Here is a 144,179-nt window from a genome sequence, read left to right as displayed (position 1 = left end):
TGACCCACCTCCCAGAATATTGGAAATAAAAGCAAAAATAAACAAATGGGACCTAATTAACCTTAAAAGCTTCTGCACATCAAAGGAAACTATTAGCAAGGTGAAAAGACAGCCTTCAGAATGGGAGAAAATAATAGCAAATGAAGCAACTGACAAACAACTAACCTCAAAAATATACAAGCAACTCCTGCAGCTCAATTCCAGAAAAATAAATGACCCAATCAAAAAATGGGCCAAAGAACTAAGTAGACATTTCTCCAAAGAAGAAATACAGATGGCTAACAAACACATGAAAAGATGCTCAACATCACTCATTATCAGAGGAATGCAAGTGAAAACCACTATGAGGTACCATTTCACACCAGTCAGAATGGCTGCGATCCAAAAGTCTACAAGAAATAAATGCTGGAGAGGGTGTGGAGAATAGGGAACCCTCTTACACTGTTGGTGGGAATGCAAACTAGTACAGCCACTATGGAGAACAGTGTGGAGATTCCTTAAAAAACTGGAAATAGAACTGCCTTATGATCCAGCAATCCCACTGCTGGACATACACACTGAGGAAACCAGAAGGGAAAGAGACACGTGTACCCCAATGTTCATCGCAGCACTGTTTATAATAGCCAGGACATGGAAGCAACCAGATGTCCATCAGCAGATGAATGGATAAGAAAGTGGTGGTACATATACACAATGGAGTATTACTCAACCATTAAAAAGAATACATTTGAATCAGTTCTAATGAGGTGGATGAAACCGGAACCTATTATACAGAGTGAAGTAAGCCAGAAGGAAAAACATAAATACAGTATACTAACGCACATATATGAAATTTAGAAAGATGGTAACAATAACCTGGTGTACGAGACAGCAAAAGAGACACTGATGTATAGAACAGTCTTATGGACTCTGTGGGAAAGGGAGAGGGTGGGAAGATTTTGGAGAATGACATTGAAACATGTAAAATATCATGTAAGAAACGAGTTGCCAGTCCAGGTTCGATGCACGATACTGGATGCTAGGGGCTGGTGCACTGGGCCACCCCAGCGGGATGGTATGGGGAGGGAGGAGGGAGGAGGGTTCAGGATGGGGAACACATGTATACCTGTGGTGGATTCATTTTGATATTTGGCAAAACTAATACAATTATGTAAAATTAAAAAATAAAATAAAATTAAAAAAAAGAATAATAGATAAATAAAAAAATAAATAAATAAAGAGCCTCTTGATGAAAGTGAAAGAAGAGATTGAAAACGTTGGCTTAAAACTCAACATTCAGAAAACTAAGATCATGGCATCTGGTCCCAATTACTTCATGGCTAATAGGTGGGGAAACAATGGACACAGTGACAGGCTTTATTTTCTTGGGCTCCAAAATCACTGCAGATGGTGACTGCAGCCATGAAATTAAAACACACTTATTCCTTGGAAGGAAAGTTATGATAACCCAGACAGCATATTAAAAAGCAGAGACATTACTTTGCTAAAAAAGGTCCATCTAATCGAGGCTATGGTTTTTCCTGTAGTCATGTATGGATGTGAGAGTTGGACTAGAAAGAAAGCTGAGCGCCAAAGAATTGATGCTTTTGAACCATGGTGTTGGAGAAGACTCTTGAGAGTCCCTTGGGCTGCAGGGAGATCCAACCAGTCCATCCTAAAGGAAATCAATCCTGAATGTTCAATGGAAGGACTGATGCTGAAGCTGAAACTTCAATACTTTGGCTACTGGATGCAAAGAACTGACTCATTGGAAAAGACCCTGAAGATGGGAAAGATTGAAGGCGGGAGGAGTAGGGGATGACAGAGGATGAGATGGTTGGATAGCTTCACTGACTCAATGGACATGTTTGAGTAAACTCTGGGAGTTGGTGATGGACAGGGAGACCTGGCGTGCTGTAGTCCATGGGGTTGCAAATAATTGGTCACGACTGAGCAACTGAACTGAACTGAACTGATTGGTCATGTGTATGTTTTTTTGAAAAATGGCTATTCAGGTCCTCTGCCTGCTTTTTAATCAAGTTGTTTTCTTACATTTTTGCTTTGTTTATGAAGTTGGCATTAGTTTTTTGTTTTTTGGATATTATCCTTTTATCAGATATACTCTTTACAAATATTTTCTCTTTTTCAGTAGGTTGCCCTTTCATTATATTGATAGTTTTCTTCATTCTGCAAAAGATTTTTGTCTTGATGTAGTCTCATTTATTTTTATTTTTGTTACCTTTGCCAGAGGAGACAGATTAAAAATATATTGCATATACTGAGGTGAAAGAACAAACTGTTTATGGCTTCTTCCAAGAATTTTATGGCTTCAGATCCTATTTTAAGTCCAATTCAGTTTATTTTTGTATACGGCATGAGGAAGTAAATCAATCTGATTCTTTTGCATGTAGCTATGCAGATTTCTCAACACCATGTATTGAAGAATCTGCCTTTTCCCCATTGTGTATTCTTGACTCCTTTATTACAGATTAATTGACATATAAACCTGGACTTACTTCTGGGATTTTTATTCTTTTCCACTGATCTATGTGTCTATTTTTGTGCCAGTACTATACTGTTTTGATTACTTACCTCTGTAGTATAAGTTGAAATAAAGGATCACAATATTTCCAGTTTTGTCCTTTCTTAAGATAATTTTGGCAATTTGGAAAATTTTATTAATGTGCTTCCATACAAATTTCAGAACTACTTGTTGTATCCTGTTTAAATATACCATTAGCATTTAAATAGGGATTGCACTGGATATCTATCTGTAGGTTTTCTTGTGTAGTATGGTCATTTTAACTATTAATTCTTCCAATCTGTGAGTACAGTGTATCTTTCTGCTTTTTTGTGTTTTCAATTTCTTTTATCAATGTCTTACATTTTTCCAAGTTCAGATCTTTTACCTCCTTAGTTAGATTTAAACTTAGATGCTTTATTATTTTTGATGCAATTATAAATTGGATTTTTAAAAAATTCTTTCTTGTTCATGGTTAGTATATAGAAACACTACAGAATTCTGTATATTAAGCTTTTTTATCTGGTAATTTTACTGAATTCGTTTATTAAGTCTAATAGGTTTTTTGCTGATATCTTTAGGATTTTCTGTGTAGAGCATCATATCATTTGCAAACACTAACAGTTTCTTTCTTTCTTTCCAAATTTGATTACTTTTCTTTTCCTTGTCTGATCATCTTGCCCATTCCTAAGTTAGAAGAAGTACCTTCAACTTTTCACTGTTAAGCATAAGGGTGGTTGGGGGTTTATTACATATGGCCTTTATTATGCTGAGATATGATTACTCTAGATCTTCATTGTTGATCATTTCAGGGACAATGGATGTTGAATCATGTCAAAATATTTTTCTGTATCTAGTCAGATGATCATATAACTTTTTATTTTCAATTAGTGATGAGGTGATCACATTGACTGAATTGTTGACTGACTCATCCTTGCATGCTGTGGATAAATCCTATTTGAAGATAGTGTATGGTACTTTTAATCTATTGTTGAAATTTTTTTGTTAATATCTTGTTGAAGATTTTTGCATCTATATTTAACAGTGATGTTGGCCTTTACTTTTCTTCTGTTATGGTGTCATGCCTGGTTTTGTCATCAGGGTGATGATATTGGCCTCATTCAATGAGTTTGAAAGTTGTTCCTTCCTCTTCAATTTTTGGAATAGTTTGAGAAGGATAGGTGTTAACACTCCTTGAAATGTTCAGTAGTATTCACCTGTGAAAGTGTCTGGTCTGGAATCCTGCTTGTTGGGAGGTTGTTATTACTGATTAAATTTAATTACTGGTAATCTGTTCATTTTTTTTTCTTTTTTCTTGATATAGTCTTAGGAGATTATACATTTCTAGGAATTTGTTCTTCTAAGTTGTTAATTTTATTGGCATATGCTTGTTCTTAGTAATGTTTTATTATTTTGGGGGGGACTTCCCTGATGGCTCAGCAGTAAAGAATCTGCTTGCAATGTAGGAGACACAGGAAATGTGAGTTCAACCCCTGGGTCAGGAGGATCTCTTGAAGGTGGGCATGGCAACCCTCTCTGGTATTGTTGCCTAGAGAATTCCACTGACAGAGTAGGCTGGTGGACTACAATCCAAAGGGTCACAGAGTCAGATACGACTGAGCAGTGAGCACCTAATTCTTCATATTTCTGTGGTATGTCTGTAATTTTTTCTCTTTGGTTTCAGATTTTTTATGTTTGAGTTCTCTTTTTTTCTGATGAGTCTGACCAAAAGTTTATCAATTTTGCTTATCTTTTCAAAGAACTGATCTTTGTTTCATTTGTTTCTATTATTTGTTAGTCTCAATTTTATTTATCTGTTCTAATCCTTTCTTTCTTTCTTACTACTCACTTTGTAGTAGTCTTTATTTTTTCTTCTTCTTTTTTTTATTTTAAAATTCCTTTAGGTATAAGATTAGATAGTTTCTTTGAGATTTTTCTTTCTTTGTACCATTACAAACTTCCCTCTTGGGACTTCTTTATCTGCTTCCCATAGTTTGAATCATTGTTTCTCACGTTTTTTTGTCTCCCGTTACTTTTGATTTCCTCTTGATTGACTCATTGGTCATTTAGCAGCATATTGCTTCATCTCCACATGTATTTGTATTTTTTATTATAGTTGATTTCTGCATGCATTCATGCTGATTCACTTCAGTCTTGTCTGACTCTTTACGATCCTAGGTACCATCTCCTGCCAAGTCCCTCTGTCTATGGGATTTTTCCCAGAAAAATACTGCAATGAGTTGCCATGCCCTCCTTCAAGGGATCTTCTCAACCCAGGGATTGAACCTGGTTGTCCTGCATCTCCTTCACTGCAGGCAGGTTCGTTACCACTGAGCCACGAGGGAAGCCCATAGTTGATTTCTAGTCTCATACTACTGTAGTCACAAAAGATGCTTAATATTACTCCAATCTTCTTAAATATACTGAGACTTGTTTTGTGACCAAGTATTTGAACTGTCCTGAAGAATGCTCTGTGTACACTTGAAGACCGTGTGAATTTATATATGTTTTATATATATATATATATATATATATATATATATGTTATATATATGTGTATATATATGTTACACTTGAAAAAGGTGTAAATTTATATATAACATATATATATATATATATATATATGTATATATATATATACACACACACCCAGATATATATATCAGTTCAGTTCAGTTGCTTAGTCATGTCCAACTCTTTGCGACCCCATGAACTGCAGCACACCAGGCTTCCCTGTCTATCACCAACTCCCAGAGCTTGCTCAAACTAATGTCCATTGAGTCAGTGATGCCATCCAACCAAATATACTGAGACTTGTTTTGTGACCTAGTATTTGAACTGTCCTGAAGAATGCTCTGTGTACACTTGAAAACCATGTGAATTTATATATGTTTTATATATATATATATATATATATATGTGTATATATATGTTACACTTGAAAAAGGTGTGAATTTATATATAACATATATATACATGCACACACACAGATACATATATCAGTTCAGTTCAGTTGCTTAGTCATGTCCAACTCTTTGCGACACCATGAACTGCAGCACACCAGGCTTCCCTGTCCATCACCAACTCCCAGAGCTTGCTCAAACTCATGTCCATTGAGTCAGTGATGCCATCCAACCATCTCATCCTCTGTCATCCCCTTCTCCTCTCGCTTTCAATCATTCCCATCATCAGGGTCTTTTCGAATGAGTCATTTCTTCGCATTGGGTGGCCAAAGTATTGAAGTTTCAGCTTCAGCATCAGTCCTTCCAATGAATATTCAGGACTTATTTCCTTTAGAATTGATTGGTTTGATCTCTTTGCAGTCCAAGGGACTCTAAAAAACGATGGCTTTGGCTATATGGACCTTTGTTGGCAAAGTAATGTCTCTGCTTTTTAATATGCTTTCTAGGTTGGTCATAGGTTTTCTTCCAAGGAGCAAGCGTGTTTTAATTTCATGGCTGCAGTCACCATCTGCAGTGATTTTGGAGACCCCCAAAATAAAATCTGTCACTGTTTCCATTGTTTCCTCATATATTTGCCATGAAGTGATAGGACTGGATGCCATGATCTTCATTTTTTGAATGTTGAGTTTCAAGCCAGCGTTTTCACTCTCTTCTTTTACTTTCATAAGAGGCTCTTTAGTATATATATTTGTGTGTGTGTGTGTGTGTGTGTGTGTGTATATATATATATATGTATATATGTATATATATATATGTATAGGCTTCGCTGGTGGTTCAGCAGTAAAGAATTGCCTGAAAGGTAGTGGAATGTGGTTTTGATCCCGGGTCAGGAAGATGCCTTGGAGAAGGAAATGGCAACCTTCTCCAGTATTCTTGCATGGAATTCCCACAGGCAGAGGAGTCTGGTGGGCTACAAGTCCAAGGGGTCACAAGAGTTGGACACCACTTATTGACTAAACCACCACCAGCAAATATCTATATCTATGCATGCTGAGTCGCTTCAGTCGTGTCTAACTCTTTGCAAACCTATGGATTCTGTCAGGCTCCTCTGCCCATGGGATTCTCCAGGCAAGAATACTGGAGTGGGTTTCCTTGCCCTCCGTGTCTATATCTATATCATCTCTATCTCTATATCTATATATACACATATACATTTCTTCTCATCTAAGGTGTCATTTAAGATCAGTGTTTTCTGATTGATTTTATTTTGGGATGATCTGTCCTTTGACATATGTGGGATGTTATCATCTCCTACTCCTATTGTGTTATTGTCAATTTATCCCTTTATGTTTGTTAGTATTTGCTTTGTATATTTAGTTGCTGTGACACTGGATACATATATATATATATATTTATAATTGTTATATTTTCTTTCACAAGTGATACTTTAATAACTCTGTAATGTTCTTTTTTGTCTTGTTACTATCTCTGCTTTACAGTCTGTTTTGTCTGATATAAGTATTGTCACCTCAACTTTTGTTTGTTTCCAATTGCATGGAATACCTTTTTTCATCCCTACACTTTCAGTCTATCTTTAGATCTGAAGTGAGTCTTTTGTAGGCAGCATATATAAGATCTTGTTTTTGTATCATTTCAGCCACTTTATCTCTTTGGATTGGAGCATTTAGTCGATTTATATTTAAAGTCATTATGGATATGTTTATACTTATGGCAATTTCTTAATTATTCTCTGGTTGCTTTTCATTCCTTTATTCTTTTGCTCCTTTCCATTGTGATTTAATGACTATCTTTTGAGCTATTTTTGGATTCCTTTGTTTGGTGTGCTTATGTGTTGTAAGATTTTTATTTGTTTTTACCATGAGGTTCATATATAATAACACTTTAAACTACATTTCTGTTTATCTACCTATCTATAGATATCTCTCTCTGTACATATAATTATTTCAAGTTGATGATATCTTAAGTTTGAATGCATTCTAACAACCCTACATTTTTAATTCATGTTCCATATTTAATGGTCTTGACATCATATTTTACACATTTTATTTTGTGTATCTTTATTACATATTGTGAGTATGAATTATTTTTCTACTTTTAACATTCCTACTATAGCTTTATAAATGGTTGATCTACTACTTTTACTGATTTTACTTTTATAAGTGGCTGATCTACTACTTTTGTTTTTCTTTACCAATGAGATTTTTTTCTTTCTTAATTTTCCCATTTCTAGTGTGGCCTTTTCTTCTTCACTTAAAGTCCCTTTATCATTGTTTGTAAAGTTAATTTAGTGATACTTAAATAATTTAGCTTTTCTTTCTTTGTAGAAATCTCTATCTCTCCTTCAAATCCTAATGATAACATTGTTGGGTAGGGTATTCTTAAGTCCTAGGTTTTTCCTTTTATCATTTTGATTATATCATGCCCATGCTATTTCTTTCTGGCAGGCCTATTTTCTGTTAAAAAGTTAGCACATGCTCTAATGCAAGTTACCTTGAACATAATTACTTTCTTTTGTCTTGTTACTTTTAAGAGTCTCCATTATCTTTAGTGGGCTTCTCTTGTGGCTTAGCTGGTAAATTATCCGTCTGCAATGAGGGAGACCTGGGTTCGATCCCTGGGTTGGGAAGATCCCCTGGAGAAGAGAAAGGCTACCCACTCCAGTATTGGTCACAAAGAGTTGGACACAACTGAGCGACTTTCATGTCATTATCTTTAATAGTTGGCATTTTAATTTTAAAATGTGTCTTGGTGTGGGTCTATGAGTTTGTCTTACTTGAAACTCAGTACTTCTTGGACCTGGGTGTTTTTCCTTCCCCAGGTAGGGACTATTTCAGCCACTTTTTTCTTCAGATAAGTTTTCTACTCCTTTCTCTTTTCTTCCTTCTGGAACCTCTATAATGTGAATGCTGATAGACCTGATGTCATCCCAAAGGTCCCTTAAACCCTTCTCATTTTTCAAAAATGTGTTTTCTCTTTTTTTCCTGTTCATCTTGTGTGATTATGAATGATCTGTCTTTTAGAGCACCGATCCATTCCTCTGTTAGATCTAATCTACTGCTGATTCCTCCTGCTGTTGTTTTTTTATTTCAATGTATTCTTCAGCCCCATTTGATTTTTACTTATATTTTCCAAATCTCCTGAAATTTGTAATGTGTTCATCCATTCTTATTCTGAGTTCAATGAGCATATTTAGATCATTACATCAACTCTTCATCAAGTAGATTGCTTATCTCCACTTTATTTTTTTCCTGAGGTTTTGTCTTGTTTCATCATCTGGAATATATTTCTCTCTCTCCTTATTTTGCCCAATTCTCTATGTATTTTTCTATGTGCATCAGTTATATTTCCCAATCTTGGAGGAGTGATTTTATGTAAGAAACATCCAAAGAGGCTCAGCAGTACTCTCTTTTCTGGTCACCAGAAATATACGTTCCAGTGATGCCCTTATACAGGCTGAATGCACCATTCTGCTACTGCAGGACTGACTACAACCGGTGTGCTGGTAGGTGGTGCTGGCCCCTAGCTCAGTAGTCCATGAGACTGTGATTATTATGTTGGCTTTGGGCCCACCAGAGGACAAGTCAGTTACCATCATGATTTGCTGTGCGGCAGGGGTGTTAGGTCATGCTGCTATTGGCCCACTGGAGAGCAGAGCCAGTTGCCCATGCTGCTGTCTACTTAGCACAGGGGGAGTTAGGGCTGGTGCTGCCCTGCTGAAAGCTGGGGATAGGCCAGTTAGTGGCTGTCTGCATAGCTCAATGGATCTTGGGCCTGAAGTTGACTTGCTGATGGGTGGTAAGCCCCCCAGTGATGATCAGGTAAAGAGAAGTTTACAAAATGACACTTGTAAGGCTGATGTCATCACCGTAGAATGAATTCCTCAAAATGGCTGTGTCCAAGTTCCTTTCCCACGTGGGAGTCCCAGTTGCCTTCTGCCTCTCCAGGAAGCTCTCCAAGGTCAGCAAGTGGATCTGAGCCAGGCTTCTTTCAAATGACTGCCTGTGCTCTGGGATTCACAATGTGTGAAATTTTGTGTGTACCCTTAAGGAGTGGACTTTCTGTTTCCTATAGCCCTCCAGATCTTCTGAATAGAAAGTCTATAAGTTTTTAGCATGAGATGTTCTGAGGGCTTATCTTTCCTGTGCAGGATCTCTTGGGCTGTTAAGCCTGATGTGGGGCTTGAACCATGCCATTCATCTGAGAGGACCTCTATAATTATGATATTCCTTCCATTTGTGGGTCTTGATTATAATATGTCTCTTTCCCTCCAATCTTTCTCATTGTTCTTTCCTCTCTATGTATGCATCTACATAAAATACTGTTGGATATTTCTTAGGCTGTTCATACAGATAGATACTCTGTAAGTAGTTGTGAGTTTGGTGTGTCTGTAGGAAGAGGTGAGTTCAAGGTTGTCCTACTCTGCCATCTTGGCCACAACCTTCCCTCATAAATTTACCTTCAAAAGATCTAAACACAATATTAACAAATAGTAAACTTCAGTACACAAATAATAAGAATCTCACTGAAGTGTGCACTTATCCTACAAATATAAAGATCATTGAACTTTGAAAAATTATGAATTTAACATGCTTGCTCATCTACTTGTGAGCAAAACTACCACATCTAGTAGTGAGCAAAAAAATACTATGAGATGTGCCTTCCATGACAAAATCCAAACTGTAGAAATTCTATGTGCCAACTACTTTACGATATTGTATAGTAGCAACAAATGGCTGTAATGCCCAAGAAAATGGAAACAATTCAAAAAGATTTAAACATGAATACATAGCAATTGAAACAAATCAAACATAAGCATAGAGTTATAATAAAAAGGTTAACAGGTATTCAGAGATAACTGAGAAAATGTAACAAATATAAGTGATAGCTGAAAAGGAAAATATTAGAAATTATAATGGGAAAATCTTCTTTTCAAAGTGGATGACAAATATAAACACAGAGACACAAGAAAATTCATAAAAACCCGAACAGAAAGAACAGAAATAAAACTGAATGAAGGCACAGAAGGATAAAATTTCTGAAAATAGGTGAAAAAAAGAATATTGTCTAAATAGCAGGAAGGAAAATGAAACATTATACATCATCAAATAAAAGTTAAAGCATAGACATTTTGTCAGAAAAATTCAAACCAGAAGACAATAGAATACCATCTTTAAAGAGCCAAAAGACAGGAGAGTGGAGATCAAATGAAAATCTTCTATCCAAGAAAATGGGTGTATCTTTCCTTTTCTCCTTTGCTTCCCTTCTTCTCACAGCTATTTTCAAGGCCTCCTCAGACAGCCATTTTGCTTTTTTGCATTTCTTTTTCTTGGGGATGGTCTTGATCCCTGTCTCCTGTACAATGTCACAAACCTCCATCCATAGTTCTTCAGGCACTCGGTCAGATTTAGTCCCTTAAATCTATTTCTCACTTCCACTGTATAACCGTAAGGGATTTGATTTAGGTCATACCTGAATGGTCTAGTGGTTTCCCCTACTTTCTTCAATTTAAGTCTGAATTTGGCGATAAGGAGTTCAGGACCTGAGCCACAGTCAGCTCCCAGTCTTGTTTTTGCTGACTGTATAGAGCTTCTCCGTCTTTGGCTGCAAAGAATATAATCAACCTGATTTTGGTGTTGACCATCTGGTGATGTCCATGTGTAGAGTCTTCTCTTGTGTTGTCAGAAGAAGGTGTTTTTGCTATGACCAGTGCATTCTCTTGGAAAAACTCTATTAGCCTTTGCCCAGCTTCATTCTGTACTTCGAGGCCAAATTTGCCAGTACCTCAAGGTGATTCTTGACTTCCTACTTTTTCATTCCAGTTCCCTATAATGAAAAGGACATCTTTTTTGGGTGTTAGTTCTAAAAGGTCTTGTAGGTATTCATAGAACCATTCAACTTCAGCTTCTTCAGCATTACTGGTAGAGGCATAGCCTTGGATTACTGTGATATTGAATGTTTTGCATTGGAAATGAATAGAGATCATTCTGTCATTCTTGAGATAGCATCCAACTACTGCATTTTGGACTCTTTTGTTAGCAAGAATAGCAAGGAGAGATAAGAAAGCCTTTTTCAGTGATCAGTACAAAGAAATAGAGGAAAACAATAGAATGGGAAGGACTAGAGATTTCTTCAAGAAAATTAGAGATACCAAGGGAACATTTCATGCAAAGATGGGCTCAATAAAGGACAGAAATGGTATGGACCTAACACAAGCAGGAGATACTAAGAAGAGATGACAAGAATACACAGAAGAACTGTACAAAAAAGATCTTCATGACCAAGATAACCATGATGGTGTGATCACTCACCTAGAGCCAGACATCCTGGAATGTGAAGTCAAGTTGGCCTTAGGAAGCATCATTATGGACAAAGCTAGTGGAGGTGATGGAATTCCAGTTGAGCTATTTCAAATCCTAAAAGATGATGTTGTGAAAGTACTGCACTCAGTATATCAGCAAATTTGGAAAACTCAGCAGTGGCCACAGGACTGGAAAAGGTCAGTTTTCATTCCAATCCCAAAGAAAGGCAATGGCAAAGAATGTTTAAACTCCTGCACAATTGCACTCATCTCACATGCTAGTAAAGTATTGCTCAAAATTCTCCAAGCCAGACTTCAGCAATATGGGAACAGTGAGCTTCCAGATGTTCAAGCTGGTTTTAGAAAAGGCAGAGGAACCACAGATCAAATTGCCAACATCTGCTGGATCATTGAAAAAGCAAAAGAGTTCCAGAAAAACATCTATTTCTGTTTAATTAACTATGCCAAAGCCTTTGACTGTGTGGATTCTTTAAGAGATGGGAATACCAGACCACCCGACCTGACTCTTGAGAAATCTGTATGCAGGTCAGGAACCAACAGGCAGAACTGGTCATGGAACAACAGACTGGTTCCAAATATGAAAAGGAATACATCAAGGCTGTATATTGTCACCCTGCTTATTTAACTTATATGCAGAGTACATCATGAGAAATGCTGGGCTGGAGGAAGAACAAGCTGGAATCAAGATTGCTGGGAGAAATATCAAGTACCTTAGATATGCAGATGACACTACCCTTATGGTAGGAAAAAGAGCCATAAAGAGCCTCTTGATGAATGTCACTTATTGAAAAAATTGAAAAAATGGTACCAAAAGAACTCTTGCTTTTCGATGATGCAGCAGATGTTGGCAATTTGATCTCTGGTTCCTCTGCCTTTTCTAAAACCAGCTTTAACATCTGGAAGTTCACGGTTCACGTATTGCTGAAGCCTGGCTTGGAAAATTTTGAGCAATACTTTACTAGCATGTGAAAAAGTGAAAGAGGAGAGTGAAAAAGTTGGCTTAAAGCTCAACATTCAGAAAACTAAGATCATGGCATCTGGTCCCTTCACTTCATGGCAAATAGATGGGGAAACAATGGAAACAGTGACAGACTTATTTTGGGGGGCCCCGAAATCACTGCCGATGGTGACTGTAGCCATGAAATTAAGACGCTTACTCCTTGGAAGTAAAGTTATGACCAACCTAGACAGCATATTAAAAAGCAGATACATTACTTTGCGTAATTACTTTGTAAAATCATTATGTCAAAGATATTTGCATATATAAAAATAAATATTTTGCTGCTTTATAAAATATTTTTAATAATTTAGGTATATAGATCATTATTTTATTTGCTTACTGCTGCTGCTGCTGCTAAGTTGCTTCAGTCGTGTCCGACTCTGTGCAACCCCATAGACGGCAGCCCACCAAGCTCCCCCGTCCCTGGGATTCTCCAGGCAAGAACACTGGAGTGAGTTGCCATTTCCTTCTCCAATGTATGAAAGTGAAAAGTGAAAAGTGAAAGTGAAGTTGCTCAGTCGTGTCCGACTCTAGCGGCCCCATGGACTGCAGCCTACCAGTCTCCTCCATCCATGGGATTTTCCAGGCAAAAGTACTGGAGTGGGGTGCCATTGCCTTCTCCATTTATTTGCTTAGGACATATGAAAATAATGTATGCTCTCAACTTGTGATAATAATATCTGCATTTCAATATTACCTTGATTGCTGTTGCTGCTAAGTCGCTTCAGTCGTGTCTGACTCTGTGTGACCCCATGGACGGTAGCCCACCAGGCTTCCCCATCCCTGGGATTCTCCAGGCAAGAACATGGGAGTGGGTTGCCATTTCCTTCTCCAATGCATGAAAGTGAAAAGTGAAAGTGAAAGTGAAGTCGTGTCTGACTCTTAGTGACCCCATGGACTGCAGCCCACCAGGCTCCTCTGCCCATGGGATTTTCCAGGCCAGAGTACTGGAGTGGGGTGCCATTAAGTAAATATTAAGAGCTAATGTTACTCATTAAAATAATATTATATCTGAATGAATAATATTGTACCTGTGTGAATAATATTATACCATAGTTCACCCAGATATTTTGTTGATGTTCAGCTGCTAAGCCATGTCTGACTGTCTGACTTCATGGACTGTAGCATGCCATGCTCCTCTGTCCTCCACTATCTCCTGGAGCTTGCTCAAATTCATGTCCATTGAATCGGTGATGCCATCTAACCATCTCATCCTCTGTCACCTTGTTCTTTTGCCTTCAATCTTTCCAAGCTTCAGGGTCTTTTCCAATCAGGCAGCTTGTCGCATCAAGTGGCCAAAGTATTGGAGCTTCAACTTCAGCATCAGTCCTTCCAACAAATATTCAGGGTTTATTTCCTTTAGGATTGACTGGTTCAATCTCCTTGCAGTCCAAGGGACTCTCAAGAGTCTTCTCCAGCACCACAATTTCAAAAGCATAAATTCTTCAGAACTCAGCCTTCTTTATGGCTTAACCTTCACATTCATACATGATTACTGGAAAAACCATAGCTTTGACTATATGAACCTTTATCAGCAAAGTGATGTCTCTGTTTTTTTAATATCCTGGCTAGGTTTGTCATAGTTTTCCTTCCAAGGAGCAAGTGCATTTTAATTTCAAGGCTGCAGTCACTGTCTGCAGTGATTTTGGGCCCCAAGAAAATAAAATCAGTCACTGATTCTACCTTAGTCCCTTCTATTGCCATGAAGTGATGGGACCAGAAGCCATCATCTTAGTTTTTTGAAAGCTGAGTTTCAAGACAGCCTTTTCTCTCTTTTTCACCTTCATCAAGAGATATAATAATTATTACTTAAATCAGGAAAAAAAAACTTTGTTTAATTCTACAAAGCAATTAAACTGGTATTTGTCTGAGCAAGATAACAGCCTTATTGAGTAAGTGGCAAAATGGAATATTAATGTTTGGTTACATAGAACAGTTATGATAAAAGGTCTATTCTTTTCCAAGATCCAGATTTTATTCTGAGGTATATCACCCATAAAGTTACTGTAAAACAGAAACCCATCATATAGTATTTGAGAAACAATTCTTTATATGGAAAATGTGTCAATAATATTCTACTATTTTTCATTTCCCCATTTTCATCTTAGTATAAAATGATATATTTTATAATAATAATGGCTGATACATATTAACAGGTACTGTATGCCATAATCATTTTTAATAATGATTTTCAATTGAGGAAATTGAGACTAAGCAGTTTGGTGTAGCCAAAACTCTACACCAGTATGGCTCCAGGACTTAATTAACCAAATATATCTTCCAAAACATGTGGCATAGTTTAAAAACATAATCTCACAGCCTAGAAACATTCAATTTCTGATTGGAAGTATGGCTATGGAGCCAGTCTGGGACCTATAACAAATTTGATCATTCTTATTTTTTTATGTGTATAAATAATATTCTGTATTTCTTTTCTTTTAAATTTAAATTTATTTATTTTAATTAGAGGCTAATTACTTTACATTATTGTATTGGTTTTGCCATACATCAACATGAATCTGCCACGGGTGTACACGTGTTCCCCATCCTGAACTCCCCTCCCATCTCCCTCCCCATACCATCCCTCTGGGTCATCCTAGTGCACCGCCCGCCCCAAGCTTCCTGTATCCTGCACTGAACCCGTACTATTTAAACACTTTAATCAATTTATTTTTGGTGTAGAGCAGGATATTTTAATAAAATTTTATTTATGGGTCTTTCTCTTTTAAATTATTACTTATACTTATGCACTGAAAATCAAATGCTTTCTAATGCTAATTTTAATATATTAATTTAAAATATTGGTTATTATAAAATACTTTTTCTATATAAGGTAGGCTGAGGTCTTAATTTTCTTTTTCTATCAACTCACCAATATTTCTCTTAAAAAAAGAGAGGAAGTAAAAGTTTTTGCCATACTTTTATTTTGTTTCTTTAAATATACATGAATACTAAATAAGAATCTAGGAATCTAATCACGCCAAATGATAAATGGGAGAGAAACAATTGTTTTATTTAAAATTTTATACACTTGTTTGTCACTGTTCTGACAATTACCCATGTCAGGTCAGACCAGGTTACTTCTTCCATTTTTCTTTGTCTCACACATGAAAGTGAAAGTGAAAGTTGCTCAGTGGTGTCTGACTCTTTGCAACCCCATGGACTGTACAGTCCATGGAATTCTCCAGGCCAGAATACTGGAGTGGGTAGCTTTTCCCTTCTCCAGGGGATCTTCCCAACCCAGGATCAAACCCAGGTCTCCTGCATTGCAGGTGGATCCTTTACCAGCTGAGCCACAAGGAAGCCCACACATCGTCTTGCACATGGGTTGTACTCAATTCCATAGTGACAAGATTTTTTCTCTCTTTCCCTAAACTAATACTAATAATTGAATATAGGCAAAAGGGGAATTACTTCCAGAACTCATGGCTTCCCCAAATGCTTTAGTTTAACTTGACACTCAGTTCCAACCAATTAAAATAATGATACTAATGATAATTTGATACTGTTACTTTGGGCAAATAAGTCAGATAATTCGTGACAGGATGCAAATCCAGGCAGGATCAAGAAATTACTGGTCTTCTGGTAAAATATTAGTCAATAGGGCCCCAAATAATATCAAAGTTTCTAATACATAATCATTTATTTTAGTTTATGAGATTTATTATTGTGATCATGCACCACCTTGTGTGTGTGCTCAGTCATGTCCGACTCTTTGCGACTCCATGGACTGTAACCTGCCAGGCTTCTCTGTCCATGGTGTTTTCCAGGCAAGAATACTGGAGTGGATTGCCATTTCCTACTCTAGGGGCATCTTCTTGACCCAGGAGTAGAAATTGTGTCTCTTGCATCTCCTGCATTGGCAGGCAGATTCTTTACTACTGTGCCACCTGGGAAGCCCTTGATCATGTAGTACATTTTAGACATATTAGATGTATTTCAAGTTCTTTGTTTTCTTCCACTGATTTGCTTGTCTCTTCATGCTAGTATCGCATGCTAATTGCACAATAGCATTTAATGCCTGATAGGGATACATCTTTTTCAAAAATTTCTCTGCTAATATTACTCATTATTTCAGTGAACTTCATTCTGTTGCATTAAAAATAATTCTTATTTGCATTTTAGCAGAATTGCATTTAGTAAATCATTGATTTGTTTACATCCTCATTTGTAAGAATCGGGTAAGAGTATTGCTTTTAATATCTGATAGCTTAGCTGTAAGGCTATGCACCGTGGAGCATAGATTTTGAAAACTTTTTGAATGATTTTAAGATTCAATGAACACTATTGTTTTCCCTACTTAGATGTTAAGGATTATATAAAATATTATAAATTAAGCTTTGGGCACAAGAAAGTTTTTCAATTAATACTAGCTTCAACTATTATTATTATTACCATTATAAGTATCAAAATATCTTTTCCCCTAAAAGTAGTACCTAATTACTGTACAGTCAATGGTATCACCCAAGAAAGGATGTGCAGAACTGATCAGGATTCTTGGAGGGTTCTGTCTCCAGATGCAACACTTGACACAGCTGCAGTTTGCTGCCATCTGGTGGTTGTTAGTTGTCAACTCCGGGTAAATCTAAGGCACAGATTCTGGGTACTGTGATTCAATGGAATTTCCAGAATAATTGTTAATAAATCCAAGTATTTCTTAGTTACTTGGCTTCCACCCACATCATATGGTTCTGAAGAGGGGAGATTGGCTGAAAATGTGCAAAGGCCCCAACACCACCCTGTCTCCTGAGATAAAGTTCGTTTCTGGCATTGTAAGTCCTATTTTTCTTGCCCTTCTTATGTTCTTTACCTCATCAAAAGTAAGGCCTGTAAGATATCGTTCTCTATTTCAAAAAAGGGGTGAATATAAAATGTAAAATACTAACCAACTATATTATATCTGAATTTGTCTTATCTGGAGATATCTTTTTATGCTTTTACTGGATTTAATTTCGAATTGTTGTGAATATATGGATCATTAAGACAAAGCATCATTTGGTTTCTTCATACTAATCATGGTACAGTATAGCCTCAAGCTGTCTTAATAGCATTAAAAGATGGGGATTTTTGCCTCCTTTTTGTTCTGAAGAGGAGATTTTAAAACACTGAAATTGTTCCTACTTTCAAGATTTGCAAGAACTGATAGGAGTTGCCATCTGACAAGGAGTTTTTATTATGAAAAGAATTTTGACCAATCATTTTCAGTTCATTTCAGTTCAGTCGCTCACTTCTTTAACACTTCCGACTCTTTGTGACCCCATGAACTGCAGCACTCCAGGCCTCCCTGTCCATCACCAACTCCCAGAGTTTACTCAAATTCATGTCCATTGAGTCGGTGATGCCATCCAACCATCTCATCCTCTGTCGTCCCCTTCTCCTCCTGCTTTCAATCTTTCCCAGCATCAGGGTCTTTTCAAATGAGTCAATTCTTTGCATCAGGTGGCCAAAGTATTGGAGTTTCAGCTTCAGCATCAGTCCTTCCAATGAATATTCAGGACTGATCTCCTTTAGGATGGACTGGTTGGATCTTTTTGCAGTCCAAGGGACTCTCAAGAGTCTTCTCCAACACCACAGTTCAAAAGTATCGATTCTTTGGGTCTCAGCTTTCTTTGGAGAAGGCAATGAAACCCCACTCCAGTACTGTTGCCCGGAAAATCCCACGGATGGAGGAGCCTGGTAGGCTGCAGTCCATGGGGTCGCTAAGAGTCAGACACGATTGAGCGACTTCACTTTCACTTTCCACTTTCATGCATTGGAGAAGGAAATGGCAATCCACTGCAGTGTTCTTGCCTGGAGAATCCCAGGGACGGGGGAGCCCGGTAGGCTGCAGTCCATGGGGTTGCACAGAGTTGGACATGACTGAAGCGACTTAGCAGCACCAGTAGTAGCAGTAGCTTTCTTTATAGTCCAAATCTCACATCCATACACGACTACTGGAAAAACCATAAACTAGACTAGACAGACCTTTGTTGGCAAAGTAATGTCTTTGCTTTTTAATATGATGTCTAGGGTTGGTCATAACTTTTATTCTAAGGAGCAAATGTGTTTTAATTTCATGGCTGCAGTCACCATCTGCAATGATTTAGTTACCAAAAAGGGTGATGATCAAAATATCTCAGCTTGTTCTGTGATTATTATATAAATTATGTATATACATATAAATCAACTTAAAAGTTGCTGTTTTACATTGATGGATTTTTAATAAAATTTCTACTCACCCCATATGTTATATATTTGATACCATTTGGTATATATTTTATACCATTTTATTTTGTGTATACCTCAACTACAGAGAAGGCAATGGCACCCCACTCTAGTTCTCTTGCCTGGAAAATCCCATGGATGGCGAAGCCTGGTAGGCTGCAGTCCATGGGGTCGCTAAGAGTCAGATGCGACTGAGCGACTTCACTTTCACTTTTCACTTTCATGCATTGGAGAAGGAAATGGCAACCGACTCCAGTGTTCTTGCCTGGAGAATCCCAGGGATGGGGGAGCCTGGTGGGCTGCCGTCTCTGCAGTCGCACAGAGTCGGACACGACTGAAGTGACTTAGCAGCAGCAGCAGCATACCTCAACTAATTATTACAGTAATTGTTCATTTTACTAATTTTGTCTTTTAATCTTCATAAGAGCTTTTAAGTGGTTTAACTGTTACTTTTACTATATATTTGCTTTTACCAGAGAGATTTTTACTTTCAAACATCTCCTTTACAACATAGCAATTTTTCTTTTTGACTTAAAAGTTTCCCTTTTTTATTCTTTTTCATATCTTTTTCCATTATGGTTTATTACAGGATATTGAATATAGATTCGTGTGCTCTAAAGTAGGACCTTGTTGGTTATCTATTCTATACTTAATAGTTTCCATCTGCTAATCCCAAACTCCCCATTTATGCCTCCCTCCACTATGGCAACCTACACGTCTGTTCTCTTATGTCTGTGATTCTGTTTCTGTTACATAGATAAGTTCATTTGTGTCATATTTTAGATTCCACACATAAGTGATATAATATGGCATTTGTCTTTCTCTTTCTGAAACTTACTTTATTTAGAATGATAATCTCTAGGTTCAATGCCATGTTGCTGCAAATGGCATTATTTCAATTTTTATGCTCCGTAATATTCCATTGTATATATGTACCACAATCAATATCTTTATCCACTCATCTGTTGATGTTCATTTAGGTTGTTTCCATGTCTTGTTATTGTAAATAGTGCTGCTATGACATAGGGGTGCATGTATCTTTTTGAATAAGAGATTTATGTGGCTATATGCTCAAGAGTGATATTGCTGGGTTATATGGTAGCTCTGGTTTTAGTTTTTTGAGTAATCTCCATACTGTTTTCCACAGAGGATGCACAAATTTACATTTCCAACAACAGTGTAGGAGGGTTCTCTTTTCTCTACACCTTTTCCAGCATTTATTTGTAGACTTCTTAATGATGGTCATTCTCACTGCTGTGAAGTGGCCCCTCATTGCAGTTTTGATTTGCATTTCTCTAATAATTAGCAGTGATGAACATCTTTTCATATGCCTATTGGCCATCTGTGTTTTCTTTGGAGAAATTTCTGTTTAAGCCATCAGCACATTCTTTTGAGCTGTTTTTGTTATTATTGTTACTAAGTTGTATAAGCTGTTTGTACATTTAGAAATTAAGCTCAAAGAGTCATTTTAATACTTCTTATAGGTCCAGTTTAGTGGTGATGAATCCCTTTAACTTCTGCTGGTCTGGAAAACTCTTAATTTCTCCTTCAATTCTTAAGAACAATCTTTCCAAAAGACTGTTCTATATATCTGTGTCTCTTTTGCTATCTCGCATACAGGGTTGTCGGGAGAGGGAGGGGGGGGATGATTTGGGAGAATGGCATTCAGTTCAGTTCAGTTCAATCACTCAGTCTTGTCCAACTCTTTGTGACCCCATGAATCGCAGCACGCCAGGCCTCCATGCTCATCACCAACTCCTGGAGTTCACTCAGACTCACGTCCATCCAGTCAGTGATGCCATCCAGCCATCTCATCCTCTGTCATCCCCTTCTCCTCCTGCCCCCAACTCCTCCCAGCATCAGAGTCTTTTCCAATGAGTCAACTCTTCGCATGAGGTGGCCAAAGTACTGGAGTTTCAGCTTTAGCATCATTCCTTCCAAAGAAATCCCAGGGCTGATCTCCTTCAGAATGGACTGGTATAATATCATATAAAAAACGAATTGCCAGTCCAGGTTCAATGCAGGATACAGGAAGCTTGGGGCTGGTGCACTGGGATGACCCAGAGGGATGGGATGGGGAGGGAGGTGGGAGGGGGGTTCAGGATGGGGAACACGTGTACACCCGTGGCAGATGCATGTTGATGTATGGCAAAACCAATACAATATTGTAAAGTAAAAAAAAATAATAATAATAATAAAAAAAAGAACAATCTTTCCAGGTTAGAATATTCTTGTTTGGAAAATTTTTTTTTTTCTTTTAGCACTATGAATGTATCATGTTATTCCCCTCTGTTCTGCAAAGTTTCTGCTGAAAAAAGTCAATTGATAATCTCATGGATACCCCTGTATGTGTAAAGTTGCTTTTTTCTTGCTCCTTTTAAGATTCTCTCTTTGTGGACTTCCCTGGTGGTCCAGCAGTCAAGAATCTGCCTTGCAGTGCAGGGGATGTGGGTTCAATGTCTGGTCTGGGAACTAAGATCCCACGTGCTACAGGCCAACTAAGCCCGGACGCTGCAACTAGTGAGCCCGCTCTCTCTGAAGTCTGTGCACCAGTACTAGAGAGCCTTTGCACCGTGTAAGGAAGATCCTACATGCCACAGCCAATAAATAAACTTTTTTTTTTTTTTAAAGAAGATTCTTTATTTTCAGTTTTTGACATTTAAACTATAATGTGTTTGACGTGGTTCTCTTTTCATTTAACTAACTTGAAACTCTGTGCTTCCTGCACCTGGATGTTTGTTTCCTTCTTCAGATTATGCACATTTTCAGCCATTACTTCTTCATATAGTTTTATTAACCTTTCTCTCATTCTTTTCCTTCTGGAAACATGGGTTTTACTCTGCTTGATGTTCTTACATGTTCTTCACTTTTTAGTATACGTTTTTTATGAATTTTGCTTGTTTTTTTGCTGCTCTTTTGGATGATATTTTTCTGCCCTTGATTCCAGGTGATGAGATAAAATTTATATTTGAAGGCAGAACAAGAAAAATTAGACATAAAATTCTGTGTTTCTATCTGGCCTCCTCCCTCCCTCACTAATATACAGTGTGCATCTGCAATACACATTAACCTATAGACTTTAGCCCACCAGGCTCCTCTGTCCATTGGATTCTCCAGGCTAGAATACTAGAGTGGCTTGCCATGCTATCCTCCAGGGGATCTTCCTGACCTAGGGACTGAACCCATGTCTCTTATGTCTCCTGCACTGGCAGGCAGGTTCTTTACCACTAGTTCTACATGAGAAGCCCCTACATATTAACCAGCGGTCTGCAAAGATGGGAATGCCTGCTTGCCCAAAATGGTCATCTTCTTTTCTTCTGATGCTAGCACTGTAACTGTCTCTCAGATTATAAACCTCAAATAAAATTCTCTTTTTTCTTCTTAACTTGATTATTAATTGAAGTTTCATCCACAGGTCACTGATCCAATCTTTGGCACTTCTAGTGTGCCGCTGAATCCCTCCAGTGTGTTTTTCAGCTAAGGAACAGTAAGTTGCCTACATACTAACAAAGCTCTGTTCCTAGAGTGCATTCAGTTCAGTTCAGTTCAGTCAGTCACTCAGTCGTGTCTGACTCTTTGCGACCCCATGAATTGCAGCACGCCAGGCCTCCCTGTCGATCACCAACTCCCGGAGTCTACCCAAACTCATGTCCATCGAGTTGGTGATGGCATCCAGCTATCTCATCCTCTGTCATCCCCTTCTCCTCCTGTCCCCAATCCCTCCCAGCATCAGGGTCTTTTCATTAGTGAGTTCAATTTGTTTGTATGTCCAACAAAGTTAGCCTAGGTACTCACCTAACACAGTCAGTTACATAGAACTGTGTACTCTAATAGGTTATAATACTTTTCAGCAAATAACATATAAAACACATACATAAAAAATAAGCAAAACATTTTAAATCTTATAGGACAGTATCTTAAAAGTATGAAAAGCACAGTAGTATAGAGCAACAGCTGGCCCACAGGGGCTGGCACCAAGTGAACAGGCATGAAGGAGCTTGAGGAGCAGGTTTCTGGGCAAGGTCAGTAGCCTATGGTCTTCTGAGTATTGAACGTCTGTCTTTGGGGAGACTAGAGCAGCAGTAATACTCCTGGCCTGGCATGCTAAGGGTAGAGTGTTTACCCTATGAATGAGAGCTGGGTAGAGCTCATCAGACATATTAGCTACTCCAGCCTTGAATAGAGCTTCTTCAGCGTGGAGTTGGAGGGGATAAGTAATGGTCGCAGCAACTACAATCAAGGGGACATGGTAACCTTTGACTGGGATACAGGGGCAGAGGGATCTCTATGTTCCTGCCTGTACTTGCCTGACTGCATTTTCACCTCTGTTGGAATGAGAGAGCACAGGGAGGGAGTGGATCCTGGCTCAAATGTCATAGATTCTCTCTTCCTGGGATTTAGTAGATTTTGTTGGGTAATATTTTTTGTTTGTTTCTTCTTTCTTCATTTCCATATGTTTCCTTGGTTGTCTTTTCAAAAGTCAAACATGTATTTATTATACGATCTAAGCATCTCAATCCTCAACATTTACCAAAGATAAAGGAAAACAATCTAGGCAAATACATATGAACACATACCAGCTTTATTCATAATATCTAAAAACTGCACACATATCAACTGCTCATTTAAGAGTTCATAAACAAAATTTGCACATTGGAAAATGGAACACTACTCAGCAATAAAGAGAATGAGTTACTTATATATGACAAAATGAATACATCTCAAAATAATTTTACTCAGTGAAAGAAGCCTGAGAGAAAAGAGCACATACTATATGATTCCATTATACATAGTTCAGATATTGGTTATCTGCAGATGGGTCTAGAGGGAAGCATGGACTGAAAGGAGGCATAATCAACCTTTTGGAAATGAAGGTAGTATTCAGTATCTTAATGTGGTGGTGTTTTTATTGATGTCAAAACTCAGAGAATATTGCACTTTGAATGTTTATTTCACACCAATTATTCCTTGTTTGTTGGAAGGACTGATGTTGAAGCTGAAACTCCAATACTTTGGCCACCTGATGCAAATAGCTGACTCATTTGAAAAGACTCTGATTCTGGGAAAGATTGAGGGCAGGAGGAGAAGGGGACGACAGAGGATGAGATGGTTGGATGGCATCACCGACTCGATGGACATGGGTTTGGGTGAACTCTGGGAGTTGGTGATGGACAGGGAGGCCTGGCATGGGGTTGCAAAGAGTTGGACACGACTGAGCGACTGAAATGAACTGAATTATTCCTCAATAAAGCATTTGGAAAAAAAAATGAGTAGATCTTTTTTTAGATTCAAAGTTTTTCATTTTAGAACAAAGACTCGGAAATATTTTTTTGAATGAAGGTTTCATTTTCACCTGAAAAATAGAAAGCTACACAAGGAAATGGAAAATTTACTCTTTACCTATTTATAATATTATATTCATTTATTATTTGAATAATAAATAATACTTATTATCAACTAATTTATTTAGACATTTCTTATATAAAATCTGAATATTAAAAGTAGGGTAAAACTTCTAAACATAATTATTGTTAGTTTAGTGGCATCTGGTGAGGATTCAATACCATTAACACTATCATTTAAATAAAGAAAATCTTACTAGTTATGACACTATAATCAGCTATAATTATAAATGTAACATCAAAAGATGAGTAAAGAAGTAATAATGTTTTAGAAGAGTGTGCTCTTTAAGAAGTTACTTAAGCATATTTTACTGAAGTACAGACTCTTTGGGCATAAAGTACAGAATCTTTCATGCAACACTGAGTCCTAAATGGAACAAGACTTCAAAGAAAGAGGCTCCTAATTCTTTTTAATTCCAGCTCATGTAAATCCCAGGCACAGGGTCTTTGCCCATTAGACATTAGTAATCTTTGATTAAACTGAGAAGCAGAATTACTGCAAAGTCAAGACAGTTGACTATGGAGCACATAGGTAAAACCAGGATTTGAATGCTCAGTCTGACCTGATCTTATTTTCTTAACTCTTAATGATTAACAATATTACTCCTATTTCCTCCTCATATTATGAGGTAGCATTTCCCCAATGAAAGATGCTCAAACACGGGGAGGGAGGAGGGTTCAGGATGGGGAACACGTATACACCTGTGGCTGATTCATGTTGATATATGGCAAAACCAATACAATATTGTAAAGTTAAAAAATAAAATAAAAAAATTGTAACAAAGTAAAAGAAAAAGTCATTATTCACTTCTACCCAGTTCTCATTTTATCAACCATCAATTAATATTCAGCTCAGTTTTTCATGGCTTTTAAGATATTACCTTTCTTCACTGTCTCCTGTAAGACTGCCATTGTTCTAGCTACCAAAACCTCTTTCTTGGACAATCACACACTTTCATTGATTATCTTCTTCCATGAATATTTATAGAGGTTACCAGTGTGAGTTTTTATAAAATGCCAATTTGAAAACAATATATCCTTTTAAAAATATCCCTAGTACTTCCCCATTTCCTATAGAATAAAGGGCAACTTCTTTGTTTTATGTGTGCACAATTTCCATGAATTTCTTTTTAAGTCTTACCTCTCACTCCCTTTCTTGTGCATTAGAAATCAGGTGTCACCACTGCTGGGCATACACACTGAGGAAACCAGAATTGAAAGAGACACGTGTACCCCAATGTTCATCGCAGCACTGTTTATAATAGCCAGGACATGGAAGCAACCTAGATGTCCATCAGCAGATGAATGGATAAGGAAGCTGTGGTACATATACACAATGGAGTATTACTCAGCCATTAAAAAGAATACATTTGAATCAGTTCTAATGAGGTGGATGAAACTGGAACCTATTATACAGAGTGAAGTAAGCCAGAAAGAAAAACACCAATACAGTATACTAATGCATATATATGGAATTTAGAAAGATGGTAACAGTAACCCTGTATATGAGACAGCAAAAGAGACACTGATGTGTAGAACAGTCTTTTGGACTCTGTGGGAGAGGGAGAGGGTAGGATCATTTGGGAGAATGGCATTGAAATACGTATAATATCATATATGAAAGGAGTCGCCAGTCCAGGTTCGATGCACGATACTGGATGCTTGGGGCTGGTGCACTGGGACGACCCAGAGGGATCGTATGGGGGAGGGGAGGAGGGTTCAGTATGCAGAACACATGTATACCTGTGGCAGATTCATTTCAATATATGGCAAAACCAATACAGTATTGTAAAGTTAAAAAATAAAATAAAATTAAAAAAAAATCAGGTGTCAAACTTTAGGAAGCTTAACATATAGTTATTTAATTTCCTTTGCAGAGAAACTTCTCTGCTTCATCTTGCTCACATCCACTTATGTTTCAACATGTACTTTTGAAGTTTTCCCTGATCATTTACACCACTCATCTGTAGAAGCTGCTCTCTTTTGATATTTTCTACATATTCCTTTATTCACTGGGTTGACCATATGAAATGTTAACTCTCTATTCAGCTATTTCCCCCTCAGTTTGTGAGCTCAAGTACAGAAATTATTTATACTAGGAATTTTTATAGGGCAAAGAGTACATCAAAATTCAATAAATATTAATTTGATGAATGAATACTAAGGTATATCTAATAAAACAAATTATTTTTATTCCTGTTTATTTTTATTACAGTGTTCTTTTGAAAAGGGACAATATTCAAAAGTAATTTATCAGTTTAGCAGATCTTCAAATGAGGGGGGGAAATAATAATGATTCAAGTCAGAGAAACCATGAAATAAATGTGTCACTCACATAGCCTCTGAACAATTAAGACTTACATTCAAGTCACCCTTTAGAGTCTGTGCACTTCAGAGCATCTGATTCTCTCACTAAACATTCACGAAGATTTCTCCAGTAAATCTCATATTTTGTTCTCTCTTGCTTATTACATCAGATCAATCTTATTAAATCAGATTACCTCTATCAATTACATGCATATCCACATAACACATGTTACTGACTCAAGATTAACAATACATATAAAAGAAGCAATCTCAGAGAGACAAGCAAATTTGGAATATATTTTCCCTAAAATGAAATTCAGTTCAGTTCAGTCATTTAGTCGTGTCCGACTCTTTGCAACTGTATGAATCGCACCACGCTAGGCCTCCCTGTCCATCACCAACTCCTGGAGTTCTCTCAGACTCATGTCCATCGAGTCAGTGATGCCATCCAGCCATCTCATCCTCTGTCGTCCCCTTCTCCTCCTGCCCCCAATCCCTCCCAGCATCAGAATCTTTTCCAGTGAGTCAGCTCTTCGCATGAGGTGGCCAAAGTACTGGAGTTTCAGCTTTCGCATCATTCCTTCCAAAGAAATCCCAGGGCTGATCTCCTTCAGAATGGACTGGTTGGATCTCCTTGCAGTCCAAGGGACTCTCAAGAGTCTTCTCCAACACCACAGTTCAAAAGCATCAATTCTTCGGCACTCAGCCTTCTTCACAGTCCAACTCTTACATCCATACATGACCACAGGAAAAACCATAGCCTTGACTAGACGGACCTTTGTTGGCAAAGTAATGTCTCTGCTTTTGAATATGCTATCTAGGTTGGTCATAACTTTCCTTCCAAGGAGTAAGCGTCTTTTAATTTCATGGCTGCACTCACCATCTGCAGTGATTTTGGAGCCCCAAAAAATAAAGTCTGACACTGTTTCCACTGTGTTCCCATCTATTTCATGAAGTGATGGGATTGGATGCCATGATCTTCGTTTTCTGAATGTTGAGCTTTAAGCCAACTTTTCCACTCTCCACTTTCACTTTCATAAGAGGCTTTTGAGTTCCTCTTCACTTTCTGCCATAAGGGTGGTGTCATCTGCGTATCTGAGGTTATTGATATTTCTCCCAGCAATCTTGATTCCAGCTTGTGTTTCTTCTAGTCCAGTGTTTCTCAGGATGTACTCTGCATATAATTTAAATACGCAGGGTGACAATATACAGCCTTGACATACTCCTTTTCCTATTTGGAACCAGTCTGTTTTCCCATGTCTAGTTCTAACTGTTGGTTCCTGACCTGCATACAGATTTCTCAAGAGGCAGGTCAGGTGGTCTGGTATTCCCATCTCTTTCAGAATTTCCCACAGTTTATTGTAATCTCCACAGTCAAAGGCTTTGGCATAATCAATAAAGCAGAAATAGATGTTTTTCTGGAACTCACTTGCTTTTTCCATGATCCAGCGGATGTTGGCAATTTGATCTCTGGTTCCTCTGCCTTTTCTAAAACCAGCTTGAACATCAGGAAGTTCATGGCAATAATTATTTTTACCCATAATTAAGATGAAGTACAGAGGAAGTCATTTCATTCACTCCAAAATCAACAGCCAGACAAGATATATTCCAAATGTACTTTTCGGTTTTAAGTACATGGTATTCAAATAAACTAACTCTCTAAGAGTAAATCTTTCTAAGATCAATGGGTGCATTTTTTGAGTTAGTGCTTCCCCAAATTGTTATAAAGACTGTGTCTTTCAGGTATATCACTGTTAAACAGAAATAAATAAAAATACATTTTCCCCCAGGATCTTCCTCAGAGCTTCTTTGACATCTTTGTTTCTCAGAGAGTAAATCAGAGGATTCAACATGGGAGTGAGTAGGGTGTAACACAAGGAGGCCACTTTACTCAGCTCAGGAGATGTGTCAGGAGTATGATACATACAAGAGACAGCAACATACAGTACACTCACGACTCCCAGGTGGGAGCTGCGGGTGGAGAAGGCTTTCTGGCGTCCCTTGGTGGAGGGTATCTTTAGAACTGTGGACAAAATGTACAAATAAGAAACAATAATAACTATGATGGTAGGCAAGATAATGATGCCAGATAAACAGAAAGAAGCCAGTTTATGGATGAAGATGTTAGAACAAGACAGCCTTTGAAGTGGATGGTCATCACAGTAAAAATGTTCAATGGTCCAAGAAGCACAAAAGGATAAAATAAATGTCATGCTGGTCTCAATAACTGAGCTGATACAGCCACAAATATAGGAACCAGCCACCAACTGAACACCGAGACATGTTGACATCTGAATGGAGTAGAGACGTGGGTTGCAGATGGCAATGAAGTGGTCATAAGCCATGACTGCCAGGAGAAACCCCTCGGTCACAATGAAGAGGGCAAAGAGAAGGAGCTGGGTCACACAGCCTGCAAATGAGATGGACTTGCTCACAGACCAGAAGTTGATCATAGCTTTGGGTGCAATAACAGATGAATAGACGAGATTGATGAAGGAGAGGTTGCCTAGGAAGAAATACATTCGTGTGTTCAGCCATGGATCTTTCATATTAATGACCATCATGCCAACATTCCCTAGAAGGATCATGGTGTAGATAAGCAGAAATAGCAGGAAGAGGAGAATGTGGAGCTGTGGGAGGACCCTGAAGCCTAAGAGAGTGAAGTCAGTCACTTCTGAGTGATTAGTTGTTCCCGTGTCACCAATGGCAGACACCTGCTGAGAGGCACAAGGCAAAATAAACGAAATTGTGACTTTGATTCTAGTACTATCAAAACTATCTTAAATGTAGATATATATGATTAACAACTTAATGAGATAGTGCATACAAAACAATCTTATTGTCAGGAAGATGAAAGATTAGGGATTAGATGTCATTAGACTTCTGAAACTGTTAGTCTATTAAGCAGTAAAGGAAGCCCTTTGGTTATTTTATTTAAATCATATTTTTTCAGGGAAGTAAATAAGAAAGTAGCATGTTTTCCCGTGTAATTTTACTCACATTCTAAATTTCTATTTTTAATATGTTTATAGTTAAAATTTATGTTTATCTAAAATTAGGAATCTAAAATTAACAATCTAAATTAGGACTATTATACACTATCTAAAACAGGAGTGGCACATATAATATCAATGATAGTGTTTGTAGCCATTATGATAGTGCTGTCCTTGTTTTAATCACAATACAATGGTAATAACAGTAATAAATATATTCAAAATATTTTAACCTTCTTACATCTCAGTTTATTTATTTCCACTATAACTGTATACATCTTTGGAAACATAATAGAAATAGATAAGTTATTGGTATGTTAAATTAACAGCAAAATTTGCTAAGACTAGATATAACAAAATTCTCTTAAGCTAGTTCAAATATATGTTCATTTCCTCAGAACAAAGCCATTCCACCAAATACATGCATTTATATTCCTCATTATAATATTTTGTTTCTATTAATAGTTAATTTTTAAAATGTCATAATCATTTAGCCCTCTTTTTGACGCAGAGAGAGAGAAGCTGATGAACATTCCAGTCCTTACAGTGCAATGAATGACTTTCTACACAGGCTGCATCAATTCAAGGGATCTCACTCTTTAGTCAGGGGAAGTAAACCTAAGGGAAATACAGATAGGGAGTTCCTCTCCATAATTCTAATATGCTTTGTAACTCTTAAATAAGAATAATGGGGTACGCTTGCATATTTAAAGACCATAGCAACCGTGTGTCATCCAGAGTTTATGATCGTGAGCTGGAGTATCAACAGTTGTATTTATGATGGCCTTAGTTATTTTTAAGCCTGTGAAACCTTCTTCAGGATATTTCAGCCTTGAGGTTTTGCTCATCCTCTGTGATGGATTCCACTGGGAGAGAAGTAATAGTAAAGTCAATTATGGACATATAAGTGCAGGTTCCAGGGCTGTCTTCTATGAGAACATCGACAAAGAAAATCTTTCTGGTTATTGTCACAGCAGCCAAGTTGATAGGCAGAAGGAAACAGATCAAAAAGTCTGTACTATATGAAAAATGTTTTAGATAAATAAATATTTAATATTATGTAATAAATTACATGAGCTATGATTGTAAAAGGCAAAAATTCACTCCAAATTTTGGTCTTCCTATATTCTCTGATGTAGATATACTTCATGGTACACAAATTCCATCTGAATCACAAACTCAAAGTAAAATAAGGCTTTGATAATTTTATGATTTTGTATATTTAAATACTAATTAGTTAAAAAATATGGAATAAATGATAATATTCAATAAAATTATTTTTTAAATCTCTAGTAAAAACATTTATAAGAGATCAGGACTAATATTTTAAAATTCCTTAATAGCTACTGTGTGACTGAAAGACTACATTAGAACCAGAGACATTATATTCTATTTAACAAGCCTAATACAAGTATGCCATTTTTCCTAAATATTTCCATGTTATTCCAATCTTCTTTTTTGAACATAATTGATTTTTAATGTTGTGTTAGTTTCTGCTATACAACAAAGTGAATCAACTATACGTATATATATGTCCCCTCCCTCTTGTATCATTGAGAGTTTGGTCAGTATAGAAAGAGAAAGCAGTTTAGGAATTTCAAACAGGAAAATGTTAATAATTACGGTGAACGAGGCCTATAAAGTTTGGAAAGGCAGAATGAACTTCTAGCTGAAACTCTTGCAATGACTCTTAGAAAAACATAGAATTAATTCACAAAGTGAGGCTACCATTGCAGGTATGGTTTAAAAATAATATTGTTGACTGTGATCCAAGGGCCATATACACAGCAGCAAAAATATGTCAGTACTTTCTTATCCATCAAAATAGCTTCCCTAGGAAGTTAGAGGTTCAACAAGGCTTCAGAGAAAAGCCTCCATGTTTCCATAACTTCCTAAACAGCAGAAAAAGTCAAAATGAATGGAACATTGATCCAAATCCCAAGTCTGTATGGATCTATTACAATTGGTATTGTAAAGTTCTGTGTCAAGAAACTTAGTAGCAGGAGACATTTTAACTTTTTAACATCTCCAACTAGAAAGAACCTGGAGAGGAGCTTTTGGATCTAATTCATAAAATATAACAAAATTCACTGTACTTTTTCTCATTTCTTAAACTTCCCACAACACCATTAGCAATAACAACATGCTACCGTGTATAAGTATCTAAGAAACACTTAGAGTTGGACACGACTCAGAGTCGGACACGACTGAGTGAGTGATTTATTTAACTGATTTAAGAAACACTTACTGGAAATAACAATAAATGGGATGAATTCTCAATAAATTCAAAGACTGAAATCATTCAGTGTATGTTCTTTGATCCTGGTCAACTTAATATAGAAATGATTAACAAATAGACAAATAGAAAGTGTTGATGTTAGAAATAAACACTGCCTAAAAGACCGTGGGTAAAAAAGAAATCAAACTATCTTTTTATCTAGTTTGAACTAAGTGGTAATAAATTATGATATACCTAAATTTCTGGGATGCAGAAAATGAAGTATTATACTTGGTGTGATATATAAAATCCAGAAGTAACTACTATAAATAAGTAAGAAAGGAACATAAATAGATTATCTACCTTAATTATGAGAAGGAGAAAACAGTCGGGGCAAAAAAAAGTACAATAAAACAAAACAAGGTAAATAATAAAAGCCAAAATTAGTTAAATAGAAATACATACTATAGGATATTTACAAGGCTTAACACTGAGATTTTGAAGGATTAGTACGATACATAAACCCTAGCCAGCTTAACAAATACAGCAACACTGAATCACAAGTGTCAGGAATGAAAAGGAGATAGCACTACAAATCCTTCTAATACTAAAATGGACATAGTAAATACTATTTTTTAACATCAGAAATGACCATTTTAAAATAAAAGTATTTAAAATATAATAAAGTGATAAATGATAAATATGAATTTTAAAATATCTATTAATCTGCAGATATAAACTACTGTATATAAAATAAATAAACAACAGGATCCTATTGTAATGCACTGGGAATCATATTCAATCTGGAAGAATGGAAGGGGAGTAATTGTTGAAAATATTTTTATTTGAAAATCAGTTCAAAGCGATACACCTGACTTTCTGGTGTTTGGGGTTTGTCTGCCCCAGTCTGCCCCCTGGACTAGAGTAAAGAGCATCCTAGTCCAGACTAGTCAGCCTAACCCAGATTCTGTCAAATAAAACAACCAGGGGAAAGGCCCATTTGCAGCCAGGCCCAGTCCCTTTGAGAGACTGCCTGGAATACCGAGGGGCCACCTGCCACACTAGCCACTTAGGGTCTTTATGGCACCTCAAGGAAGGACTACAGGGTCATTACTCCCTACCCCAGGAGCAAGTACAGCCAGACACTGGCTTGGTTGGAAAATGAAGCAAGCTGTCTGTCTAAACAGTAAACTGAGTTTCAAAGAGAACAGTGATGTCCATTTGGCAAACCCCTTGGGTCCCTATCTTTTTTCATGAGGAGCCTGGTAAGGAATATGAATGACTAAGATACTGACAACTGTTGAAGCTGACTGTGTGCAGATCCTGACCTCCCCTGATCCTGTGTGGATAAAGGGGGTACTGTAGGTGCTGCCCCACTTTACAGAAGAAGAACAGAGAGGGGCTTAGGGAAGTGAAGTAACTTGCCCAAGAGGAGAGAAAGAGTGGAAATCGGAACACAAGATAGCCTGACCTTTCTGGGTAGTGTGATTATCAATCATCTGCTCACTGGTCACAGATGAGGAAGTGACACTTTCAGGGTGGGAGAAGGGCAAACCTGGGTCAGGAATCAAGAATGGGGAGTCACCTAGTGTCTGCTGATTAATATTATTGGCCAAAGTGACAATAAGTCAGAAAAGGAAGCCCACCCTTAGCCTGAGCAGTAGAGAATCCCTGGGAGACCCATCCAGGATATTGGAACTAAAACATTTCATTCTCAATTTTCCCCCCAAAAGATGCTCAGAACTTCTCTGAGCCTCTGGATGTTTGGCTGTAAAATGGAAATACTACTGCTTTCCAGAACTTTTGTGAGGATGGGCTAAGAGCAAGCACATATGGCACAAGCCTGGTATTTGACTCCACCTTTGCCAGCACCCAGATCGAGGCTTGTCAGCTTTCTCACCTCCAGCTTGCAAGTCCAAGTACAGGAAAGTGGTCTCTAAGGAGGGCCTTTCCTTGTTTCCAGGCCTCCTACTCATAATCATTGGGAGAACATCTCAAGGCCACTAGAACTTTCAGACAAAACTAAATGACAGCGGTCCCACCTGTAACTGAAATTTGTGATAATAATGCTGAATCTTTACTTCATCTCAACCCAAAGCTCTGCCACCACAAAATCTGTGGCAGTCCCACTCTGAGTGTACATGGGACTTGGAGGTGGTGGTGGGGAGCTTGGATTCTGCAGGATACTTGACAGCTCCATTCTACTTCCTGTCCAGTGAAGTGGGAAACCTTAGGTGGAGCCCAGTCCTCAATTCCTACACCATGCACTGCTGCAGCAGAACCCTGAGCCAGAGATGGTCTGCGTCTCCTTGTCCAAAACATGACAGGACTTCTCTACAAATAGGCTCTGACACTCCAGCACTTCACTGCCCTGCAGAGAATCATGCCCTAAATCACCTGTCACCTGTCAATGCAGCTAAAAGCCAGAAACATTTCCTTTCCCAGCCACAGTACTGCAGTGATCCCCTGTATTATACTGTGCTTGGGGAAGCAGAAGCCCAGAAATCTGACCCTCCTAAGGACCCCCAGCCAGAGAGTTCACTGAGGCTGGGACTGGGACTTCTCACTCCTAGACTGCCCAGCCCTAAGGAGTCAAAAAACTTCATTTTGAGCTACTCCCTCTGGCCTTAAAGAGCCAGCAGTGGGATGAAGGGTGTAAGAGTTACAAAGAGAAGCCCAAATTGTAGCCTTAGATTGCTAATCAGTAATAAAATATCCCTCTAACCCTAGACCTTCCCCGAACTGACAGACTGAGAAGATAAAGCAAAAACTGTGCTGCGCCGCCCACATCCTCGCTCCTCCTGGTCCAGCAGCAGCAGCAGCAGCACTCCATGAGCTCCAGGTTCCCGCCCAGCAGGGCCGCCCCGCGCGCCTCGAGTTCCCGCAGCTTCAGAGACTCTTGGGGCCACCTCGTGCCGCAGGCGCAGGCAATACGGTACCCACAACGCCGCCACAGGACGTGCACTGCCCGCCTTGTGCCGGTCGGTAGCATCCAGGAAGCTGCAAAGCTCGCACAGCTGCAGCTTGTCGTCCTGCAGCCACAGGTTCACGTCCTGGAGGCGGAGATATTCGGCAGGAGCTGCCACAGCCGTCGGGTCACGTCGACCATCAGCATCAGGACGCAGTGCTCCATCCAGCACGAGGTCCGCCTTCTGGGCCTCCTAACGCTGCATCACTGTGCTAGCTCCTCCTCCGTCCAGGAGGCATCGGAGGAGCTGAGCCAGGTGCATGATCCCCAGCCCTTCTGGTTTTCCGAAGGTCTTGTGAGGAATTACTTCTCTCATTTTCATTTTTTGCTTTACGATGCAATACACTGGTCAGTGAGACATTTAGGTCCCTTGCAGAGGGAATGACTATTACTCTGATTTTTCTCCCCAGGAAAGAGTTTCTCTCAGGACCCTTCGCCGCTATGTTCGTTGGTTTAATCAATTAAAACGTACAGAGAACTAAAGGGAGAGAAGCTGCATTCCCCACCCCCTAATACTTGTTCGTCTTAGCAAGTTTAAATCATGATCTAAACAGTGAGGAAATGGAATCTATGTTGCAGAATTACTTCCTGTTAAACAACTATTTGCTTCTTTTCATACTGTTGATTATTCATGAATTGCTTGATTTTATAGTGGATAAAGGGTTTACTCTATTCTAAGGAATATGTAAGGAATCGTATCCATTCATGAGATTGTCTCGTTTGTTTATTCTCCGAAATAAGCATTTGTTTTTTTCTTTTCTTTTAGATGCTTTCAGTTACATTTATGTCTTTTAAAAAAACATGTCTCTGTTGAAACCAGAAATGTGTTTACGTAACAAATGAAGTGGCTTCGAGTTGGGTTTCTGGAGAATTGTCATTTTGATTTTGTGCTACTGTGTTACGGTGGTTTTTCATGGTGCTTGATGAGCTGTTTCTCTGCTAGTGCACTTGAAGTAATGAACATCTTTCTTCCTTAGGTAAAGCTGCCTTTTTTTTTTTTTGTAGCTTGATTATAATGATTCAACAGGTTAATAATTAGAGGTGTTCCTCTTGTTGTTTTCAGTAGATGGTACTGTAGCACCAGTTTTCCGCTTCTCTTACCTGAGCTGCCTCTGGTTATATTAGAGGATTGGCACTTTCCGCCTTCCACCACTTCTGCCTTCATTGTTACTGCGTCTGCCTCTGGAGTCAGTAGTGCCTTGCCACTGCTGCTGGTGTTGCTGGTGCTGTGGTGGATGTTGCCATCTGGGGCTCTGGTGTGGCTGTCCCCTCGGCTACCTTTGTGGTCTCCTGGGATGGCAACTCCACCACCTCAGGGAGAGGGCAGAAGTATCGGGGAAGCTATGGTCACAGGTTCCTCAGCTACATCTGGAGCTGTTGAGTTCATAGGTGCTGCTGTGGGTGGGCAAGGGGCGAGAGTCACGGACGCCTCTATGACTAAAGAAATGGGGTTGCAGGTTCTGCCATTTCCTGTTTTCTTGTGGCTGCGGTTGCTGCTGCATCCTGGAGGCCTGAGTCATGTGTGCCACCTTTCCTGGATTCTCTGGGACTGCAAGCTTAGCTTGGGGTCACCAACCCTGCTTAGCCCTAGCTCTGCCTCCTCTGTGTTTCCAGTCCACCCATCTTTAGATGTGCTGATGTGTGGAATTCTCTGGTGTGTCCTGGTGTGTTAGACAGAGGCACACTTGTTGAATTATGAATGTTTTAGAATCCACCTGCAATGCGCAGGACCTGGGTTCAATCCCTGGGTTGGCAAGATCCCCTGGAGAAGGGAAAGGCTACCCACTCCAGTATTCTGGCCTGGAGAATTCCATGTACTTTATAGTCCATGGGGTAGCAAAGAGTCGGATACACTGAGCGACTTTCATGTTCACTTCACTTTACTGATTGTAGATCGAAGGAGAGAGACAAAGAGAATGCCTACATCACTATGATGAGCTATGTGTTTATTTAAAATTCTTATCTGGTGTGTCTTATAAAAACTTTAATTTTAAACTTTTTACTATAGCATTTTATAGCTGTGACTTTGAAAAATTTAAACTTCTCCCACTCCACATATAGAGTAGATACCATATTTTGAAATAGGGGAGATTATCTCATTTACATTAATTGTAAAGGTCTATTATTGTTCTTTACTTTTGCCATTTTAATATCTTTTTTCTGTGTTCCTTTTTTTTGGTATTTTGCTATTAAATAAATAATTATCAATTTACTTTGAGAAATATAACCTTAAACTGCATGTATCATTTGTGTCTACGTATAGGAATTTACTCTCTTTATATTTATTTACCCTCTCTCATTTAAAATCAATTTTTAAATTATTTAATCTATATATTATACATTTAGAACTACAGAAGACTGCATTGTAATTTTTCTTCAATTACCAAACATAATTTAGAAAACTCAAATTTATTATATTTACCCACATTGTGGTATATCATCCACAATATATATTATGCTTTGAATTTCAGTTTTTCTATGAAATCTCTTATAGCTATGATTTTTATAAATCAAGTTCTCTTTCCATTATCACAAATGTAATTCTCTTAAATGAAGGTAGTATATTTCACTTACATTCATTTTTAAAATCAATTTACTTCACTTCACTCTAGTCTTAACTTTTGCTTCACTTCACTTTACTAACTAAAGTCATTTTTCATATTTTCTATGTATGTTCCATTTTTTATGTTGTTTTAGAGGGAAATAATATTTCTACTATTTCCATTTTTCAGAAGTATAAGCCTAAGTTGCATCGTTTGTGTCTATAATTAGCAAGTGTATCACATTTCCCCCTTTCAACCTTTAAGATTCAACAAATTATTCAAACTCATTTTTTACTTTTAGAGGTAGTATTGTTCTCTGAGCCTTGTTAGATTGTACATATCTGTCAGTTATTCTTATATATAAACAAATGGTGTGGAATGTAATGGAATTTTTCCAGAAAATATTTTTGTATCACTTAACAGATAAGAAATAGAAGTCACTATAACTTTATAGATATTTAAATTATATTCTTTATATGTCCATATATAGAAAAGTTTATTACTTTAATTCTTAAAAGTCAGATCACACTTATGAGAATCATATATTTCTCTATGCTGTGTCACATTTTCTATTGTGCTTTAAATGGGTCATATCTGTTTTTTTGTTTCCTGCCATAGCAAGTGAATGTCTCCTTAACAAAGACTATACCAAATTTTCAGTGAGTCTTTCCAAAGGCTTCAGTTCAGTTCAGTCGCTCAGTCGTGTCTGACTCTCTGCGACCCCATGAATTGCAGCACTCCAGGCCTCCCTGTCCATCACCAACTCCCGGAATTCACTCAAACTCACGTCCATTGAGTCGGTGATGCCATCTAGCCATCTCATCCTCTGTTGTCCCCTTTTCCTCCTGCCCCCAATCCCTCCCAGCATCAGAGTCTTTTCCAATGAGTCAACTCTTCGCATGAGGTGGCCAAAGTACTGGAGTTTCAGCTTTAGCATCATTCCTTCCAAAGAACACCCAGGACTGATCTCCTTTAGAATGGACTGGTTGGATCCCCTTGCAGTCCAAGGGACTCTCAAGAGTCTTCTCTAGCACCACAGTTCAAAAGCATCAATTCTTCGGTGCTCAGATTTCTTCACAGTCCAACTCTCACATTCATACATGACTACTGGAAAAACCATAGCCTTGACTAGACGGACCTTTGTTGGCAAAGTAATGTCTCTGCTTTTGAATATGCTATCTAGGTTGGTCATAACTTTCCTTCCAAGGAGTAAGCGTCTTTTAATTTCATGGCTGCAGTCACCATCTGCAGTGATTTTGGAGCCCCCCAAAATAAAGTCTGACACTGTTTCCACTGTTTCCCCATCTATTTCCCATGAAGTGATGGGACCAGATACCATGATCTTAGTTTCCAAAGGCTTAGAGTCTCACTTTGACTAAAAAAATTTTCTTTTAACAATTAATTGATAAAGAAAGAGTTTATAAAATATGGGGAAACTGGTTAAAAAAGAAATAGAAAGACGTGATGCAGGCAAGGATGTCAGAACTGTTAAGGATTCCTGGAGTATCCAGCTGCAGTTTGCTGCCATCTGGTGGCTGTTGTCCGACTAAATACTAAGGCAAAGATTCTAGGTACAATGGTAGAGTGGAACTTTCAGAAAGATGGTTAAGAATTCTAATTATTGCCTAGTTACCTGGTTTCCATCCCCATCAGATAGTCCTGAGGACAGGAGCTTGGCTAATAATAACCAGGAATGTGCAAAGCCCCAAACGCCTCCCTGTCTCCCAAGATAAAGTTGTCTCTGGTACTGTGAGTCTTGTTTTCTCTCCCTTCCTTTTGTTATTTCCCTCACCAAAAATAAGTCCTGTGAGATCTCACCACTTGTTTCAAAAAACAGATGAACAGAAAATGGAAAATATTCTCCAATTACGTTATATCTGATTTGGTTTTTTCTTGATATCCCTTTGCATGGGTTATATTGGATTTTATTTAGGATTGTTGTATATATATATATTCATCATCAAGATACATCATTATTTGGTTTCCTCATGCTAATCATGCCACATTTTGTCCTTAAACTTGCCTGGAAAATCCCTTGGGCAGAGGAGCCTGGTAGGCTGCAGTCCATGGGGTCGCTAAGAGTCGGACACGACTGAGTGACTTCACTTTCACTTTTCACTTTCACGCATTGGAGAAGGAAATGGCAACCGACTCCAGTGTTCTTGCCTGGAGAATCCCAGGGACGGGGGAGCCTGATGGGCTGCCGTCTATGGGGTTGCACAGAGTCGGACATGACTGAAGTGACTTAGTAGTAGTATCATTAAAAGATGGTGGATTTTTCCTCAATTTTAAAAATCCTGATGAGATTGGATAACATTGAAATTATTCACTGTTTCAAGCTTTCCAGGAATTAATGGGAGTTGCCATCTGACAAAGTATTGTTTATCATAGGAAGAGTTTTGACTTATTATTCAATTATTTCAGTGGTTAGCAAAAGGGGTAATAATCAAAATATTTAACAACTTTTTTAGTAATCATTTATATAAGTGCTTATATATAAAAGTAAACAATAATCCAAAATAGTCCCTTTTGTATTCTTACTGAAGTTATTACTAGTGAAGAAATTTTTAACACAAACACTAAATTTTTCTAATCATTTATTGATTTTTTTAAACAAATTGCTATGGGAAAACTTTGGTTCGACATACTTTGCTAAATGCTGTCTGAGCCACAGTTTGAAGTTGTCCCTAAGGTTATCAGAGGGGACTAGACAGGCCAAACCATTACAACAGTAGTTGTCCCATTAAATTTAAAGTTGTCAGCTGTTGTATTTGAAAAGAATTTAATCTTCTTTCAACAAAAGTGTTTATAATGCTGAATCCTTGCCAGGTTTCTGCTAAACTAATATCAATTATATTTACAATTTTCTATCTCCTTGTCTTGTTCCTGATCTTCAGATAAAGTCTTCCAGACTTTTCTCATTAAGGGTGATATTACTACTCCTAGATTTTTCATAGATGCCTTTTATCTGGCTGAGGAAAGTTGCTGAGAGTTATCAGAATTAAATGTCTGTTTTTGTGTATATATATTCTCCTATCCACTTTGTTAATATAGTAAATTACATTATTTTTGAACAATAAATGAGTTATGCATTCCTGGGATAGCGTCTGTTTCTTCCTTGTCCTTTTGACATCCCTTGGTCCTCTGTTGGATTGAAATTTACTAAATTTTTGTTTATAAATTTCACATTAATGTTCACAACAGATATTGAACTGTATTTTCTTCTCTTGTTGTGTGTCTGTCTGGTTTAACACCACCTTTATCTTGGCTTCATTAATTAGGAGGTATTCCCTCATTTAAATTCCATGGAAAAGTTTATGTAGAATTATTATTAAGGTCTTACTTATGTATTGGTAAAATTCACCAGTAAACTGCTTTGTGGAATAGTTTTGAGCTATATATATGCATATGTGTGTCTATGTGGCATATGTATCAGAGGGAAGAAGGAGAGAGGGAGGAGAGAGACCCAGAGCGAGAGTAAAGAAAGAGACTCTGTTGTTACTGGTTCAGGCAGAGATCTGATTTCTTTTACTTTTCCTTTGCCAGAATCAGAAGTCAACTCTTTTATTTTGCAAAACAAATTAAACTTCTTTTCCAATCCACCTAAGTAGTAGAAGTCAGTGATTTTAATTAGGTATAAATGTAAAGAATCTAAAAGAATGCCTGAGAATTGGTGGGAGGGGGGAGAATGGTTTATATATGCAGCATTTAGTGATCTAGTTTTGATATCCACTGGCATCAGAAAATAAGAAATGGATTATATTTATTACACATTTGTGTTGAACAAAGACAGAAATTTCTGGAAGGGATATTTATAAAACAATGCAATGAAGGGTGGAAATATCCTTCCAGAAGAATATGTATGATTAATAATACCTTTGATTGACTTTGAGTGAGAATGTTGCTATTCTGCCAGGAAGCAATAAGGAGACCAAATTCACTTGTCCTTGAACTTCTAAGTAGGGACTGGCTTCATTGTGATCAGTTGAGAATCATAAAATATAAATGAATGTTCTCCAAACTCATCTCACTAGACAATTTTCAATATTGAGACTAATTGAGAAGGAAGTGTGATCCAGGAATCAGTATTAAAAGTGAAGCAAAGCAAAACCTCCCCAGCTGATTCTAACATATGGGAAATTTAGCAAACATTGACCTAATTGACCTCTAGGGCCCTTTCTACTTTTCAGAAAGACCACATATCTATATATGTATATCTATCTACCTGTCTATCTATATCTAATTTACTTTCTTTTTTACAAGAATAACTACATGGTTAGATCAAAGGATTTAGAACTTAGGTAGGATCAATTTTTGGTTCCGTCTTTGCATAATATAAAGAGTAGGATATTCCTTGATGTCAAACTGAAGAGTCAGTCTGATCCTCTTTTAGTTCTAGCAAGTAAAATTAAGGTATATTAGATTTAGAAATAAATAGGTCTGTTTACTGAGTGCTGTCACTTGAATAAATCGAATGTATACTGTTAAACATGTTTGCAATTAACTGCACTTTCTTCAAAGCTTCTTTTAATGGAAAAGTGAGCTATTAAAATTCTTCAATGAGCTTCTTTTGGTATCTGCTGAATCTCAAGTAAGGTGCCTGATTTTTTAAAAATCACAACTTTTTAAAAGATAGATTTCTTAATTTAGAAAAAAATATGTTAAATCTCTCATGTAGCCACTCTTAATGAATACTTTCTATTTCCCAGGTCCTACATATTTTATTTAATTTATATACATAACTTAATTTAATCCTTTCAATACCACCCTATGGTGGTATTGATGTTCTATAGATGTTCTAAGACATATTTTGCTGATGAGGAGACAGAGGTTCATAAAATATGAACAATTTGCCCTAAATTACTTAACCAGTGAGTGGCAGGACCTGGATTAAAACTTAAATTTACATGAATTAAATGCCACATTTTTAACTAATAAAACATTTTTTACTTTATAAAAAAATAGTAACAGAAGCAACATTGGTTTCACTTTTTCTGACTCTATTATAATTTTGATTTTGTAAAAATGTCCAAATTAAAATGACTTCAAATATGACATTAATTTTATTGATGGGAAGTTTTTTTTGATATTTCAGAAACTAAAAATAGAAATGAACACAAATTTATAACATAAAATTTCATCTTTTCCACTTGGATTTAACTTTTCAGATATATTAAAATTATTGATGTTTTATGCACATACATATTTAGTATTTGATATTAAGCATTGATACTTATTTTAAAAAGCAAAACCTGTGCAACACAGATTTTGTTTGCTCTATGTGTTTCCGTTAATGTCTTCTGTTTGATTAATAATATAGACAAAGAAAAAATACTTCTTAGAAAAGTTAATCTTGTACTTCTTGTATCATAGTTTGCTTCTGTATAAACAGTAATTCATGTATCTGAGATGTTAATGCTTTATATTAAAGGAAAAAGATGTGTTGGAGTTTGGCTGCAGAAAGGAAGCAGACCTACTAGCAATCAGAGTTAAGTAGTAAAGGAGTAGAAATTGAAGAGTGTGTATTTAGTATAGGAGGTAAGAGTTGATTTATCATTTCAGATGACTTTAAGACTGGTGCTTTATTCCAGTCCATGAAACAATAATCCCATGTTTCCTAATGTCTCTTATATAGCAGGATGTTTTAAGACAGTCAAACTAACTGCATTTTTTGATAGGAAAAAGAATTGACCTAATTTTTCACCTGATATTCATTCCTAAAACAAAAGTAATTTTTTACGTGGCTATTTGCTTGTTAATTTAACTAACATTTTGAATTTAAGATGTTCCAGTAACTTCAAATACTGCTTTTCATACTCAGTTTCACATTTTTATCACAACAATCCTATAAAGTAGGTATTATTATTACCTCCCATTTCACAGAAGAGGACTTCAGGCATTGAAAATGTAGGTAGCAATTTTAGATTATTTCAGATTGAAAGAGGTGAAATTTGGACTTAGTCCATCCAATTCCAAAGTTCTGAACAAATGGCATAAAATGACTCATAGCATCACTGTCCCAGACATCTTTTGCCCATCTACATTTCTCATATCATTGACATTGAATATATTAGAAAAATTATATATATTTGCCTACTGGTCCTTCCAAAAGTAAAGTTATTCTGTTAGATATGTTGACAAGAGAACTTCATATTCCAATAGCATTTTTTTCTCTCATTTGCAACCACATGGATGAACCTGGAGGGTATTATCCTAAGTGAAATAAGTCAAACAGAGAAAGGCAAATACTGTATGATATCACTTATCTGTGGAATCTAAAGAATACAACAAACTAGTGACTATAACAAAAAAGAAGCAGGCTCACAGATATAGAGGACAATCTAGTGGTTGCCATTGAGGTGAGGTTGGGAGAAGGAGAAATATAGGGATGGGGAGTAAAAGTACAAACTGTTATATATAAAATAAGCTACAAGGATATATTGTACAATACAGGGAATACAGCCAATATTTTATAATAACTATAAATTTAGTATAGCTTCAAAATTGTCAATCACTATATTGTATACCTGTAACATTAATATTGTACATGAACCATATTTCAATTTTAAAAAAAGAACGTAAAGTTGACAAGGCTTTCCATAGGATTCATGATCATCCACTGATTTTCTCAGATAGGTCTCAGCTATGAAGAATGAACTGAATAAGAATTACTCAGAAGTGATGGAGTTTATTCTGCTGGGATTCCAAACATCTCCAGATGTTCAGATTCTCTTATTTTTACTCTTCTTGCTTATCTACATGGTCACTGTGGTGGGAAATATCAGCATGTTAGTTGTCATTAAAATAGACTCCAGACTTCATACTCCTATGTATTTCTTTCTCAGAAATCTATCTTATTTAGATCTCTGCTACTCCACCGTCATTGCTCCCAAAACTCTGGCCACTTTCTTACCCAAAGACAAGAGAATTTCTTACAATGGCTGTGCAACCCAGTTCTTTTTCTTTGCTCTCTTTGTTGGGACTGAAGGCTTTCTTCTAGCTGTGATGGCATATGATCGCTTCTCAGCCATTTGCTCGCCCTTCCTCTACACTGTTCGTATGTCCCAGCAGGCTTGTGTTCGTTTGGTGATTGCCTCCTACATCTGTGGCTGCATCAACTCCATGATACAAACAGGTTTCACCTTCAGTTTGCGTTTCTGTGGAGAAAACAGATTGGACCACTTTTTCTGTGATGTCCCAGCCCTGATCAAGATCTCCTGTGTGGACACCTTGGTGAATGAGATTGTACTCTTTATTCTCTCTGCCCTCATCATCATCACTACCACAACTATCATTCTGGTTTCTTACGCATGTATCCTCTCCACTGTTCTAAAGATCTCCTCAACTCATGGTAGGAGTAAGACCTTCTCCACTTGTAGCTCTCATATCACTGTGGTGAGTTTGTTCTATGGAACTGTATTCTTCATGTATGCCCAGCCTGGAGCCATCTCTTCACCAGAGAAAAACAAGATTATAGCTGTATTCTACACTCTTATCATTCCTATGTTGAATCCTCTGATTTACAGTCTAAGGAATAGGGAGGTAAAAAATGCTGTGAAAAGGATATTGTTGAGAAAAAAATCTTTTCATTGACCTCTGGCCATCTGTAAAACTATAGGCTAGACTAAAATCAGTATATGTAATAATTTGTTATGGAATAATTCTAACTAAGTTCATCTACGTTTTTGAAGATTCAAGTTTTTTTTTAACATCAACAGATTTTTAAAAAATGAATGAAAATAAATGTAGATATTTTATATTACTTTATAGTTATTTTATGGTATGATATCTGTTTGTTACAGAGGTTTGTTTCTGTTTGTTTTTCTTCAGTTCAGTTCAGTCCTTCAGTCGTGTCTGACGTTTTGCTTAGGTGTATTCAAAATTACAACTCCTGAATACAGTACTAAATAAGTACACACACTAAAGGTATTAATATCTGAAAATATATATGATTATGTAAATATCTATATATCCATCTATATATCTGGGGGAAAAAGAAAGAGACACTATTACAATTTCTATGGAATTTGTTTTTTCCAAATCATAGTTGAGTTTGCTAGTGTCCAGTCTTTGCAAATGAAAGTTGAAAGTGCCACAGTAATATAAATCATTGCTGCTGCTGCTAAGTCGCTTCAGTCGTGTCCGACTCTGTGCGACCCCATAGACAGCAGCCCACCAGGCTCCCCCGTCCCTGGGATTTTCCAGGCAAGAATACTGGAGTGGGTTGCCATTTCCTTCTCCAATGCATGAAAGTGAAAAGTGAAAGTGAAGCTGCTCAGTTGTGAAGTCGCTCTTCGCGACCCCATGGACTGCAGCCCACCATGCTCCTCTGTCCATGGGATTTTCCAGGCAAGAGTACTGGAGTGGGGTCCCATTGCCTTCTCCGATATAAATCGTTGGCCTTGCTCAAATAATTAATTATATGAAGGGGCGGTACAAAGTATTACACCTATAATATCCTTAATAGCCCAAACATTAATGATTTCACCAAGGAATAAAAAATTAAAAAAAATAAATAAATGTGGTATGGTTGCTGTAAACCTATTTGTAATGGGGAGTCTTAATAATAAATGTTTGGTAATATTTTTAGTATTACTTATATTTATTGAGGGCTTCCCTTGTGGCTCAACGGTAAAGAATGTGCCTGCTAGTACAGGAGATGAGGGTTCGATCTCTGGGTTGGGAAGATTCCCCTGGAGAAGAAAATGGCAATCCACTTCAATGTTCTTGCCTGGGAAATCCCATGGACAGAGCAACCTGGTGGGCTACATTCCATGGGGTCACAAAAGAGTCAGACACGACTTAGGGACTACACACATACTTATTGATCTCATTACTTTCTTTCTTGTAATGTTTGTAATCTATATATTGATTGAAAATCCTTATTTTCCTCTAGATTTGAAAAAAACATTGGCATGGAGTGACATAAAATAGTGTCTTATAGTAATGTAATTCTTTTGATGTCTGTAATTATGCATTTTTATTTTATTCCATTTTAGTTCCTTAATTAAATCTGCTATGGATTTGAATTTATACCATTAGAATTTTGAATTCCATATAATTATTTTCAAAGTAGTTTATGATGTGACATCTAGGTGTTACATAGGTTTCCTGTTTTAGTTTTGTTTTGTTTAGATGTATTCCAAACTGCAACTCATAAATATTGTACTATTTAAATTAATTGATAAATACACACATTATGTTCATTAATCAATATCTGCATGAACATTTGCATATCTCCATGATTATTTTAATATAACTACGGTTTTTCTGGTTTTGTTGATCTTTTGTTCCTGAATTCATTAGTTGAAGACTTGGTTGATTTATTTTCTGTTTTTACTTTAATGGAAAGTGTTTTGTATAGTTTTCAATGTAATTTTTTTTTGCTTTCATTATTATATTCAATATAAATAATTTTTCATTTTAATATTCTTTTTATTAAAGGGTTATGTAGATAAGGTTTGTTCTTTCAGTATAGTAGATTTATTTAGACAATATATTTTATTGTTGATTTCTATTTTTATTGTCTTGTTCAGAGGATTTAAACTCAAAAACCTTTATGGTGGAATTTCTGGGGCACATTTAGATAGCTATTAAACTTGTAAATATTCTGCAATTTAAGGAAACGATGTCATCGTAACATGTATTATTAAATTGGATTTTAAACATATTGAATATGATAAAAGGTGATCATTATGGCTAAGTTGTAAATATAGCAGGTAGGCATTGATGGTTCACTGTCAGATAATGCAGAATTGAATTTGACATATTATTTAATTTTAATTAATTTATTTAATTGGAGGATAATTACCTTAAATATTGTGGTAGTTTAATGCCACATTAAAACACACAAAAAATTTGACATATTAACAGATTAAAATATTTTAAAAAGAATTGTTACAAAAAGTGTATAAGGAATGTTTGATAAGTTGTAACAGTATTTTATGGTTTTAAAAACAGTAAAATTAGAAAAATAACTAAATTTTATTAAGCTGCTAAATTATAACTACAAACTTAATGAACACACATTTTCATTGGGAAAATGGGAAAATATTAGGAGCATTTGCTTTAAAATTACGAAAAAGACACAATGTCCATTATCCCTAAATGCAGTTCAACATGCTATTAGAAATCTAACAAATGCAATACAATAATAAACATAAATTTAAAGTTCAGTTCAGTTAAGTTCAGTCGCTCAGTCGTGTCCGACTCTTTGCGACCCCATGAATTGCAGCACACCAGGCCTCCCTGTCCATCACCAAATCCCGGAGTTCATTGAGACTCACGTCCATCGAGTCAGTGATGCCAGCCAGCCATCTCATCCTCTGTCGTCCCCTTCTCCTCTTGCCCCCAGTCCCTCCCAGCATCAGAGTCTTTTCCAATGAGTCAAATCTTCGTATGAGGTGGCCAAAGTACTGGAGTTTCAGCTTCAGCATCATTCCCTCCAAAGAAATCCCAGGACTGATCTCCTTCAGAATGGACTGGTTGGATCTCCTTGCAGTCCAAGGGACTCTCAAGAGTCTTCTCCAACACCACAGTTCAAAACCATCAATTCTTTGGCACTCAGCTTTCTTCACAGTCCAACTCTCACATCCATGCATGACCACTGGAAAAACCATAGCCTTGACTAGACGGACCTTTGTTGGCAAAGTAATGTCTCTAGTTTTCAGTTTGCTGTCTAGGTTGGTCATAACTTTTCTTCCAAGGAGTAAGTGTCTTTTAATTTCATGGCTGCAATCACCATCTGCAGTGATTTTGGAGCCCCCCAAAATAAAGTCTGACACTGTTTCCACTGTTTCCCCATCTATTTCCCATGAAGTGATGGGACCAGATGCCATGATCTTCGTTTTCTGAATGTTGAGCTTTAAACTGTGGAAAATTCTGAAAGAGATGGGGATACCAGAGTACATGACCTGCCTCTTGAGAAACCTATATGCAGGTCAGGAAGCAACAGTTATATTGGACATGGAACAACAGGCTGGTTCCAAATAGGAAAAGAAGTATGTCAAGGCTGTATATCGTCACCCTGCTTATTAACTTATATGCAGAGTACATCATGAGAAACGCTGGGCTGGAAGAAACACAAGCTGGAATCAGGATTGCCGGGAGAAATATCAATAACCTCAGATATGCAGATGACACCACCCTTATGGCAGAAAGTGAAGAGGAACTCAAAAGCCTCTTGATGAAAGTGAAAGAAGAGAGTGAAAAAGTTGGATTAAAGCTAAAAATTCAGAAATTTAAAGTATAGGGGATCAAATGTAGGATTAAACTGTCATTTACATGATAATTTACAAAAACAATCTAAAGAAGGATTTATGAAGGTGTCTGCATTAACACAAAAGATCAATTGCATGTCCATACTATAGCAGTAAACAACTACAATATTTAATTTAAAAGACTATTCTATTTATATGTGTATCAGAGATTATTAAGGATTTTGGGATAATTTAACAAAAGATGTATAAGACTTTCATGTGGAAAGTTATAAAATTCTTTAGATCATGTGGTACAAAAATATTGTTCAAAGATTACAAAAAGGAGAGGAGGAGTGATATCAGCAGATGACTAAATAAGACATCTCCCTTTCATATGCCTTCTGAACAGCAATAACTTGTCACCCAACCATGGACAAGAGGGACAAGAGTGCTTCTGTGGGAGACTGGAGATCCAGGTAGGAGTCTGTGAAACTGAGTGCTGTCCAGTATGGAGAAGAGCCATGTTTAGATTGCAGGCTTGCACGTAGGTGGCTGAGTCACTGATGTCCTGGGAACAGCTCCATGCCCCTGAGGACTGGAATATGGCTCAGTTTGTCTCCTGTCACCAGCACCATACACCAAGGGACTTGGCTGGAATCATGCCCATCTATGGGTCAGGTAACAGGTTTATAGACCTCAGTCCTGGCTATAGCCTGTGAACCAGCTCCAACCCCTTGACCACAGGCTGGGACCCCTGGGAGTAAGCCCACCAAACCTCAGTCAGGCTATAGATTTCAAAGTTTTAACTGGACTCCAGCTCATCCTAGTAGCAGTCTACAAACAGTCCTGCTGGCCCAGATACTGGAGAGAAGACACTCCCATCTGTACCCCCAGAGATTCTAAAAGGGTCCTATATTTGGATTAAATTTCTTCACAGCCATAGTCTGCCAGCAGTCCTACAGGTCTAAACACCCAGTGGGAGACATTACTTTCTGTCCATGTATCTGGTATCAGGCCACTAACTAAGGACCCAACTATGGACCCTGAAGCAGATCCTTATTCTAGTGCTATCCTACTGAACAAGACACAGGAAGCAGTCTTATTCATCCAATGACCAGACAGGAATGACCATCCCCATCCAGGGACCCTACTGCAGACCCAAAAAGATAGCCTTAAGCTGATTCCAATCCAGCATAACTGTGATTCTGGAGATAATTCCATTCATTAGCTCAGGGACCTCACAGGGGAAAGACTTTACCTGCCAAAACCCAGAAATAGAGGCTGAAAAATGTATTTGCTTCTTCAAATGCACAGGCATGTTTTCAAGGCTTCATAGATCACAATGAATCAGACATACATGACACCAAGAAAGGAAACTAATAATGCAAGGAAAAAGCACTCTGCTTTTGTTAGAATCTCTGTGAGAAAGGCAAGGTGGAGCAAGGTGTGAACAGTTTAGGATTGGCTACTTTGAATAATTTCAGAGGGTTTTGGGTTATAGAGGCTGTACCTAGTTTCCTGGCCTTGAGATGATTAGGCAGGGGGATATTTTCTGCTGTGGTGTGAAGGCTGCAGAAAGTGGATATGGCTCTGGATTGGTTAATTTAACCAAGAAAATGAATGATCTATTCACTAAAAACTGTAATGTTAATAAAAGAAATTGAAAGAGAAAAATAATGGAAATATATCTTCTTTTCATGAATTGGAAAAACTAATTCTGTTAAAATGTCCATACTATCCAAAATCATCTATAGATTTAATGGAATGTCTATCAGAATTCCAATGGCATATATTTTTCTTTTCTTTTCATGAACATAGAAGAAAAACTACTCTAAAGTTTGTGTGGAACCACTAAAGACCAGATATAGCTAATCTTGAGAAAGAATAACAAAAGTAGAGGCTTTATTTCCTGATACAAAACTATTTTACAAAGCTTTGGTAATCAGAATGTAGGGTCCTGGTATTAAAACAGATGCATAGACCAGTGTTATAGAATTGAAAGCCCAGAAATAAACCATACATATCTTATCAATTAATATTTGACAAGGGAGCCAAGAATGTTCAGTGATAAAAGAACAATCTTTTCAATGAAAGATATTGGGGAAACTGGATATTCACATGTAAAGAATGAAACTGAAGTGACTGTCTTATACCAACCATGAAAATTAACTCAAGATGGATTAAGGACTTAAACATAAGACCTGAAACTGTAACACTCCCCCAGAAGAAAACATAGGGAAAAAATTCCTTGACATCAGTCTTGACATTGATTTGTTGGGTATGACAGCAAAAGCATAAGCAACAAAAGCAAAAATAAGCAAATGGGAATACATGAAACTAAATATCTTCTGCACAGCAAAGAAATAATCATAAAATGAGACAACCTATGGAATGGGAGAAAATATTTGCAAACTGCTTATTATATAAAGAGTTAGTAGCCACAATTAAAAGGACCACATAGAACTCTACAGCAAAACAACAAATTACTGGATTAAAAATGGGCAGATGACCTGAATTGACATTTTTCCAAAGAATACATATCTAAGTACAAATAGTTCAATCAATGAGAAGATATATATATATATATATATATATATATATATATCTTCCTGTAAATATAGTAAAATTAAGAATATTTTGGCCCATCCAAGGGTTTTTGTAGAATGGCATATATACATATGTGTATATATATATGTATATATCTTCCTGTAAATATAATAAATTCCAAAGAATACATATCTAAGTACAAATAGTTCAATCAATGAGAAGATATATATATACACATATATTTATATGTATATATCTTCCTGTAAATATAGTAAAATTAAGAATATTTTGGCCCATCCAAGGGTTTTTGTAGAATGGCAAAATGCAGGCCTAAAGAATATGTTTTCAATACCTATACCAGAAAAAATATGTTTTCAGTACATACAACAGAAAGATTGTATACTGAGCTCTTACAAATCTGTAAAGAAGGCACAGTTAACCCATATGAAATGAGAAAAATGTATTAGCACACATTTCACAAAATAACAAATGATATGACCAATCACTGGGATTTGTATAGTGATCAAAGAAATGGAAATAATCAAGATTATAATAAAATGCCATTTTATACCCATTCAGTTGGGAGAAATGTAAGAAGTCTGTGTCCATGCATGAGAGCATGTGGTCTATAGCATACCTTCTCAACAGGAGGGATATTGTCCCTAAGGAAGCAAAGGTTTTCTCTTGCTTGTGATGGGAAAATTGTTTGGAAAATTTTATCTGCATATCTGAGATTACTGATATTTCTCCTGGCAATCTTGATTCCAGCTTGTACTTCATCTAAAATCAATGTGGATAGTGACTGCAGTCATGAAATTAAAAGGTCTTTGGAAGAAAAGCTGTGACAAACCTAGATGCAAATTAAAAAACAGGGACATCACTTTGCCGACAAAGGTCCATGTAGTCAAAGCTATGGTTTTTCCAGTATTCATGTACAGATGTGAGAATTGGACCATAATGAAGTCTGAGTGCCCAAGAATTGATACTTTCGGACAGTGGTACTGGAGAAGACTCTTGAGAGTCCCTTGGGCAGCAAGAAGATCAAACCAGTTAATCCTTAAGGACATCAACCCTGAATATTCACCGGAAGGACTGATGCTGAAGCTGAATCTCCAATACTTTGGCCACCTGATGTGAAGAGCTGACTGATTGGAAAAGGGCCTGATACTGGGAAAGATTGAGGGCAGGAGGAGGAGGGGGCGACAGAGGATGAGATGGTTGGATGGCATCATTGACTCAATGGACAAGAGTTTGAGCAAACTTTGGAAGATAGTGAAGGACAGGGAAGCCTGGAGTGCTGCAGTCCATGGGGTCGCAGAATGACTATCAATATTACTTAATCCCTTGTCATATTCACCTGGCTGAGGTAGTGTTGATCAGGTTTCTGCTTTATAGAGTTACACTATTTTTGTCCATACTGTACTCTTTGGAAGCCAGTCATGAGTATAGCTCTCACTTAAGGGGGACGAATTAAGCTTTACCTTCCTGAGGGGACAGTGAATACATAAATTATTTGAAATTCTTTATGTGATACTTTTTAATAAAGTAAAAACAACTAAAATAAAATAAGATGGCATAATGCTTAAATTATATTAGATGTTATCAACTGAATGATTAACAAGGGAGTCTGAATGTTATCTTAGGCTAGGAGGATGCTGGTATGAGATAAGAGAAAACCACCTGGTTAATGTTCATATATGGGCCCAAGTTGATACTGTAGCATGAAACAAGGATTACTATTAATTCCTTTCTCTGTACTTGAAATCCAGATGTATTAAAATTATAATGTAGTATCATTATGTATGTGCTTAATAACTTTCTCTAGAATCCAAATATATTGTTATTTTTACTCCTTTTTTGTATGTATAAGGAATTCTTGTCTACTTCAAGTTTGCAAAGATACTCTGTTTTTTTTTTTTTCTGTAAGTTTAATGATTTTAGTTTTATCTACGATTCATTTTAATTCAGTTTTGGGGTATGATATATAGTGTGATCAAGAATTGTATTGTTTATTGCTTATGGTCAGTTGTTATTGCACTATTTGTTGAAAAGACTTCTCTTTCCCCAATGAATTCTCTTAGTCAAAAATCAGTAAATTATACATGTACAGTCTTTTGCACTCTCTTTTGTGCTTTACTGATACATTCTTATGTCAATACAATGATTCCATATTGCTATAGCATTTTATTAAATCTTCAAAGCAGTATAAGTCTTCCAACTTTTTCTTTAAAAACTTTTTTGACTATTCTGTATTTTTTGCCTTTCCATAAAAGTGTTGGAATGAATTCTCATTTCCCTCAGGGATATAACTGTGTGAAATTGCTGCTTTAGATAAGTGTAAAAGTGAAAGTGTTAGTCCCTCAGTCTTATCTGACTCTTTGCGACCCCACAGACTATAGCGTTCCAGGCTTTGTCCATGGGATTTCCCAGACAAGAATACTGGAATAGGTAGCCATCTCCTTCTCCAGGGAATCTTCCCCACCCCGAGATGGAACCCAGGTCTCCTGCACTGCAGGCAGATTCTTTACTGTCTGAGCCATCAGGGAACCCCACTAAATTTAAATGTAACTGTCAAACTAGTTTTCAAAGTGGCTGTACGTTTTACACTACTGCTAGCAATGTGTCAGAGAAGGCAATGGCACCCCACTCCAATACTCTTGCCTGGAAAATCCCATGGATGGAGGAGCCTGGTAAGCTGCAGTCCATGGAGTCACGGAAGAGTCGGACACGACTGAGCGACTTCACTTTCACTTTTCACTTTCATGCATTGGAGAAGGAAATGGCAACCCACTCCAGTGTTCTTGCCTGGAGAATCCCAGGGATGGCTGAGCCTGGTAGGCTGCTGTCTATGGGGTCACACAGAGTCGGACACGACAGAAGCGATCTTAGCAGCAGCAGAAGCAGCAATGTGTAAGTGTTCAAATTCTTATACAAATTCTTGTATTCTCAGTATTTGTAATTTTAGCCATTCCAGTGCATATGTATTATTTCACCATAGTTTAATTAACATTTCCCTGATGACAATAGGAGGCTTCCCAGGTGGCTCAGTGGTAAAGAATCTGCCTCCTAATGTAGGAGCTGTGGGATTGATCCCTGGGTTGGGAAGATCCCCTGGAGAAGGAAATGGCAACCCACTCCAGTATTCTTGCCCGGGAAATCCAATGGACAGAGGAGCCTGGCGAGTTACAGTTCATGGCATTGCAAAAGTGTTGGATACAAGTGAGCGACTGAGCACAAGCCTGATGACTACTGACTTTAAGGATCTTTTCACTTGGATATTTAACACTCATATATCTTGTCTGATAATGTTTCTGTTAAAATTTGCCTATTAATTATTGAGTTGCAAAAGTTTTAAAATTATTATGGATAACTATCTTTTAGTAGATAAGCCTTTTTCAAATATTTTCTTCCAGTCTATTGCTAGCCTTTTCAGTTTCTTAACAGTATATTTTGAAGACCAACTATTTTTTAATATGGATGGAATCTAGTCTTTTCTCTCTTGTATATCTTATCTAAGATGTATTTGCCTAGACTGAGGTTATAGGAATGTTTGTGCTATATTTCTTGCAGATTTTTAAAGTTGCACTCATAATAATTTTTGTATATGACATGAATTAAGAGGTGTTGCTTCTTTTTCTTGCATAATGATGTATGATTTTCCTCAGGATTTGGTGAAATAACTATTTTCTTTCTACTGAATTAGCTTTTTGACTTTGTCAAGAATCAATAGACCATATATGTTAAGAGTACCTTTGGACTCTTTTTTTCCCTATAGTTTCTCTTTATGTCTGATAATATGGAATAGCTTTGATTTTCAAATGTTAAAATAACCTGGCATTGCAGTATGTTTCAATTGGTCATGATGTACTTATTATTTTTTTAGATGGTCTGGGATACTATTAATAATACATCTTTAAGGATTATCTTTTTTGTTTGTAAGGAAAGTTATCTATAGTTTTTTTTTTTTTTTTCCAAATGACCATATCAGGAACTTTTATCTAAGTCATACTGACCTCATAAAATAAATTAGAACATGCTACTTCTTAAAATTTTCTGCAAGCTATTTTGTACAATTTGCATTATTCTCTTCTTAAATGTTAGAAAGAATCCGCCATTGAATCCATCTCAATCTAGACTTTACTTTGTGGAGAGGCTTTTAGCTGTAAACTCAATATCTTTAATTTAATTTAATTTTATTTTTTAACTTTACAGTATTGTATTGGTTTTGCCATATATCAACGTGAATCTGCCTCAAGTATGCACGTGTTCCCCATCCTGTACCCTCCTCCCTCCCCGTACCATCCCTCTGGGTCGTCCCAGTGCACCAGGCCCAAGCATCCAATATCATGCATTGAACCTGGACTGGCAACTTGTTTCATATATGATATTATACATGTTTCAATGCCATTATCCCAAATCATCCCACCCTCTCCCTCTCCCACAGAGTCCAAAAGACTGTTCTATACATCAGTGTCTCTTTTGCTGTCTCGTATACAGGGTTATTGTTACCATCTTTCTAAATTCCATGTATATGCATTAGTATACTGTATTGGTGTTTTTCTTTCTGGCTTACTTCTCTCTGTATAGTAGGCTCCAGTTTCAAAGGATGATTTAGGTTATCTCTTTCTTGTCCGATTTTTAAAAATGTGGTAAAATATATACAATAAAACTTATGGACTTCCCTTGTGATTCAGTGGATAAGAATCCACCTGCCAATGCGGGGGACACCTGTTGGATCCCTGGTCTGGGAAGCAGACGTGCCTCAGAACAACTAAGCCCTTGTGCCCCAACTACTGAGCCTGTGCTCTAGAACTACTAGAGCCTGTGATCTGCAACTACTGAGCCCATGGACTGCAACAACTGAACCCTGTGTACCTGGAGCCTGTGCTCTGCAACTAGAAAAACCACCATAATGAGAAGCCTGTGCACCACCACGAAGAGTAACCCTTGCTCACCACAACTAGAGAAAAGCTCACATGCAGCTACAAAGATCCAGTGCAACCAAAAATAAATAAATAAATAAATAAATGATTCACATTAAAAAAAAATCTTTTTTTAAAAAGAATATTTAAAAAAATTAAAAAGTAAAACTTATTATCTTAAGCATTTGAATTGTACAGTTCACTGATTACAAGTACATTCATATTGTTGTGCAACCATCATCATCATCTATCTCCAGAATTCTCTTCACCTTGGAAAACTGAAACTCTGTAAAAGCAATAGCTTCCCATTCTCTAAATGTTCAGCTTCTGGAAACCACCATCTATTGTACTTTTTGTCTCTGTGATTTTGATTCCTCTAACTACCTTATATAAATGGAACCATAGAGGATATGTCTTTTTGGTTACTGGTTTATATTACTTTGGAGGAAGAAATGGCAACCCACTCCAGTACCCTTGCCCCGAGATTCTCATGGACAGAGGGTCCTGGTGGGTTACATTCCAAAGAGTCAGACATGATTGAATGACTAACACTTATGTTACTTAATATAATATTTCAAGTTTCATGTATGTTGTAGCAGATGTCAGAATTTCTTTCCTTTTTATAGCTGAATAATATTCCATTCTATGTATATACTATATTTTGCTTACTCAGTCATCCATCAGTGGATGCTTGTGTTGCTTCCACACTGCTGCTGCTGCTGCTGCTAAGTCACTTCAGTCGTGTCTGACTCTATGTGACCCCATAGACGGCAGCCCACCAGGCTCCCCCGTCCCTGGGATTCTCCAGGCAAGAACACTGGAGTGGGTTGCCATTTCCTTCTCCAATGCACGAAAGTGAAAAGTGAAAGTGAAGTCACTCAGTCGTGTCCGACCCTCAGCGATTTCATGGACAGCAGCCTACCAGGCTCCTCTGTCCATGGGATTCTCCAGGCAGGAGTACTGCCTTCTCCATGCTTCCACACTAGGTATTATAAATTAGGCCGTTAGGAGCATGGTGTACAAACTTTTCTTTGGGACCCTAATGGCAGTTCTATTGAGTATACACCTAAAAGTGGAATTGCTGGATCATAAGTTAGTTCTATTTTTATTTTTTTGAGGTACTGCTGTACTGGTTTCCACAGCAGCACCATTTTGCATTCCCACCAACAGTGTATAAAGGTTTGAAATTCTCCATATCTTCATGAAAGTTGTTTGTTTTGGACTGTAGCCTACCAGGCTTCTCCGTCCATGGGATTCTCCAGGCAAGAATACTAGAGTGGGTTACCATTTCCTTCTCCAGGGCATCTTCCCGACCCAGGGATCAAACTCTGGTCTCCCACATTGGAGGCAGATGCTTTAACCTCTGAGCCACCAGGGAAGCCTTATTTGGTAGTAGCCATCCAGTTGTTGATAAGGTGGTATCTTTGACTATTTTTGAATCTGATTTTTTTTTTTTTTTTTTTTTAGTTTAAGGGTTTCCTATATACTATGAGTCAGAAAAGGCAATGGCACCCCACTTCAGTACTCTTTCTTGGAAAATCCCATGGACAGAGGAGACTGTTAGGTTGCAATCCATGGGGTCGCTAAGAGTCGGACATGACTGAGCGACTTCACTTTCACTTTTCACTTTCCTGCATTGGAGAAGGAAATGGCAACCCACTCCAGTGTTCTTGCCTGGAGAATCCCAGGGACGGGGGAGCCTGGTGGGCTGCCGTCTATGGGGTCACACAGAGTCAGACACGACTGAAGTGACTTAGCATAGCATAGCATATACTATGAGTACTAATACCTTATCAAATATATGATTTGAAAATATTTTCCCATTCTGTAGGTGGCATTTTTATTCTATTGATAATATCTTTTGATGCAAAGCAATTTTACATTTTTGTGAGGGTCAGTTTGTATATATATACATATATAGGTATAGATACCCCATTCTATTGGTGTTACAACCAGAAAATAATAGGCAAATTCAAAGTTGTGAAGTTTTGCCCTTTTTATTTCCTGAGAGTTTTATTGTTTTAGGTCTTACCTTTAGGTATGCATCTGTTTTGAGTTAAAACTTTGTATTTGTTTTTAGGTAATGAGTCAACTTTATTCTTCTTTGTGTGGATATCCAGTTTTCCCGAGAAATTTGTTGAAGGGACTGCCTTTTCGCGATTGAAAAGTCTTGGCATCTTGCCAAAAACCATTGACCAATATGTATGAGAGTTTATTTTGTGAACTCTCTTTTGTAATCAACTGGTTTTTATGCCAACTCCACACTGTTTTGAGTATTACAGATTTGTGTGAGTTTTGAAATCAGGAAGTGTTACTCCTTCAGCTTTGTTCTTCTTATTTCAGTATTGAAAAAAAGAGGAATTTATTCTTCCTTTTTCAGTATTTTCAGTTTTGACTATTTGAGATTCATTGAGATTCTGTATAAATTTTAGGAAGGGTTTTTCCATTCCTGCAAAAGAAAAATAGTTTCATTGGGATTTTGATATTGAATGCATTGAATCTGTAGATTGCTTTTGGTAGTGTTGACATCCTAAGAATTTTCATTTTTCCAATCCATGTACATGCTATATGTTTCCATTTATTTATGTCTTTAATCTTTTGTTAATGTTTTGTAGTTTTAGCTCCTTGGTTAATTCCTAAATATTTTATTATTTTAGTTACTATTTTTACTCTTAGAATACTTTTCTTAATTTTCTTTTTAGTTGTTCATTATTAATATACGTAAATGCAGCTGATTTTTGTGTAACTTTGTATTCTGCTACTTTGCTGAATTTATTTGTTCTAAGAGTTTATTTTGTGTGTGAGTGTGTGTGTGTTTGTGTGTGTGTGTGTGTAATAGTTAAGGTTTTCTATATATAAAATCATATTATCTCCAAACAGATATAAAATTTTCTTTCCAGGTTGGATGCTTTTTTTTTTTTTCTTGTCAAAATTGCTCTTTCTAGAACTGTAGTACTGTGTTGAAAACTATTGGCAAAAGTGGGCATCCTTGCCTTGTTTCTTAACCTAGGGGGAAAGTTTCAGTCTTTTATCATTAAATATGATGTTTGCTGTGGGTTTTTCATATATGGCCTTTATTATGATGAGTTTCTTTCCTTTTATTCATAGTTTGTTGAATGATTTGCTATGAAAGTGTATTGATTTTTGTTAAATGCTTTTTTGATATCAATTTAGATAATTGCCTTTTGCCCTCTTCATTTGTTTAATGTGGTGTGTTATGTTGATCCATTTTCATGTGTAGAACTATCCTTGCATTCCAGAAATAAATCACACTTTATCATTCTTATTAAAATCCTTTAGCAAAATTCTGTTTGCTCACATTTTATTGGAATTTTTTGATTTTTAAATATTTTTGAGTAAATGGTATATTTTTGTCCTTTAAGGAATTTTTTCATTTATGTTATTAAAATTTTTCACACTAAGTTGTTCATAATATTCCCTAATAGTCTTTTAATTCCTTAATAGTAATAGACATCCCCTTATTCCTGACATTGGTTAATATGTGTCCAATTTTCTAGTTATTAGTTGGCCAAAGTTTATCAGTTTTATTGATGTTTTCTTGGAAACATTTTTATATATCATGATTTGCTTTTCTTTTTTCCTGTTTTTTTTTTTTTAATTTCTAAACTTTACTCTTCTTATCTTTATTACTTCCTGTCTTCAGATTATTTTGCACCTTGGATTTTCTTATTTTATTACTTTCTTAAGGTAGAAGTTTAACCAATTATTTCATACATTTTTGTTATCCTACCTATACATTAATTTCTATACATTTTCCTGCAGGCCTACTTTAGCTTAGTAATTCTGATAATTTTTTTTTCAATAACATTCAATGTAAATCATTCAGTTAATATTTTTTCTTTTTATTTATTCTTGCTTTGACCCATGGATTTTTAGATGCTATTCCAGCCATTTGGAGACTTTCTAGATGCTTTAATTTTTTTATTATTTTTGATTACTAATTAAATGTTGTGGTTGGGGAACACACTCTGAGTAATTCAATTATTTTAAAATATATTGATAATTTTATATGGCCCAGGATATTATCTATTTGGCCAATATTTTATGTACAATTTAAAAGATTGCTGTTACAAGAAATGTTTAAAGGATGCTGAATGTAATTCTCTATAAATGTCAATTAGATTAGGATAGTTGATAATATCACTTGTCTTCTATGTTTTTATTGATTTTTTTAATATTTGTTTTATATTTTATCAAGAGAGGCTTATTTATATTCACCATATATAATTCTGATTTTCATTATGTTCCTATTTGCATTTATCAGTTTTTGCTTCACATATTTGATGTTTTGTTAGTGTGGACATTCACATTTATAATTGATGATTTTTACTGTGTTATCGACCTATTTATCACTTTAATATGTGGGCCAATAATGTTTGTCCCTTGTTAAACACTTTGTTTTGGAATCTAACTTGTCTGATACTAATATTGCTAACTCAGCATTCTTATCCTTACATAGTGCATGTTTAGTTTTTTTTTTCCAGTTTTTCACTTTCATATATTTGTTTTCTCAGTTAACTTATCACTTTCCTCCTTATTTAGTGCTATTTGTTATACATATTACATCTAAATATTGTAGATCAGATTATTTAAATATTGCCTTATTGCTTTCTGCATTATTGCTTATTGAATTATTGGTTTAGTTTTTTCCGCCATTAATACAATGTTTTGGCTTCTATAGTCTCTTAGTTTAACCAATTATGTGAAAGATCTATTCTTGGAAAGCTAAGAAATTGAAAAAGACAGATAATGGAAATATACAATGTTTCCATGGGTTGGAGAAATTAATATTGTTAAAATGTTATAATATACGAAGCCATTTATAGACCCAGTGTAATATCTCTGAAAATTCCAATGTTATTTTTTACAAAATAGAAGAATACAATCTTAAAATTGATATGGAACCACAAAAGACTCTGCAGACCAATTTTGAAAAAAAAAAAAAAAAAGATTAAAACTGGAGGCATCACATTATTTTGGACAAAGACTCATAGGTGAAAGTGAAAGTTGCTCAGTCACGCCTGACTTTTTGTCACCCCATGGAGTATACAGTCCTTGGGATTCTCCAGGCCAGAATACTGGAGTAGGTAGCCTTTCCCTTTTCCAGGGGATCTTGCCAACCCAGGGATCAAACCCAGGTCTCCCACATTGCAGGCAGATTCTTTACCAGCTGAGCCACAAGGGAAACTTTTGGACAAAGACTCATAGCAATTTATTAAATAAATTGAGGACTGCTCATGAAAATATCTAATTATGAGTACTTGCAAATTGACAAAAAATATAGAGTATTTTCAGTCACTTACAATTTTCATATAAAATCCCAATCAAAATCAGAGTTTTAAAAGTGTATTTGGCATCACACTTTCTGATTTCAAACTATACTAAAAAGCTAGAGTGTTCAGAACAGTAGGATTTACTAGCAAAAAAGGAGATTCATAGACAGTGGAATAGAATTGAGAACCTAGAAGTGAACCCATGCATATCTAGTCAAAATATTTAACAAGAGAGTCAAGAATAATCAATAGGGAATACATGGTGCTGGGAAAACTGGATATTCACATGCAAAAGAATAAAACTGGATCCTTATACCACCTACAAAAAGTAACTTAAAATAGATTAAAGACTTGAAACTCTAAAACTCCTAGGAGAAAATGTAGGGGAAAAGCTCCTTGATGTTGGTCTTAGCAATGCCTTGTAGATATGACACCAAAAGCACAAGCAAGAAAAGAAATAAAAGCGGGACTGTAAAGAGACACAGATGTATGGAACAGTCTTTTGAACTCTGTGGGAGAGGGAGAGGGTGGGATGATTTGGGAGAATGGCAATCAAACATGTATAATATCATATATGAATCGAATCGCCAGTCCAGGTTCGATGCAGGATACAGGATGCTTGGGGCTGGTGCACTGGGATGACCCAGAGGGATGGTATGGGGAGGGAGGTGGGAGGGGGCTTCAGGATGGGGAACATGTGTATACCTGTGGCGGATTCATGTTGATGTATGGCAAAACCAATACAATATTGTGAATAATTAGCCTCCAATTAAAATAAATAAATTTATATAAAAAAACTACAGAGTTTCTGCATAGCAAAAGAAACAATCAGAGGTAACCTATTTCCAAACCACATATCTGGTAAGTAATTAAAATCTAAAATATATAAGAAATCCTTACAACTCAGTAGCAAAAACACAAATAATCTAATTTAAAAATGGGCAGAAGACCCAAATAGACACTGAACAAAGAAAACATGTATATGAACATTTCTTAAGCATCACTAGTCATCAGAGAAATGCAAATCAAAACCACTTCACCCCGTTAGGCTGGCTGTTATCAAAAAGACAAGAAATAAAAAGTGTTGGTGAGAATATAGAGAAAGGGAACACTAGCGCATTGTTAGTGGTGTTGTAAATTGGTAGACCACTTTGGAAAACACTTATGGTTCCTCAAAAAATTAAAAACAGAACTACCATATGATCAACCAATTCTACTTCTGGGTATATCTCTGAAGGACATATCAATAAAATTAGTGTTTTGATGATATATACACATATATCCTTTATAGCCAAAGGTCCCATATTAGAAGCAGAGATTGCCTCCATTTGTTGCCATGCATTCTTAGTCTCTTTCAGTGTGAAATAGGAATATCACAGAAGTGACGCTGTCTTCTCATTGGGTCAAGTTGGTGGCAGATGAATTCATTTGGTCATGTTCCTGATAATTTTTACTTTAATCATTTAACACAAAAGTCTCTGCTAGCCTTCTCTTTAAAGTTAAGCGTTGTTCAATTTGAAATATATACATGAAAATGAAAGTGAAAGTCACTCAGTCCTGTTTGACTCTTTGTGACCCCATGGACTATACAATCCATGGAATTCTCCACGCCAGAATACTGGAGTGGGTAGCCTTTCCCTTCTCCAGGGGATCTTGCCAACCCAGGGATAGAACCCCAGGTCTCCCGTATTGTGGGCAGATTCTTTATCAGCTGAGCCACAAGGGAAGCTCAAGAATACTGGAGTGGGTAACCTTTCCCTTCTCCAGCTGATCTTCCTGATCCAGGAATCAAACTGGGGTCTCCTGCATGGCAGGCAGATTCTTTACCAACTGAGCTATCAGGGAAGCCGGAATACATACATACATGTGTACATACATATTTGATTAATAAAATAAATCACTATAGATTCAGAGTGTGCTTTGTCAGTCATGCTTGACTCTTTCTGATTCATTACTGTAGCCTGTCAATCTTCTCTCTCCATGGTATTCTCCAGGCAAGAACACTAGAATGGTTAGCCATTCCCTTCTCTAGGGTGTCTTCCCTACCTAGGGATCAAACCCGAGTCCCCTTCATTGCAGGAAGATTCTTTACCATCTGAGCCACACTATATTATTTAGTGGGTTGTACCATTTTACTATCAATCTTGATGCTCAAATTGTGCTGTGTTTGAAGACTGGCTTCCACGTCATTCTGTAATGTTACAATTGATCTTTATGTACTTACTTTCTAGCATAAGTTCATAAATATGTTAATAATTCAGTAAAGAAATGCATACATACACACACAATTTCATGTTTATAATATGCATACACTTGTGAGGAATAAATGGTTCATTAATGAAAACCATTGTAATTCTCTACTCTTGCCTTTATTATTTTTTAATTCAATATTTATTTATTTTTATTTTTGTAGAATGTAAGTTTTCAAGAATCATAATATCTTAAATATTAGTACATTTTCTTTTTATAGCTTTATACTACTACTGCTACTACTAGTTCTACATAAAATTACTTTCTATTATCTCAAATTGCAAGTTTAATTTCCTATTAGAATTAATACTTCTGGTATTGTTAGCTTCATTTTCAAAATCAGTTAGGTCCCTTTCCTTTTTTCTCTTTTTAAAATTATTTTCATTTTTTACTATAATTTTTCTGAAAATTTCTTCTCCTATATTTATATCTCATAAGTGTTATTTTTAACTTAATATGTTATCAAATTAATCATTTTCTGTGAATATTTTGGGGAAATATGTTTATGTTTGAATGATAAATTGGTTAATATACAGATAACAAAAATTTATTGAAGTTCTCATTTTCCATATTTTATTAATTCTTCCATCTAGTCTGTTGCTAGTTTTAGAAGTATATAGATATTCTGTAATACAGTTTTCATTATAGTCAATTTAATCATGTATTTAAAGTTTTAAAAATATGTTTTGCTATGCTTTTTATATTATAATCTTTATTATCAATTGGACAAAGAAATAATTGAAGAAACAATACATGGCAATTTCTGAAGACTCACTTAACTATGACATTTTGTGTATGACAAGCAGAATTATGAAACCTAGGCTGAGTAATTTAAAGAAGCTGACAAGTCTCCTGTTTTAGATGTTTGTTTTATTTTCTGTAAAATATGATATGTATCTGGTCATTTGTGTTGCATATGATTCAGTCAGGGGAATGGACCAGGAAATGGAGAATACATTCATTTGTATGGATTTTTAAATTTAGCCTTTAAAATAATCTGTGGCATATATACTTCTTAAGAAATTCAAATGAGAATTTAAAATGTAGAATGAATATCCTATATGCACATTTCTTGCTGTTACCAATTCACCACTAGAATCCAGCTCTCTTTATTCCTAATTCCATATTTTTTCACAATACCTTACCCAAACCTAGAATAGATAAGAACAAATATTTCTTGATAAGTATGTTTTATTCCCCATAATCCTAAGGATTTGAGTAACTGATAAAGACATTTTCTGGTTAACTTTTTGTTTTGAGGAGACATCATCTTAATTGTGCAAGAGGACAGAATTCCTCTAAATTACCCTTTTAATTTAAATTGTCTAATGTGCCTTCTGGAGTTAAAGTTAAAAGAAATTTATGTCTTTAATGCAGCAAACCCTGGAGACCAATCAAAAACTCACAAGCACTCTTCTATTGTTGCCATTAATCATCTTTGTCCTTGGAGAGTATTTATACAAATATTTTTAATTAAAGATGAAGTCATCCTCTGGGTAGTATATTTGGATCCAGTTCTACTCAGATGGTTTCCAAATAGTGTTATGCCCAGTGGGTGTCTAAAATAACACTGCATTTTCATAGTTAAGTGTGCCAATTAGAGAGGTACCTAAGAGAGTTGGAATCATGGCTTTGAGAAAGTTAACAAGAAAATGGGACTCCACTGGTCTCAAAGTGCAGTTGGGGGTGTAGGGTAAATAATTTCTCAAACTTTCCTTAACAAATTGATCTGTTTTACCATAATTAGCTATAGGATGCACCAGGGTGACTGAATGATTCCCACTGGTGGAAAGAAACTTTTGTATTCTGCTATGAATTATTTTATATAAAGCCCATGTAAAATAACTCACCATTTTAATCAGTCTCATTGGGCCCTATTAAAAAGTAAAGTTAGTCAAAGAACAAAATTAGAAAGAACGTTAAGAAACCTCTAAATAGGTGATTATAGGGCAAGATAAGCTAGAAACAGTTTTAAGTGGTATATTACATACATGTTTAAAGATAATAGAGTCAGAAACAAGCGTTTACTAAAGTTTTCATACTGGTTATGCACACACACACATACACACACACACGCTCACAAGAATCTCTTGGGTGAATGTTAACATTATTGGAGTAGTTTCCAAAGAGTCAACATGTTAAAAATCATTTTAGTATATGCAAACACTATTATTTTCTGACTTCTTCAATGAGGAATTATATCTGCTTTTGACCACATCTTATTTAAAAATATATATATTTGAAAGAGTGATTTGTAACTTCATGTTTAAATTCATTTTACACTTCTTAATGTCTGGAAGTTAGTTTAGAATTTACTTACAGTTATTTTCCTCTAGTGGAAATAAACATATTATTCATCAGGTTGAATAAATATCTAGAATAAATTGGGAAAAAAGTTTTTCTAAGACTTTAATATATGGACACATTTATTCACTCTTTCTGTTACTTCTAACACACATGTAAAATAATATTTTACCCAATTTCTTGGCACTTTAAATATATATTTACATATGTATTTAAAAAAATCAGTTTGAATAGTAAAATGCAATTAAACCATTTCTCTTGGGATGCTATTATTGGAGAATGAATGAAGATATTTCCGTTAGTCAAATAAACATATTACAATCTTTACTTAAATGAATTAATATACTCATTTGTATGCCCTTCAAGGTCACATATATAGAATATATATATATATATTCATATAGTAGATTTTATATAGGATTAGCCAAAAGTTTGTTTGGATTTTTCTGTAACATATTCTATAACAAAACATACATTAACATATATATATATATGTGTGTGTGTGTGTGTGTGTGTATGTGTATATATATATGTGTGTGTATATATATATTTATACATATAAAATCTCAGGATTATTGTTTGATTGATTAGATTGGGTAGCTGCCTTGAGCTACATTAGAAACTATTGTAGTATGATGCTGTAGCAATATTCTCAGCTAGTCCTTTTAATCAGAACAGCCACACAAGAGAATAAAGAATTAATTTCATCATTCATGATTTAGGTTTTGATATCAACTAAATATCAAAATCATATCACAAGCAACGTGTAATAACAGGTATATACAGGATCTGAGGAATGGCTACCAAAATAATCCTTGCCCAAATTTTCTCAAAAACATCTGTTATTCTCAGCCATCTTAAAAGAATTTTCGTCCTATCCCAGAGTTCAGAATAACTCTGGAAAGGTGATTATGGTGAGGGGTTCACTGACTGTGATGATTAAAATTGGTAAATATGAAAGCAGAGGGTGAAATAGTATAAATGACTGTCTATAATCTACATAAAACAATGCAAAGGGTCTTTCTACTTATATTTTTCAGAAAATTGGAAAGGAAAGCAAGGCACTATATTCAGTTCAGTTCAGTTCAGTTGCTCAGTCATGTTTGACTCTTGCGACCCCATGAATTGCAGCATGCCAGGCCTCCCTGTCCCTCACCAACTCCTGGAGTCCACCCAAATCCATGTCCATTGAGTCAGTGATGCCACTGAGCCATCTCATCCTCTGTCGTCCCCTTCTCCTCTTACCCTCAATCTCTCCCAGCATCAGAGTCTTTTCCAATGAGTCAACTCTTCTCATGAAGTGGCCAAAGTATTGGAGTTTCAGCTTTAACATCAGTTCTTCCAATGAACACCCAGGACTGATCTCCTTCAGAATGGACTGGTTGGATCTCCTTGCAGTCCAAGGGACTTTCAAGAGTCTCCTCCAACACCACAGTTCAAAACCATCAATTCTTCGGTGCTCAGCTTTCATCACAGTCCAATTCTCACATCCATACATGACCATTGGAAAAACCATAGCCTTGACTAGACGGACCTTTGTTGGCAAAGTAATGTCTCTGCTTTTGAATATGCTATCTAGGTTGGTCATAACTTTCCTTCCAAGGAGTAAGTGTCTTTTAATTTCATGGCTGCAGTCACCATCTGCAGTGATTTGGGCACTATATTAGCTGTTAATAAAAAATAAAACACTTTATACCTTCTGATTGAGGCTAATTCCAGACACTAAATACAATAGTTAAGCTATAAATCAAATGTTTTTCTTTTACATTTCCCAGGACCTTATATCAATTAGAGGTGGGAGATTTATCATTTTAAGTAAAAGAGGTAATATTTTAAATTTTAAAGATTTTCCCTAAAGTAGAAAGATATTCTTGTTATCATTTTTAGTTAATTTAAGTTTTAATGATAGGCTATCAGATGATTGTGGGACAGAAATTTATTATGATTAATGACATATTTAATTATAGTTATTGATCTTATATAATTCATGTATATAAATAATACCCTCATATATTAGAAATCATATTCTACCTAAAGATAGAGGGTGGGGAAATGAATAACCAATTACATACTTGAATAGTTTCATCAATTGAAAATTTCATATTTTTGAAGGCAGTCTATTTCATTTTTAAAAGGCTCTGCTTCTTAAAACAGTTTTCTTCATACTAAGCAGAAAGATGCTTTCCTGTCAGTTCCTCCTATCATTTAAAAATGCTACTGTTTTCATCTTTGAGAGTAAATCAAACCTCTCGTCCTTTTACATGTGTAATGATAATGACTCCAGTTTTCTTGTATAATATTCAGTTTCCCTGGTGATGTCAGTTAATCCTTGTCTATCATGACCAAACAAAGTAATCCTGTCCACCTTTATGTTCTTGCTCTATTATTTCACATGGGTCTTTCATAGGTAGTAACATTGAGAATTGAACAGAATACTTATTTATTTAAATTTATTTATTCAGTGTTTGCTCCTTGAAAAATAGAGAGATCTCATTTCGAATTGAATATTTTGTAAATCATTAATGGCTATGACAGTAGCCATATCTCCTCTCTAGCAGTGTATAAATTATTTTGGAGAAGGATTCCAGGGAGTTATGAATGCTATTGAGAATAACAGAGTTAGGTAACATAAAATTAGCCGTATGTCACTCTTCCTTGGACATATGCATAAAATAGACTGAAGAAGCAAAGGAGAGAATGATTCTATTTTATTGGGTAAATTTTTAACAATTTTATTAAATATAATAATTTTAGTAAAATTGTATATATCACATTATCTTGAGAACTAAAATGTCACAGAGAGTCAGACTTTTTTTTTTATAAGTAAGTTTTTAGACTTCACCTACATTCAGGTGGACTTCCCTGGTGGCTCAGACAGTAAAGCGTCTGCCTACAATGCGGGAGACCTGAGTTTGATCCCTGAGTCGGGAAGATCTCCTGGAGAAGGAAATGGCAACCCACTCCAGTACTCTTGCCTGGAAAATTCCATGGACGGAGGAGCCTCGTAAGCTACAGTCCATGGGGTCGCAAAGAGTCGGACACGACTGAGCGACTTCAATGTCAATGTCAATGTCTACATTCAGGTACAAGCATCGTAGATTTTGTCCACTAGATGGCACTGCTAGGGACCTTTTCATGGCCAAATACATAGTCTTCCTAAATCTATACAGTGAAATAAACTGCCTCTTAATTTAACTAACTGGTAGGATGTGAGTATAGGTATATTTCCTTCCTTGCAAGACATTTTTGGCAATTAGTAGCTTGAACTGATTGTATTGTTTATATTGCAAACACATAATTTGGTAAAAATTTCGAAGTATACAAAATCTTATATTCTAGGTTTTTATTCTTGTTACCAGATTGGTCAATGTTGCTAGCTTAATCAATAATTATTAATAAACATTTGACATCTGCATCTCCCTAGTGGCAACTGTATATAGAAACTGAGAAAATATTATTTTTTGAGTCTTACCTAATCATTATTTTTAAAAATTCAAAAATTAACTCCAAAAGATAACACAAGTATCTCTGTCTAGGAAAGGGCCTAGAAACTGATTATATACTTTGGTCTGTATGTTTAGGAAGTTTCTCTTGAGTCAAGTGATCTGGTCACAAAGGTTACTTTTTCATTATATAATTTGTTCAACTTTTCCCTTCTGAGGTAAATGGAAAAACCTCATAAAATTATACATCTCAGGAATCTTGTGAAATGGAGGCCTCTGAACTGTTTACCTGTACTATGTGAGTGATATTTATTGAATAAATCTACATTATTCTTGAATTACTCTTAAACAATATATGCATGTTATATTTGATTAAATAATGGAATTATTAAAATCAATTTTAATTCATGAAATTTGTAGGGAAAACCATTAAAGATATGTAAAGCTAGAAAAAAGAATGCATGGAAATAATCTTTCTTAGGGGAGTAAAAAGATAGAGTTAAAAAACTGCGATATCCATGTCTCTAAAATACCTGCGGATGGTGACTGTAGCCATGAAATTAGAAGACAATTACTTATTGACAGTAAAGCTATGACAAACCTAGACTGTGTGTTAAAAAAGATGTCACTTTGCCGACAAAGGTCCATATAGTCAAAGCTATCATCTTTCCAGTAGTCATTTACTAATGTGAGAGCTGGACAATAAGGAAGGCAGAGTGCCAGAGAATTGACACTTTCCAACTATGGTGCCTGAGAAGACTCTTGAGAGCAACTTGAAAAGCAAGGAGATCAAACCAATCTTAAAGGAAATCAACCCTGAATACTCTTTGGAAGGACTAATGCTGAAGCTGAAGCTCTAATAATTTGGCCATCTATGCAAACAGCTGACTCATTGGAAAAGATGCTGATGCTGGGAAAGATTGAAGGCAGAAGGAGAAGAGGGAGACAGAGGATGAAATGGTTGGATGACATCACTGATTAAGTGAACATGAACTTAGGTAAACTCCGGGAGATGGTGAGGAACAGGGAAGCCAGGTGGGCTGCAGTCCATGGGGTCATGAAGAGTTGGACATGACTTGGTGACTAAACAACAACAAGAGATGTCTCTAGAACTTCAGTTACAATGGCTTTTGAGCTACTGAATTTTTCAGTTACTGGTAAGGAATACCTCATCTCAGAATGATGTAAGCAAATAGTAAAAGAAGGGGAGGGCATTATTGTCTACAGTAGAAAATTATATGTATTACTAAAGCTAGATTCACTGGCCTATAAGTCATCATGACTCAAGAATATGCATCTCTAGGCAGTGTTTTCCTCTCATTGACATCATACTCACAATACTCTCTTTTCTTGTGCTATAGTCCTAGGGTACTCCAGAGTTCTATATTCCCAAGTTCAAGTCTAATGAAAAGAGATATCACCTTCTTGTTTGCTTAAATAAAAACTCAAGAGTTAGTTTGATTGAACCTTTCAAGATCGTGTATCAGATTTTGAGTCAATATCTTCTGAGGCCTTGATAACAAGCCTCCCATATTCTATAGTGCTAACATGTAGTCTGAGAATCAGGAAGGTGTGCTTTTCCAATGAAAGAGAAGGCAAAGAGACAATGACTGCTAAGGAGATAAAATTCAAAAAATGCCTCATATGCATCAAAATTAATAAAGGATATAGAAACGAAAGGATAGTGAAATGTCTTTAAAACAGATTTCTTTCTTCTGACCCATGAACTTCCAGAAGTTCAAGCTGGATTTAGGAAAGGTAGACAAACCAGAGATCAAATTGCTAACATCCGTTGGATCATTGAAAAAGCAAGAGAGTTCCAGAAATACGTCTACTTCTGCTTTATTGACTACAAGAAATTGTTCAAGAAATGGCAATACCAGACCACCTCACCTGTCTCCTGAGAAATCTGTATGCAGGTCAAGAAGCAACAGTTAGAACTGGACATGGAGAAACAGACTGGTTCCAAATTGGGAAAGGAGTATGTCAAGGCTGTATATTGTCACCCTGCTTATTTAACTTACAAGCAGAATATATCATATGAAATGCTGCACTGGATGAAGCACAAGATGGAATCAAGATTGCTCGGAGAAATATCCATAACCTCAGATATGCAGACTACACCACCCTTATGGCAGAAAGTGAAGAAGAACTAAAGAGCCTTTTGATGAAAGTGAAAGAGGAGAGTGAAAAAGCTGGCTTAAAACTCAACATTCAGAAAACTAAGATCATGGCAACAGGTCCCATCACTTCATGGCAAATTGATGGGGAAGCAATAGAAACAGTGACAGACTTTATTTTTTTCAGCTCCAAAATCACTGCCAATGGTGACTGCAGCCATGAAATTAAAAGATGCTTGCTCCTTGGGAGAAAAGTTATGACCAATCTAGATAGCATATTACAAAGCAGAGACATTATTTTGCCGACAAAGGTCCGTCTAGTCGAAGCTATGGTTTTTCCAGTAGCCATGTGTGGATGTGAGAGTTGAACTATAAAGAAAGCTGAGCCCTGAAGAATTGATATTTTTGAACTGTGGTGTTGGAGAAGACTTGTGTGAGTCCCCTGGACTGCAAGGAGACCCAACCAGTCAATCCTAAAGGAAACCAGTCCTGAATATTCATTGGAAGGACTGATGCTGAAGCTGAAACTTCAATACTTTGGCCACCTGATGCGAAGAACTGACTCCTTTGAAAAGACCCTGATGCTAGGAAAGATTGAAGGTGGGAGGAGAAGGGGACGACAGAGGATGAAATGGTTGGGTGGCATCACTGACTCAATAGTCATGAGTTTGAGCAAGCTTTGGTTGTTGGTAATGCACATGGAAGCCTGGCTTGCTGCAGTCCAAGGGGTAGCATAGAATAGGACACGACTGAGCGACTAAACTGAACTGAGCCCATGGTCGGTGGACTGTCACGAAAATACACAGACAACTTTATACATGTTTAATTTCCTATCAAATTTTGAAATTATAAATATAAATTGACTCAGTTGATGTGGGGATACTATATGACTGAATTAACAGTCCATATATAGATTTTCTCTTATTTACTCCCTTTTATGCTAAAGAAACTTTTTCACCCTATCCAGTTCATTCTTCAAGTTTAAACCTCCTAAATCCTGTGTTTCCTTTATCAACCAAAAGCTCATGTTTGGGAACAAGTCCTAAGTATTTAGATTTTTCTGAGAACAGGTTATGCACTCTGCCAGTATACCTGCAGGTCCCATTGCTACATCTAGCTTATGATAACGTGGGGAATGTCCTATGAATAATTGACTAAAAAATTTGAGCATGTTCTATGAATAATTTTTCTTCATATCTGCAACAAGCAGGAAGAAAATGCTGCACCATTCATGCACCTCTAAGTTAAAGTGTTATACTGAATATAAATGTGTAATTTGAAGAAAAAAATATATCAAGAGAGAGGGGACATATGTATACCTATAGCTTATTCATGTTGAGGTTTGACAGAAAACAAAATTCTGTAAAGCAATTATCCTTCAATTAAAAATAGATAAAATATATAGTAGTATAGTATTTAAGATAATGAATTTATCATTTACAAATGTTGTTACCATTGGCAAGTTTCTTAAATTCTCTATGCCTCAATTTTTTCATTTTTATAGTAGAAATAATAATACCCCAATTGCAGTGTTGTGAGGTATAAGGGAGGTATACTTTGTAAAACACTCAGGACAATGCCTGGCATAGATTAGGTGCCAAACGTATATTTGATCTAATTATTATTATTTACTCTTTTTTTTTTAATTTTATTTTATTTTTAAATTTTACATAATTGTATTAGTTTTGCCAAACATCAAAATGAATCCATTACAGGTATACATGTGCTCCCCCTCCTGAACCCTCCTCCCTCCTCCCTCCCCATAACCATCCCTCCAGGTCGTCCCAGTGCACCAGCCCCAAGCATCCAGTATCGTGCATTGAACCTGGACTGGCATCTTGTTTCAACAGTATACTAACGCATATATATGGAATTTAGAAAGATGATAACAATAACCCTGTGTACGAGACAGCAAAAGTGACGCTGATGTATGAAACAGTCTTATGGACTCTGTGGGAGAGGGAGAGGGTGGGAAGATTTGGGAGAATGGCATTGAAACATGTAAAATATCATGTATTTACTCTCTTTTAAGGAGAGGTAGCTCAGGGTGAAGATCTATAGTACATTTTCAGAATGGTTAGTTGTCTAACTATATAAAAATATCTGAAAATAACAAGGTCTGTAGGGGTAATATCAAGCAGTTTGGAGAAGGAATATAAATTTGAATATCTCAAGTGAGTTAATAATAAAAGAAATAAAAATAAACATCTGAAGCACCATAAATATGGAAAGAAAACTTGGGACCCAAAGAAAGTTAAACAGTGTCATAAAATATGTAATAGGAAGAAAATATGTAGTTATGGAGATGAAGATTTCATAAATAAGTGGTTATTGATTTGAGACTTGAAGAACTTGGATTAATTAGATGAAGAATAGTTATAAGAACAACACAGTTATTGGAGAGGGAGATTCTAGAGAGATAAAGCAGCATGTGCATTGTCTGCATGGTGAGATGATAGTCAAGAAACTGAAAGAAAGTCATTGAAATTAGAACACAGAAAGCATGGAGCTAGATGAGGTCTGTGAGAGCAAAAAGGAGCTCAATCTTTTTTGGCTATGTTCTTCATGTTAGTCTCTATTCTAAAACTTATGAGCCTACTGTATGCACTCAGACATGGTTATGGTTTACTGAAATTTTTAATTTGCAACTATCACCATGACTATAGTTTGGAACATACTGAATAAGGTCAGTCCTTCCTAGTGGATGTGTTGTTGTTCAGTCCTAAGATGTTGTCTGACTCTTTTGCAATCCCATGGACTATAGCCTTCCAGGCTTCTCTGTCCATGATTTCCCAGGAAAGAATACTGGAGTGGGTTGCTTTGCCCTTCTCTAGGGAATCTTCCTGACCCAGGGAATGAATCCACATCTTGGTGGGCAGATTCTTTACCATTGAGCCACCAGAAAGGTCAATTAAAGGTCAAAATGATGACAGTTTGGACTATGCCAGGAAAAATGAGAAGTGAAGGATTTTCATATGTTTCCTGTGCGTAATTGCCATTATTTTGTGACAGATTGAATATAGTGACAAAGAAAGCTGTGTTACAAGGACAATCCTAAGACTCCTGTCTTCCATACAGAATGGGTGGTGTAGTAGTTTGTGCTAAGATATAGAATGGAAACTTTTGACATATTTTTCAGGGAGGTTCACTTATAAGTTTGCTTTGGGCACATCCAGTTGAGATACCTTGAATTTCTGAGCAAGATATCAACTAGAAACTTGATTTCAAATTTTAAATTGGTTCTGTGGGGTGTCAGTGGTTAGTGCATTGATATTAAGATGAAACAAAGGCATATTTTAAATACCATTGGACCATATATAATATTAGAGACTACATATTATCAGCCAGCTTCAGAAGTTGTTCTTTGTGTTCTTATTGATCATTTACTGGAGATGGCTAAATATGATTTTTTCAGGACAGAATAGGCTTAAAAATACCTGTCTTCAAAAGCTTTACAGGAGATTTTTTGCTAGTAAACTTTTACCAAAAAGACACACTTCAAATATGTCTAATACTTGTTCTTCCTCTGTTGTTTTTCCGTTGCTTTGAAATGGCAGCTTCTTCCAATACTGATGTTTCCTTATGTGTGCTCTCAGAATGCAAACATCTCCTAAGAAGTAAATTTTGACTTTAATATTTCTAGTGTGCATTAGAAGCTTTTTTATTACTGTAACTGGAAATTTTCAAAGTAGTAGTGAAAGAAGACCTCTGAACATAAAGTGAATAAGTTCTGTGTACATATTTTATGAATTTATAAATCAATATATTAATTATAAAGGAGATTACCAGTTTGCCATTAATAAGGTGCTCCATATTTTTGCTAAATTTTCATACTTGGAAAATAATGAGATGATAAATGATTCCATTCAAATTTCTACATAAGCCAGGGTATAACATATACCCTGGATATAACATATAACATAACAATGCTATGTGTGTCACTGGCTTTCACATAAAAAAATCAAATATTTGTAACAGAATGCTCAATTCTTTAGGAACACAACTATGAAATGGCTTTACTTTTTCTAATAACTGTTTAATTTTGCTCTTTTGATTCTCCCTTTTGTTTCCCTGAACTAGCTCTGTCACTTATATAAATAAATAACTTGCAGATTTTTTAAATTATTGAAATATAGTGAATTTGAAAAAGTTTATCATATTTTAAATTCAGAACTCAGCCAATACATAACAGCTTCTAGACCCTGTGTGGTCTGGTGAATTAGTAAGTTAGGAATGAGAGAGAGGAAAAGGGCAAATGTCCTTACTGGGTGAGGCCCAGGCAGTTATAGGATGTAATATACAACGTGCTTCAATTGTTGATGTACAAGGCTATTAGGTTTCCATTTTTCTGGTTCTTCGATATCTTCCATCAAAACTTTGTAGTTTTCCTTATATATATGTATTAGCATATTTTGTAAATTTATACATAAGTTGGTTATTTTGTCAAGTATTCTTTATTCGTTTCTAACTCTGCTTTTTAAAGATTCCTACAGTGAACCTCAATTCAAAGGATAGCAGTAATTGTATAAGAAGCAGCCCTCACATTTATGTTCCTATATCCACACACCCCCCACCCAAGCTCCAAGGGATACAACCAATGCCTGTTTTTAACATTTAGTTATCTGAAGCTCCTCTCAGATGGAAGTTGTTCAGCTGCCCCAGATGCTACATCTCAGCAAGCTTCAGAGTGGAGACTTTTATCCAGTTTTTCCTTTTAATAGGCCTTCCAGTTTCTACAGTAATTCTCTTTGAGGCACTCTTAACACCCTCCTGCCCTGAATATGATTTCATATGCTTGCAGCTCTCCCTTCCTATCTACTCTGAGAGATAGAAAGAAAATCTCCTTGATAACCCACAGTTTTGTAAGTGCAACATTTCCAACTTGCTTCACCCTCCTCAGTCTGCCACACATAAGGGTGGATACATGGAGGTGCCTGGGGTGATTTTCTATGTTTTTAATAAATGCAATTATTTTTGACTCATTTGCTGTCTTATTTAGAATTTAAAGTGCCTCTTTACTTCAGCTTTGGCCACTTCTGAAATGGCTTAATGAGTAAACAAAGCTCCACTGCACTCATGTCACATATTTAAAACAATATGCAGCAAATGTAATATTACATTTAATGCTTTAAAAATGCTTTAATATCTGAAAAGCATAGAGTAATAAAGGTGATATCAGGATTTTATCATTTTGGAGGTACGTGGAGGTACTAACTACTGAAGATTTCTTGTACTTAACCAGAAACATGTTGGGCCTTGGAAGAGACATCAAGTAGTCTTAACATGAGAGAGCTGTGTGGGGCATGTCTCCTAGAAGCATGCAATGGAAAGCATCTCAATGGTGTCCCCAACTCTCTATTACTTAAACTCAAGATCTGTTCACAACTTTTTCCTTGCATACATTATATAAAAGGCATTTTTGATGTTTCTGTTTTGGAGCCTCTCGTAATTCTACTAAACCAAGAGTCAGTATTGATATTTCTCTCATGGTATATGAAGAAAAGACTCTTTAAACGTTTACATATGGAGGAGCTGCTGTGAAGCTCCAGAACAAAATGTCACACAAGTTTAGTAAAGAGATTTCTTTTATCTCTCTTCCAGGATATCATGCTTATTCTGGAATCCAGAAATTTGGAGGAGGAAAATATCCAGAAAATACTTCTGGCAGATACATGGGTTTCTAAATAGTTTGGTAATAAACAGGTTTAGATCATTTGTCTGTGAGTGCTCCATAGTGTTAGTCTTTGAAAGGCTTCCTTCACTTCCTTGTTCCTCAAGGTGTAGATAACTGGATTCAGAGCAGGCGTGACCACTGTGTACATGAGTGCAGTTGCCTTGTCTGTTTCTGGAGTGTGTGCTGCCTTTGGTTGGAGGTAAGTGGACAAGGCAGTACCATAGAAGAGAGAAACAACCAGGATATGAGATGAGCAAGTGGAGAAAGCTTTGCTTCTGCCAGTGGCTGAAGGGATTCTCAGGATGGTCACCAGAATGCGCACATAGGAGCACAGAATGAGGAGACAGGGGGTCATGATAAAGAGCACAGAGATAGCAAACATCACAATTTCATTGTGGGAGGTATCAACACAAGCTAGTTTCACTACAGGCATGATGTCACAAAAAAAGTGCTGGATCCTTCCTGTTCCACAGAAGGGCAGAGTGAAGATCCATGTGGTCTGGGCTGATTCTACCATGACCCCAGTGGTCCAAGATGCTGCAGCCAATTTCAGACACACACCAGGGCCCATCAGGAGAGAGTAATGCAGAGGGTGGCAAATAGCTACGAAGCGGTCATAAGCCATGGCTGCTAGCAGGCAGCATTCTGTCAGTCCCAAGATGCTAAATACATACATCTGAGCTGCACAGCTTGCCACGCTTATGATCTTGGTCTCCACAAGCAAGTGCACCAGCATCTGAGGCACCACACTAGTGATATAGCACATCTCCAGAAAGGAGAGGTTAACCAGGAAGAAATACATGGGAGTGTGCAAGGAAGGGGTGCCCCAAATCAAGCCAATGATGAGAAGATTTCCTCCCATGGTAAACAAGTATATGGTTAAGAACACAAAGAAGAGCACAGGTTGTAACTCTGCTAGAGAGGAAAATGCTACAAATGTGAAGTGGGTGCAGAGGGACTGGTTTCCACTCATTATAGGCTCAGAGCTAGACATCTGTGGAGAGAGCAGAGGGTGCAGAAGTAACACCTAAAAGCATCCAGCTACCTAGCATAGGTCTCTGTGGAAATTTCTAGGGTCAGCGGTCTGACATGAGAACCTACACACTTGTATTCTGTTTGCTAAAAGTTTTGAAATGATTAGCAAGATTCCTTGGAGGAGGACATGGCAACCCACTCCAGTATTTTTGGCTGCAGAAATCCATGGACAGAGGAGCCTGGTGGGCTACAGTTCATACGATTGCAAGGAGTCTGACATACTGGAGCAACTTAACATGCATGCATGAACCCAACATAATGGATGGAATATTTCTTCCTGACTTTGAGTTCCGGATTTTCATAGAAGTTTAGAGAAAACGATGACTTTAAATTACATCCTCTATTGTTTGTATTTACCTTGTTGTTATCCTAATCATATAACCAGGCCGTTAGGTGTGTAATATATATTAAAGCCTTCTAAATGTAAAAGTGTTAGCCACTTCAGTTGTGTCGGACTCTTTGCGACCCCATGGACTATAGCCCACCAAGTTTCTCTGTCCATGGAATTCTCCAGGTAAGAAGATGAACTGGTTGCCATTCCATTCTCCAGAGGATCTTCCCCACCCCTGTACCTGGGTCTCCTGGATTGCAGGCAAAATCTTTACCATTAAGTGTAAAGGAGTCACATAAAAGTTAAGTGTAAATTATAAAGGTGCTATGTTCTGGTCTTCTGAATTCCACAATTTTCCCTTAAATTTACAATTAAGGGTTTGAAAGGGTGAATGTTTCTAGGCATTTGTCTATTCATTTTATTACATATTTTAGTCATTTTTTATTTGAATATGATAAAATCATAATTGGCAGCTAAAATCCATGGAAATCAAAACCACCAGAGTGTCCTTTCTATATCCTCAGTATAATTTTATAGAAATTTGAATGGGAGAACATACCAAGAACCACATGAAAAACTGCCCTTTCCTTGTCAGTCTTCTAGACTCCTGACAATTCCGAATTATAGTATGGTTATAGAACCGGAAGTATTTCTACTCTGACTAGAGACCATAGGGATTGCATCCAGTGCACAATTTAATTCATCCCAAGAGGAATTTGTTCAATAACAGTGATGAACATTCAATGTAAATTTGGTTTTCATTATTTGAATACATTTCCCAGAGGTAATCTATTGCTGTTAGTTACATCACTTAAATTTCAATGGGTAAAACCCAGTATTTCTAATGGATTTACACCAGGGACTTCAAACAATTATTGAATTATATGGGTATTTTCCATATTAATTTTCCTTAAGTTTCTCAGATGCACAGTGACTGCTCATGTCTTTTTTGATATCAATAGAACCAGCACAGAGTAGACTCTGTAGACCAATGGATAGTATTTACTTTAACAGACATTCAAAATTTTGCAGTAATTCTCTTTGAAGTATCCGCAACACCCTCATTATATTTTGATATGCTTATAGCCCTCCTTTCCCATATTGTGTGAGCTATAGAAGGAAAACCTACTTTGGAGCCCACAGTTTTGTAGTGAAAAGTGTGAAAGTGAAAGTTACTCAATCGTGGCCAACTCTTTTTAAACCCATGGACTATACAGTCCATGGAATTGTCCATGCCAGAATACTGGAGTGAATAGCCATTCCCTTTCCAAAGGATCTTCCTGAACCTGGAATTGACCCGGGGTCTACTGCATTGCAGGCGGATTCTTTACCCACTGAGCTATCAGGGATGCCAATGCAATGTTTCTACTGGCCTTGCATCCTCCTCTCTCTGCCATACTTACAGGTAGGTACATGGAGGTGGCTGGGGGAAGTTCCAAATCATGTGTGTGTGTGTGTGTGTGTGTGCGGTGTTAGTTGCTTAGTCGTGTCTGTGACCCTATGAACTGTAGCCCGCCAGGCTCCTCTGTGCATGGAATTCTCCAGGCAAGAATACTGGAATGGGTTGCTATCCCTTCTCCAAGGGATCTTCCCCTCTGAGGAAGTGAACCTGGGTCTCGTGCACTTCAGGCAGATTCCTTACCATCTGAGCCACCAGGCAAGTCCTCCTAACTTTTTAGTAACCCAACTATTATTGACTCATTTTTTGTCTTCTTTAGAATTTAAAGAGCCTCCTTCCTTAAGCTTTGGTCTATTCTGAAATGGATAAACAAACAAAGCAAGCTCCACTCCATGCATTTAAACATTTGTTTTAAACACATGTTTAAAACAAATAGTTGCAATGCATATGGTATCAACTTTATCACATGATTTAAAAAATGCTTTTATACCTTAAAAAGCATACAGTGATAAACGTGATATCAGGTGCTATCATTTTGATGATCCATGCAGATAAAATGTGATATCAGGTTTTATCATTTTGATGGTCTGTGGAGATAGTGATTCATGAAGATCTGCTACTTAAAATCAGTTTGAACCTTGGAAGTGACGTCACGTAGTCTTAACACAAGGGAGTGGTGCTGGGCACGTCTCCAAGAAGCAGGCATATACTGAGAGCATCTCATTGGTATTCACAACTTTCTGTTACTTAAACTAAAGTTCTGAACACATCTTTTCCTTCTGTATATTATACAATAGAGCATTATTTGAGATGCTGTTTTCGACTCTCTCACATTCTTCCAAACCAACCTTCAGTACTGATATGTCTCTTGTGATGTGTGTGGAAATTAGTCTTTTAAAGTGTGAACTATGGGAGGAGCTGCTTTGAAGCTCAAGCATTAAAATGGCACACAAGTTTGGGAAAGAGATTTCTTTCATCTGCTTTTCTGGGAATTCGGGCTTCTTCTGGAATCCAGGAGAATTGGTGCTTCAGAATATCCAGAAACTACTTCAGGCATAAGCATGGGATTTTGCATAGTTAGATAATAAATAGTAACAACAAGTTCTTCTCTAAGTAGTTTTGCTGAGCACTGATTGTTAAAATGCAGTCAAAACAATAGAAGACATCAGATGCTGTGTGATGACCAGCAGCTATTGGATTGGGCTGTGTGTGTGTGTGTGTACGTGAGTGCATGTGTGGGTCCACATGCACCCACACACATTGAAGCATTTGTTATGTACGCAGAGACAACTAAGGGTCAGCTTTAGCAGGGAGAGATTCTGCTATTGAACAGGTGGTGCCTGTGACCCTTCGGTCAGTCTGCTGTAGTGAATGTCCTCTTATCTATGGTTATCACAGTGTCCCATGTAAAATCACATTCACTTTTGACAGGAAAGAACATACATTCCTGCTGTGCATTCATAGGAAATAAATATATTTGTTCTGTTTTTACTTGAAATGACATGTAGTCTCTGAGTTTAAAATTTCTAGCTATATTGTTTCCAGTTGTATTCCTACTGATAAAGATTCTAGATTCAGACCATCACTGCTCTGAAACTTAGGACCTGGGTGTTAACGGGGCTAGAAAGGGAATTTGAACAAAGTAATATATTCTGCATTCAATGTAGAGAAAGGAAATTTTGGGACAAATAATTTTAAAAAACTAGATATATGGAAAAAAACTTGGTAACAATAACCCTGTATACAAGACAGCAAAAGAGACACTGATGTATGCTGCTGCTAAGGCGCTTCAGTCGTGTCCGACTCTGTGCGATCCCATAGACGGCAGCCCACCAGGCTCCCCCGGTCCCTGGGATTCTGCAGGCAAGAACACTGGAGTGGGTTGCCATTTCCTTCTCCAATGCATGAAAGTGAAAAGTGAAAGTGAAGTCGCTCAGTCGTGCCTGACTCTTAGCGACCTCATGGACTGCAGCCTACCAGGCTCCTCCATCCATGGGATTTTCCAGGCAAGAGTACTGAAGTGGGATGCCATTGCCTTCTCCTCACTGATGTATAGAACAGTCTTTTGGACTCTGTGGGAGAGGGAGAGGGTGGGATGATTTGGGGGAATGGCATTGAAACATGAATAATATCATATATGAAACGAGTCGCCAGTCCAGGTTTGATGCACAATACTGGATGCTTGGGGCTGGTGCACTGGGATGACCCAGAGGCATGGTATGGGGAGGGAAGAGGGTGGAGTGTTCAGGATGGGGAACACATGTATACCTGTGGTGGATTCATTTTGATATATGGCAAAACCAATACAATATTGTAAAGTTAAAAAATAAAATAAAAAAAGCAGTATCATATATTTAATCATTGCCTGAGAAAATGAATAATATATATTTTTCTAAAACCTCATTCATATGGAAAAACAAAAATAGTGGATAAGACCAAAGAAACAACCTAGTTTTGGATAAAACATCAGAGACCTTCACTGGATTTACAAGTTAAGTACTTAGGGTTGCGTTAACAATGCGCATCACTCATAAGTATTAACAGTTACAATGTACAACACTCATAAGTATTATTTAAGACATATCATTATTAAGATGTATCAGAGGTGAGTAATTAGGAGATTATACTCCACGTAAACATTTAAAAGGTATACCGTATATTTGGCACAAAAATGTATTAATTTCTTTGTTTTCATTTTTCAATATTTTCCATAGAAATATTTTATTGTCTTTACTCAAAAGATGTGAAACACACTAACCTTAATGCCATTTCCGTGGTAGTCAGAAAAACGAGTGGTGTCCAAGACATAGGACTTGCTCAGAATTTTTGTTGATTGAATAATTGATTGCACAAATGATATACATTTTAATGATCCTACTGCATATTTGTCTTTTGCTTAAACACATTGAAAAACATAAAACAGGCAAATGCGTTACTTAGCTGCCATCCTATAAGTCCCTCATGGCGTTAGACTCAGAGTGCTTCTTGGTGTTAGTCTTTGAAAGGCTTCCTTCACTTCCTTGTTCCTCAAGGTGTAGATAACTGGATTCAGAGCAGGCGTGACCACTGTGTACATGAGTGCAGTTGCCTTGTCTGTTTCTGGAGTGTGTGCTGCCTTTGGTTGGAGGTAAGTGAACAAGGCAGTACCATAGAAGAGAGAAACAACCAGGATATGAGATGAGCAAGTGGAGAAAGCTTTGCTTCTGCCAGTGGCTGAAGGGATTCTCAGGATGGTCACCAGAATGCGCACATAGGAGCACAGAATGAGGAGACAGGGGGCCATGATAAAGAGCACAGAGATAGCAAACAATGTAGTCTCATTGTGGGAGGTATCAACACAAGCTAGTTCCACTACCGGCATGATGTCACAAAAAAAGTGCTGGATCCTTCCTGTTCCACAGAAGGGCAGAGTGAAGATCCATGTGGTCTGGGCTGATTCTACCATGACCCCAGTGGTCCAAGATGCTGCAGCCAATTTCAAACACACACCAGGGCCCATCAGGAGAGAGTAATGCAGAGGGTGGCAAATAGCTACAAAGCGGTCATAAGCCATGGCTGCTAGCAGGCAGCATTCTGTCAGTCCCAAGATGCTAAATACATACATCTGAGCTGCACAGCTTGCCACGCTTATGATCTTGGTCTCCACAAGCAAGTGCACCAGCATCTGAGGCACCACACTAGTGATATAGCACATCTCCAGAAAGGAGAGGTTAACCAGGAAGAAATACATGGGAGTGTGCAAGGAAGGGGTGCCCCAAATCAAGCCAATGATGAGAAGATTTCCTCCCATGGTAAACAAGTATATGGTTAAGAACACAATGAAGAGCACAGGTTGTAACTCTGCTAGAGAGGAAAATGCTACAAATGTGAAGTGGGTGCAGAGGGACTGGTTTCCACTCATTATAGGCTCAGAGCTAGAGATCTGTGGAGAGAGCAGAGGGTGCAGAAGTAACACCTAAAAGCATCCAGCTACCTAGCATAGGTCCCTATGGAAATTTCTAGGGTCAGCGGTCTGACATGAGAACCTACACACTTGTATTCTGTTTGCTAAAAGTTTTGAAATGATTAGCAAGATTCCTTGGAGGAGGACATGGCAACCCACTCCAGTATTTTTGGCTGCAGAAATCCATGGACAGAGGAGCCTGGCGGGCTACAGTTCATACAATTGCAAGGAGTCCAACATACTGGAGCAACTTAACATGCATGCATGCACCCGACATGATGGATGGAATATTTCTTCCTGACTTTGAGTTCTGGATTTTCATAGAAGTTTAGAGAAAACAATGGCTTTAAATTACATCCTCTATTGTTTGTATTTACCTTGTTGTTATCCTAATCATATAACCAGGCCGTTAGGTGTGTAATATATATTAAAGCCTTCTAAATGTAAAAGTGTCAGCCACTTCAGTTGTGTCGGACTCTTTGCGACCCCATGGACTATAGCCCACCAAGTTCCTCTGTCCATGGAATTCTCCAGGTAAGAAGATGAACTGGTTGCCATTCCATTCTCCAGAGGATCTTCCCCACCCCTGTACCTGGGTCTCCTGCATTGCAGGCAAAATCTTTACCATTAAGTGTAAAGGAGTCACATAAAAGTTAAGTGTAAATTATAAAGGTGCTATGTTCTGGTCTTCTGAATTCCACAATTTTCCCTTAAATTTACAATTAAGGGTTTGAAAGGGTGAATGTTTCTAGGCATTTGTCTATTCATTTTATTACATATTTTAGTCATTTTTTATTTGAATATGATAAAATCATAATTGGCAGCTAAAATCCATGGAAATCAAAACCACCAGAATGTCCTTTTTATATCCTCAGTATAATTTTACAGAAATTTGAATGGGAGAACATACCGAGAACCACAAGAAAAACTTCCCTTTCCTTGTCAGTCTTCTAGACTCCTGACAATTCCGAATTATAGTATGGTTATAGAACTGGAAGTATTTCTACTCTGACTAGAGACCATAGGGATTGCATCCAGTGCACAATTTAATTCATCCCAAGAGGAATTTGTTCAATAACAGTGATGAACATTCAATGTAAATTTGGTTTTCATTATTTGAATACATTTCCCAGAGGTAATCTATTGCTGTTAGTTACATCACTTAAATTTCAATGGGTAAAACCCAGTATTTCTAATGGATTTACACCAGGGACTTCAAACAATTATTGAATTATATGGGTATTTTCCATATTAATTTTCCTTAAGTTTCTCAGATGCACAGTGACTGCTCATGTCTTTTTTTATATCAATAGAACCAGCACAAAGTAGACCCTGTAGACCAATGGATAGTATTTACTTTAACAGACATTCAAAGTTTTGCAGTAATTCTCTTTGAAGTACCCTCAACACCTTCATTTTATTTTGATATGCTTATAGCCCTCCTTTCCCATATTGTGTGAGCTATAGAAGGAAAATCTATTTGGAGCCCACAGTTTTGTAGTGAAAAGTGTGAAAGTCAAAGTTGCTCAGTCATGACAGACTCTTTGTAAACCTTGTCCATGCCAGAATACTGGAGTGAATAGCCTTTCCCTTTCCAAAGGATCTTCCTGACCCTGGAATTGACCCAGGGTCTACAACATTGCAGGCGGATTCTTTACCCACTGAGCTATCAGGGATGCCAATGCAATGTTTCTACTGGCCTTGCATCCTCCTTTCTCTGCCATACTTACAGGTAGGTACATGGAGGTGGCTGAGGGAAGTTCCAAATCGTGTGTGTGTGTGTGTGGGTGTGTGGTGTTAGTTCCTCAGTCGTGTCTGTGACCCTATGAACTGTAGCTTGCCAGGCTCTTCTCTCCATGAAATTCTCCAGGCAAGAATACTGGAATGGGTTGCTACCCTTCTCCAAGGGATCTTCCCCTCTGAGGAAGTGAACCTGGGTCTCGTGCACTTCAGGCAGATTCCTTACCATCTGAGCCACCAGGCAAGTCCTCCTAACTTTTTAGTAACCCAACTATTATTGACTCATTTGCTGTCTTCTTTAGAATTTAAAGAGCCTCCTTCCTTCACCTTTGGTCTATTCTGAAATGGATAAACAAACAAAGCAAGCTCCACTCCATGCATGTCACATGTTTAAAACAAATAGTTGCAATGCATATGGTATCAACTTTATCACATGATTTAAAAAAGCTTTTATATCTTAAAAAGCATACAGTGATAAATGTGATATCAGGTGTTATCATTTTCATGATCAGTGGAGATAAAATGTGATATCAGGTTTTATCATTTTGATGGTCTGTGGAGATAGTGATTCATGAAGATTTCTGCTACTTAAAATCAGTTTGAACCTTGGAAGTGACGTCACATAGTCTTAACACAAGGGAGTGGTGCTGGGCACGTCTCCAAGAAGCAGGCATATACTGAGAGCATCTCATTGGTATTCACAGCTTTCTGCTACTTAAACTAAAGTTCTGAACACATCTTTTCCTTCTGTATATTATACAATAGAGCATTATTTGAGATGCTGTTTTCGAGTCTCTCACATTCTTCCAAACCAACCTTCAGTACTGATATGTCTCTTGTGATGTGTGTGGAAATTAGTCTTTTAAAGTGTGAACTATGGGAGGAGCTGCTTTGAAGCTCAAGCATTAAAATGGCACACAAGTTTGGGAAAGAGATTTCTTTCATCTGCTTTTCTGGGAATTCAGGCTTCTTCTGGAATCCAGGAGAATTGGTGCTTCAGAATATCCAGAAACTACTTCAGGCATAAGCATGAGGTTTTGCATAGTTAGATAATAAATAGTAACAACAAGTTCTTCTCTAAGTGGTTTTAATGAGCATTGATTGTTAAAATGAAGTCAAAACAATAGAAGACATCAGATGCTGTGTGATGACCAGCAGCTATTGGATTGGGCTGTGTGTGTGTGTGTGTGTGTGTGTGTGTGTGTGTACGTGAGTGCATGTGTGGGTCCACATGCACCCACACACATTGAGGCATTTGTTATGTGCGCAGAGACAACTAAGGGTCAGCTTTAGTAGGGAGAGATTCTGCTATTGAACAGGTGGTGCCTGTGACCCTTCAGTCAGTCTGCTGTAGTGAATGTCCTCTTATCTATGGTTATCACAGTGTCCCATGTAAAATCACATTCACTTTTGACAGGAAAGAACATACATTCCTGCTGTGCATTCATAGGAAATAAATATATTTGTTCTGTTTTTACTTGAAGTGACATGTAGTCTCTGAGTTTAAAATTTCTAGCTATATTGTTTCCAGTTGTATTCCTACTGATAAAGATTCTAGATTCAGACCATCACTGCTCTGAAACTTAGGACCTGGGTGTTAATGGGGCTAGAAAGGGAATTTGAACAAAGTAATATATTCTGCATTCAATGCAGAGAAAGGAAATTTTGGGACAAATAATTTAAAAAAACTAGATATATGGGAAAACAACTTGGTAACAATAATCCTGTATATAAGACAGTAAAAGAGACAGTGATGTATGCTGCTGCTAAGGCGCTTCAGTCGTGTCCGACTCTGTGCGATCCCATAGACAGCAGCCCACCAGGCTCCCCGGTCCCTGGGATTCTGCAGGCAAGAACACTGGAGTGGGTTGCCATTTCCTTCTCCAATGCATGAAAGTGAAAAGTGAAAGTGAAGTCGCTCAGTCGTGCCTGACTCTTAGCGACCTCATGGACTGCAGCCTACCAGGCTCCTCCATCCATGGGATTTTCCAGGCAAGAGTACTGAAGTGGGATGCCATTGCCTTCTCCTCACTGATGTATAGAACAGTCTTTTGGACTCTGTGGGAGAGGGAGAGGGTGGGATGATTTGGGGGAATGGCATTGAAACATGAATAATATCATATATGAAACGAGTTGCCAGTCCAGGTTTGATGCACTGATACTGGATGCTTGGGGCTGGTGCACTGGGATGACCCAGAGGCATGGTATGGGGAGGGAAGAGGGTGGAGTGTTCAGGATGGGGAACACATGTATACCTGTGGTGGATTCATTTTGATATATGGCAAAACCAATAAATATTGTAAAGTTAAAAAATAAAATAAAAAATAAAATAAAAAAGCAGTATCATATATTTAATCATTGCCTGAGAAAATGTATAATATATATTTTTCTAAAACTTCATTCATATGGAAAAACAAAAATAGTGGATAAGACCAAAGAAACAACCTAGTTTTGGATAAAACATCAGAGACCTTCACTGGATTTACAAGTTAAGTACTTAGGGTTGTGTTACAATGCACATCACTCATAAGTATTAACAGTTACAATGTACAACACTCATAAGTATTATTTAAGACATATCATTATTAAGATGTATCAGAGGTGAGTAATTAGGAGATTATACTCCACGTAAACATTTAAAAGGCACACCCTATATTTGACACAAAAATGTACTAATTTCTTTGTTTTCATTTTTCAATATTTTCCATAGAAATATTTTATTGTCTTTACTCAAAAGATGTGAAACACACTAACCTTAATGCCATTTCCGTGGTAGTCAGAAAAACGAGTGGTGTCCAAGACATAGGACTTGCCCAGAATTTTTGTTGATTGAATAATTGATTGCACAAATGATATACATTTTAATGATCCTACTGCATATTTGTCTTTTGCTTAAACACATTGAAAAACATAAAACAGGCAAATGCGTTACTTAGCTGCCATCCTATAAGTCCCTCATGGCGTTAGACTCAGAGTGCTTCTTGGTGTTAGTCTTTGAAAGGCTTCCTTCACTTCCTTGTTCCTCAAGGTGTAGATAACTGGATTCAGAGCAGGCGTGACCACTGTGTACATGAGTGCAGTTGCCTTGTCTGTTTCTGGAGTGTGTGCTGCCTTTGGTTGGAGGTAAGTGAACAAGGCAGTACCATAGAAGAGAGAAACAACCAGGATATGAGATGAGCAAGTGGAGAAAGCTTTGCTTCTGCCAGTGGCTGAAGGGATTCTCAGGATGGTCACCAGAATGCGCACATAGGAGCACAGAATGAGGAGACAGGGGGTCATGATAAAGAGCACGGAGAGAACAAACATCACAATTTCATTGTGGGAGGTATCAACACAAGCTAGTTCCACTACCGGCATGATGTCACAAAAAAAGTGCTGGATCCTTCCTGTTCCACAGAAGGGCAGAGTGAAGATCCATGTGGTCTGGGCTGATTCTACCATGACCCCAGTGGTCCAAGATGCTGCAGCCAATTTCAAACACACACCAGGGCCCATCAGGAGAGAGTAATGCAGAGGATGGCAAATAGCTACAAAGCGGTCATAAGCCATGGCTGCTAGCAGGCAGCATTCTGTCAGTCCCAAGATGCTAAATACATACATCTGAGCTGCACAGCGTGCCACGCTTATGATCTTGGTCTCCACAAGCAAGTGCACCAGCATCTGAGGCACCACACTAGTGATATAGCACATCTCCAGAAAGGAGAGGTTAACCAGGAAGAAATACATGGGAGTGTGCAAGGAAGGGGTGCCCCAAATCAAGCCAATGATGAGAAGATTTCCTCCCATGGTAAACAAGTATATGGTTAAGAACACAAAGAAGAGCACAGGTTGTAACTCTGCTAGAGAGGAAAATGCTACAAATGTGAAGTGGGTGCAGAGGGACTGGTTTCCACTCATTATAGGCTCAGAGCTAGACATCTGTGGAGAGAGCAGAGGATGTAGAAGTAACACCTAAAAGCATCCGGTCACCTAGCATAGGTCTCTGTGGAACTTTCTAGGGTCAGTGGTCTGATATGAGACCTAGACACTTGTATTCCTTTGCTAAAAGTTTTGAAATGGTTAAGAAAAACCCCTGGAGAAGGAGATGGCAGTCACTCTAGTATTTTTGCTGGAGAAATCCATGGACGGAGGACCCTAGTGGGCTCCAGTCCATACGATTGCAGAGTCAGACATACTGAAGCGACTTAGCATGTATGCATGCACCCAGCATAATTGATCCAGTATTTATTCCCGATTTTGAGTTCTGGAATTTCATAGAAGTTTAGAGAAAACAGCGGCTTTAAATTACATCCTCTCATGATTTCTTTTTACCTTGTTGTTATTCTAATCATATACACAGACTGTTAGGTGTGTGATATATATGAAAGCTTTCTAATTATAAAAGTGTTAGCCACTTCAGTTGTTTTGCACTCTTGTGACCCCATCGACTGTAGACCACCAAATTCCTCTATTTTTGGAAATCTCCAGGCAAGAATACTGGAGTGATTTGCCATTCTGTTCTTAGGATATCTTCCTTGTCCAGAGATTGTACCCAGGTCTTCGACATCACAGGGAAAATCTTAACCATCGAGTGTAAAGGAGTCACATAAAAGATAAGTGTAGAGAGTAAATTGTAAAGGTACTATGTTCTGGTCTTCTGAATTCTATAATTTTCCCTTAAATTTACACTTAAGCGTTTGAAAGGGTGAATATTTCTAGGCATCTACCTATTCATTTTCTTACATATTTTAGTCATTTTATTTTAATATGATAAAGTCATAACTTGGTAACTAAAATCCATGGAAATCAAAACCACCAGAATGTCCTTTCTATATTCTCAATGTAATTGTACAAAAATTTTAAGTGGGAGAACATACCAAGAACCACAAGAAAAAATTCCGTTTCCTTGTCAGTCTTCTAGACTTCTGACAATTCCCAATTATAACATGGTTATAAAACAGGCCATATTTCTACTCTGACTAGAGACCATAGGGATTGCATCCACTGCACAGTTTAATTTGTCTCAAGAGGAATTTGTTAAAAAACAATGACAAACATTCAATGTAAATTTGGTTTTCATTACTTGAATACATTTCCCAGAGAAAAATTTCAATGGGTAAATCCCAGTATTTCTAATGGATTTACACCTTGCACTTCAGTTATTGAATTGTATGGCTATTTTCCATATTAATTTTCTTTAAGTTTCTCAGATGCACAGTGACTGCTCATGTCTCTTTTGATATCAATAGAACCAGCACAAAGTAGACTCTGTAGACCAATGGATAGTATTTAACAGACATTCAAAATTTTGCAGTAATTCTCTTTGAAGTACCCTCAACACCCTCATTATAATTTGATATGCTTATAGCCCTCCTTTCCCATATTGTGTGAGATATAGAAGGAAAATCTACTTCAGAGCCCCAGTTTTGTAGTGAAAAGTGTGAAAGTGAAAGTTATTCAGTCGTGGCCTACTCTTTGTAAACCCATGGACTATACAGTCCATGGAATTCTCCATGCCAGAATACTGGAGTGTATAGCCTCTCCCTTCTCCAAGGGATCTTCCTAACCCAGGAATTGAACTGGGGTCAACTGCATTGCAGGTGGATTCTTTACTAACTGAGCTATCAGGGATGCCAATGCAATGTTTCTACTGGCCTTGCATCCTCCTCTCTCTGTCATACTTACAGGTAGGTACATGGAGGTGGCTGGGGGAAGTTCTAAATCGTGTGTGTGTGTGTGTGAGTGTGTGTGTTTGAGTGTGTGTGTGTGCGTGCTAATTGCTTAGTTATGTCTGACTCTGTGACCCCATGAACCGTAGCTTGCCAGGCTCCTCTGTCCATGGAATTCTCCAAGCAAGAATACAGACAGGCTCTATCTTCTGTCCAAGAATTCTCCAAGCAATTCTCCAATCTGAGGGATTGAACCTGGGTCTCGTGCACTTCAGGCAGATTTCTTCAGGCAGATCTGAGCCACCAGGCAAGTCCTCCTAACTTTTTAGTAACCCAACTATTATTGACTCATTTGCTGTCTTCTTTAGAATTTAAAGAGCCTCCTTCCTTCACCTTTGGTCTATTCTGAAATGGATAAACAAGCAAAGCAAGCTCCGCTCCATGCATGTCACATGTTTAAAACAAATAGTTGCAATGCATATGGTATCAACTTTATCACATGTTTTAAAAAATGCTTTTATACCTTAAGAGAATACAGTGATAAATGTGATATCAGGTTTTATCATTTTGATGATCTGTCGAGACTGTGATTCGTAAAGATTTCTGGTATTTAAAATAAGTTTGAACCTCGAAAGTGACGTCACGTAGTCTTAACACAAGGGAATGCTGCTGGGCACGTCTCCAAGAAGCAGGCATATACTGAGAGCATCTCATTGGTATTCACAACTTTCTGTTACTTAAACTAAAGTTCTGAACACATCTTTTCCTTCTATATATTATACAATAGAGCATTATTTGAGATGCTGTTTTCGAGTCTCTAACATTCTTCCAAACCAACCTTTAGTACTGATATATCTCTTGTGATGTGTGTGGAAATTAGTCTTTTAAAGTGTGAACTATGGGAGGAGCTGCTTTGAAGCTCAAGCATTAAAATGGCACACAAGTTTGGGAAAGAGATTTCTGCTTTTCTGGGAATTCAGGCTTCTTCTGGAATCCAGGAGAATTGGTGCTTCAGAATATCCAGAAACTACTTCAGGCATAAGCATGGGGTTTTGCATAGTTAGATAATAAATAGTAACAGCAAATTCTTCTCTAAGTGGTTTTGCTGAGTGTTTTTTTTTTAAATGTAATATTGGGAAGTATTTATTGTTCTGAATAAAAATTTTTAAGAAATTGTTGTTACCTGTGTTTCTTGAACACTAAGGTGTTTTAATATGCAGTCAAAACAATAGAAGAGATCAGATGCTGTGTGATGATGGGCAGCTGTTGAATTGGTCTGTGTTTGTGTGTGTGAGTGCACGTGCAGGTCCACATGCACCCACACACATTGAAGCATTTGTTATGTGTGCAGAGACAACTAAGGGTCAGCTTTGGCAGGGAGAGTTTCTGCTATTGAACAGGTTGTGCCTGTGACCCTTTGGTCAGTCTCCTGTAGTGAATGTCCTCTTATCTATGGTTATCACAGTGTCCCATGTATAATCATTCTCACTTCTCACCAGGAGAGAACATACATTCATGTTTTTCAGGCACAGAATACCAATATAATTGCTCAGCTTCTACTTGGACAGTGATATTTAATATCTGTGTTTAAAATGTCTAGGTATATTCCTTTCTAGGTATATTCCTATTCAGTCTAGAATGTACTAATATTCATTCTAGATTCAGACCATCAGTGTACTGAAATTAAGACCTGATTATTTATGGGAATAGAATAGGAATTTGATCAAAGCAGTATACTGTACATTCAATACAGAGGAAAGCAGGAAAATTTGGGACAAAAAAACCCATAATTTAAAAACTAGATAGTGACAAAAAAATTTGAATAACAGTATCATCACTTCATGGGAAATAGGGAAACAGTGGAAACAGTGTCAGACTTTATTTTTGGGGGGTCCAAAATCACTGCAGATGGTGGTTGCAGCCATGAAACTAAAAGATGCTTACTTCTTGGAAGGACCAACCTAGATAGCGTATTAAAAAGCAGAGACATTACTTTGCCAACAATGGTCCGTCTAGTCAAGGCTATGGTTTTTCCAATAGTCATGTATGGATGTGAGAGTTGGACTATGAAGAAAGTTGAACGCCGAAGAATTGATGCTTTTGAACTGTGGTTTTGGAGAAGACTCTTGAGAGTCCCTTGGACTGCAAGGAGATCCAACCAGTCCATTCTAAAGGAGATCAGTCCTGGGTGTTCATTAGAAGGACTGATGCTAAAGCTGAAACTCCAATACTTTGGCCACCTCATGCAAAGAGTTGACTCATTGGAAAAGACCCTGATGCTGGGAGGGATTTGGGGCAGGAGGAGAAGGGGACGACAGAAGATGAGATGGCTGGATGGCATCACCGACTCAATGGACATGAGTTTGAGCAAACTCCGGGAGTTGGTGATGAACAGGGAGGCCTGGCGTGCTGCGATTCATAGGGTCACAAAGAGTTGGACACTATGGAGCGACTGAACTGAACTGAATCATACTTTCATCATTGCCCTAGGTGACATGTAATATATGTTTCTTTAAATCTTCATTTGTATGAAAACCCAAAAGATGAGTGGATAATGCCATATAAACCAGCTAGTTTTGTATAAAAAGTCAGAATCCTCCACTGGATTTACAAGTTAAATACTTAGAGTTTTTAAGGGTACAACACTCGTCAGTATTTATTATTGTGTTCAGTTGCTCAGTCCTGTCCGACTCTCTGTGACCCCATGGACTGCAGCATGCCATGCTTCCCTGTCCTTCACCATCTCTTGGATGATTATTTAATACCTCATTATTAGGGTGTATCAGAGGTGAGTAAGTATGGGAGGGTACTCCACTTAAGCTCTTGAATGACAGCATCCTATATTTAGCACTAAAATATATTAATTTTTTTTCATTTTTATATTTTAGCATTTTCCACTGGAAAAATATTTTCTTTCATCAAAAAATGTGAAACACACTAACCTTAATCCTGTTACCATGGTAGTCAGGAAAAATCGAGTAGTTCCCAGGAGGTACTCAGTAATTTTGTTGATTGAATATTGTTGATTGAACACAGGATATATACTTTAATGATCCTACTACACATTTCTCTTTTTAATTTTTTTTTATTTAATTTTGGCTGTGCTGAATCCTTGTTGCTGCATGGGCAATTCTGTAGTTGTGGCAAGCAGGTCTTAATCTCCAGTTGTGCATGGGTTTCTCATTGCAGTGACCTCTCTTGTGGCAGACCACGGGCTCCAGGGCATGTGGGCTTCAGAATTTGTGGCGTGTGGGCTCAGTAGTTGTGGCTCCATAACCATAGTTGTGGTGTCAGGCTTAGCTGCTCTACAGAAAGTGGGATCTTCCTGAAATAGGGATGGAACCAGTGTCTCCTTTGTTGGCAAGTAAACTCTTCACCACAGAGTCACTAGGAAAGCCCCATACTTTTCTTTTGCTTGCACATATATAAAAACATAGAAGACGTCCATGTGTTTCTTGGTTGTGATCCTGTAAGTACTTTATGCCACTTGTCTAACAGTATTCCTCATTGTTAGGCTTTGAAAGGCTTCCTTCACTTCCTTGTTCCTCAAGGTGTAGATAACTGGATTCAGAGCAGCTGTGTGCATGAGTGCAGTTGCTGTGTCTGTTTCTGGAGTGTGTGCAGCCTTTGGTAGGAGGTAGGTGAACAAGGAAAGCCATAAAGAGAGAAACAACCAGGATATGAGAAGAGCAAGTGGAGAAAGCTTTGCTTCTGCCAGTGGCTGAAAGGATTCTCAAGACTGTCACCATAATGCGCACTTAGGAGCACAGAATGAGGAGACGGGCTAAGAATAAAAAGCACAGAGACAGCAGACATCACAGTCACATTGTGGGAGATATCAACATGAGCCAGTTTTAGTACAGGCATGATATCACAAAAAAAGTCCCTCTGCACCCACTTCACATTTGTAGCAATTTCCTCTCTAGCAGAGTTACAATCTGTGCTCTTCATTGTGTTCTTAACCATGTACTTGATTGGTTGAATCCATGGATGCAAATGCTGCAGCAGACACGGAGGTAAGACTGTAAGGTGTACAAGGATTTTTGACTGCTGACAGAGAGGAGGCAATGGTCATTCTCTCTCATATTGTTTGAGAGTCAATTGTATATGGTTGTATGTAGGATATTTGAAAGTCAAAAGTCCTCTTTTTTAAGTTAAACTTTTAATTTTGTATTGTAGTATAGCCAGTTAGCAATGCTGTGACAGTTTCAGGTAGAAAGCCAAGGGACTCAAATCATACATACACATGTATCCATTCTCCTTCTATATCCCCTCCCATCCAGGCTGCCACATAACATTGAGCACAATTCGCTGTGCTATACTAGGTCCTTACTGGTTATCCATTTAAAATACAGCAGTGTGTACCTGTCCATCCCCAACTCCCTAACTATCCCTTCGCCTGTCCTCATCCACAACTATGAGTTCATTCTCTGAGTCTGTTTCTGCTTTATAAATAAGTTTGTTTGTACCACATCTTCTTAGATTCTGCATATAAGGAATGTCATATGATGTTTCTGCTTCTTGGTCTGACTTACTTCACTCAGTATGACAATCCTCTAGGTCCATTCAAAATCCTTTCTTAATGCTTCTTTACATCTGATTTTGACCCGAATAATTTGGTAAAAGGTCACAACATTTGGCGATATAGTGACCATATGAGAATGAGCCCTACCAGCAATACAAAATATGGACTTTAAGTCTCACGATGATTTCTTGTATCCTTCTTTAACCCCTTAGAAAATGAGCTTGTGAGTGGTCTTGAAAACAAAAGACTTGGGATGAAAGAGTAAATCATGGAAAACAGTATTTCCTAAGGAGAAAAAGGATTATTTAAGGAAGAAGTGACTAAGTGTGCCAAATATTTGTGAAAAGTTGAGAAAAAATAGCTTTGAGTTATCTATTAATTTTCAGCTACACAGTGGCCATTGGAAACTTCAGAAAAAAGTTTTTGAGAGAGAGATAAGAGGGAAAACCAGATTCAAGTTATATATGGATAGAGAGAAGTTGAGACATGAAAAAAAAAAAAACAAGAAACAACATGTTGGAAACATTTGGCCATGAAAGGGAGGAGAAACACAGGGTGATTTATATCTAGAGAAAATAAAAGATAAGACAAGATTATTTATAATTGTTGTTTGATATGTCTTCAAGATGGAGAATTAGAAGTCTACTTAATAGCTGTTGTGAAGGAGTTGTACTAAATAAAGTAGCTCCCCATCTCCCCTGCACACACATTTTGAAAACAGAATAATGTAACCTTAATTTTAGGGTTATTAATTTACCTAGTTTCAATATTATTGTTGTTAGAGAACAGGGAGGCCTGTGGAATAGAGGGAAGGGACGGTTGATCTGTGTGACTGGCACATTTTTTAAGCTTGCCATCTAATACGATTGTGGTTGTGTCATCCATTACTAATTGCAATAGTAACTTCAGAGATCACCAAACAGGTCACCATAAGAAACTTAATAATGAAAAAGTCTGAGATATTGTGAAAATAACCAAAATATGACAGAGACACAACTTGAGGAAATGATGTTGGAAAAAATGATGCTGATAGACTTGTTCAGAGCACAATTGCCCCAAATCTTTAATTTCTAAAAAATCCAGTATCTGCAAAGTGGCTATACAAGCACACCTAAAATTAGGTGTGGATCTAGTATATGGTATCCTAGATCCTCAGAATTTACTCATCTTTTAACTGAAAGTTTATATCCTTTGACTAGCATCTCTTCATTCCTACCACCCATATCCTGCCTCTGGAAATTATTTCTGTTTCTATAAATTTGGCTTTTTTAGATTCCACATATAAGTGATATCATATCTTGTTTGTACCTTGTTAAAGGCTCTGAGCCAAACTTTGCAGATAAACTTCCTGAATTCCAGAACCAACCACAGAAATTGTAAGATAATGAATATATACTGCTGTTTTAAGTATTGAGGTATGCAGTTGCATGTTGTTGTTCAGTTGCTCACTCGTGTTCAACTCTTTAGAACCCCATGAACTGCAGCACGCCAGGCTTCCCTGTCCTTCAACATCTCCTGGAGATTGCTCAAACTCATGACCATTGAGTCGGTGATGCCATCTAACCATTTCATCCTCTGTTGTCCCCTTTTCCTCCTGCCTTCAATCTTTCCCAGCATCAGGGCCTTTTCTAATGAGTCTGCTCTTTCCATCAGGTGGCCAAAGTTTTGGAGCTTCAGCTTCAGCATCAGCCCTTCCAATGAATAAATATTCAGGACTGATTTCCTTTAGGATTGAGTAGTTTGATCTCTTTGCAGTCCAAGGGACTCTCAAGAGTCTTCTCCAACACACAGTACAAAAGAATCAATTCTTTCATGCTCAGCCTTCTTTATGGTCCAACTCTCACATCCATACCTGACTACTGGAAAAACCATAGCTATGACTATACAGACTTTTTTTTTTTTGGTCAAAGTAATGTCTCTACTTTTTAATATGCTGTCTAGGTTGGTCATAGCTTTTCTTCTAAGGAGAAAGCCTCTGAATTTCATGTCTGCAGTCACCATCTGCACTGATTTTTGGATCCCAAGAAAATGAAATCTGTCATTCTTTCCACTGTTTCCCCATTTTTTGCCATGGACTGAATGCCATGATCTTAGGTTTTTGAATGTTGAGTTTTAAGCCCTCTTTTCCACTTTCCTCATTTACCTTCATCAAGAGACTCTTTAGTTTCTTTTCACTTTTTGCCATAAGGGTGGTGTCATCTGTATCTGAGGTTATTGATATTTCTCCCTGTAATCTTGATTCCAGCTTGTGCTTCATCTAGCCTGGCATGATGTACTCAGATGTACTCTGCATATAAGTTAAATAAGCAAGGTGACATGACACTATACAGACTTGAGGTACTCCTTTCTCAATTTGGAACCAGCCCATCCCATGTCTGATTCTAACTGTTGCTTTTTGACCTGCATACAGATTTCTCAGGAGGCAGGTAAGGTGGTCAGGTATTCCCATCTCTTTAAGAATTTTACACAGTTTGTTGTGATCCACACAGTCAAAGGCTTTAGCGTAGTCAAAGCAGAAGTAGATGTTTTTCTGGAATTCTCTTGCTTTTTCTATGATTCAGTGGATGTTGGCAATTTCATCTCTGGTTCCTCTTCCTTTTCCAAATCCAGCTTGAACATCTGGAAGTTCTTGGTTCACATACTGTTGAAGCCTAGCTTGGAGAATTTTGAGCATTGCTTTGCTAGCAAATGAGTGCAACTGTGTGATAGTTGAACATTCTTTGGCATTGCCTTTCTTTGGGTTTGGAATGAAAACTGACCTTTCCAGTCCTGTGGCCACTGCTGAGTTTTCCAGATACTGAGCGCAGCACTTTAACAGCATCATCTTTTAGGATTTGAAATAGCTTAGCTGGAATTCCATCACCTTCACTAGATATGTTCACAGTGGTGCTTCCTAAGGCCCACTTGATTTCACATTCCTGAAGGTCTGGCGCTAGGTGATTGATCACATCATCACAGTTATATGGGCCTTTAAGATCTTTTTTGGATAGATCTTCTGGAGAAAGGAATGTCAAACCACTTTAGCTTTCTTGCCTTGAGAATCCCGTGAACAGTATGAAAAGTGGTTACATGAATTTCATCACATTTTATCAAAGGAGAATTATAAACAGTATAATCTTTCTGAGATGGAAATCTGTGTTTGTCTTACCTTTCAAACCTACTGTGCCTGCCACTTAGTAGGCAAACCAAGAAATCTATAGGAAAAGAATCACTGATTTGTTTCCAGGCAAATCCCAAATTATAACTTCATGAAGAATTTTCAGCTAAAATAATTAAAATGAACTACCCACAAGATGGCAGTGATATGTAACCAGTGAATGCATTGTATAATGATTTTAGGAATTATTAATAAGGAACTGAATTACTCTAGAGTGGCAGTTAAGAACACCTACACATGGAGCTGTATTTTATCTGAATTTCTGTTTCTTGGAAAGGTGATATTAATTAGGAACAGAGAAGTAAAAAGTAACCTCATTGAAGTTTGTATCATCTTTGCATGAGGGGGTTTTCATAGTCATCCTGTTGATATCTAAGAAAACTTTTGTTTAAAAATTTTGAAAACAAAACAAAAGCTGTTATGAAACAAACATTAGTCAGTAATGCACCATTTTTATTTGATTTTTCTTTCCAGTGTTACAAAATGTATCTTTCATATGGTCTATAGTTAGTTGTTTGGTACAGCTATGAATTAAAATAGGTTAAATATATTTTATAACTTTTCCTTTGGCGTTGTTATAGCTTTATTTTACTTATTTTAAAGGTAGGTGTTTCCAATTGAAGATTTCAGAAAAAAGGATTTTAGGCTATTATAGCATTGTTATTTAGTTTTTGGAAAATAATGATTGATTAAGAATTTTAATCCTTATGTAGGATTAAATCCAAAAACACAAAGCTTCCCTTTTACTTTTCAAGAAGAAAGTAAACTTGGAAGTGGTAAATTTTCCTGTCTAGCTGTTTGTTATGTCTTCTGCTCATGCGTAAAATTTAAACTCCGGGGGCTTTTTCAAGGCTTTTTTACTCCCGCACATTTTGTTAAAATTTTTGGGAATCATTTTTCCTGTTCTAATTAGTGACTATTTTACCCTCATATCTATTATGAGTTGGTTCTACAACAAATATAATAAAATACAGCTTTGTTAGCTCATTGAAAAACACTTCAAATAATAATGTTATGTCTCTGCCCACTAAACTGAAATAGGTTTTGAAATTGCAAAGAGAATACATTCTAAGGATTAAAAAAAGAAAGAAAGAAAGATTTATCACTTTATGACAATAACCGTGTTAGTTATTATAAGATATTGCTTTCATGAAACAGTATATGAATCTTGGAACTATTTACAGTTTTCTCATGGTTAAACAAAGCAGTAGCAAACTATTTGATGTATAAAACAACAATAAACACATACCAATAATCATTTTAACTTGCACAGTTTAATTGCTTAAAAAGATTATTAGTAAAAATATATATTTAAAAATAAAGTTTTAAAAATGAATTAAAAATAAAATTTTAAATCATTTACATTTCAAGGATGGGGTACAAATATATTCTATCATTTTGTGGCCAAAATCTATCCCACAAAAAATTCTACAGGGAAAGCTAAAATCTATGTTCCTCACATAGTCTTAGTGTATTAATAATTGTAATCCCAAGGGATTGACCAGTGTGCCCTACAGACCCACCAGAAATAGCTATTATTAAGAAATACATGTTGAATGGCAGCCATTATGACTTAAAACATAAACAATTTCTTGAAAATTCGATATTCTCCCCTATGCGGTAAAATGGTTGTTTAATTTGCAGCAGTCCCTTCTAATATCCCAAGGATCATTTTCCCCAAGGCCAGTCACACTTAAATACTATTACAGGAGTATATCAACCATTTGGTGCCAATGCAAAGTAGGTTAACCTGTCAAAGTTATTTGCTTAATTCTGAAAATTTGAGATGTGACAGATTTCAAGATCAGTTTACAGTTCTCACAAGATATTACTTATCTTAAAAAATGATTAAACTTCTAATTAAGAAATATGTAGTTTTATTTGGTAAGATATATCCAGATATTTCTGTATGATTTATTTTGTTCCTCAGTCCCCCCCCCCCAATAAAACTACTTTTATCTGTGCATCTATATACAACAAAATCATCTTAAGAAAAATAAGCCTATAAGCTTATTTATACATGAAAAAAGGAATAGCTTGATGCTTTATTGAGTAAAACAAAAAAACAATAGAGTGTTCTTTTTTTCTGTCTAGAAAGCTACAGAATGCTGAGGAAGAGAATATTAAGAAAACAATGGTTGTCTATTTAAGAAATGCTATGTATTATAACCATGCAATGTATTTTCAATTCAGGTATGAGGGTTATTTGTTCTCCGATTTTTACTAATTTGTATTTTAGGTTCTTAGAAGTGCTGTTCCAGTTAAAGAAGCTGATTGATTTGTAATGATTTTTATAAGAAAACATGTATTTATGAGAAAGCTGGCACATTTTCCAGAAAATTTTGAAGCTGGCCTGATTAATAGCAAGTGAAAAACTCTTTGGTCTCAAAACAGTCCAAAAATTAGTGGACTTAAGTAAATGTCATTACATTTTTAGAATTCCATGCAATAAAGTAAAACATTCTCTAGAGCTATGTAGCAATCCTGCTCACTTATCTACAGTTTACAAGTTTTTAAAAAAGGCATCACTATAAATTTGTGGTAGTTACTGCAGCATCACTGCCAATGAATCTTTTGATTTTTAGAAGATATATGCAATGTAAACAGTATTTTTTTTTTAGGATATATAAAGAGGGGAGGGAATATTTGGAGGTATATTTTGTTACAGTAAAAATCTCTAGTTCTCCAAAACTTTATTGAATTTAAATATGCCTGCACAAGGTAGAATATGTATATCATTGATTATCAAATAAAGAAACTGATAATCTTTTTGGCTTGCCTTATTCCTATCTCACAGTGGAGACCGTGGATGTTACATTATAGATAATGTATTATAATATCTAGTCCTTGGTCACTCCAGGACTAGATATTAAACCTGTTGTTGTTTTCTGCCACTTCAGTATTAGAAATCTGAGAGGGAATAGTGGTTGAGGTATTTTAGAGATACACTAAAAATTGCTGGACCATTATAAAATCTTGATACCTTATTCAATTCTCATAATTATTTTCCTCAGACAAATGATGGAGTATATTTAGAGTCACAGTGAATTTAGAATTGTTTAAAAATGCTGGTGAACATGATAATGCATCTGAAACTATTTATGCTGCTGTTGCTTTATAGTTTCTCAGTCCTGTCTGACTCTTTGCGACCACATGGACTGTAGCCCACCTGGCTCTGCTGTCCATGGGATTTCCCAGGCAAGATTACTAGAGTAGGTTGTCATTTCCTTCTCCAGGTGATCTTCCTGATCCAGGGATCGAACTCACATCTCCAGCTTTGGCAGGTGGATTCTTTACCCGTGAGACACTTGGGAAGCCTCCGAAGCTATTTATAAGTTTTTCTAAATATACCAGGAATAATGTAGTTGTTATTGTTACTGTTGATGTGAATGGTATTGGAGCAGAATTTGCAATAGTGGTGAAAGATAGTGGTCACATTCACTGTTGTGTCTCTTAACCTGTTATTCTGGAGTACCATCAGTATGGGCAGCCTGGGATGACCGGTTCCTTTCCTTATATTGTAGAGGATATTGGTTTGGGAACTTGTGGTAAGCGAAATAGTGAGATATTACCAAAGTATATATATCACTGGAGTAGAATTAAAACAGAATTCTTCAAAAGGTCTGTGCATTTTCAACTCCTTACTTTCAGAGAAATCTGTGTTAAACATGATTTGACTATAAAATAAACTAAGATTTTTAAATTAAATTTGAAAAATGTTTTATAAAATAATTGATCTAATACTTGGGTCAGTTGCTTATCAATTTGACCTAATATCAATATTAGATCAAAATAATTAATCTAATACTTAATACTTTCATAGCCCCAATATTTTAAAAAATGGAAACATTGTTCAGCTCAGCTCCAATGTAGCTTTATATATAGTTGTTTTCCAACATATATTTTTGTGATCCCTAACATTTGATATGCTGTTGTTAAGATCTGTATAGAAAATATTTATATAATCCTACTTTCAATCAAAATGTTCTACTCTAAAGAAGATATTGTGTTTGAGATAATACTAATTGAATTAGTAATTCCATGAGTGGACTTTTAGTGGATACACAGTAGTAAGGGACTAGCTCCCACTTTGTCCATGCAGTTTTGGAGAAAACTGACAGTCTATTGAGAATTTAGTAAATTATTTCATAATGCTGCTGACTCATTATCGGTCCCTGATTTGCAGGGACTTTAAACTGATATTAACCACTCCCCTGAACACATACTCTAGATAAAAGCCCAAGAGTCATAAGTAAATGTAACTTTCTGATATGATACCCCAAATGTCCTTGTTATAAACAGTCGCCCCTGTCTCCCAGGGAAAGCCTTTTCCTTGTACCCCCTTAGAAAAAAAAACTCATGGGAAGCATACCAAAATCCTGCATTTTTTGGTTTGAATTAACCAGTCTGGCCTCAGCCAAGGAACTTCAAAATACTCCACCTTTGGATCATAATAAAGGCATATACCCCACATTCAGTGTTTCTTTATGCCTGCACTCTTGCCTTGACTTCCTCCTATAGCTCCTTCTCCAGAATCTGAGTAATAAACTTCATTTGACTTTCCTTTGTGATCTTTTGTTGAATCAGTGCTCACCATCCTACACCCCTGAGCTCCATTTAACATATGTTAATTTAACAAAGTCACAACACAGTGGGAAGTCGAACTATTTTGATGGATTAGAATTGAGATGAATGCTGGAAGGAGGACTTCTGGATTGCAGGTTATGTTTGTTCAGAAGTTTGCTACTTTTATAAAGCCCAATTCAAATGATATGACTATACCTGTGTGCATAGTAAGAACTGGGGCCCAGTGATGTGAAATTATGCTTCAAGAGGCACCGTGAAAAATTACATAAATTGACAGTCCCGTGAGGACTGCACAAACTACTAAAATCATAAGTACCTGTTATGCTTATTTGTTTATCTATGTTTATTTACTAAGGTTCCCTCATATATACATATATGTGTACCTACATGTGTATATAATTTATATGTGTATATATGTATAGATGTATATATGTGTATGTATACTGGATGAAGTAGTGTATTGTATAAAATGCACTCCATTTGGTAGAAATATGTCATTTATAATCTAAGATTTAAAAAGTCAAACTAGCCCAATTTTTATCTTTTGCCTCTTGAATACCTCTTGGATATATTTTTTTAAATTATTAAGTGATTCTATTTTAGTTATTAGCTACCCAAACTCTTTCTACTTCATCCTGAAAAATAACATGCCTCTGATGAAGAACATGAGCTGCAGACTGTCATCACTGGTGAGAGACAAACTGCACCTAGGTGACAAGCAATTAGTGGTATTCATGCAAATTATTTCTTTGCTCTGATTTAGTCTTATTGTAGACATTCTGTTTCAGAGAAATAGAATGGTAAGACAACTGAGAACAAAGATACATTTATAGATTTTATTATTATATTTGATATTATATATACATTTAAAGAATATTTTTTGATCCTTTGACACATATATTTTGATTATTAGAGAGAAACTGGTCTAAGATATGATCTGTGAAAATCACACCCAAGTGACTGAATTTATCCTTCATGGTTTTACAAACAAGCCTGAGATGCAACATTCCCTATTTGTTTTGTTCCTGGTCATCTATACAGTCACTTTGTTGGGTAACTTCCTTATTGTCACAGTTACCATTGTGGATCCTGCTCTTCAAACACCCATGTACTTCTTTCTCAGGAACTTGTCACTTCTTGAAATCTGTTTCACCTTGGTCATGGTGCCAAAGATGTTGGTAGATCTAGTATCCCCAAGGAAAAGCATCTCTTTTGTAGGCTGTGGTACCCAGATGTACTTCTTTTTCTTCTTTGGCAGCTCTGAATGTTTCCTCCTCTCTATGATGGCTTATGATCGCTTTGTAGCCATCTGTAATCCTCTCCGCTATTCAGTCATAATGAATAGGTCCCTATGTTTGTGGATGGCTGTAGGTTCTTGGCTGTCTGGTGTTCCCGTGTCTATGCTACAGACAGCTTGGTTGATGGCCCATCCTTTCTGTGGACCAAGCACCATAGACCACTTCTTTTGTGATGGTCCCCCAGTGTTGAAACTAGTCACTGAGGATACAACCATATATGAAATGCAAGCACTTGCCTCCACACTACTATTTATTATGTTTCCCTTTTCCCTCATTTTGGTCTCCTACACTCGCATTATTAAAACCATCCTGATGATGCCCTCTGCTACCGGTCGCCAGAAGGCATTCTCCACTTGTTCATCTCACCTCATTGTGGTATCCCTTTTCTATGGAACAGCCAGCTTGACCTACCTACGGCCCAAATCCAAACAGTCTCCCGAGAGCAAGAAGCTAGTATCATTGTCCTACACTGTCATCACACCGATGTTAAACCCCATCATCTACAGCCTAAGGAACAATGAAGTGAAGGGGGCAGTCAAGAGGACATTCACTCGAAAAGTCTTGCAGAAGTTAGGTGTGCTTTGAATTAAATTGTGTCAAGTTTTTCTAGACAAAGTAGGGGCACCAGAACCCATGAACAAAAGCTGTGAAGGAGTGGAAGATTTGCTCTTACTTTGTCAGGGTCACCTACTATGATGGGTGGATCTCAGTGTCTCAGTCAGAGTCCCAGTTCAGACGGGGATAACTGAGTTCCTTTATGAAGGAATTATTCAAAAATTCACAAAAAAGACCACCTGACCTGTCTCTTGAGAAACCTGTATGCAGGTCAGGAGGCAACAGTTACAACTGGACGTGGAACAACAGACTGGTTCCAAATAGGAAAAGGAGTACGTCAAGGCTGTATATTGTCACCCTGCTTATTTGACTTATATGCAGAGTACATCATGAGAAATGCTGGGCTGGAAGAAGCACAAGCTGGAATCAAGATTGCTGGGAGAAATCTCAATAACTCCAGATATGCAGATGACACCACCGTTATGGCAGAATGTGAAGAGGAATTAAAGAGCCTTTTGATGAAAGTGAAAGAGGAGAGTGAAAAAGGTGGCTTAAAGCTCAACATTCAGAAAACTAAGATCATGGCAACTGGTCCCATCACTTCATGGGAAATAGATGGGGAAACAGTGGCGGACTTTATTTTTCTGGGCTCCAAAATCACTGCAGATGGTGACTGCAGCCATGAAATTAAAAGACGCTTACTCCTTGCAAGGAAAGTTATGACCAGTTATGACAGCATATTAAAAAGCAGAGACATCACTTGCCAACAACGGTCAATCTAGTTAAGGCCATGGTTTTTCCAGTGGTCATGTATGGATGTGAGAGTTGGACTGTGAAGAAAGCTGAGCGCCGAAGAATTGATGCTTTTGAACTGTGGTGTTGGAGAAGACTCTTGAGAGTCCCTTGGACTGCAAAGAGATCCAACCAGTCCATCTTAAAGGAGATCAGTCCTGGGTGTTCATTGGAAGGACTGATGCTGAAGCTGAAACTCCAATACTTTGGCCACCTGATGCGAAGAGCTGACTCATTTGAAAAGACCCTGATGCTGGGAAAGATTGAGGGCAGGAGGAGAAGGGGTTGACAGAGGATGAGATGGTTGGATGGCATCACTGACTCGATGGACAAGGGCTTGGGTAGACTCTGGGAGTTGGTGATGGACAGGGAGGCCTGGCATGCTGCAGTTCATGGGGTCACAAAGAGTCGGACACGACTGAGCATCTGAACTCAACTGATTAACAAATTGTGGGGCAGCTCATATGATGGAAATGCTATGTCGCTTGATCTGAAAGGCAAAGAGAAGAGGTATTTACTGGAGCTTTGAAAAGAAAGAAAGTGAAGTTGTGAAGCTTTGAAAAGAAAGAAAGTGAAACCAATTTGAGACAGAGGGCAAGAGTGTCCACTGGTGCAATATAATGGAAAGCCTTCTGGAGCACAGATCAGGATGGGAAAAGTTATGGAAGGTAAAGGAAAATATCTGCCACAAACCACTGTATATTCTGCATTTAATGTGATGCAAAGACTATCATGTAATGTGTTTTAAGTGAATTTTTAAAAGATAATGAAAGGTAGAGATTTGTAGTTGCCAAAAATTCATGGTGCAAATCCTTTATAAGTGTGGTGGGTTTAAATGAGGTTACTTAAAAAATTACCTTAGTTTTAATATTTGTTAACATGCTTCTGGACTTCTTTGATCATTGGCTAAATCTGCTATTAATTTGGATTAATCAGCTATTTGTTGTTGTTGTTGTTCAGTTGTTGTGTCTGACTCCTTGTGACTCCATGAATCCAGGCCTCCCTGTCCTTCACTGTATTCCAGAAGTTGCTCAAATTCATGTCCATTGAATTGGTGACACTGTCTAATCATCTCATCCTCTGCTGTTCCCTTCTCCTTTGCCTTCAATCTTTCCCAGCATAAGGATCTTTTCCAATGAGTCAGCTCTTCATATCGTAGCCAAAGTATTGGAGCTTCAGCTTCAGCATCAGTCCTTCCAATGAATATTCAGGATTGATTTCCTTTAGGATTGACTGGTTTGATCTCCTTGGAGTCTGAGGGACCCTCAGGAGTTCTCCAGCACCACAATCAGCTATTAGAATTTAAACAACAATCTTTGCTTGACAATATTGTAAGTGAAAAATAGTAAAGTTAGTAATAGCTAACATGATTTTTCAAGTCACTGCCTTTAATAAATGCACCTGCAACAAGCCAAGAGATAGATTTTCTTTTGCTTTTATTTTTTGTAAAAGAAAAATTAGGGTCAGAAAATTAATTTGAAAAGGCAAAGAGTTATGCAGAGCTGGTCCTGAGAATTTGAATTCATACTCTTTTGAATTTGAAGTCCAATATCTTAACCTCTTAAAAGTCTCTAGCACATTTTCATCATGATAAAGTCCCCACTTACATGGTAATTTGGCCTTTCAGGCATCAAAGCACCTTGGGGCAGCATAGAACAAAATGAATAATTTAATTTTTGAAAAATCTCATATTTCTACTAGCATAAGAATATATTGACTTTGAATATGCAATTCATATATAATGATAACAGTTACTCTAAGTCTTTGTTAGCCAGTGGTTTTTTTTTTTTTAATTTTACAATTTTTTTCTTTAAGCAATAACGACTCTCAACCATTGTCAATTTTCAACAAAATTTAAAAGTCATCTCAAATTTCCAACTTTTGTTGACTATTTTAGTTTAATTGTGATTCCCTGAAGTTTGTATCCATTGAATGTAATGGGAATTTGGGGCAGGAAATATCAGTTCCTTTAAATATTTGTCTTTCAGTGGCCTTTTAATTTTTTAAGCCTAACTCAAGTATTTTATGTTACTAAGTTCAGTGACCCTCTGGCAAGACTCTATTGCAGTGGTTTACTACTAGCTTCATGTGACTCAGAAGTAAATTTTGAGATTGTTAAATCTATTGAGTAGTGCGTGTGTATGCATTTAATAAACTAGCATAGTCAAACATAAAGAAGAATGAAATAAGCAGTATAGTAAAAGAACTTATGAGAGCACCTGATACATGGTAAACACTATCTGGTTGTTTGATAACATTATTGCTGCTGCTGCTAAGTCACTTCAGTCGTGTCCAACTCTGTGCGACCCCATAGATGGCAGCCCACCAGGCTCCGCTGTCCCTGGGATTCTCCATGCAAGAACACTGGAGTGGGCTGCCATTTCCTTCTCCAGGGCATGAAAGTGAGAAGTGAAAGTGAAAATGCTCAGCGACTCTTAGAGACTAACAGAAAATATGGGATGGACCCCACATATTATAGGGTATGTTTTTGTTACGCATATATTCCCTTCTGATCGAAATGCAAATTAATTTCTTCTATAAGATGAAAGAAAAAATGTTCATAAATCGTATACCTATTGCATATTCTGTGTGATTGATAGTCTACAAGTTTTTACAGAGAATTTATAATTATTATGATTCAAATAGTTTTATTAAAATTGATAAAAGTTGCTTAACTGAAAGGAGGGGGGATGATTTGGGAGAATGGCATTAAAACATGTATAATATTAAAAAAAAAAAGAAATTCCCCCCCCAAAAAAATAGATTTAATTGCAAGATGCATTACATATAAATTCAGAACTCTTCACAGCTCAAAAAGAAAAAATAATAAATAAATAAACTTTTCAGCCTCAATTTACAAGTTGATTTTTTCTGTTTTTATAAATTTTTATTTATTTATTTTGGCTGCACTGGGTCTTCACTGCTACTCACAGGCTTTCTCTAGTTGCATGAAGTGGGGATTGTTCTTCCTCGTGGTGCGTGGACTTCTCATTGTGGTGGTTTCTCTTGTTGCCTCCATGCTCTAGAGGAGCCATGGAGCATGGGCTCAGTTGCTCTACAGAATGTGGAATCTTCCTGGACCAGGGATGGAACCGCGTGTTCCCTGCATTGGCAGGCGAATTCTTATCCACTGAGCCAGCAGGGGCATTCTTTAAAGTTCCAAAAGCTAATTAATGAAGTCATTATTATATTTAGAGTTATGATTGAAAAGATTGATTTGATGACTTTTTCCTCTCAAATCAGTGGTGTCTAACATTTTCTTTACTAACAGTAATTCCTGGATTTGTGGTAGTGGTTTATTCTCTCAGTTGTGTCTGACTCTTGCAGCCCCTTGGATTGTAACCCACCAGGCTCCCCTGTCCATGGGATTTCCCAGGCAAGAAAGGGGTTGCCATTTCCTTCTCCAGTGGAATCTTCTCAACCCAGGAATTGAACTGGTTCTTCTGAATTGCAGGTGGATTCTTTACTGACTGAGCTACAAGGGAAGCCCCAGGGTTTACTTTGGGCCCTATATTTTTATCACTGTTACTATGATGATATCATTGACATTTTTGCAGAAAATGTTTTGCATAGAGTCCTTCCTTTGTTTTCAGTTTCATAGATGGCTTTCAAATATATGTCCCCACATTGTTATTTACAAGCAATTCTGGAAATATTTCCTTTAAATGTCCTTAACTTTGCGTATTAGAGGGTGTCCTCCAATGCCAAACCTGGTACACAAAAGAATTAGCTAGATTGGTTAGTTTGCATAGTATCCAATCCTGTTACATATATGGGAGCTGAGGTAAGAAGAAAAAGTGATCAAACATATTTCATATTTCAGTATAGCTTAAAAAGTTTGTGTGGTTTATTTCAGTGGCACTCTAGTGAAATTAATGAATCCAATCCAATGTATATCATAGTTTATATTTATATTTTAACATGAAATAAATAAAACTGTCCTAAAGGAATTTTAGATTTGGTTAAGAGGTATGACTTAAGAACAATTAGCTAGTAAAAATACAACTATATAATGATGACATAAAGCAAAATTCTTAACCTCCAAAGTCAATATTATAATAACAAATACATGCACATTTATAAACTTATTATAAATACTGATAGTGAGTTCTGTGAAAGTTCAGGTAGTACAGAGAATTAAATATATGTAACATGGTGATTCACTGTGAAATAAAACCTACAGACTTGATAGATAATCACTAATTTGAATTCTGAACCCAATACTGAGTAAGTATTTATCTTCCATGAATTTTCATTTCTGTCCATGTTTTTGGCAAAGTCATTTGAGCTTTTATTGTGCTATTACAATTTAATATATCCAGAAAGGAGGGGGCAGGAGTTATCTATGGATCACTTAGCCTCTGGACTCCTCATTTTACGATTCTAAGGGCAAGGAAGAAACTGTCTACCATGGAGAAGAGATGAAGGCCGGATAGACCATGTTTTACCAGATTCCCTTATGGCTAGTTTGAACATAGGTAACTTAAGCTCAATTAATCATATTTTGAATTGCAATTTAACCGTGTAAAGAGATAGGACAGTAGGGATTCACATGAAGCCAGTGGCTCCCAGCGTCCAGGAACAAAGGAGACCACAGTGACTATGGCAGGTCCCCGTGTCCAGTACTCGGGGTGCAAGCTTAAGCCATGGCATTCAGATGATAGTTGTGCCACAGCAGAGTACTTATACAACTGATTCTGGAGTATAAATTTAAATTTCACAACAGTCTTGATTTTTTTTACATTTTCCTTTCCATTTCTATGCAGTAGGCTTCTAAATATGTTTTGAATGTTTCTCCTATGTAAATCATCAAAAGTCAGTTTATTTTTTAAAAATGAAAAATTCTAATGAATAAAAAATCAAACAATTCAGGAAGCAAATGTCATTTGATTGAATTTATTTATAAGTTCCATCAAAATATCTTAGACAGAAGCCTATGAAATGAACATTTTGAAATGAGAGGCACATTTTTTTTGCATATATATGTAACAATCATATATAAGAGAATTTGATTTCTCTTAAGCACTTTTTAAAATTATTATTATTTTTTTTTACTTTACAATATTGTATTGGTTTTGCCATACATGAACATGCATCCACCACGGGTGTACACGTGCTCCCCATCCCAAACCCCCCTCCCACCTCCGTCCCCATACCATCCCTCTGGGTCATCCCAGTGCACCAGCCCCAAGCTTCCTGTATCCTGCATCGAACCTGGACTGGCGATTTGTTTTTTATATGATATTATACATGTTTTAATGCCATTCTATCAAATCATCCCCCCTCCCTCTCCCACAGAGTCCAAAAGACTGTTCTATATATCTGTGTCTCTTTTGCTGTCTCACATATAGGGTTGTCATTACCATCTTTAAATTCCATATATATTTTGATAGAATATATATGATCACTCTTGTGGACTGATTTGTGTCCCCCAAAAGATATGCTGAAGTCCTACCTTATTTGGAAATAGAGTATTTATAATCAGATGAAGATGAGGTTATAATGGATTGAAAGTGAAAGTCACTCAGTTGTGTCCAACTCTTTGCAACCCCATGGACTATACAGTCCATGGACGTCTCCATGCCAGAATACTGGAGTGGGCAGTCTTTCCCTTCTCCAGGGGATCTTCCCAACCCAGGGATTGAACCCAAGTCTCCCCAAGTCTCCTGCTTTGCAGGAAGATTCTTTACCAGCTGAGCCACAAGGGAAGCTCTAATGGATTAGAGTGGGTGATAAATCCAATGACTAGTGTCATTACATAAGGAAAGATTTAGAGACACAGAGATATACAGACCTGTAAAAACACAGCCATGTGAAGATGGAGGCGGGAGCTGAAGAGATGTAGCTATATGCCAGGAACACCGGGATTGTTGGCAAGTTCCCATCCTGCTCACAGCTTGGTTTCAGACTTCTTGCCTCCTGATCTGTGAGAGAGTAAATTTCAATTATTTTAAGCCACTTCCTTTGTGGTAATTTGATTGCAAAAGCCCTAGGATGTACTAATACACATCACAGTTTTGAAAGTAATTAGGTAATTCCTCATTAACTGTGTGGTGATGAATAGACAGGTGGTCATATTCTTTAGAATGTGATTCTTCATCTCCATTGGAGAAATGCCTATTTTTTCCATCATTTGAATCTAATCTAGACCTGTTGACTTGCTCTTGCGAAAAGAATGTGACTAAAGAAATGTTGTACTAAAGTGTAAGAGTCAAGAAACCAAGCACACATCCTCTATCTCTTGGACCATGTGACTCTCATGAGACACAAGACAAGGCTAATCTGCTGGAACAAGAAAGATATACTTAAGCAGAGCTCCTTCATCCCAACTGAAGCATTCTAGATCAGCTTATAGACAATTGATTTCCCCAAATGTAGGAAAATCCAGACCAGATCAGCAGAACCTCCTAGCTGAACCATAGACTCATGAGAAATAACAGAAGTTTGTTGTTTTCAGACACTAAGTTTAGGAAAGATTTGTTATATAGAAATGACAAAGTGATAAAAGATGCATAACTAATTTCAGATAATGAAATTAAGAAAACATCTGTCAGAACCACCCATAACTACCACTGAAATTGTTTGTGGTGTGCAGCATGGTACAGAGAAGCTATAAATATTAGCCATTTATAGCCACTGTGTGTGCGTGCATGCTCAGTGGCTTCAATCATGTCCAACTCTTTGTGACTCTATGGACTATGGCCCAGCAGGCTCCTCTGTCCATGGGATTCTCTAGTCAAGCATCCTGAAGTGAGTTGCCATGCCCTCCTCCAGGGGATCTTCTCCCACCAGGGATTGAACCCAGGTCTCCTGCATTGCAGGTGGATTCTTTACTGCTGAGCCACCAGGGAAGCCCTCAAAGCCACTGTAGCAGAGCCTATTTCCTATACTTACCTTAATACTACGCACCTGATTTATTGAAATCTACCTCCCTTCATCTGTTTGTCTCTCTGAATATTAACTCCATCTTCAAGCTTCAAATATTTTTTCTGTCTTCTACTTGGACTCTTTTACAATCTGAGTCTGACTTTACATTGATCATGGCATGAATCATAGCTTTAGTTAGGAAATACAACAATCTCATTAACCCACAAATACTACTGCTCTTCAGTTCAGTTCAGTTCAGTTGCTCAGTAGTGTCCGGCTCTTTTTTGACCCCATGAACTGCAGCATGCCAGGCCTCCTTGTCTATCCCCAACTCCCAGAGTCCAGCCAAACCCATGTCCATTGAGTCGGTGATGCCATCCAACCATCTCATCCTCTGTTGTCCCCTTCTGCTCTGATTCTTAGTATAGTCTATACTGTAAATTACTTTATAGCAAATAAAATACTCATTTACTGAGGTTTATAATAAAAAGTGATTGATAATAACTAACCATAGATAGCATTAGTGTTAGTCACTATATACTATATATTTAAAAACTGTAGATAAGAAAACAAGAGTTGCACTCTGATATTGGGTATTCATGGAAAATATGCAAAGAAACAGAATATCAAAACATCTTCCTTTATGCTTATTATATGTAATTGGAGAAATTAGAGTTGGCAGTTGATAAAAATAGGTCCTCTATCCATTTCCATCTGAATAACACTTAACTGCACAGTTGCGAAGTTGATAGTTCCCTGATAGCTCAGTTGATAAAGAATCCACCTGCAATACAAGAGACCCTGGCTGGATTTCTGGGTTGGGAAGATCCACTGGAGAAAGGATAGGCTACTCACTCCACTGTTCTTGGGCTTCCCTTGTACCTCAGCTGGTAAAGAATCTGTCTGCAATGTGGGAGACCTGGGTTCAATACCTGTGTTGGGAAGGTCCCCTGGAGAAGGGAAAGACTGCCCACTCCTGTATTCTGGCATGGAGAATTCCATGGATGTCCACAGAGTCACAAAGAGTCGGACATGACTGAGCAACTTTCACTTTTCCTAATGAACCTATCTATTATGTGAAAGCTGGCTCAGAATAGAATAATATTAGAGCTTAACACCTATATAGCACTGACTATGTGCTTATATATCCCAGTAAACTAAAGTAAATGCTAATATAATCTCCATTTTACAGATGAGGAAACTGCAGCATAGATGTTAGAAATGTAATTGTTATTTTCTTACTCATTTTTTTATGGCAAATTCACCTGTCAATCACTTCCTTGACCCACCTTTCAGCCCAAACCCTATGACCTTATCTTCTTTCATGAGTGATGTCAAGCTTTCTTATTAAATAAATTTAGTTTGTTCTCTAAAAAGAAACAATGTTCAGTTCAATTCAGTCACTCAGTCGTGTCGACTCTTTGCAACCCCATGAATCGCAGCATGCCAGGCCTCCCTGTCCATCACCAACTCCCGGAATTCACTCAAATAGGTCCATCGAGTCGGTGATGCCATCCACCCATCTCATCCTCTGTCGTCCCCTTCTCCTCCTGCCCCCAATCCCTTCCAGCATCAGAGTCTTTTCCAATGAGTCAACTCTTTGCATGAGGTGGCCAAAGTATTGGAGTTTCAGCTTCAGCCTCATTCCTTCCAAAGAACACCCGGGACTGATCTCCTTTAGAATGGACTGGTTGGATTTCCTTGCAGTCCAAGGGACTCTCAAGAGTCTTCTCCAACACCACAGTTCAAAAGCATCAATTCTTTGGCGCTCAGCTTTCTTCACAGTCCAACTCTCACATCCATACACGACCACTGGAAAAACCATAGCCTTGACTAGACGGACCTTTGTTGGCAAAGTAATGTCCAATGTTAGCTAGTGAAAATAACAATCGTTTTCACCTCTCATCCTGCTACAGTTATGGGAAGTGGTATGGAAGGTGTCCTGAGGCAAATCTTGTACTTGAGAATGTCCACATCATGATCAGAGGGCTGTAGGTTTGCTAGTTTGAGGTGCTAAAATGTTTGAAGTTAATTATTGGCAAAAAAAAAAAAAAAAATAGATTTGAAATGTGTGTTTATGCCATAGTGCAGAAGAATTGGATGCCAGGTATTGTATTAGAAATAGTGTGTGGTTAATGGGGTGGTTTTCAAAAAAGATAATTACAACATTAAAAGAGAGAGATGTGAATATGTGAACATTAAATGTGGTACAAATGTGAACATTACATGTGGTACAAATATATGAACATTAAATGTGGTACAAATGTGAACTTTAAAATGGGAGAAAGTGAAAGTGAAGTCGCTCAGTCGTGTCCAACTCTTTGCGACCTCATGAGCAGTAGCCTGCACCAGGCTCCTCCGTCCATGGGATTTTCTAGGCAAGAGTACTGGAGTGGGTTGCCATTTCCTTCTCCAGGGAATCTTCCTGACCCAGGGATTGAACCCAGGTCTCCTGCATTGTAGACAGACGCTTTACCGTCTGAGCCACCAGGGAAGTAAAATGGGAGAAATGTGGTGCAAAACACAGGCTTGATTCAGACAGACCAATTAGGATATTACTGTAGCAGGTGGCACTAGTGGTAAAGAACCGGCCCCTCAATGCAGGAGACACAGGAGATGCAGGTTTGATTCCTGGGTTGGGAAGATCCCCTGGAAAAGGAAATGGGAACCCACTTTAGTAATCTTGCCTGCAGAATCCCACAGACAGAGGAGCCTGGTGTGCTAGAGTCCATAGCAAAGTCATACACGGCTGAAGTGACTTAGCACACACGTAGCACAGCAAGTGTGTGATTTCAATTCCAGGTTATAGTAATAGGGGAAGACTGAAAATAAAAAGAAGAGTTAAAGAGAAATCACAAAGAAGTTATTTGATAATTCCTTGACTTTACAAGGCAAGAGAAAAAGAATAACAAGTGTATTTTAGAGGCTAGGAAAGTAGTGGAGTTAGTAACATATTATAGGCTTCTGTACAGGGATTTGGAGAACAGAAGATAGGGAACAGTTGGAAGGACAACACATATGATGCTTCTAATCATGGAATTTTGTATCCATTAATATCTTTATATAAAGCTAACCTACTTCTTTGGATACATATATGTGCTGTGCTAAGTCACTTCAGCTGTGTCCAACTGTTTGTGACCCTATGGACTGCAGCCTGCCAGGATCCTCTGTCCATGGGATTCTCAAGGACAGAATACTGAGGTGGGTTGCTATGCCCTCTTCCAGGGGATCCTTCTGACCCAGGGATTGAATCCACATTTCTTTCTTTTTTTTTTTTTTAGTATTTTTTTCTTCTAATTTTATTTTATTTTTAAACTTTACATAATTGTATTAGTTTTGCCAAATATCAAAATTAATCCACCACAGGTATACATGTGTTCCCCATCCCGAACCCTCCTCCCTCCTCCCTCCCCATACCATCCCTCTGGGCCGTCCCAGTGCACCAGCCCCAAGCATCCAGCATCAAACCTGGACTGGCAACTCGTTTCCTACATGATATTTTACATGTTTCATTGCCATTCTCCCAAATCTTCCCACCCTCTCCCTCTCCCAAAGAGTCCATAAGACTGTTCTATACATCAGTGTCTCTTTTGCTGTCTCGTACACTGGGTTATTGTTACCATCTTTCTAAATTCCATATATATGCATTAGTATACTGTATTTATGTTTTTCCTTCTGGCTTACTTCACTCTGTATAATAGGCTCCAGTTTCATCCACCTCATTAGAACTGATTCAAATGTATTCTTTTTAATGGCTGAGTAATACTCCATTGTGTATATGTACCACCGCTTTCTTATCCATTCATCTGCTGATGGGCATCTAGGTTGCTTCCATGTCTTGGCTATTATAAACAGTGCTGCGATGAACATTGGGTTACACGTGTCTCTTTCCCTTCTGGTTTCCTCAGTGTGTATGCCCAGCAGTGGGATTGCTGGATCATAAGGCACTTCTATTTCCAGTTTTTTAAGGAATCTCCACACTGTTCTCCATAGTGGCTGTACTAGGTTGCATTCCCACCAACAGTGTAAGAGGGTTCCCTTTTCTCCACACCCTCTCCAGCATTTATTATTTGTAGACTTTTGGATCGCAGCCATTCTGACTGGTGTGAAATGGTACCTCATAGTGGTTTTGGTTTGCATTTCTCTGATAATGAGTGATGTTGAGCATCTTTTCATGTGTTTGTTAGCCATCTGTATGTCTTTTTTGGAGAAATGTCTATTTAGTTCTTTGGCCCATTTTTTGATTGGGTCATTTATTTTTCTGGAGTTGAGCTGTAGGAGTTGCTTGTATATTTTTGAGATTAGTTGTTTGTCGGTTGCTTCATTTGCTATTATTTTCTCCCATTCTGAAGGCTGTCTTTTCACCTTGCTAATAGTTTCCTTTGATGTGCAGAAGCTTTTAAGGTTAATTAGGTCCAATTTGTTTATTTTTGCTTTTATTTCCAATATTCTGGGAGGTGGGTCACAGAGGATCCTGCTGTGATGTATGTCGGAGAGTGTTTTGCCTATGTTCTCCTCTAGGAGTTTTATAGTTTCTGGTCTTACGTTTAGACCTTTAATCCATTTTGAGTGTACTTTTGAGTATGGTGTTAGAAAGTGGTCCAGTTTCATTCGTTTACAAGTGGTTGACCAGATTTCCCAGCACCACTTGTTAAAGAGATTGTCTTTAATCCATTGTATATTCTTGCCTCCTTTGTCAAAGATAAGGTGTCCATATGTGCATGGATTTATCTCTGGGCTTTCTATTTTGTTCCATTGATCTATATTTCTGTCTTTGTGCCAGTACCATACTGTCTTGATAACTGTGGCTCTGTAGTAGAGCCTGAAGTCAGGTAGGTTGATTCCTCCAGTTCCATTCTTCTTTCTCAAGATCGCTTTGGCTATTCGAGATTTTTTGTATTTCCATACAAATTGTGAAATTATTTGTTCTAGCTCTATGAAGAATACCATTGGTAGCTTGATAGGGATTGCGTTGAATCTATAAATTGCTTTGGGTAGTATACTCATTTTCACTATATTGATTCTTCCAATCCAAGAACATGGTATATTTCTCCATCTATTAGTGTCCTCTTTGATTTCTTTCACCAGTGTTTTATAGTTTTCTATATATAGGTCTTTAGTTTCTTTAGGTAGATATATTCCTAAGTATTTTATTCTTTCCGTTGCAATGGTGAATGGAATTGTTTCCTTAATTTCTCTTTCTGTTTTCTCATTATTAGTGTATAGGAATGCAAGGGATTTCTGTGTGTTGATTTTATATCCTGCAACTTTACTATAGTCATTGATTATTTCTAGTAATTTTCTGGTGGAATCTTTAGGGTTTTCTATGTAGAGGATCATGTCATCTGCAAATAGTGAGAGTTTTACTTCTTCTTTTCCAATTTGGATTCCTTTTCTTTTTCTGCTCTGATTGCTGTGGCCAAAACTTCCAAAACTATGTGGAATAGTAATGGTGAAAGTGGGCACCCTTGTCTTGTTCCTGACTTTAGAGGAAATGCTTTCAATTTTTCACCATTGAGGATAATGTTTGCTGTGGGTTTGTCATATATAGCTTTCATTATGTTGAGGTATGTTCCTTCTATTCCTGCTTTCTGGAGAGTTTTTATCATAAATGGATGTTGAATTTTGTCAAAGGCTTTCTCTGCATCTATTGAGATAATCATATGGTTTTTATTTTTCAATTTGTTAGTGTGGTGTATTACATTGATTGATTTGCGGATATTGAAGAATCCTTGCATCCCTGGGATAAAGCCCACTTAATCATGGTGTATGATCTTTTTAATGTGTTGTTGGATTCTGATTGCTAGAATTTTGTCAAGGATTTTTGCATCTATGTTCATCAGTGATATTGGCCTCTAGTTTTCTTTTTTTGTGGCATCTTTGTCAGGTTTTTGTATTAGGGTGATGGTGGCCTCATAGAATGAGTTTGGAAGTTTACCTTCCTCTGCAATTTTCTGGAAGAGTTTGAGCAGGATAGGTGTTAGCTCTTCTCTAAATTTTTGGTAGAATTCAGCTGTGAAGCCGTCTGGACCGGGGCTTTTGTTTGCTGGAAGATTTTTGATTACAGTTTCAATTTCCGTGCTTGTGATGGGTCTGTTAAGATTTTCTATTTCTTCCTGGTCCAGTTTTGGAAAGTTGTACTTTTCTAAAAATTTGTCCATTTCTTCCACGTTGTCCATTTTATTGGCATATAATTGTTGATAGTAGTCTCTTATGATCCTTTGTATTTCTGTGTTGTCTGTTGTGATCTCTCCATTTTCGTTTCTAATTTTGTTGGTTTGATTTTTCTCCCTTTGTTTCTTGATGAGTCTGGCTAATGGTTTGTCAATTTTATTTATCCTTTCAAAGAACCAGCTTTTGGTTTTGTTGATTTTTGCTATGGTCTCTTTTGTTTCTTTTGCATTTATTTCTGCTCTAATTTTTAACATTTCTTTCCTTCTACTAACCCTGGGGTTCTTCATTTCTTCCTTTTCTAGTTGCTTTAGGTGTAGAGTTAGGTTATTTATTTGACTTTTTTCTTGTTTCTTGAGGTGTGCCTGTATTGCTATGAACTTTCCCCTTAGGACTGCTTTTACCGTGTCCCACAGGTTTTGGGTTGTTGTGTTTTCATTTTCATTCGTTTCTATGCAAATTTTGATTTCTTCTGTGATTTGTTGGTTATTCAGCAGTGTGTTGTTCAGCCTCCATATGTTGGAATTTTTAATAGTTTTTCTCCTGTAATTGAGATCTAATCTTACTGCATTGTGGTCAGAAACAATGCTTGGAATGATTTTTATTTATTTGAATTTACCAAGGCTAGCTTTATGGCCCAGGATGTGATCTATCCTGGAGAAGGTTCCATGTGCGCTTGAGAAATAGGTGAAATTCATTGTTTTGGGATGAAATGTCCTATAAATATCAATTAGGTCTAACTGGTCTATTGTATCGTTTAAAGTTTGTGTTTCCTTGTTAATTTTCTGTTTAGTTGATCTATCCATAGGTGTAAGTGGGGTATTAAAGTCTCCCACTATTATTGTGTTATTGTTAATTTCTCCTTTCATACTTGTTAGCATTTGTCTTACGTACTGTGGTGCTCCCGTGTTGGGTGCATATGTATTTATAATTGTTATATCTTCTTCTTGGATTGATCCTTTGATCATTATGTAGTGACCTTCTTTGTCTCTTTTCACAGCCTTTGTTTTAAAGTCTATTTTATCTGATATGAGTATTGCTACTCCTGCTTTCTTTTGGTCCCTATTTGAGTGGAAAATCTTTTTCCAGCCCTTCACTTTCAGTCTGTATGTGTCCCCTGTTTTGAGGTGGGTCTCTTGTAGACAACATATGTAGGGGTCTTGTTTTTGTATCCATTCAGCCAGTCTTTGTCTTTTGGTTGGGGCATTCAACCCATTTACGTTTAAGGTAATTACTGATAAGTATGATCCCGTTGCCATTTACTTTATTGTTTTGGGTTCGAGTTTATACACCATTTTTGTGTTTCCTGTCTAGAGAGTATCCTTTAGTATTTGTTGGAGAGCTGGTTTGGTGGTATAGAATTCTCTCAGCTTTTGCTTGTCTGAAAAGCTTTTGATTTCTCCTTCATACTTGAATGAGATCCTTGCTGGGTACAATAATCTGGGCTGTAGGTTATTTTCTTTCATCATTTTAAGTATGTCTTGCCATTCCCTCCTGGCTTGAAGAGTTTCTATTGAAAGATCAGCTGTTATCCTTATGGGAATTCCCTTGTGTGTTATTTGTTGTTTTTCCCTTGCTGCTTTTAATATTTGTTCTTTGTGTTTGATCTTTGTTAATTTGATTAATATGTGTCTTGGGGTGTTTCGCCTTGGGTTTATCCTGTTTGGGACTCTCTGGGTTTCTTGGACTTGGGTGATTATTTCCTTCCCCATTTTAGGGAAGTTTCCCACTATTATCTCCTCAAGTATTTTCTCATGGTCTTTCTTTTTGTCTTCTTCTTCTGGAACCCCTATGATTCGAATGCTGTAGCATTTAATATTGTCCTGGAGGTCTCTGAGATTGTACTCATTTCTTTTAATTCGTTTTTCTTTTATCCTCTCTGATTCATTTATTTCTACCATTCTATCTTCTAATTCACTAATCCTGTCTTCTGCCTCTGTTATTCTACTATTTCTTGCCTCCAGAGTGTTTTTAATTTCACTTATTGCATTATTCATTATATATTGACTCTTTTTTATTTCTTCTAGGTCCTTGTTAAACCTTTCTTGCATCTTCTCATTCCTTGTCTCCAGGCTATTTATCTGTGATTCCATTTTAGTTTCAAGATTTTGGATCAATTTCACTATCATTATTCGGAATTCTTTATCAGGTAGATTCCCTATGTCTTCCTCTTTTGTTTGGTTTGGTGGGCATTTATCCTGTTCCTTTATCTGCTGAGTATTCCTCTGTCTCTTCATCTTGTTTAAATTGCTGAGTTTGGGATGTCCTTTCTGTATTCTGGCAGTTTGTGGAGTTCTCTTTATTGTGGCGTTTCCTCACTGTGTGTGGGTTTGTACAGGTGGCTTGTCAAGGTTTCCTGGTTAGGGAAGCTTGTGTCGGTGTTCTGGTGGGTGGAGCTGTATTTCTTCTCTCTCCTTTCGAAGAGTTGGGTTGCTTTTCTGGGTGCCTGATGTCCTCAGAAGTTGTTTTGTGGAATTTACTCGACGTTTAAATGCTCTTTTGATGAATTTGTGGGGGAGAAAGTGTTCTCCCCGTCCTACTCCTCCGCCATCTTGGCTCCTCCATGAATCCACATTTCTTATGTCTCCTTCATTGATAGCAGTGTTCTTTATTATTAGTGCCAATATATGCATGCATACTCATACATATATATACATACTCATGACTTTTTCTTTAAATGCATAATATAAACTCTGTACTGCAGGATTTTTTCCTTGTTCTATTCTCATGTTTATTACTGTTGTTCATGAATTGGAAGACTCAATATTGTTATGTCAGTTCAACCAAAAATTGTTTCAATGAAATTCCAATAAAATACCTAGGAATAAACTTAACCAAGGAAGTGGTTACTATACTATACTTTGAGAGCTGTAAAAAATTTATGAAGGTATTTGAAAATGATAAAGAAGGAAAGATATCTTGTGTTCTTGGATTGGAAGCATGAATAGTTTTAAGATACAATAGTTTTTAGACTACCCAAGCAGTCTAAAGATTTAATGGCACTGTATCAAAATACCCCTGACATTTTCCCCAAAACTAGAACTGATACTCTTAAAATTTATATGGAACCACAGAAGATCTCAAATTGCTATATTAATCTTTAGAAAAAAAAATGAAAACTGGAAGCATAAGTGTCCCACACTTTAGACTACATTAATTAAAGCAGTATGGTGGGAATTTCCTGGTAGTCCAGTGGTTGGGACTCAGCACTTTCACTGCAGGGGCCTGGGTTTGGTCCCTGGTTGGGGAACTAAGATCTGTAAGCTGCTTGGCACAGGCAAAAAAGAGAGAGAGAGAGAGAGAGAGAGAGAGAGAGAAAGAGAGAGAGAAAGAGAGAGAGAGAGAAAGTATGGCACTGGAACAAAAGAAAAAAAAAAAGGACACAGAGATTAATGGCACAGAATAGAGTCCAGAAATTAATCCACACATTTATGGTCAATTAATCTGTAATAAAGGAGGCAAGGAAATACAGTGGGCAGCTACATGTAAAAGAATGAGATTAGAACATTTCCTCACACCATATACAAAAATAAACTGAAAATGATGGGTTAAAGACCTAAATGTAAGTCCTGAAACCATAAAACTCCTAGAAGAGAACATAGGCAGAACACTTTGATGTACGTTGTAACAATAGTTTTTTTGATCTGTCTCCTGAGATACATATAGCGCAATATTCATCAGTTCAGTTCAGTTCAGTCTCTCAGTCGTGTCTCTTTGTGACCCCATAAAAATCGCAGCACGCCAGGCCTCGCTGTCCATCACCAAATCCTGGAGTTCACTCAAACTCACATCCATCGAGTCGGTGATGCCATCCAGCCATCTCATCCTCTGTCGTCCCCTTCTCCTCCTGCCCCCAATCCCTCCCAGCATGAGTCTTTTCCAGTGAGTCAACTCTTCGCATAAGGTGGCCAAAGTACTGGAGTTTCAGCTTTAGCATCATTCCTTCCAAAGAACACCGAGGGCTGATCTCCTGTAGAATGGACTGCAAAGTATCATGTCTAGTAAAATTGATAACTCAACAATTTTCAACCATTTTAACTTCCAGGATTTCTCAGTTAAAACATTTGAGAAATGTCTGTGTGAATAAATCTAACCAGTTTATAAATGGCAAAATACTCGTGTACAAAAACAGTAGAACTAAAGAGTTAAAGGAAATGTAGATATTTCCAAAAATAATACAATAAGGGCCATAAGAAGTTATAGAAGACTGCTGCCTCTTGGGGAAATGACCAACATATTAATGACAGAAAATACCTAACCCAGGTTTCGAAAATCACTTGGATATACAAGCCTACTTCCTATGGTTTGTACAACAATAAATGAGTTGAAGGAATTACAAATCATAAATAGTACACGTATTTTCCCATGTATCATAAGGAAGATGATAAAGGAAAGCATTTTTGGTTTCTGTTTCACTCAGCTTTCTTAAAGTTCTGTCCTTTTATATGATACAGATTTTGAAAGTGTAAACCCATTCCTTGGACTAAAGACAAAACAATATAATAAATATATCTGCAGGCTAATACATTTAGCAAAAAATAAGATACTTATTAAAAATAATAAATGAGATTTTCTGTGTTAAATAAATGAACACTGGTGGTTATAAGGGTTGTAAGTTAAATTCAGATACTGATGGAAAAATAAAATGTGAAAAGTATGAAGTGAAGTGAAAGTTGCTTAGTCATTTCTGACTCTTTGGGACCCCATGAACTATGCAGTCCATAGAATTCTCCAGGCCAGAATACTGGAGTGAGTAGCCCTTCCCTTCTCCAGGGGATCTTCACAACCCAGGGATTGAACCCAGGTTTCCCGCATTGCAGGCGAATTCTTTACCAACTGAGACACCAGGGAAGCCCATGAAAAGTATAAATAATTTTGTGTAGAAATATGTGTAGAAATAACATACTGTGATGAAAGACTAAATGATTTCCTAGAGTGTAGCTAATTATTTTTTGACACTTTTGGGGATCTTCCAAATTTTATATTCCTATGTTTTGTGACTACTCTGTTGTGGTTCAGACTGTTTCATTGCCTGATCATTATGTACAGCAAAATGTGCTATCAGCTTGTACTTGGCTCCTTGAAACTGGATTACTAAATTAATCTTTTGATAATTTAGCACAGAACATAATTATTTTGATGGTATTTGGGTATCCACTTTTTCCTGTAGTATTCAGTTCAGTTCAGTCACTTAGTCGTGTCCGACTCTTTGTGACCCCATGAATGGCAGCACGCCAGGCCTCCCTGTCCATCACCAACTCCAGAGTTCACTCAGACTCACGTCCATCAAGTCGGTGATGACATCCAGCCATCTCATCCTCTGTTGTCCCCTTCTCCTCCTGCCCCCAATCCCTCCCAGGATCAGAGTCTTTTCCAATGAATCAACTCTTCGCATGAGGTGGCCAGAGTACTGGAGTTTCAGCTTTAGCATCATTCATTCCAAAGAAATTCCAGGGCTGATCTCCTTCAGAATGGACTGTTTGGATCTCCTTGCAGTCCAGGGGACTCTCAAGAGTCTTGTCCAACACCACAGTTCAAAAGCATCAATTCTTTGGTGCTCAGCTTTCTTCACAGTCCAACTCTCACATCCATACATGACCACAGGAAAAACCATAGCCTTGACTAGATGGACCTTTGTTGGCAAAGTAATGTCTCTGCTTTTCAATATGCTATCTAGGTTGGTCATAACTTGCCTTCCAAGGAGTAAGTGTCTTTTAATTTTATGGCTGCAGTCACCATCTGCAGTTATTTTGGAGCCCCCCAAAATAAAGTCTGACATTGTTTCCACTGTTTCCCCATCTATTTCCCATTAAGTGATGGGACCAGAGGCCATGATGTTCATTTTCTGAATGTTGAGTTTTAAGCCAACTTTTTCACTCTTCTCTTTCACCTTCATCAAGAGGCTTTTTAGTTCCTCTTCACTTTCTGCCATAAGTGTGGTGTCATCTGCATATATGAAGTTATTGATATTTATCCCAGCAATCTTGATTCCAGTTTGTGCTTCTTCCAGCCCAGCATTTCTCATGATGTACTCTGCATATAAGTTAAATAAGCAGGTGACAATATACAGCCTTGATGTACTCCTTTTCCTATTTGGAACCAGTCTGTTGTTCCATGTCCAGTTCTAACTGTAGTATTGGGTTGGCCAAACATTTCATTCAGATTTTTCTACTGGATGTAACATCACAGAAATACAGACATATCGAGCCAAAATTTCAGAATCAATTATTCTGGAACTCTGGACATAAGCAAATGTTTATAACAATCAAGAAAGTGTTGAATAAAGAAAAATAAACTGAAACCATAGGAGAGGTTTGCAGCATTTTTATTTTCCCTTGTTCAGCCCCATCTCTGGGTTTGTATTGGTCCTGGTAGTGGCAACCCTGTGTTCACTGTGTGGGACCTTGTTTACTAAGTTGAAGTAAAGTAGAACAGACATTATTTTCACTTCTGCATTTTATGATTATAATAGCTTAATTAATGTGTGGCTTGCTGTGATTTTCCTTATTCTAAATAACATCCATGTATGTTTCTAATTCTGAAAGAGATGGGAATATCACACCACCTGATCTGCCTCTTGAGAAATTTGTATGCAGGTCAGGAACCAACAGTTAGAACTGGACATGAGACAACAGACTGGTTCCAAATAGGAAAAGGAGTTTGTCAAGGCCGTATATTGTCACCCTGTTTATTTAACTTATATGCAGATTACATCATGAGAAACGCTGGACTGGAAGAAACACAAGCTGTAATCAAGATTGCCAGGAGAAATATCAATAACCTCAGATGTGCAGATGACACCACCCTTATGGCAGAAAGTGAAGAGGAACTCAAAAGCCTCTTGATGAAAGTGAAAGTGGAGAGTGAAAAAGTTGGCTTAAAGCTCAACATTCAGAAAACAAAGATCATGGCATCCGGTCCCACCACTTCATGGGAAACAGATGGGGAAACAGTGTCAGACTTTATTTTTCTGGGCTCCAAAATCATTGCTGATGGTGACTGCAGCCATGAAATTAAAAGACACTTACTCCTTGGAAGGCAAGTTATGACCAACCTAGATAGCATATTGAAAAGCAGAGAGATTACTTTGCCAACAAAGGTTTGTCTAGTCAAGGCTATGGTTTTTCCTGTGGTCATGTATGGATGTGAGAGTTGGACTGTGAAGAAGGTTGAGTGCCGAAGAATTGATGCTTTTGAACTGTGGTGTTGGAGAAGACTCTTGAGAGTCCCTTGGACTGCAAGGGGGTCCAACCAGTCCATTCTGAAGGAGATCAGCCCTGGGATTTCTTTGGAACGAATGATGCTAAAGCTGAAACTCCATTACTTTGGCCACCTCATGTGAAGAGTTGATTCATTGGAAAAGACTCTGATGCTGGGAGGCATTGGGGGCAGGAGGAGTAGGGGACGACAGAGGATGACATGGCTGGATGGCATCACTGACTCGATGGACGTGAGTCTGAGTGAACTCTGGAGTTGGTGATGGACAGGGAGGCCTGGCGTGCTGCGATTCATGGGGTAGCAAAGAGACAGACATGACTGAGCGACTGATCTGATCTGATCTGATGTTTCTAATTCCATATTTATAAATTTTGGTCTCATAATTTTTTATTGTGGCCTTAAAGAGTGTCACTATAATATTAGGAAGTTCAAATATCCCCCAAACATGTAACTACACTTGGAAAGAGGAGAAAGGTAAAAGTACTCTTCATGTATATGGGAAACAGGCATTTCTATACAAGAGTTGTACATCGAACCTAGAAACAATCCATGCTGACATGGCTGCGAGCAAAACGTGTTCCAGAACAGGTGATGCTGAGGAAAGAGAAAATGAAGATGGATGCTTGCCTAATGTATTTGTTATTTTTGGAGATATAGTCGCACTTCTGGATTCTGGCCTGAGTTGGGTTAGTTGTTGTAACTACTTGTAAATACTTGTAAATACATAAGTTGTAAATACTTATGCAATTATTTTAATGTAAATTGATCCCTGTGGATACAAAATATTGTTAAATAGAGAAAAAGCATGTAGACAAAGATGTTGGTCAGCTTGAAAAATAATTTCATTGTCAAAATAGTGTAAATTATGATAAAACTTGTGATCACTATAAAAGTATGAAAAATATAATAAAAATGAGAAATATTAATAGAAATTATTTTTGTGGTGGTGATTTAGTCTCTACATTGTCTCAGACTCTTTGCAACCCCATGGGCTGTAGCCTGCCAGGCTCCTCTGTCCTTGGGATTACCCAGGCAAGAATACTGGGAAGTCTCCTCTGTTTGTCTCCTGCATTGCAAGTAGATGATTTACCCACTGAGCCATTGGGGAAGCCAACAAGAATACTGGAGTGAGTTTCCATTTCCTTCTCCAGGGCATGTTCCCAACCCAAGGAAGGAGTAAGGATATAAGAAAATAAATAACTAATTTTTAATACTAGAAATCCAATAGCCTAAACTGAAAATGTCATTTAAGAAATAGTAATAAATATCAAAGGGGACAAAAACTGACACTGTAAGTATCTAGAGAATAAGAGTTAACGATAGGTGAGGGATGAAGCAGGAGGCTACTAATTTTCATTGGCAGAGTTCCAGAATTTTTCACTTTTTGAACTTTGCATATATACATATATCTTTAATTTTTTTAAAAAAGCAATTTTATTAAAGTAGTACTCAGGTTGAAAAAGTAACACAATAATTAAACTACTTTTAAATTTGTATTTGTTTATTTGGCTGTACCAAGTCTTAGTTATGGCATGTGGGATCTTTGATTTTTGTTGCAGCATGCAAACATTTGGTTTTACCATGTGAACTTATTTATTTATTATTTATTTTTTTGAAGCATAGGTCATTACAGAGTATTGAGTAGAATTCCCTGTGCCATCTCCTCTAAATTCTCCCCGTTCTTACTGCCCAGACTTCCTGTTGCTATGCTTGGTCATATTTAGTGAATTTGCCTTATTTCTTGTTCTGTTCTATCTTTATCAAAATTTTAGAATAAACTTCATCAGCTCTCCTATCAAGATAATTCTGTTTTTAACTCATCACATATATTCATTCAGTTGCTACTTAGTACCAGGGTCATTTCAGATCCTAAAATTATATGGATGAAAAATATAATAGACAAGGTTCTACTATGATGCAACTGGAATTTTGTAGGAGAACCAGATTTAAAAAGTGAAGAAATGACATGTAGAAATAAATATTGATAGAATTATAAACAATAAAAGTCTATACATAAAATCCATGAGAAGAGAAATGTCTCCTCACAAATGGTCACTGTGCAAATTGACTTTTTTATGGAGATATATTGGGTTGCCCAAAAAGTGAATTCAGGCTTTTCCATGAAAATGTTAAGGAAAAATCTGAATGAACTTTTTGGCCAACCCAAAATAATCTGAGGTTTGGAGTTTGGTGATGGAGTGAGAGCAGAGATGGGGAGAGAGGTAACAAAGAGCTCGAGAATGAAATATAAAAAGAAAAGAGTGGAAGAACATGAAGATAGGACAGGAAGGAAGTGAGGAGTTATACCAAGGATTCATTGTTGGTCCCTGGTACCTTGCCATTCAATTATGTTTCAGGACATAATTTTAGCAATGATGTGAGATAATATGAATTAAATGTTAAAGGACATATTTTTATCTTTTCTATAGAAAATGGATTGGATGAGGGAAGGAAGCAAAGATTATTTAGACATCTCCTAAAAGGAGAAGATTATTAAGGCTATTAATTAAGACTAGGTGGAAGGTAGTGGTTTATTGGGTTAGAATGGTGGCAGTTGTAGCAGCAGAGAAGGCAATGGCACCCCACTCCAGTACTCTTGCCTGGAAAATCCCATGGACGGAGGGCCTGGTGGGCTGTAGTCCATGGGGTCTCGACTGAGTGACTTCACTTTCACTTTCATGCACTGGAGAAGGAAATGGCAACCCACTCTAATGTTGCCTGGAGAATCCCAGGGACGGGGGAGCCTCGTGGGCTGCCGTCTATGGGTCACAGACATGACTGAAGCGACTTAGCAGCAGTTGTAGCAAACACTGTCTTCTAATTACAAAATGTTTCCTGCTGGACTGAAAATTAGATAGGTGCCTTTCACTTTTCTTCTTCTTTTGTTTTTAATGTATAGTTGTCATGGACATGTAGGGTAACTTAGTATTATTTTTTTTTTAATTCCTATGGTTTGCAACTTATGAAAATGAGAAGTGAAAGTGTAGTCCCTCAGTTGTGTCCAACTCTTTGTGACCCCAAGGGCTGTATCCCACCAGGCTCCTCTGTCCATGGGATTCCCCAGGCAAGAATACTGGAGTGGGTTGCCATTCCCTTCTCCAGGCAATCTTCCCAACCCAGGGACTGAACCCTTGTCTTCCACATTGCAAGTAGGTTCTTTATCATCTGAGCCACCAGGGAAGCCCTCTTACAACTTAGAGCTGCCTTAAAAAAAAAAAAAAAAAAGTGTTTTTGTCTTGTTCTATATGGAGCTTATGGATTATAATTTCTCCATTCAGTCATTTTTCATATAGTCTTAACATCTTGTGCAGTGTTCTCCAGGGAAAACTTTCCATTAAAAAAAATATTTTAAATCAGTTAATCCTCTTGAGACACATGACATACTGCTTAAAAAAGGATGATACCTATAATCTTAAAGCTACAAAATAAACAACTGGGCTTTCCATGTAAGACAGAACCATTTCAATATAAAAAGGAGCCTGAAATCTTCTCCTTTTATTCATTTTTTCTTAACTGCTTAAAAAAAGAAAAAACTATTTGTTTTGCTCTAATCTTGAAAAATATGCTCCAAGTTAAATAAAACATAAATTGGAGAATATTTCCTATCTTGAAAAAATGAGAAGAAATGAAACTGAGTTTCTTACTGTGACAGAATCCTTGAATTTACACATTTGAGTGTGTATTACTGAAGCTAACGTTGTTTGGATAAGACTGCAAAATAAAAGGATGGGTTAAAGCAAAATATAAAAACATGGTGGATAGGCAACATTAGAAATTCCCTCTATCCTGGAACTCATGTCAAAAGAAGAAACTCAAGAATGAATTGCTACTAAAGACATTAAGGTTTGGGGGAAAAGTCCGTTTTTATTTTAATTATAATAACTTTATTGCATGAAACTGGAAGAAATATTCAATCCCTGTTTATCAGTTGAAATAGGATGGCATGCAGTTAGAAATATTTTTCTTTCACAAATAAACATTAAATTGACTTTAAAAATTTACACTGAAGGCATTAATTGTTCTATTGTAATAAAAAATCTTTGAACCTTTCATTTCCTAGAATCTGGCTTTCAATAGATATTCTTCTCAGTATTAAACAGAATCTCAGAAATGCTCTTTACTAAATGAATGCTGTTTACCTCAGATAATTGTAAATGCGTGTTCCTTTAGTGCACAGAGTCAGTGTAAATAATGTGGATTATGACACTGGACTGAACTTGGGAAATTATTTTTGTATTTATCAAGCAGTCGTATTGAATTTAATAGAATTTAAGCCTTTCAGGAGCTGTCTAATTTTAATATTATAAGAGAATCTCTCATCTTGTACCTGTAAATTGTCAAAGCAGTTACGGAAGCCCTTGGGACTGTGTGCTTGTGCTTAGTCGCTCAGTAGTGTCCGACTCTTTGCAAACCCTTGGTCAGTAGCCCACCAGGCTTCTCTGTCCGTGGGGATTCTCCAGGCAAGAATACTAGAGTGGGTTGCCATGCCATCCTCCAGGGGATCTTCCCAACCCAGGGACTGAACCCAGGTCTCCTGCATTGCAGGCCGATTCTTTACCAGCTGAGCTACCAGGGAAGTCTCCCTGGGACTGTAATAGTAGTTAAACAATGACTATTTTACTTTTACCCAGCAAGAATTTATTTGAGGAATTAGGAAGAAAATAATGTTGTAATGGAGTTTAGAATACTTGTTTAGAATGTTTAATTTAGGGTTAGGCTAGTGTGTGTGCCTAGTTGCTTAGCTGTGTCGACTCTTTGTGACTCCATGGACTGCAGCCTGCCAGGCTCCTCTGTACATGGGATTCCCTAGGAAGGATACTGGAGTGGGTTGCCATTTCCTTCTCCAGAAGATCTTCCTGACCCAGACATGGAAGCTGGGTCTCCTGCATTGCAGGAAGATTCTATACCATTTGAGCCACCAGGGAAGCCCCTACAAAATAGAGCAACCATTTATGAATCTACCTCTGACAAAATACCCTGGCAGTTTATATAGCTCATCACAATTTATTGATATTTGCCTATACATTTCACCTTTAAAATAGACTAACTTTATATTTCTAAAATCTCACTGAGTATAAATTTTACTTAGAATATAAACACATTTAGAAAAAAAGGATCCATTGAAGAGGATAGAAAACAAAGGAGGTAAAAGAAGAAAGACAAAAATTTTAGTTGCATTGTATTCATTTATAATCATTTGAGATGTTTGCATATTAAGTCTACAATTGGAATATAGAAATATAATAGGGATAAAATAGTTTCAGAGATGACATAATATTATGCTTAAGGAAAATATTTTCATTCTCTAGAAAGAATTGATGATACACTTTAGTGGTGATGAATGTAAGATGTAAGGATGATTTTGAAGAAGACAAAAAAATAAGAAAACAAGATGGAGAACAGAATTTCGAATTGTCATGTATTGAACCAGAAAGAAATGAGGTTAGAGGTGAATAAATAAGAAGTGGCTCCCATGGCAAGAGGGGGAGACACATGGAGCAGTGATGCACCAGGCATGTCTAGATAATCTTTTATTGTTTTAAATACCTTATTCGAGAACCTTGTTCATTACTGCAGATATTTAGTAAGGTGTGCTATATAACACACTCCATTCAGGATGATATACTTTGTATCTGCTTGAGTGAATATCAGAAAAAAGAGCACAGCCAGAGTGAGTAAGATGAAAGTAAATTCTAATCTTCAGGTAGAGTGGAAAAAGCAGAACTAAAAGTGGTCGTGAGGATTTAAATATTGAAGTGTACAGAAGTTTGGTAAAAGTAATTCCCACTTTATATAGGCTAGGGATATTTAGGTCAAGTTATGTTAATTTTTAAAGGTGAAAATTTCACCTCAGGTGAAATCTGACTTCCAGAAGTATAAAGTTTACCTTAAACTGTAATAAACACAAAAAGAGATGTTTGGCAGAGTAGAATTAATCATCTTCCTGTAAATTGAAGATAATGACATTTAACCTTTCTTAAGTAAATGGCTTTCTGAAGATCTTTGGAGGCTCTGTGTAGCTTTAGAATCTGTGACCCAAGAAGATAGTTCCATCACTTTGTATTTTCATTTGTATAAACATAAATGATTCTTTTAATAAAGAAAGAAGAAGAAAGTTATGTAAATAATGCAATGTATACTAAATAGATTGGAAACTTTGAAAATACAGAATATACAATTTAAGATACAATTTTTTTCTTTTCTATTTTTATATGATTATCAATGTACTATGTTTTCCTTTGGGAACACATGAATTTATGACACTTGAGGAAACAAACAAAAAAACCTCATGAATTGCACTCAGTGAAATTTTGAATAAAGATTATATGAGTACATTTTTATAGGCTGTTCTTCTTTCTTACTTTTTTTAAATAGAAGTCAGCAATGAGAAACCACACAACAGTGACAACCTTTATTCTTCTTGGACTAAGCAATGACCCACAATTACAGGTGGCTATTTTTCTTCTCCTTTTTTTCACTTACTTATTGAGCGTCACTGGAAATCTAATCATCATCATCCTTACCCTGCTAGATTCACACCTCAAGACACCTATGTATTTCTTTCTTCGAAATTTCTCATTTTTAGAAATCTTATTCACAACTGTCTGCATCCCCAAATTTCTTGTCAGTATGGCAACAGGTGATAAGACCATTTCTTACAACAATTGTGCAGCACAGCTGTTTTTTACTATTCTCTTGGGTGCAACCGAATTTTTTCTTCTGGCTGCCATGTCCTATGACCGCTACATGGCCATCTGCAAACCCCTGCATTACATGACCATCATGAGTGACAGAGTGTGCAACTTACTGGTCTTTGCGTCATGGTTGGCTGGTTTCATAATAATTTTTCCACCACTCCTTGTGGGTCTCCAGCTTGATTTCTGTGCAGCCAACACTGTAGATCATTTCTTCTGTGATGTATCTCCTATATTACAACTCTCTTGCACAGACACAGAAAAAGTAGAAATAATGATGCTTCTCTCAGCCATTTTAACTCTCCTGGTTACTCTGGTGTTAGTGATTTTCTCCTACACAAACATCATTAGGACTATTCTGAAGATACCTTCTTCTCAAAAGAGGAGGAAAGCCTTTTCTACATGTTCTTCTCACATGGTGGTTGTGTCCATTTCTTATGGAAGTTGCATCTTCATGTATGTGAAACCCTCTGCCAAGCAAAGAGTGTCTTTAAATAAAGGGATAGCTCTGCTCAGTACTTCTGTTGCCCCCATGTTGAATCCCTTTATTTATACACTGAGAAACAGACAAGTGAAATATGCTTTTAAGCTCATGATCAAAAATATTGAGGCTTTCTTAATGAAGTGAACAACATTAGTGACATTCTTGAGTTTATAAGTAAAATAAATCAAGAAGTGTGAAGTGTGTTGTACATCTCTTCTATGTTTGTGTTTTACATAATATTACTATCTTCCATGACTTACAATGTTCATTGTGACTTGCCTAAAAATCCCAGTCTAACTTTCACTTCTATTTTCTCCTCATGCTCAGATCACATATACATTTCTTAATATGATCATATTCATTTGCCTTTTGATTTGGTGACTCTGTTGATTTCCTTTAAAAATTCCCTCAGAGGAAGATAAAGTGAGACTTCAATTATCCATGTTCCTTTCCACCGTTCAGAAATTTAGATTTCAGTTTGGTGCATATTCTATGCAGAGTTTAGTACCCCACCTAGATTTGATCACCTAATCAGCTTTTCTGCAGTGGATTCCAAGTTTGAATTCTGAATAGAAATTTGGAACAAACCAATTTAATGCATTTCTTAAACTACACACATTGATAGTTTCAAATTTTCAACCAGGCTTGGACTACTGGTATATGTTTAGAAACAGATTGAAGAAAATCTAGAGATGTTAAGGCAATACTGCCTTGCAATAACCAGATAAATTATTGCTAACATTAACTAATTATTTACAATGGCCAGGTTTGTGAAATGTACTAGCCTGCATCTTGAAAACAGCATAAGACATGTATTATCATGCTCACTTATGAATAACAATCTGTAGCCTATTTAAAGCTTAAGTAACTCGCTGGATTAGAATAATTAATATTGTGAAAGTGACCATAGTACCCAGATTCTTTCCCTGATTCTGGGAAAGACTGAGGGCACAGGGAGAAAGGGGTGGCAGAGGATGAGTTGGTTGGATGGCATCATCAACTCAATGGACATGAATTTCAGCAAACTCCGGGAGATAGTGAAGGACACAGAACCCTGGCATGCCCCTGGAGGAGGGCATGACAACCCACTCCAGTATTCTTGCCTGGAGAATTCCATGGACAGAGGAGCCTGGTGGACTACAGTCCGTGGAGTCACAAAGAGTTGGATGTGACTGAAGTGACTTAGACTGCAGGCATGCATGCACAAAGGAAGGAAGAAGGTACAATGGAGAAATGACCATCTCTTAGTTAAGTTTTTAATATCCATTCATCCATGATGGTCATACCTTGGTGGTGGCAAATTATGCTGTAGTTTACATGGGGGCCCTTATATCTTTTTGAATAAGAGTTAATTTTCTTCAGATAAATGCCAAGAAGTGGAATTTCTAGATCATATAGTAGTTCCATTTTTAATTTCTTTGTGAACTTTATAGTATTTCCCGTAGTGGCTACATCATTTACATTCCCACCAATAATTCACAATTGTTCTTTCTCTACATCACTTGTTATTTGATGTCTTTTTGTAATAGTCACTCTAAAATGTGTGAATTGATATCTCATTGCAGTATTAGTTTGCATTTCTCCAATTATTACAATTTTGAGTTATCTTTTCATGTGTTAGTTGTCCATCTGTATGCCTTTGTTAAAAAATGTCTATTCAGCATTTCCACATATTTTGCCAATATTTCAAGTTAGGGATCAGCTGGTTGCATCTACACTATTTTGGTTCTAGATACTAATCTCTGTCAAGTATTCAGCTCTTCAGACTGCAATTTGACCATATTTATTGGGCAAACTGATGATAAAAGTGAGATTTCATCTCTCTCATCTCTTCCTGATCCCTGGGACCTAGTTAAAGGATGTAGTCACTGAATCCAACTGTTTCCAGAAAGGAGTTATCTCCTTTCATTTCTTCTTGGTAGTCATCAGAATAAGGAGTTTGGGGATAAAGAGATACACATATCTACTTGGAAAACCCAAGATTCCATCTAGATTATTCTTGGGAATGATATTTTACTTTCCCCTAACTACATCCCCTAGTCAGTCTGATTGGCACGACTTCCAGGTGGCAACATCTTCACAGGGGAGGACCTTATGGATTTGCACTTAATTCTGGTTTAGTTCAGTTCAGTGGCTCAGTCATGTCTGACTGTTTGCAACCCCATGGACTACAGAACGCCAGACCTCCCTGTCCATCACCAACTCCCAGAGTTTACTCAAACTCATGTGCATTGAGTCAGTAATGCCATCCAACCATCTCTTCCTTTGTCGTCCCCTTCTTCTCCTGCCTTCAGTCTTTCCCAGCACCAGGGTCTTTTCAAATGAATCAGTTCTTCAGATCAGATGGCCAAAGTATTGGAGTTTCAGTTTCAGCATCAGTCCTTCCAATGAATATTCAGGACTGATTTCCTTTACGATGAACTAGTTGGATCTCCTTGTAGTCAAAGGGACTCTCAAGAGTCTTCTCCAACACTACAGTTCAAAAACATCAATTCTTCAGTGCTCAGCTTTCTTTATAGTCCAACTCTCACATCCATACATGACTACTTGAAAAACCATATCTTTGACTGGACAGACTTTGTTGGCAAAGTAATGTCTCTGCTTTTTGATATACTGTCTAGGTTGGTCATAACTTTTCCAAGGATCAAGCATCTTAATTTCACGACTGCAGTCACCATCTGCAGTGATTTTGGAGTCCCCAAAAATAAAGTCTGTCACTGTTTCCACTGTTTCCCCATCTATTTTCCATGAAGTGATGGGACCAGATGCCATGATCTTAGTTTTCTGAATGTTGAGTTTTAAGCCAGTTTTTTCACTCTTCTATTTCACTTTCATCAAGAGGCTCTTTAGTTCTTCACTTTCTGCCATTAGGGTGGTGTCATCTGCATATCTGAGGTTATTGATATTTCTCCTGCAATCTTGATTCCAGCTTGTGATTCATCCAGCCCAGTGTGTCTCATGATGTACTCTGCATTTAAGTTGAATAACAGGGTGACAATATACAGCCTTGACATGCTCCTATCCCTATTTGGAACCAGTCTGTTGTTGCATGTTCAATTCTGCCTGTTGCTTCCTGACCTGCATCAGATTTCTCAAGAGGCAGGTCACGTGGTCTGGTATTCCCATCTCTTTCAGAATTTTCCACAGTTTGTTGTGATCCACACAATCAAAAGCTTTGGCATAGTCAATAAAGCAGAAGTAGATGCTTTTCTGGAACTCTCTTTTTCCATGATCCAGTGGATGTTTGTAATTTGATCTCTAGTTCCTCTGCCTTTTCTAAATCCAGCTTGAACATCTGGAAGTTCAGTTTGCATATTGCTGAAGCCTGGTTTGGAGAATTTTGAGCATTAATTTACTAATGTATGAGATCAGTGCAATTTTGTGGTAGTTGGAGCATTCTTTGGCATTGCCTTTCTTTGGGATTGGAATGCAAAGTGACCTTTTCCAATTCTGGTTAAGTTTCATTAACAGGAGCTTGTCATTCAGTCACTTGACTCTTCTGAAAAAAAGTCTGAGTGTGAGTAGGTGATGTTGGAAACACTGATGAAATTATACTAACTGAAAAGGAGCACCAATTTTTCTGGAAGTGCAGGGACAGAATAACCTAGCATTTAGTGAGAAAATACCTTCAGTTCAGTTCAGTCGCTCAGTCATGTGCGAATCTGCGACCCCATGAATTGCAGCACGCCAGGCCTCCCTGTCCATCATCAACTACCGGAGTTCACTCAAACTCACGTCCAACGAGTTGGTGATGCCATCCAGACATCTCATCCTCTGCTGTCCCCTTCTCCTCCTGCCCCCAATCCCTCCCAACATCAGAGTCTTTTCCAATGAGTCAACTCTTCGCATGAGGTGGCCCAAGTACTAGAGTTTCAGCTTTAGTATGATTTCTTCCACAGAAATCCCAGGGCTGATCTCCTTCAGAATGGACTGGTTGGATCTCCTTGCAGTCCAAGGGATTCACAAGAGTCTTCTCCAACACACATAGTTCAAAAGCATCAATTCTTCAGCGCTCAGCTTTCTTCACAGCCCAGCTCTCACATCCATACATGACTACTGGAAAAACCATAGCCTTGACTAGACAGACCTTTTTTGGCAAAGTAATGTCTCTGCTTTTGAATACCTTAGACCTTAGCAAACATGAGTTGGGACAAACATTTATGATCTTTGTCAGTAAGAACTATCCCTGGAGCCTCTCTCCAGAAGAAAAACACTCCATTGAAGATCTCTTGAACAGTTGCAAACAACTTAGGTTTACATGACAGTTGATTCTGCAATCCTCACTCAGAAAGGTTATCAAGATAAAAGACACAATAAAGGAGGTCACTAGAAGCACCCTGCCACCATTCTAAGGCAAAATATTTCTTGATGCTTTTCCCACCCCTACTCTCAGCCAGTGAGTAAGGGTGAAGAATACCACATGTCTGATGGCATGAACAAATAGGACAGATTGGATTGATTTAGGATTAAATTGGATTAAATTAAATAGGACAGACTGAATTAAAACATTCCATCTAAAGCCAAGTTACATGATGGGAACCCTTGAGGCCTACCAGCCAAGTGGAAGGCTATGCTGGTAAAATAAGATTTTAATCTGGGTGCCTCTTGCAGCAAAATTGTAAACACTTTCTTTTTAAGAAACCTCATGCACACTTAGGTTTGTATTTCTTGTGTGAAGACTGAGCATTTGGCTGACTCTTCTGAAATATTTGTGACTTGCACCTTAGGAGTGAGAGAAAAGTCCTCCAGTTTAATTAGAGAGCTCACCAGAATGATGTACTTAGGAGAAATTTCAACAGAAGTCAAAATGCTTTAGAAATGAGGGGTGGCTTTATTTGTATATATGTCTGTACCTCTTGTGGTCAGTCTTGTCCTGGACTGCCTTCTCAAGAATGTTTTACAGCTTTGGCAGATTTTTCATTTCCTTCAGAAAATTAAAAACATTGTCTTCTAATTGGACAAGTTTAGGCAGATTTTCCCTTTAAAAAGTTGAGAATTAACTAACCTTGGGGTTCCTCTGATGTTATTGTTGATAGAGGAGCATATTGTAAACAACATCCACTAGGGGTTCTCATGGAATTTATAGGAAAAGGGGAAATGTGAGAACATGAAGCTCATGCTTTCACCTGTAGTGTAGTGAATAATAAGATTTCCGTCTCTGTGGCAGTAGGCTGTGTTCTTTTGTCAATATTTGTGAAGTGGTGATGGGCTAACCTGTTTGCCTCTTAAGTGGAATAAAACTTCATATTGTTCTTAGATTTGCATAATATCCTGTATTTGGTAGAGTATGAGAAAGATAAATGTCACAGTTGTTTAAAAATTGTTTATTTTTATCTCATTTAAATATTCAGGCTGGTATGCTAAAAACTCTTCATTAAGTCATTGTGTTTCTATGCTGATGTAGGCTATGATTGGTTCAGGGACCTGGGTGTGTTCTGTCTTGTTGATTCACCATTCCCACTGAGATTTTGAATACTCATTGCTCAGAATACTTCCATCCCAACTGCATTAGAACAGTGGGGGTGGGGGGAGAGAAAGAGGAGAACAAACCCCTTCTATCAAAGAATATGCCAAAAAGTTGCACAAAGTATCTCCATTTACATCTTCTGAATAGAATTTAGTCAAATAACCACAACAAGTTGCAAGAAAGGCTAGCTACATGTACACGTAGATGAATATTCTATTTATAGTGAAGAAATGGAGAATGCTCAGTTATTGTGAACTATTAATTTGCATTCTACTAGACAATACCACAGACACTATTTGGAAAACAAAAAAGAACAACTTTTCTTTGGGCATGCCTGAATTGTTAATAATTATGCATTTAGCCTAAGTTACAAATTTATCTTGTTTTCTATAACAAGCTATGTTCCCCATCTAATGTTCTTACTATTTATTACTAATTAAAATAAAATAATCTCTTTTCTTTTTCCTTTCAAATCTTTATCTTTGTATCTGGGATTTCAAAACATGAATGTGTGGAAGGGCAATAATATATTAGACAAATTATACTTAATTCTTTGGAAATACATTAAAAGCAGTTATATCTATATAGACATTAAATTATTTAGTGCCTAGAGAGAACACTTTATAATATACAAATTTGTTGTCCATTGGGAAATAGTGTTCATGAATCTCATCCTCCTGAGAATTCTCCATCATCTTTAGATATTTTCCTTCGGGGCACAGAAGGCATAAACACTACAAGAGTTTACTAATTTGTTTGGCACTCTGGGTAGTACATAGAAAAGTATTCAGTTTATAATGGGGACTTTAAAGTAGTAGCCTAAAAACTGTGTTAAAAGATCTAATCAAATTGTTTCAAACTTTGCAATATATGTAACAAACTATAATCACAGATTATGAAGTGGAGTGAAATGCATTTGGAGAGGAATGAAATATCAGTACACTGTTCAGCATGATGATGAAAACTAAATATTGAGGCAAAGATATGTCAGATGAATCAATATGTATATATGTCTTCTGTAAAGAAGGTGTTGGATTTTTAAATGTTTTTGGCAGACTGATTTAGGACTCAACATATGAAAAGAATTGGTATGTTTTAAAATGTAAAGATAATATTTTCTTTTATATACATATGTGTGTATGTATGTATATACACATTAGTTCTATTTTACCTTATTTTTGTTAACCTTTTAAATTTTGATTTAGGGGAAAACAGTGAAAGAAGTGTAATGCAACATAACAAAAATTTACTCTTGAAATTCTTTCTTTTGTGTGTGTGTGTAATTTAGCTGGTATTCACAATATCTAACACAACTAACCCTAACTGTGTTCATAGACCTTCTTTTTAATGGTTTGTAATGTAAAATTTTATAGTGTCTGTTGGGGAATCATTGCTGTGATATGATTGGTGAACCTGGACAAAGGAATGATGTAACATGATAAAATTCTTATAAGATTATTTAGATATATGCATTCTACAATCATTGCCATTATGATAAGTTGTGTAAATGAGAAAAAAATTATAACAGATTGATGCACAGTTTTCTGAATGTTCAAATAATGTCCAAGAAAAATGTCATCTCTTTTCATTCGTAAATTTCTATATATTAATATCTATGGGTTTGATACATGAATTTGAGCAAATACACTATATTCTGGCTTCTAATTATTCATAAAAATGTTTTACTACTAAGAGGACAGCTTTAGAGAGAACACATTTTCAATTAATCTTCATGTCCACTTTTACTGGCTGTGCAAACCTAAATAATCTGTCTCACTCAATATATGCCAGTGAGGGGAATAGTTGTAAATAGACAATATTTCTTTAATTGCACATTACCCAGACACTTAATATCCTTACAATAGGGACATATGTGTCTCTTAATATTTGTATCACCCTATTATGTGATTCATTATGTATTTAAATTTACCAATCATCTTTTTTAGACTATGCTGCTCTCAAAATTGTTCATGTCTGTATTTTAGATAGAGAACAAAAAGGTAAGTATAAGGAATATAAGCAAATGGAGAGAAATTTCATTCATAAAAATTTCCTCCTTTAATATTTACATATTTTAACCTTACTTTAACTTTTCCTTCAAACTCACTACCCTATCCCTGAAAACCTTTTCTTACCTCTCTTGATTTACATAGCGCTTTACCATTATGTTTATATTTCTCTTATCTTAACTTCCTCCACTTCATACAATCTCATGATGCCATATTTATATTTCTCTCTTTGCCTCTATATCACTTATCCTTATTTTTCACTTTATTCTACCACATCCATTCTCAGAATCATAACCTGCAGAGGAAAACTGCAATTTCTCAATACACGCATTGACTTTACAGACTGTACTTGCAGATGTTGTTTTAGCATATAAAATGGAAAGGATAGGTTACATCAGAGACTAAGGAGATGGAAATACTATAAAGAACAAAAAATAAGACTTAAAAAATTCTATTTATTTAGCTAGTTATTTTTGGCTGGGCTTTCCCGGTGGCTTATATGGTAATGCAGTAGACCTGGGTTGGATCACTGGGTTGGGAAGATCCCCTGGAGAAAGGAATGGCAATCCACTCCAGTATTCTTGCCTGGAGAATCCCATGGTCAGAGGAACCTGGCAGCCAGTCCATGGGGTCCCAAAGAGTCGGACACAACTGAGTGACTAACACGTACACATTTTTGGCTATTCTGGGTCTTTGTTGCTGTGCGGGCTTTCTCTAATTCCTGGGAGTGTGGTCTACTCTGTATAGTTGTAGTGTATGGGCTTTTCATTGGGGTGGCTTCTCTTGTTGCAGAGCACAGGCTCTAGAGTTCAGGCTCAGTAGTTGTGATCCAAGAGCCTACTCACTGTGCAGCATATGAGATTCTCTTGAACCTGAAGTTGATCTGGTGTCCCCTTCATTGCATGGTGAACTCTCAACCACTGGGCCACCAGGAAAACCCAAGAACAGAAAATAAGACTATTTCCAATGCCCCATATTAATTTATATGAAATCCGATCAGGATAGCTATGAAGATAAATGAGTCTAAAATCAGGCATTTGAGTTTGGTTAATTGAGTAAAATGGAAAAGATGTACTGCTGCTGCTGCCGCTAAGTCACTTGAGTCATGTCTGAATCTGGGCGACCCCACAGACGGCAACCTACCAGGCTTCTCTGTCCCTGGGATTCTCCAGGCAACAACACTGGAGTGGGTTGCCATTTCCTTCTCTAATGCATGAAAATTCAAAGTGAAAGTGAAGTCGCTCAGTCGTGTCCGACTCTTCAAGATCTCATGGACTGTAGCCCACCAGGCTCCTCCATCCATGGGATTTACCAGGCAAGAGTACTGCAGTGGGGTGCCATTGTCTTCTCCTAGCTCTGTTTATTGAGGATGAATAGTGTGTGTGTGTATGAAACCTGGGCTTCAATGATAGATATAATTTTGGTTCTAGTCTGAGAACTTAACAGAACCGGAAATGGCATATATCCAAACTCATGGATGATATAAAGAAAAACAAAGCATTTATTATACTTTAAAAGTTCTTTATATCCCTGATTGACTTATGTAAAAACTATAAACAATTACTAGTTATATAGATGATTCTCTAAAAGAACTGCAAGCTGAACTTTTAATTAATCTATCCAGATATTTTACACATGCATCTATAACTATATCTGAAAAAAAAAAAAAAAACACTTTTAAAACATGAATGGGCATTGTTTTGCTATGATGAAAAATTTCTTTGCTGCTGCTGCTAAGTCGATTCAGTCGTGTCAGACTCTGTGCGACCCTATAGACAGCAGCACACCAGGCTTCTCCATCCCTGGGATTCTCCAGGCAAGAACACTGGAGTAGGTTGCCATTCCCTTCTCCAATGCATGAAAGTGAAAAGTGAAAGTGAAGTCGCTCGGTCGTGTCCCGCTCTTAGTGACCCCATGGACTGCAGCCTACCAGGCTCCTCCGTCCATGGGATTCTCCAGCAAGAGTACCAGAGTGGGTTGCCATTACCTAACTTTACCTTAAATAGTGATTATTCCTGTTATGTCTCCATTGGGTTCATATTTTTTTTCTTTTTCTTCTATTCAGACAGAGCAATTGTCAGAAAACTGGAATGGGAAATCATACAAGGGTGGTAGTGTTTATTCTAGCAGGTTTAACAAGTGACCCACAAATGAAAATTGTTTTATTTATCTTCCTCCTACTCACCTACTTGCTTAGCATCACTTGCAATCTGATTATCATCACACTTACCCTGGTAGATACTCACCTGAAGACCCCCATGTACTTTTTCCTTCGAAATTTTTCCTTTTTAGAAATTTCATATACTACTACATGCATTCCTAAATTGCTGGTTATGATGGCAACAGGGGACAAAGCCATTTCCTATAACAGTTGTGTGAGTCAAGTGTTTTTTGCCTTTCTTCTTGGAGCGTCTGAATTTTACTTACTGGCAGCAATGTCCTATGACCACTATATTGCCATCTGTAAGCCCTTGCATTACACAACCATCATGAACAGTAAAATCTGCATGCAGCTTGTCCTCAGTTGTTGGTTTGCTGGATTCTTTGTCATCTTTCCACCACTCCTCTATGGCCTAAACCTTGACTTCTGCGCCTCCAACGTTGTTGATCATTTCTATTGCGACTCCACTCCCCTCCTACAAATCTCCTGCTCGGATACAAAGTTAATCGAGATGATGGGATTCATCTCGGCTGTGGTGACACTGGTGATCACACTGGTAATGGTGATTATATCATATACCTGTATTGCCTTGACCATTCTAAGAATTCCCTCAGCTAGTCATAGGCTTTTTCAACATGTTCTTCTCACATGATTGTGATATCCCTTACTTTCGGCAGTGGCATCTTTATGTATGTTAAACCTTCAGTCAAACAAAGAATATCTTTTTCCAAAGGAATTTCAGTGCTCAACACCTCTGTTGTTCCATTTTTGAATCCTTTCATTTATACCTTAAGGAACCAACAAGTGAAGAAAGCCTTCATGAATATGATACATAGAGTTGTTTCTTTCTCAAAGGAATGAATATGATTTGCACTATACATAAAGAAGATAAGCAAAAGGGCATCAGTCAACAACAGCATATCCAATGTAGTTCTAATACATATTTCCTCTGCTTTTCCTCTCATTT

The 144,179-nt window shown here is 37.2% G+C and overlaps 7 protein-coding genes and 1 pseudogene across 7 annotated transcripts; 4 read left to right on the top strand and 4 right to left on the bottom strand.

Annotated features, from left to right (window-relative positions):
- Positions 1-28,410: 28,410 nt before the first annotated feature.
- LOC139183037 (olfactory receptor 9K2-like) lies at positions 28,411-34,067 on the bottom strand. The gene is made up of 3 exons (XM_070788764.1): positions 33,949-34,067; positions 33,768-33,835; positions 28,411-29,435 (listed from the first exon to the last, which is right to left on the bottom strand). Exons 1-3 carry the CDS (start codon positions 34,065-34,067, stop codon positions 28,411-28,413), a joined length of 1,212 nt encoding a protein of 403 aa, XP_070644865.1.
- Positions 34,068-44,023: 9,956 nt separating this feature from the next.
- LOC109558478 (olfactory receptor 9S13-like) lies at positions 44,024-44,971 on the top strand. The gene has a single exon (XM_019959871.2). The coding sequence runs from the start codon at positions 44,024-44,026 to the stop codon at positions 44,969-44,971; it is 948 nt and encodes a 315-aa protein (XP_019815430.2).
- Positions 44,972-77,161: 32,190 nt separating this feature from the next.
- Positions 77,162-78,124, bottom strand: LOC109558477 (olfactory receptor 10C1-like). The gene has a single exon (XM_019959870.2). It carries the CDS (start codon positions 78,122-78,124, stop codon positions 77,162-77,164), a length of 963 nt encoding a protein of 320 aa, XP_019815429.2.
- Positions 78,125-82,854: 4,730 nt separating this feature from the next.
- Positions 82,855-83,796, bottom strand: LOC109558476 (olfactory receptor 10C1-like). The gene has a single exon (XM_019959869.2). It carries the CDS (start codon positions 83,794-83,796, stop codon positions 82,855-82,857), a length of 942 nt encoding a protein of 313 aa, XP_019815428.2.
- Positions 83,797-88,533: 4,737 nt separating this feature from the next.
- Positions 88,534-89,496, bottom strand: LOC109558474 (olfactory receptor 10C1-like). Its single transcript, XM_019959868.2, has one exon. It carries the CDS (start codon positions 89,494-89,496, stop codon positions 88,534-88,536), a length of 963 nt encoding a protein of 320 aa, XP_019815427.2.
- Positions 89,497-104,427: 14,931 nt separating this feature from the next.
- OR10A7 (olfactory receptor family 10 subfamily A member 7) lies at positions 104,428-105,378 on the top strand. Its single transcript, XM_019960105.2, has one exon. The coding sequence runs from the start codon at positions 104,428-104,430 to the stop codon at positions 105,376-105,378; it is 951 nt and encodes a 316-aa protein (XP_019815664.2).
- A 27,402-nt stretch (positions 105,379-132,780) lies between these two features.
- LOC109558776 (olfactory receptor 6C74) lies at positions 132,781-133,719 on the top strand. The gene has a single exon (XM_019960103.2). The coding sequence runs from the start codon at positions 132,781-132,783 to the stop codon at positions 133,717-133,719; it is 939 nt and encodes a 312-aa protein (XP_019815662.2).
- A 9,422-nt stretch (positions 133,720-143,141) lies between these two features.
- On the top strand, positions 143,142-144,073 carry LOC109558775 (olfactory receptor 6C74-like; annotated as a pseudogene).
- The last annotated feature ends 106 nt before the right edge of the window (positions 144,074-144,179 follow it).

Source organism: Bos indicus, chromosome 5, assembly GCF_029378745.1.
Source record: "Bos indicus isolate NIAB-ARS_2022 breed Sahiwal x Tharparkar chromosome 5, NIAB-ARS_B.indTharparkar_mat_pri_1.0, whole genome shotgun sequence".
NCBI lineage: Eukaryota > Metazoa > Chordata > Mammalia > Artiodactyla > Bovidae > Bos > Bos indicus.
Note: the sequence above shows the minus strand (reverse complement) of the source record. Positions and strands in the feature narration are given on the sequence as shown.

Coding starts and splice junctions, on each gene's coding strand:
- OR10A7 (XM_019960105.2), top strand. CDS start 104,428: ATGATCTGTGAAAATCACACCCAAGTGACTGAATTTATCCTTCATGGT.
- LOC109558477 (XM_019959870.2), bottom strand. CDS start 78,124: ATGTCTAGCTCTGAGCCTATAATGAGTGGAAACCAGTCCCTCTGCACC.
- LOC109558478 (XM_019959871.2), top strand. CDS start 44,024: ATGAAGAATGAACTGAATAAGAATTACTCAGAAGTGATGGAGTTTATT.
- LOC109558476 (XM_019959869.2), bottom strand. CDS start 83,796: ATGAGTGGAAACCAGTCCCTCTGCACCCACTTCACATTTGTAGCATTT.
- LOC139183037 (XM_070788764.1), bottom strand. CDS start 34,067: ATGGAGCTGTCAAGTATCCTGCAGAATCCAAGCTCCCCACCACCACCT. Junction 33,836..33,948: donor GAGCTTTGGGTTGAGATGAA/GTAAAGATTCAG, acceptor GATTATGAGTAG/GAGGCCTGGAAACAAGGAAA. Junction 29,436..33,767: donor CTTGGACTTGCAAGCTGGAG/GTGAGAAAGCTG, acceptor TCTACATTTAAG/ATAGTTTTGATAGTACTAGA.
- LOC109558474 (XM_019959868.2), bottom strand. CDS start 89,496: ATGTCTAGCTCTGAGCCTATAATGAGTGGAAACCAGTCCCTCTGCACC.
- LOC109558776 (XM_019960103.2), top strand. CDS start 132,781: ATGAGAAACCACACAACAGTGACAACCTTTATTCTTCTTGGACTAAGC.